The following is a 144,179-nucleotide window of genomic DNA, read 5'->3' as shown; positions in this document are numbered from 1 at the left end:
GTAGCCCTGAATAGATTTGAATTGTCGGAAGACCAGCTTCCTTAAGTTTTTGGCAATAAGGGTTCATACCAGAATTTCTTTAAAGTGTTTTGTTAGATAATGCAGAGAAGACAAAGTGAGAACAGTTCATCACTGAGAGACCTTTATAATAAAAGGGAAAAAACTGTCCAAAGTGAGCATAGTCATAGGCTGCTACCCATGTTGCTTCTTCAGATTTTGTGGTACAGAGAGAGGCAATGTCAAATCTAAGTTTGTGTGGCTGTGTGTTCAGAGGGCAACAGGCTTCTTTGTTGGGACAACTATAATCATCAGAAGTACAGAATGGTGAATGTACATTGGGCTTCTGGATTCCTGAGTAGGAACACTGGAATATTAGCTACATTGGGGATATGCAGAGACCTCAACAGAAAGTTCCCTCGGTCTTATTTGGTCCAGGGGATAGAGTCTGGAACAGCAATGGCCATCCTCAATTACACCTGAAGCGTGCACCCCACAGGCAGCCTTGACGCCCAGATTCCCTACTTTTCTGCCTCACGAAATTCCTTTCTTACAATTTTCAACACTCTTGGGTGAGTACTTGCCATAAAACTGCACCTATACAGATTTTAAAGATCTGGCAAGTTGAGGATGCTGACTGAGTCCATACTGTGCTATCAAGGGACTTCTCCACTATGGGCAACCTACTAGTAGATATCCTCCTGGAAAAAGCGACTCTCAATGCCCCCATAGCCATCAGTGCCAATATCTCTTTAGCTACACTGACCTTACCCTCCTTTAAATTTTGAGACAGTGTTTCTCTGTGTGATCATGGCTGTCCTATAATTAGCTCTGGAGTGGTTTCAAAATCAGATATTTTCCAGTTTCTGCCTCCAAGTGTTGTGATTAAAGGTGTGGACAATGCTGTACTGCTAGGGGTGAACTTCTTAACGACCAAACACTTTCTTTTCAAATTTTTGACTGACATGATTAAACTGTCAACTTTACAGATAAAGCTCAATACTATAGGAACACACTATACTCCAAGCATTAACAAATGATGAGCCATTGGACATAAACTTAAATATTATTGAAATTAATAATATCATAATTGGGCATTATAGCAATCTACATACAGTTTACAAGAACAATAAAGAGTACACATTCTTCTGAGAAGGGCAGTTCATCTTTCTTGAAAACTGACCATATATTAGGTCCCAATGTAGGTGTTAACAAATAAAGAAACACAGAAATAATTTTCATCCTATTTGATCACAATGGCGTACAGGTGAGTATCTTTAGCAGTAGACAAGAGAATATATACAGACTCAGGGAAACTAAGCACCACACTTCTGAATGACTCTTGAGAAAGAAAACATTCAAAGGACATCTAGAAATCCGACAATCTGCATCTCAGTAAACAACATAGCATCATGTTGCTGGGCCCTAACATCTTTCTCAGGGGACTAGGTAAAAAGGCACACTGTCAATGTCTCAGATGCTGGGAGTCTGGTAGAAGGCATGCAGCAGACTCATTTATTTAACAACCAGGAAAAAGTTACATACTCTTCCAGCACAAAGGTGTTCTCGTCCATTGGCAGTCGTCATCACTTGGTCATAGCTCATTGACTAGGCACAATCAGTACCTCTGAAAATGCCAGGAAGACTCCTTTAGACATGCTAGGCTTTAACTTCCTACATATACACCCATTTTATTTATTACTTGGGTGCTCCCAGGAACACAAGTTCTTTGCTCATGCCTTGTGGACCTGGCCACAAAAAGGCTCAGCAAGTGGACTGTGCCTGTATTAGGCTGACCTGCCAAACAAGCTCTTACTTGTCATTGACTACTATCCCTCGAAGAGCATTTATTACTGGAGAGAGTCCAGGTTTGGGGGACTAGAGAGTAGCTTTTTGAAGTACACATAACCAGGCATGAATAACGTCCTGTGGAGGGCAGGAAGAAGGATGGCTAAGAATTATCAAAACCTGAAAAGTCACCTTAGTTGCTGTCTGCTGATGTTGAATCTACTGCATGAGACATTTAAAGAGATTAAAGATTAACACCTTACCAATTAAGGCATATGTGAGTATCCATGAGGGATCCAATAGTCCTTTTATATTATGCCAAACTTTTTTTTAAAAAATGAGTAATCAAAGGCCATAACCTCGGCCCTTATTAAACCAGAGAGAGCAAGAAAGAGCAATACATACGTTATCCATCTTGGGTTATTCCCTCCTTTGTGAAAGTAGGCTGATTCATGCCTGAGTTTACATCTCTTACTGGAACCCATATTGGCTTTGTGGCAGGCTGAGGAAAAACACTAGCATTCCCTTCTCCCATGGCTTAGCAGGGAGGTGGCATCTGCCATTAGAAGCAGATAGGATCTCTCCATCTGAACAGGGGCATTGGTGTGATCCTTCACAGGGATACATAGTGCTTGTTTTCTGGCCTGAGCCCCTTGCCGTAAAAACTAAGAAAGTTCATATGGAAAAGGCCATATGAGGATCTCTCCTATCCTCTGGTGAGAGAGTCCTAGAGAATAGCTTATTAGGAGCTCTGTTGGTCTTCTCCACAATGGCTTATCCATGTGGATTGCAGGTGATGGCAGTGGTATGGGAAAACTTCCAAGAGCTTAGAAAGTCATTGAATTATTGAGAGGCACAGTCAGGGCCATCATGGACCTCAAGGTTATCAAAGAAAACTCTATCATCAGTAGTTAGGACAACATCCATATTCTTTACGATGTCTCTGCCCCAGAGGTTTCTAGGTACCACAGAAATGATAAGGTGAATGGCTTCCTTGTTGCCTTCAAGGTCTCTCCAATAGATGGGATTGGTGGAAACTTTTGAATCTTGTTGGCTTCCTACACCACTAAAGGGAGGCACAGGTCTAAATTTCCAATGGGGGAAGTGGAGTGCTTCCATTTGTTTATATGGTGACATTACACTCATGTTCACCAAGTCTGTGAGAGCTTTTTCAAAAAAAAAATAAACAGTTAACATTGGGTATCACGGAAAAATGAGCAATGTCCAATTGATTTTTAGATTACCAGAGCCTCCTCTTACTGGTGCAGCTGAGGAGTGCCTTGCCTAGAGTTTAAAGGGGCATGTATTCCAGCAGATTGTGATGTGCAATCCTTTGCCCAATGAAATCTGTTATTGCATATGGTGCATCATGTGCTAGGTTTTGCCCTGGGACAGTCATTCCATAGATGGCCTGGTTTGCTGCATCCCCAGCAAGATCTATCTACTTGAAAAGCATTGAATGTGTTGTGGACACGCAGCCTGTCTGCAAGAAGGGAATCCAGGGAAGTTGTATGGACAGCTATGGGATCACTACTGGGGTCAAGATCTCTTGTGACCAATACCCAATTGTGAAAGTCCTTATTGCAGACCACTGTGATTACATTATGGGCTGGACATTCCCAAACCATGACTGATGGATGGGATGAAAAAGGTTTCTCATCCAGTGAGCATGTCAAGGGTCATTAGAACATTAAGAACTTGAGCTTTCTCTCGATCCTTGTAAGCTGATTTTAAGCTAAGAAATATGATTAGTTTCTGCACAGTGTTGAAAGGAGCGGAGCGGTGGCTGCATCCCTGCCGCCCTGGCTCGCGGCCGCCTGGCTAGCTTATGCCCCAAAATAATTACATGGAAACTGTATTCTTTTGAACACTGCCTGGCCCGCCCATTAGTTCCAGCCTCTTATTGGCTAGCTCTTACATATTGATATAACCCATTTCTAATATTCTGTGTAGCACCACGAGCTGGCTTACCAGGAAAGATCTTAACCTGCATCTGTCTGGAGTGGGAGAATCATGGTAACTGACTGACGTGGCTTTCTTTCTCCTAGAATTCTTTTCTGTCTACTCTGCCTACCTAATTTTCTGTCCTATTAAAGGGCTATGGCAGTTTCTTTATTTAACCAATGAAATCAACACAAAACAGAAGACTCCCACATCAGCACAGCAATGAGAACAGTATAGCACCCACAGTAAATCTGCAGTTGATTGTCCATTGAGTGATGACCTGTCCATTAGTCATGGATTGGCCTTCAAGCCTGTTACCACCAGGTTTCTAACCTGGCCTTCAGAGCTCTTAACATATGTAGGCTGTGGGACTCTTCAGCATACTTCTGCAATCTTATTCAAAAGACAGGGAAACATTTATTGATTTTTTTTCACGTTCAATGAGAAAGTAGAGAGGAGAGTAGACCTGTGCCCCGCTAGGGAAATGTTAATCAAACACATGGTTTGAGGACAAAGCTGTAAAGAAGCTTCATCCATGTCTATCTTGTCGTTAAGAATAATTGTATTACAAACTGACCATGAGTTTAACATTTGAGTCACACAAGGTGAATTTATGCCATATAAGAGTATTTCTTCCTGCTGGCATAACTGGATATCAACATATAGAAAAATGAAAATAGACCCATATCTATCTCCATACACAAAACTCAAGTCCAAATGGATCAAAGACCTCAACATAATGCCAGCCACAATGAATCTTATAGAAGAGAAAATGAGAAGTACATTTGAAGGCATTGGCACAGGGAACCACTTCCTAAATATAACCCCAGCAGCACCGCCTCTGAAACAATTAATAAATGGGACTTCCTGAAACTTAAAAGCTTCTGTAAAGCAAAGGACATGGTCAACAAGACAAAATGACAGCCTACAGAATGGGAAATGATCTTCACCAACCCCACATCAGACAGAGGTCTGATCTCCAAAATATAGAAAGGACTCAAGAAATTGGATACCAAAAGATCACATGATCCAATAAAATTAGAGTACAGACCTAAAAAGAGAACTCTCAATAGAGGAATCTAAAATGGCTGAAAGACACTTAAGGAAATGTTCAACATCACTATTCATCAGAGAAAGGCAAATCAAAACAACTCTGCGATTCCATCTTACACATGCAAGAATGGCAAAGATCACATTCACTGATGACAACTTATGCTGGAGAAGTCACGGGGAAAAGGGAACACTTCTGCATTGCTGGTAAGAATGCAAGCTGGTACAACCGCTTTGGATGTCAGTGTCATGATTTCTCAGAAAAAGAGGAAACAACCTTAATCAAGATGCAATAATACAACTTTTGGGTATATACGCAAAGGATGCTCAATCGTGCCACAAGGACATGTGCTCAACTATGTTCATAGCAGCTTTGTTTGTCATACCCCAAACCTGGAAACAACATAAATGCCCCTCAATCAAAGAATGGATAAGAAAAATGTGGTACATTTACACAATGGAATACTACACAGCAGAAAAAAAAATGACAGCTTGAATTTTGCAGGCAAATGGATGGAGCTAGAAAACATTATTTTGAGTGAGGTAACCCAGACACAGAAATACAATTATCACATGTAATCACTCATAGGTGGTTTTTAAACATAAAGCAAAGAAAGCCCGCCTACATACCACAATCCCAGAAAACTTACACAATAACGCAGACACTAAGAGAGACTTACATAGATCTAATCTACATGAGAAGTAGAAAGTATAAAAAGACAAGATCTCCTGAGTAAATCGGGAGCATGGGGACTTAGGAGGAGGATTGAAGGGAGGAGGGGAGAGGCAGGGAGGGGAGCAGAAAAAAGTAGAGCTCAATAAATGTCCATAAAAAAGTGTATTGCTTCCTTGAATCTCCTTAAATTACGTGGGCACAGGAATCCAATTAGCTCTTTTAGAGCCCCTATCATTTGTCAATTCCTGTTAAGTTACTAGATATATTAAAATTGGGTTTTGAGAACCTTAGGCTATTCTTCCCTAAACGTGTAATTCAATGTTGAGATTGGTTCTCCATTAAATTCCTCATCTGTACATGAATATATCAATGATTTTTTATTAAGCTTTTCCAATAGTTGTATCCTGGTAGTCAAACCAAACAACTTTTAAGAGATCAACCAAGATTTATCAAAACAATATCAAGGTTATCATAATCATAACTAGTAGTATGTTTATCCAATTTAAGTTGATTATCCCTTCATTTAGTTATTTCATTTTAAAAACATACATTACATAATCATACAGAGAAATAACTTTGTCTAGTGTACTTTTACTTTGTATATTTTAACATGGGAAAACTCTCCCTTTTAACCAATTCCTACCTTTAAAATTCCCAATTTTCTCACCTAATCTATTACTTATGGTGATGAAGAAGTGAGGCTTATTCTTCTCCATAGAGCAGTAATATCTTGACAGAACTTCAAGGCAGCTACCTAGCTTTGCAGCAGCCCAACCAGGAGCTTCCTGGAAAGTCCACAAGGACAGAAGAAAGGATAATCTAACCGAGAGTGTGGTGACTCCAGCAACATGTAGCTCTGGCTTATACCAGTGGTGCAAAGCCACAGGCAAATATGCTTTTCACTAATTCAGACTCCTGGAAAGAAGTTGGGCACCAGATGTCACATGAATAATAAAAACCCAGAGACAATATTGAGGTTCAAGCTGAAGATCAGAAAAGCAAAGCAGTCAAGCCACTAAAGAGTTTTTAACTCTATCAAGGCTCAGACAAAGGGGGTGAACCCATTCTCAGCATGACTGTAGACTGCAATGCTCCCCTCCAAACCTCAGAATACAATGAGCTCTTGTCTTCCCTGCCTCACATGCCTCTCTCCATCACTCCTGTCTCCACCTCCCTAGTGCTGGGATAAATACAGCAAAAATCAATGCATAGTAATTCATAGACATATACTACATCACAGAAAAGTCAACAATATCGTCGGAGCATTTAAAATGTTCAAATATCAGTTTGAGAAAAACCAAAATGAGAGGTTTGGTATAAGAAGGAACCTTTGTAAAGCCCCTATTCCTTCTTTTTTCTGCTTACAGTTTGAGAAGAGTGAGATATAGATTCAGAGCCTTTCTAAATTTACAGTGATTTAATCGATGGATAAATGTTGTATCTGTTCTTCCTCAATCTTTTTTAATGTTTTTTCATTTTACATACCATTTCCAGTGCCCACTTCCTCCTCTTTTTCCACCACCGACCTCTGCCCATCCCATTCCCCTTCCACTCCTCAGAGTTTGTAAGCCTCCCTTTGGGAGAAAACAATGTCTGGTATACCATTTGAGACAGGACCAAGACCGTCTCCCTATATAAATCTGATCAAGTTGTTCCACCATAGGGAATGGGCTACAAAGGCCCACTCATATACCCAGGGTAAGTACTGGTCCCACTGCCATGGGATCCCCAAACAAAACAAGACACAACTGTCACAAATTCAGAAGACTTAGTTTGGTCCCATGTAGTAACCCCAACTGTCAATCTTGAGTCCATGAGCTACGACTAGTTGGGCCACCTGTCTTTGTGGTTTTCTCAGTGATGATCTTGTTGTCCCTTGCTCAGATGACCCCTCCTCCTCTTTGACTAATCTCCAAAAGCACAGCCCAGTGCTCCACTCTGGGTCTGTGCTTCTGCTTCCACCAGTTAGTGGATTCAGGTTCAATGATGATAATTATAGTAGTCACCAATTGGATTATAGGAGAAGGTCAGTTCAGGTACCCTCTCCACTATTTCTAGGAGTCTTAGCTGGGGTCATTTTTGTGAATTCCTGGCAATTTCCCTAACACCTGGTTTCTCTCTCACCTCATAATGGCTTGCTCTTTCAAGATAACTCTTTCATTGCTCCCTCTCTCCATTGCTCCCCCAATTCAGTCATCTCAAGTCCTCATATGGCCATCCCCCATTCCTGCCCTTTTCCCCTTCCGTGTCCAGTAGTAGATCTTAGGTATTTTCCTTTCCTGGGACCCTCCATGTATATCCCTCTTATGTTTTTCTTTTAATCTAATTTCATTGGGGTTGTAAATTGTAATCTGGTTATACTTTGCCTCATGTTTAACATCCACATAGCATTGTATCTTACTGGGTCTATGAACATAGTTGAGCAAACAACTTTGTGGTATGAACGTGCACCCTTTGGGTATATGCCCAAAGGTTATATTGTGGGAGTCTTGGTGTATATTGATTCCCAATTTTCTGAAAAATCACCATACAGATTTCCAAAGTGCTGTACAAGTTTGCACTCCCATCGGCAGTGGAGAAGTGATCCTCTTACTTTACATTTTCTCCAGCATGAACTGTTATCAGTGTTTATGATCTTAGCCATTCTGACAGGTGTAAGATGGTATATATAAAAGTTATTTTGATTTGCATTTCCCTGATGCCTTAGAATGTTGAATTAGTCCCTAAGTGTCTTTTGGTCATTTGGAATTCTTCAGTTAAGAATTTTCTGATTAGATCTGCATTCTATATTTAATTGGATTATTTGGTATTTTGATGTCTTGTGTCTTGAGTTTTTTTACATGTCTTGGAGATCAGCCCTTTATCATATACAGGGTTGGTGAAGATATTTTCTCATTCTGTTCACTGTCCTTTTGTCTTATTCACTATGTCCTTTGCCTTTCAGTAGCTTCTCAGTTTCAGGAGGTCTCATTTATTAATTGTTGTTCTCAGTGTCTGTGCTACTACTGTAATATTTAGGAAGGGAATCTCCTGTTTTCATGTATTCAAGGCTACTTGTGACTGTCTCTTCTATACTGTTCAGTATAACTGAATTCATGCTGAGGTGTTTGATCCATTTGGATGATGGTTTTGTTAATGGTGATTGAAATGGATCTACGTGCATCCCTCCATGTTGATATCTAGTTATGCCAGCACCATTTGTTGAGCATGCTTTCTTTTATTCATTGTACAATTTTTGCCTTCATGTCAAAAATCAGGTGTTCATAGTCATAGTTATATATTATTTCTGTTTTAATAAATAAAGCTTGCCTGAAGATCAGGGTGCAAATCTAAGCTGCTAGAGATCAGAAAGTCGGGGTACACACCTTCAATCCAATGACTCAAGGCCACTCTGGACTAAACAAGACTGAGTTAGTCTAAAAGATAAATAGAACTCACATAATGGTATTCCCAGCATTTTTTTTTGTTCCTGTAATAAGTATCATGAATAAAAGAAACTGAGTGTATGGAAGTATTCATTTAACTTACTGTTTCAGGTCACAAACCGTCATTGATGGAAGCCATGGCAGGAAGTATGGATTAACTGATTAGTTAATATTCTTATATAAGCCAGATCCACCTTTGTAGTGATGGTATTGACCATTCTGGACTAGGCCCTCCAAGATCAATTAAAAGTATCCCTCATGGAAATGACCACAGGCCCATCTGTGCAATATAATTCCCAAATTAAAGCTCCTTCTTCCAAGGTGATATGACTTTGAATCAAGTTGACAATAAAAATGTATCGGTACATTATCAGAGCTAACAGATTGTGTTTTCTGAAGTCTAGAGGAAACACTGAATGCCTTTGACCTGCAATCAAAAAGACTGATGTGCCACCATGAGCCCTTGGGGGCCATTCTTAATCAAACCACATAAGAGTTAAAAAGTGAGGAGGGATATTAACTGCTTCTCTCACTGAGCAACATTCTATGAAAGTAAGAATAAATGAAGGTGGGTTTAGTTTTATCTGGAGCTCAACTGTTTCAGCCTGGATTCAAAACGTGCAATGGTTTCAGTTAATATGACTGACATTCAGCCTCACAGAGATAGCCAAAAGAAAAAAAAATACCCTAAATTTCTTAGGGAATTAACTATCATGGACAACTCAAATGAAGATTTATTCTGCCTGATATTGGTGGTTTTTTTTTTTAATGAATGTGAGGTTCTTTGGTTTAGGAACTGTCAAGCCAAGTGGCCTCACTTCATTTTGTGTTGTATATACACACACAAACAAACACACCCACACATACATATACTCACATACGTATGTATGTATAAATTTTTAAATGTGTACACATTATATGTCATGATTATAATGTAGACAGAGTTTTTGTTTCCAAAAAGCCCACTCCTAAATAACCAAAGACACTTTTAAATTTTAAATTCTTGGCTTATAGCTCAGGCTTATTAGTAGCTAGCTCTTACAACCCATTTCTGTTGCACCAGTGCAGCTAGGGACAAATCTGAGCGAAGGATATCAGGATTAATGGAAAACGCACTTTGGATGTTGCAGAATTAGAAGCCTTTATTGTACATTTCCAAGGCGGATTTATACCTAACCCAGACAGGTAGGCCAACAGGATGGAGACCTTATTGCCAGATCCTCAGGTTAGGGCCAAGAAAATGTGTACTCAGGAAGCAGAGTTGTTAAGCAACTCTCAGAGCAGGAAACTTGCAAGTTTCTCAGAAACCCAGAAGAATAAGGGCAAGAAAGGTCATCTACAGGTGAGGTTAGTAGGAAGGCCAGAACTCCATTAGGTTCCAACACATTTCTATTAATTTATATATTGCCATATGGTGCGTGGCTTTACCTCTCCATCTTGTCTCCTCCTTTCTTCCCAGTGTCCTAGTTTGGTTGTTATGCCTACATTTCCTACCTGGCTACTGGCCAATGAAGTTCCTATTAAACCAATCTGAGTGTAAAATCATCACAGTTTACAGCATCTCCCATTTTTTGTCTCATCAAAAACAAAGGTTTTAACTTTAGCATAATAAGATTATATATAACAAAAAGTTATTACGTAAGAATTACATTCGCATGTCCAGTCCATTTGCATTTGACAAAATTAGAGAAAGTTTTTAATTATCTATCTTTGGGAGTCTAAAATTTTATATTTAATTTACCTTTACCATAAGAAAAATTAATTCTAATTATTAATCTTTAATTCTATTAAGATCCCAAAAGGGTGAAATTTGCCTAACAACAGGGACATTAGGCTACCTGGACAAGCATTCAAAGTTCTCCTGTAATGCTGGGGCATCCATCTTTGGCATATAGGCTAGTTTATATGACAGAAATTTTTGCGATGCAGGGCATTTTGAATGACTGCAATATCGTGGCAAAGTTTGGTAATTAAAGGGGTTAAATCAGCTCCCTTTAGAGGGCGGGGTTTGCCTCAGGCGAATCCCGGCCAATAAAAAGTGCGCGGAGAGGCGGCTCGGCCCTTTTGTTCCTCGCTACCTGTGCTACGCTGGAACTTTGGTTCAGTAAGTTTAACAATAAACTGGTAAATATTCTTTGATATCTGCATTGCCTTTATTTTGTGCCGGTACATCTGGCGCCTCCCCCGTGGGGCTTTGCCGAGAACCGGCCCCGAATTGGAGTCTCTTGCACCTCGAGCCGCTGCAGCGGTCTCTCTGGGCGCACGCTGAAACGGCTGAGATTCTGAGCGGCTCGATTTTCCCTGCTGCTTGTTAGAGGATCAAGCAGTGAGTTTGATTCGACAGAGCCTTTTTAACAGCGCCTAAGTCTCTGTTCCGAGCCGCCCCGGCCAGATTTCACGTGCGCAACCGCCCGCCGGCGCGCGCGCTGCCTGTGTCTGCTCCCCCTCCCACCCCCACCGCCGCCAGCGCTCAGGTCACGTGACAGCGGCCTGAGAGCCCCGGCAAAAAATACTTATCAGCTTGGTGTCTGTTTCAATTTTGTTTTTGAGTCCTTTTATTTCAGATTTAGGACACGTGGATTCAACTGGGCTCTTTCGCCACCACTGGCAGGAACCAGTTATTACAGGTAAGAGAACTTTTTCTTTTCTAAATAATGTCTGACAACGTGACCTCAGCCTATTTCAATAGTTCTTTTGAATGCACCATTTGGGAGATCTTACAAGAGGTGTCTACCACACCACATATATGGATATTCCTGGGATTCTTAATTTTCCTTAGCACTATTTGGTTTGATAATAGGAAAATGATCAAATCTCTTAAGGCAGAGGTTGAACGTTTAAAAACAATTGAGAATGACAACAATCTTCTCAAGAATCAGTTTGAAGTTCTCCAGGAAGAAAACAAATCTTTGTTTAACATGACTCGGTTAACTGAGCAAAATCTAAAAAAAGTACAGGTTGATGTTAAGGAGAAATTCATTACTATGGAAGAAGGAACAGCTGAATTGGATCGTAAGTTTCAGCAGTCCCTTTCTGATGTTAAGGAGAAATTCATTACTATGGAAGAAGGAACAGCTGAATTAGATCGTAAGTTTCAGCAGTCCCTTTCTGTAGGAACTGAAACGTTAACTGAGAGAATCAAAACTGCTGAATGTGACAATCGAATTTTGTCTAAAGCTTATGACAGATTGGCGGAAAGATTGTCAATACAAGAAGGCACGGTTTATGCCATAAAAATTATGTCCAAAGATGACAAGTTATCTCTACTGGACAAATTTCATACTCTAGAATCCTCAATGAAGGCTTTAGAACATAATTCTGGGCAGGAGATTCAGACATTACAAAAAGCAATGGTGAATAGAATTGAAAAGATTGAGGAATTTCTAAATTCTGAAGAAGAAGAGCAAAGGGTAGAAAGGCAAATTTTAACTACATCTGTGGATAAATCCCTCCGGGACAATTTTCACAAAGCTCTACCTACAGCTCTACATGCCTTTCCTGTAATAACAACAGAAAAGGTGGTTGGTTCCAGAAACCCTAGGGTCATCAAGGAAGATACATGGGAGCCTGTCCGTATGAATGATCTCAAAGAAATTAAACAGGCCATCATGTCTTTTGGGATGCACTCCCCTTTTGTTAAAGAGATGCTAAAATCTTGGGCCACAACAAGCAAAGCAACCCCCTTGGACTGGCTCCAGCTGAGCTCCGCGGTCCTTGAGAGTGGACCGCACTTAAAATGGAAATGCTTATTCAGGCAAGAGGCTAGACTTTTAGAACAGCAGGAAAAGGCGAAGGGAATTGACGTTTCCCTAGATAAAATTCTAGGTGAAGGGCTCTTTTCAGACCCTCAGGAACAAGCTAATTTGGATGAAAACATACTTTCTATGTGTACTACAGCAGCCTTAAGGGCTTGGGACAGAGTACAAGACCCAGGACAGAGAATGGAATCATTTGTCACAGTTAAACAGGGTCAGAGAGAACCCTTTAGTGACTTTTTACAAAGATTAACTAAAGCTGTACAAATGGGGATACCTGACCCAGAAGCAAGACGTATAATAATTGAGTCTTTGGCCTATGAAAATGCTAATGTGGAATGCAAAAGGATCTTGAGGCCTTTAATGTTCAGATCAGCGTCCTTGGAAGAATGGGTCTTGCATACACTAGATGTTGACACATTTGACTATGGCACTGAAGCATGGGTAGAAGAAGCAATTTCCAATGGTAAAAGGAGACACCAGAATACCAAATGTTTTAATTGTGGCAAAATGGGTCATATGAAAAGGAATTGTAAACAACGGGTTTTCAGAAATAATAATAATGCGTCTTCTAGAAATAACAGGAATAGAAGGAATCAGCCTTCAGGTTTATGTAGAAGATGTGGGAAGGGCAGACATTGGACGAATGAATGCAGGTCTACAAGAGATAGACAAGGCAACCTGATACAGACGGGAAACGTGAGAGGGGGGGCCTCTCAGGCCCCCATGGCAAACATGGTTCAGACATTCCCAGTTTCTGCAGAGAACATGCCTTGTCAGGACAATTAGAAAGCCACATGCCTACTGTTACAAGCAATAGTAATCAGAAAGATGAGTTACGTGTGTTTTGGCAAACTTCTATAAATGATCAAAGACCTAAGCTGAGAGTGTGTGTAAATGGCATTTTTATTACTGGCCTACTGGACACAGGTGCTGATGTAAGTATCATTACCCCAGAATCTTGGCATCCATATTGGCCTCTTCAGAATGTAAATGTTCAGCTCCTGGGAATTGGAACCCTATCTCGAGTAAGGCAGAGCACGAGATGGGTTGAATGTATAGGGCCTGAGGGACAAATAGGAAAATTAAGGCCTTATGTAGCCAATATTGCAATGAATTTATGGGGTCGTGACCTATTACAACAATGGAATACTCAAATTAACATTCCTGCTACTTCTAGAGCCCATATTTCTGAAAGGAATATTAAAAGTTATTACAAAAGGACAAAACCGGCCATTAGGGCTGTGCAGGAACAAGCAATTGATGTCCCTTCAGAAATACCAACAGCCTTGCCTCTAAAATGGTTGACTGAGAAACCAATATGGACAAAGCAATGGCCTTTAGCTGAGGAAAAGCTACAGGCTTTAGAACAGCTGGTACAAGAGCAACTAGATGCTGGACATATAGAAGAATCTACCAGCCCTTGGAATTCTCCTGTATTTGTGGTTAAGAAAAAATCAGGTAAATGGAGAATGGTGACAGATCTCAGGGCCATCAACAAGGTTATTCAACCTATGGGCCCTCTGCAATCTGGAATTCCGTTGCCCTCTTTATTACCAAAAGGATGGCCTCTCATAGTTATTGATTTGAAGGATTGTTTTTTCACTATACCTTTGCAAAAAGAAGATAGAGAAAAATTTGCCTTCACAGTGCCTACTTATAACAATTCTCAACCTTCGAGGAGGTACCACTGGACCGTCCTCCCCCAGGGTATGTTAAATAGCCCCTCCCTGTGCCAATATTTTGTGAACCAACCATTGCAAATAATACGCAAGAAATTTCCCAAATCTATTGTATACCATTACATGGACGACATATTGTTATCTGATTCAAACATAGATACCTTGAACAGGCTGTTTGAAGAAATACAGATACTGTTACCTAAATGGGGATTGCAAATTGCTCCTGAAAAGATTCAGAAGGGAGATTCTGTTAATTATTTAGGTTATAGAATAGGTTTGCAAAAAATTAAGACACAGAAGGCACAAATTCGGAGGGATCGCTTACGGACTCTTAATGACTTTCAAAGACTGTTAGGAGACATTTCCAGTTTACGACCAACTATTGGGATAACACCTGATCTAATAATTCATTTGAACAAGACCTTGGATGGTGATAAAGATTTAAACAGTCCCAGAGAATTAACAGCTGAAGCAGAAAAGGAACTGACAATGATTGAGGAGAAATTACAACAGGCACATGTGGACAGAGTGAATCCAGAGCTCGATTGTATTCTCGTCATATTACCATCGAAAATTTCTCCTACAGGAATTTTAATGCAGAGAGATGATATTATCTTGGAATGGATCTTTTTACCACATAAACCAAGTAAGAAACTGAAAACTTATGTGGAAAAAGTCTCTGAGTTAATTATAAAAGGCAAGCTGAGACTTCGTCAACTAGCAGGCATAGACCCAGCAGAAATTATAGTGCCTTTCACTGCTGATGAACTAAAGAAATTATGGGAAGATAATGAACCATGGCAAAGAGCTTGTGCTAATTTTTTGGGAGACATTAATAACAACTATCCAAAAAGCAAGCGGCTCAACTTCATAAAGAGAACTTCTTGGATCCTTCCTCGAATAGTCCGTGATGCTCCAATAACTGGAGCCCGTACATTCTATACTGATGCCAATAAATCAGGGAAGGCAGGTTACAAATCAGAAGACTTGGGTAAGGTGGAACAAAGTCCTTATGATTCTGTCCAGAAGGCAGAATTATATGCCATTCTTATGGTACTAAGAGATTTTAAAGAACCTATTAATATAGTTACTGATTCACAATATGCAGAAAGAGTTATTTTACATATTGAAACTGCTGAATTTATACCTGATGATACAGAACTAACCTCATTGTTTATCCAGGTTCAAGATTTGATCAGGAACAGGCTTTGCCCTATGTACATAACACACATCCGATCCCATACGGGTCTGCCAGGTCCTCTAGCACAAGGTAATGCAGAAATTGATCAATTATTGATTGGTAGTGTGCTTCAAGCCTCTGAATTTCATAAAAAACATCATGTTAATAGCAAAGGTTTGAAGAAAGAGTTTTCTATTACATGGCAACAGGCTAAGGAGATTGTGAAGAAATGCCCTACCTGCTCTTTCTATAACCAAACGCCACTGCCAGCAGGAGTTAATCCAAAGGGCACTCATAGAAATGAAATCTGGCAGATGGATGTGTTCCACTTTCCAGAATTTGGCAAATTGAAGTATGTTCATCACACCATCGACACTTATTCAGGCTTTCAGTGGGCAACTGCTTTAAGTTCAGAAAAAGCTGATTCAGTAATCACTCATTTATTAGAAGTCATGGCTATCATGGGTATACCTACACAAATAAAGACAGATAATGGTCCTGCTTATGTCTCTAGGAAGATGAAACGGTTTTTTGATCATTACAATATCAAGCATGTTACAGGTATACCATACAATCCTACAGGTCAAGCAGTCATAGAAAGATCAAATCGAACTATAAAGGATATGTTGAACAAACAGAAAGGGGTGGAAAACACCCCTAGAAATAGGTTACATAATGCTTTGTTAACCTTGAATTTTCTCAACGCTAACGAGAAGGGAACGACGGCTGCAGAAAGACATTGGATAATGGAAAAGTCTGCTGAACTAAATCAACCAGTTTATTTCAAGGATGTACTAACCTCACAATGGAAGCCAGGAGATGTGCTGCGTTGGGGAAGGGGTTTTGCTCTTATCTCCACAGGTGAGGAAAAATTATGGATACCGTCAAAATTAATAAAGGTTCGGTTTGAGGAAGAGAAGTCACTTGGAAAATATAAATAACAATTCATTCACAAGGATGACCGACATACAGATGGTAAGGATTACTAATAGGATGGGGGCAGGGTTCTTTTCTTATCTCCACAGGAAAATATTCATCTCCAAAGAATTTGAGGGACCCTGAATATTTAATTACTGATGGATGGAAAATAGATACGACCCATTAAACATCAACAATAAAATTCTATACGTATAGTAAGTATTGGTTTTATATATATTTATGTATATTTATATGTTTTATTGAACACTTCTTTATAAATGTGTAGAGCTGGTTTTGGAGTTGGACTATGGCTCAGTCCTTCTTCAATTCCAAGCCTGTTGATAAGAGATATTTCAAAGTTTCTGTCTCAGGTCAGGAGCCATGAAATGGGACAGAATAAGAATAATTTTATACTTGATAAACTTTCTTTGCCTTCCCTCACATCTGTGTCTTTCTTTATATGTCAGTATAAGTCCTTGTTGTTAATGTTTAAATTTCCCATAACAAGCAACATATTTTCCTACAGTAATTTTTGAAGTTTCCAGGATGAAGATGGGGCCCCACAACATCAACTCAATCTGGTTTTTATGACGTCATGAATTTTTTTTTTTTTAAGCACTAATTTTGGATCTGTTTTTTGGTACCAATTGCAAGAGACAATTTCATATGATGCACATTTTTGACAACGCTCTGGCCGGACCTTCTCGAAACACACAGAGACTAGTTATAGTTTTCTTAAGTCAAAGGTTAATTTGGGAATTTTACCATCGTTTGCTTTCACAGGGGCCCCTAAGAAGAACGTCGCCCCCATGTCAGCTAGAAGCAATCTAAGAGGACGACGTCCCCTCTCCCAACAGAGTTTGCCCACAGGGTTAGGGACATCTTTTAGTGGTTGGTTTAGGAGTGAGGGGATGGGGAGATATTGTATGTTAAAAAAAAAAAAAAAAAAAAAAGGGGGATTAACTGGGTTGATGGGATGATTGGTATTTGTGACTTACTGTTTTTAGAAAATTATGTTGGTACTGTTTCTTGTATATTGATATATTGAATATTGAATGTGAGTGTTCCTACCTCTATTTTGGTATAAGAGTATGCTTATATTGTATGGATACATCTATCATATCACAATGTACATTTCTACCTCTGGTCCTATTTATGTAATAACATTGTTTACATTTGATAAGTAATGACATTGTTTACAAGTGAAGATCATTGTCTTCATACATTGCACAATTGTTTATTCCCTTAGTTTTCAAATTAGATAGGTATTGAGAATTACATGTTTGTCATATTATTTTTAGGTTAATCAGGTTTTTTAGATACATAGAGATTATTTTCAGTATAGATAGTATAATCTTCAGCCTCTTTGAAGAGCTGTAGAAAATGGCCTTTAATCTAACCTAAAATTATGTGCCATTGAGACACAATTTACTCCTGGAAACACCACTCTACTCCCGAGAGAACGTTGAGCACCAAAGACACTCCACTGGGAGCTTGTCTTCCTGGCAGAACTGGCCTTTGGGTTAAGAAAAACCCATACCTCAACTACTGACTAAGATATAAACAGGATTGTCTTATCTTGCCAAGACAGGGTAGGATAATCCTAAGAAAGTTCCTTGCATTTGAGAATGGTATGTCAGTTATGTTAGGCCTTAGCCAAAGTTGGTTGACTCAACATTGCAAACGAGATTTTGGGTGATTGCCCAGGCAGTCAGTTGTCTCTGTCATTTGTTGCACATTTTGGATATCTCTTTTTTGTTAAGTAATATTTACTCCCTTCTCAGATCTTTGATGGAGTTGAAGATTATTTAATTGTAGTTACTCTTTAGCAAAACTTTTGCTCTCAATATTGTTTGTTATATTTATCATTTGTTATTATTGTTATAGTTATATTTGGTTTAGTTGTGTCTTATTTAGACAAAAGGGGGAGATAAAGGGGTTAAATCAGCTCCCTTTAGAGGGCGGGGTTTGCCTCAGGCGAATCCCGGCCAATAAAAAGTGCGCGGAGAGGCGGCTCGGCCCTTTTGTTCCTCGCTACCTGTGCTACGCTGGAACTTTGGTTCAGTAAGTTTAACAATAAACTGGTAAATATTCTTTGATATCTGCATTGCCTTTATTTTGTGCCGGTACAGGTAATTGCTTTTATTTGTATCCTACTGACCCAGTCTGGACAGTATATTGCCAGGAATTGAGGTAAGGGCAGTTTTTTCCCCTTTAAATTTCCAAAGTGAAAATTATCACTTCCACATGACTGAGAATAAACATTGCTGCCATTTTCGCACTTGGGAGGCTGAAGCAAGGGGCATCTTCAAGGCAAGCCTTAGCTAAATAGCAAGTCAATAACAAAAATCTTCAAAATTTAACTTACTATTGGTATTGAAGATATTTACCAACCTACCCATCAAACAAATGGAAATTGAGCAAGACAAAACCTGGCTAGAGATTAATTTTTAAGAGGTGGAATAAGGTAATAAATCAAAAGAGTAAAAAGAGATGGCATAGAGGGATGATGAAGTTCCCAGACTAGATACATATACATGTGCACTCCAACAAGCCACCATGGTGAGAATAATCATCAGTTAGGCAACACACAGCCTTTGTAGCTGATGTCTGGTGGTCAAATATGTATGGAAATCATTAGGAGATTGGGTGGTTTGAAAATCTATTGTGCTAAAAGCACACAGGTGATTTTCTATGTGTACTGGATGCAAAGTTGAAACTTTGTCAGTCTTGTGAGAGAAATGTCTTGTGATATCAGCACACATAATGACAACTATTGCTTGTGGAGGCACAGAACTCAGTGCTAATTAGTTTCCCCTCTCTTGTCTTGTGATATTTTTAATTTCTTCGTAGAGCATGCCGAAAAGTAACAGATTAAAGAATATTATGTGACAGTGTACTATCTGTAGGTGAATTACATTTGATTTTTAATTCTTTTTTTTTGTTTTTTCACTTTCCAAAGTATTATTAAGGTATAATTAACAAATTGAAATTCTATATCTTAATATATGTATTTTTATAGAAAAATTCTTTTTTTTTATTTTTCCATTCAAAAATTTACACTGCCTCCCCTCCTCCCATTCCCCTCCTGTTTCCCAACTCACCCTCCTCCCTCCCACTCCCTCCTTAATAGAGGGTAGGGTGGTCTCCCCTGTGGGAAGTCCAAGGCTCTCCCCCCTCCAATAATCCTATACAATAAAGGAACTTCTGGAGGCCTTATCATTCCTGTCTTCAAACTCCATTCCAGAGCTACAATAATGAAAACAGCTTGGTATTGGCATAAAAACAGAGATGCTGACCAATGGAATCAAATCGAAGACCCGGATTTTAACCCACAAACCTATGAACACCTGATTTTCGACAAAGGAGCCAAAATTATACAATGGAAGAAAAAAAACTTCAACAAATGGTGCTGGCATAACTAGATGTCAACCTGTAGAAGAATGAAAACAGATCCGTATCTATCACCATGCACAGATCTCAAGCCCAAATGTATTAAAGACCTCAATATAAATCTGACCACACTGAACCCGACAGAAGAGAATGTGGGAAGTACACTGCAACACATGGGCACAGGAGACCACTACCTACGTATAACCCCAGTAGCACAGACAATAAGAGCAACAATGAATAAATGGGATCTCCTGAAATTGAGAAACTTCTGTAAAGCAAAGAACACTGTCATTAAGACAAAAAGGCATCCTACTGAATGGGAGAAGATCTTTACCAACCCGCATCAGAAAAAGTCTGTTCTCCAAAATATATAAAGAACTCAAGAAACTAGACATTAAAATTCTAAATAACCCAATTAAAAATGGGGTATTGAAATGAACAGAGAATTCTCAACAGAAGACATTTAAACAGCCAAAAGACACTTAAGGTAATTATAGAACAAAATGACAGCATTGCGCATGGTTTCTTGGTAGCAGCAATTTCTCAGGTCTGCTCTGCTTGCTAGAGGCAAGCAAGTGCTCTCACCTAAGAGAGGCTTCCTGACTAAGCTTTAGCTGCAAAACTCTGCAGCTCTTTTAAGATGTTCGGCCACGAAGCACTTAAACAGTGTTGATGAATAGCTGAATGCATGCTTTTTGGTTTTTAGCTGTTGCAGGAAGGCTGCACTGCCGTTTAAAAATGCCAGCTTTCTGGGCCGTCCTGCCAGGACAAACTCCGATCCTTTCAGGCAGGCATTCTGACTGAGTGTGGTCTGTGAGCACAATGCTGTAGCTTGCTTGCTGGCAGGGACCTTGAAACACTGTAGAGTTGTGGCAATAAACATGGCTACAGCCAGTACCCCTGCCATGAGGCTGGAATCGCAGAAAACTAAGAAATGGGCTGGATCCAGCTGTCAAAGCCATGGCTTTAGTCCTACCAATATTGCTTGGTAAACTAAAAACTCATGTGGTCAGAAAAAGAGAGATATACAGTAAAGAGAGATTCAAAGATGAAGAAAACCTCTAAATGGTTTACAGTGTGTTAAAAATATATGCAGGCTAAAGGTTAAAATGCTTAAAAATAAAAAGGAAAGAGAGAAGTATGGTGTGGTGGTACACCTTTAATCCCAATGCCCGTGAGGCATGGGTAGATTGACCTGTGTGACTTCAAGGGGCAGAGGTAGATTGACCTCTGTCACTTGAAGGTGTGGTAGCACACAACTTTAATACCAGCACTGGGGAGGCAGAGACAGATGGATCTTTGTGAGTTATAGGACAGCCTGGGCTACAGAGTTATTCCAAGACAAAGCTATACAGAGAACCTGTCTCAAAAAGTAAAAGTAAATATAAAAGAAATAGAGGTTAAAATAAAGGTGCATAAAGATGGAAAATACACAGAAAATCTTGATACTATATGGTATTATGCTCTCTCTGAATTGTTTAAATGCTGAGAAAGAAGCAACAGCTGCTAAAAGATATTTGCTTCTAAATGCTGTTGAATTAATCAAAGATAGGTATTTTGAAAAAAACCTGACTTCAAAATTGAAGTCAAAAGTTATGTTACTTTGTGGAAGAGATTTTGCTTTTGTTTCCCCAGGAAATGAGAGGCTGTGATTTCTTTCTGAGATAAGGAAAATCCAGTTTGATCAAGGAAGACCAGCTGAGAAATCGCTGGTAGGAACAGATGGCCCAGATGTCTAAGTTCTACATCCAGAACAGATTCAAGACTGCTGCCTGAGGTGGTCAAGACTCACAGGATACTCCAGTCAGGACTTGATCATAATTCTAAAATTTCTTTAGGTCCCCATAAGATTATAAGTGCCCCCAACCAGCCAGAAGTAGGCTGAAATACTATGCCCACATTTCCAAAAAATGGACGAAGGATATTTTCCTTTGTAAAAAAAAAAGGGGGGGGGTGGAGTGGTGCGGGATAATTGCCTGTATTCTGTCAATCATGTTTTAAATAAATGCTGATTGGCCAGGCAGGAAGTATAGGCGGGTCAACTACACAGGAAGTAGAGGCAGGATGAGAAAACAGGAGAATGTTGGGAAGGAAGAAGCCCATTCCAGACTCCGAAGAAGCAAGACGTGAGCTGGCCCACTGAGAAAGGTACCGGGTCGTGTGGCTAAAATAGATAAGAATAATGGGTTAATATAAGCTACAAGAGCTACTAAGTAGCCTGAGCTAATGGGCCCATCAGTTTTATAACTTATGGAGATCTCTGTGTGATTTTCTTTGGGGCTTGCCAGCTGTGGAGAACTGGGCAGGACATAAACCCCAACAAGCAGGCCCCTTCATGTTACAGGGAAAGAGTATAACAGTGGGTTAAAAGGTATAAGCAAAGAGGGCAGTTTTAAGATTTGAAGAATAGGGTGAGTGTATGTGGTAAAAAAAAAATCACAAAATCCATGTCATAAAAAAATCTAGTTTAAAACCATAGTTAAAATATAGATGACTAAATGGATATTTCTCCTTTGACAATCAGTGCCATTGGTTACTTTGAGAAACTAGTGCTAAGATTAGGATACTTTCCTACTATTTCCTGGCCCAGGAGTAACTAAGGTCTCCCTCAAACTGCAGGTTATTGCCAATATTCACTGTTAAATATCACAAAGCTTTGGTAAAGGAATCATATGGTTTGTAAACAGTACATTGAGAAATCAAGTTGTAACTTAGCTAAAATTCTTTTTCTAATAACTAGCTCCAAAGTAAAAGCCCTTACTTTGATACCTAAGAAAAAAAAATCTCAATTATTACCAGCAATAAATCCAGTAAACCACAATAACAACTAGTCAGACAAAATATGTATTTTCAAGCACTAGAATGAATATTAGAATAAATCACCCCATCTCAAAAGGTTTGTGAAGACACCAAAGAGAAAACACATATGCAAAGTTTTTAAACTACTTATGTTTATGTAGTGTGACCTGTCAGAATGGCTAAGATCATAAACACTGATGACAGTTCATGCTGGAGAAAATGTAAAGTAAGAGGATCACTTCTCCACTGCCGATGGGAGTGCAAACTTGTACAGCACTTTGGAAATCTGTATGGTGATTTTTCAGAAAATTGGGAATCAATATACACCAAGACTCCCACAATATAACCTTTGGGCATATACCCAAAGGGTGCACGTTCATACCACAAAGTTGTTTGCTCAACTATGTTCATAGACCCAGTAAGATACAATGCTATGTGGATGTTAAACATGAGGCAAAGTATAACCAGATTACAATTTACAACCCCAATGAAATTAGATTAAAAGAAAAACATAAGAGGGATATACATGGAGGGTCCCAGGAAAGGAAAATACCTAAGATCTACTACTGGACACGGAAGGGGAAAAGGGCAGGAATGGGGGATGGCCATATGAGGACTTGAGATGACTGAATTGGGGGAGCAATGGAGAGAGGGAGCAATGAAAGAGTTATCTTGAAAGAGCAAGCCATTATGAGGTGAGAGAGAAACCAGGTGTTAGGGAAATTGCCAGGAATTCACAAAAATGACCCCAGCTAAGACTCCTAGAAATAGTGGAGAGGGTACCTGAACTGACCTTCTCCTATAATCCAATTGGTGACTACTATAATTATCATCATTGAACCTGAATCCACTAACTGGTGGAAGCAGAAGCACAGACCCAGAGTGGAGCACTGGGCTGTGCTTTTGGAGATTAGTCAAAGAGGAGGAGGGGTCATCTGAGCAAGGGACAACAAGATCATCACTGAGAAAACCACAAAGACAGGTGGCCCAACTAGTCGTAGCTCATGGACTCAAGATTGACAGTTAGGGTTACTACATGGGACCAAACTAAGTCTTCTGAATGTGTGACAGTTGTGTCTTGTTTTGTTTGGGGATCCCATGGCAGTGGGACCAGGACTTACCCTGGGTACATGAGTGGGCCTTTTGTAGCCCATACACTATGGTGGAACAACTTGATCAGATTTATATAGGGAGACGGTCTTGGTCCTGTCTCAAATGGTATACCAGACATTGTTTTCTCCCAAAGGGAGGCTTACAAACTCTGAGGAGTGGATGGGGAATGGGATGGGCAGAGGTCGGTGGTGGAAAAAGAGGAGGAAGTGGGCACTGGAAATGGTATGTAAAATGAAAAAACATTAAAAAAGATTGAGGAGGAACAGATACAACATTTATCCATCGATTAAACCACTCTAAATTTAGAAAGGCTCTGAATCTATATCTCACTCTCCTCAAACTGTAAGCAGAAAGAAGAATGAACAGAAGCTTTACAAATGTTCCTTCTTATACCAAACCTCTCATTTTGGTTTTTCTCAATTAAACTGGTATATGAACAGTTTAAATACTCCAACGATATTGTTGAATATTCGGTGATGTATTATTTGTCTATGAATTGCTATTTTTTTTGCTTCTTGTTCCTGTAATAAGTATCATGAATAAAAGAAACTGAGTGTATGGAAGTATTCATTTAACTTATTGTTTCAGGTCACAAACCGTCATTGATGGAAGCCATGGCAGGAAGTGTGGATTAACTGATTAGTTAATATTCTTATATAAGCCAGATCCACCTTTGTAGTGATGGGTTTGACCATTCTGGACTATGCCCTCCAAGATCAATTAAAAGTATCCCTCATGGAAATGACCACAGGCCCATCTGTGCAATATAATTCCCAAATTAAAGCTCCTTCTTCCAAGGTGATATGACTTTGAATCAAGTTGACAATAAAAATGTATCGGTACATTATCAGAGCTAACAGATTGTGTTTTCTGAAGTCTAGAGGAAACACTGAATGCCTTTGACCTGCAATCAAAGAGACTAATGTGCCACTATGAACCTTTGGGTCCATTCTTAATCAAACCACATAAGAGTTAAAAATTGACGAGGGATATTGACTGCTTCTCTCACTGAGCAACTTTCTATGAAAGTTAGAATAAATGAAGGTGGGTTTAGTTTTATCTGGAGCTCAACTGTTTCAGCCTGGATTCAAAACGTGCAATGGTTTCAGTTAATATGACTCACATTCAGCCTCACAGAGATAGCCAAAAGAAAAAAAAATACCCTAAATTTCTTAGGGAATTATTTAACTATCATGCACAACTCAAATGAAGATTTTTTTTCTGCCTGATATTGGTGGTTTTTTTTTGTTTTTTGTTTTTTTTTGGTTTTTTGAGGCAGGGTTTCTCTGTGGTTTTGGAGCCTGTCCTGGAACTAGCTCTTGTAGACCAGGCTGGTCTTGAACTCATAAAGATCCGCCTGCCTCTGCCTCCCAAGTGCTGGGATTAAAAGCGTGCGCTACCACCGCCTGGCTGGTGGTTTGTTTTTTATGAATGTGAAGTTCTTTGGTTTAGGAACTGTCAAGCCAAGTGGCCTCACTTCATTTTGTGTGTGTATATATATATATATACACACACACACACATACATATACTCACCTACGTATGTATAAATTTCTAAATGTGTACACATTATACGTCATGATTATAATGTAGGCAGAGTTTTCGTTTCCAAAAAGCCCACTCCTAAATAACCAAAGACACTTAAATTTTAAATTCTTGGCTTATAGCCTAGGCTTATTAGTAGCTAGCTCTTACAACCCATTTCTGTTGCACCAGTGCAGCTAGGGACAAATCTGAGCGAAGGATATCAGGATTAATGGAAAACGCACTTTGGATGTTGCAGAATTAGAAGCCTTTATTGTACATTTCCAAGGCGGATTTATACCTAACCCAGACAGGTAGGCCAACAGGATGGAGACCTTATTGCCAGATCCTCAGGTTAGGGCCAAGAAAATGTGTACTCAGGAAGCAGAGTTGTTAAGCAACTCTCAGAGCAGGAAACTTGCAAGTTTCTCAGAAACCCAGAAGAACAAGGGCAAGAAAGGTCATCTACAGGCGAGGTAAGTAGGAAGGCCAGGACTCCATTAGGTTCTAAAACATTTCTATTTATTTATATATTGCCATATGGCGCGTGGCTTTATCTCTCCTTCAGCTTGTCTCCTCCTTTCTACCCAGTGTCCTTAGTTTGGTTGTTATGCCTACATTTCCTACCTGGCTACTGGCCAATCAAGTTTCTACTAAACCAATCTGAGTGAAAAATCATCACAGTGTACAGCATCTCTCATTTTTTTTCTCATCAAAAAGAAAGGTTTTAACTTTAGCATATTAAGATTATATACAATAGTTATTAGGAAATAATTACATTTACAATGTCCAGTCCATTTGCATTTGACAAAATTAGAAAGTATTTAATTATCTATCTTTGGGAGTCTAAAGTTTTATATTTAATTTACCTTTACCATAAGAAAATTAATTCTAATTATTAATATTTAATTTGATTAACATCCCAAAAGGGTGAAATTTGCTTAACAACACATTAAGCTACCTGGACAAGCATTCAAAGTTCTGTAATGCTGGGGCATCCATCTTTGGCCTATAGGCTAGTATATAAGACAGAAATTTTTGTGATGCAGGGCATTTTGAATGACTGTCATATCTTGGGTAAGTTTATCAGTTGCTTTTATTTGAGTCCTACTGACCCAGTCTGGACAGTATAGTGCCAGCAATTGAGGTGAGCACAGTTTTTTCCCCAAAGCTTTTGGCATACAGAAAGTAAACTCCATACTCCTCTCTCTCATCCTTTTTCTCTTTCTATCTCTGTGTTCATTAGGAAGTGTACATATGATTCTTAGAAGAGAGCTTCTGGAATTGACACATTATTTCCACCACATAAGATCCAGGGAGACAATGCAGATAATACCATTTACTGTGAAGAATCATGACTAGCTGATACATCTCATGGTCCTAGCACATTCCTCTTCCATTACTCACAATAGAAGCGATTTTACCAATACAGCATTCCTGAGTTATTACTGGTATTTGTTCTACACACTACTTCTTTTCACAGTGAGATCACTATGCACTTCAGCAGGGATGTAAAACACAGAAATTACAGAAAACACTACCAAAAAAAAACCCACTTTTAAGTTATATTCGTTTTAAACACTTTGAAAATTTTCCCACATTTATTGTAAACATACAGGTTCTCAAAAGGGAAAAAGTAATTAAGTATAGTAGGAAGTGTGATTGCTAAAAAAATTTTCCACATGGTTATAGATGTAAAGTCTATCTTCAAAGTGACTTCTTTAGAATGTCATGGCAACAGGAACTGCTGAAGACTTTGAACAATACTTAAATGGATATATGCTTTAGAACTGTTTCCAGTGTAGATCTGTGTATGAGGGTTACAGACACGTGTTGTGCTGAAGACTTTCCCACATTACAGACACTGTGTGAGATATTTATGCTTGTTAAAATCACAAGAAGAAAGAAATAGTTTTTTTCCATGTGTACATACAAAAGGTTTCTATCCAGTGTGAATGTTTTTACTCTTGGACCAAGTGAATCTAGTAAAGAATTTCTGACAATGGTTACATGCATTAGGCTACTGACTAGTGTGAAGAGTTTCAGATCTGTTATGATCACAAGAGCAGCTGAAGGCTTTTCCACAATTCTTATGTGCATAAATGAACTATCAAGTGAACTCTTTTATGCCTCTTAACTTCTGCAGAATGAACAGTTTCCACATCTTTTACACACCAAGAGTTCCTCTCCAGTGTGATTGTTTTTCGTGCAAATCAGGACAAATTGAAGTGTTAAAAGGTTTCCTGTAATGTTTACATGCAAAAGCCATCTCTCCAAACAAACCCTTTCCTGAATGTTCAGCTGACTGGAGAAGGTAAATGCTTTTTCACAATGTGTACGTCCATAACACTTCCCTTCAGTATGATCTCTTTCATGAACCTTCATGAATAGAAATTAGTGAAGGGCTTTATACAATGCTTACATGAATAGAAATTGGTGAAGGGTTTTGCACAATACTTACATGAATAAGGATTCTCAAAAGTTTGACTTCATTCATGTATGTTATGACTACTGAGGTCACTGAAGGCTTTTCCAAGATGTTTACATGCTCAAGACTTTTCCCCTATGTGAATCTCTTCATGAATGTTCAGGTGATTGGAGCAGGTAAACACTGCTTAAATGTATATGAATTTCCTTTAATGTGAACACTTTTCATGAGTCTTATAAGAACTGAAACTGGTATAGGCTTTTTCACAATGCCTCCATGAAAAAGCTTTCTCTGCAGTGTGACTCCTTCCACGTCTATTACAACTACTGGGGTTGTTAAATGATTTTCCACAATGCTTACATTATAAGGCTTTTGTCAGAGTGAATTATTTCATGGATGTTCAGATGCCTACACCAGAAAGTTTTTCCACAATGTTTGCATGTATAAGTCTTCTGTTTTTCTGTAGTGTGTCTCCTTTAATGTCTGTTACACCTAATGGAATTGTTGAAGGTTTTTCCACAATGCTCATGCATAGGGTTTCTCTGAAGTGTGCCTACGTTCATGTTTTTTACGAGTACTGGGGTCTTTGAAGTTTTTTCCACAATGCTTACATGCATAAGGTTTCTCTCCAGCATGGCTCCTCTCATGTCTGTAATGATTAGTGTGGTGGTTGAAGGCTTTTCCACAATGCTTACATGCATTAAGGTTTCTCTCCCGTGTGAATTCTTTCATGAATGTTTCGATGAGATGAACTGGTGAAGTTTTTCCCACAATGCTTGCAAGTATAAGGCTTTTGTCCAATGTAACTGCTTTCATGACTGTTATGATGATTGAATCGGGTGAAGGCTTTTCCATAATGTATAGAAGCATATGGTTTCTCTCCTTTGTGAGTTACTTTTTGTTTCTCAAAACATGTTGCATATTTAAATGTTTTGCCACATCGCCTACATCTGTACCTTTCCTCTTCAATATGACTTTTTTCATGGTTCGTAAGCTCACTGAAATCAAGGAAGGATTCTTCACAGAGATTACATACAAATTGTTCCACTTCTTTATGGTTTTGTTCATCATTCTGTCCATGTGTGTATCTCATGAACACATCCTCATTGAGTTTATCTCCAGTATAAGTTCTCTCCTGAGGCTGATCTAAACACAGACTTCTACAGGCTTCTTTACATTGTTTTTTCCTGGGTTTCTCTTCAGGAGAAGTTTCAAGTACCTGAAGGGATTCAGAACAACTGATTACTTTCCAATGTTTCTAATGTTTAAAAGCTTTTGCCACAGCTCCCTTATACAGTGGTGGTTTCTCTCTATCTTTTTTCTGAGATACCCATTTAAGGATAAATCACCAATGATATTTGATACAAACAATGGAGTCTTATGAACTCTTACTCTGGAAGGCGTGTCTTTAATGATCATACTCTCTGGACCAGCTTGCTGATTTTTATCACACTCATTATGACATTCACTTCCATGGTCTTTCTCAATCCTCTGAATTCTGCAAAAAAATGAGAAAAGCAATACTTTAGACAAGAAAAATATTGAAGGCTAGGGTGTCTGGAACACAACTATAGAATCTCAGAGGGAATAAAACAATGGTATCAATGTCAAGACAAGATGTATTTCATGGTGAGACCCTGCTATGTGTAAAGAAGTAGAGGATTAATGTTACTTCTGTAAGAATTAAAAGGAGCTGTATCACAGGCTTGGAGGTTAAGAACAATTCTCAATCTTTCAGCAAAGCAGACTTAATGACATGGATTCATGTGAAGAGTTCACAAATTCTGATACACTTGATATGAAGAATTTCTTGCATTTTCTGCCTTCCAAAAATGTATTTGTATAAAAACATAACTCATATATATATATATATATATATATATATATATATATAAAAAATAATTAAGAGGTACAAAACGAGTGAACAGGAAGGAAAAATGGTCATAGGAGGATAGCGTCTGCAAATTGATAAACGACTCAATCAGACTGGCCTGGAAACAAGTCTGTGAAGCCATTTTCATATTCCCAATCAAGGGGGGCTGACAATGTTGCATAGTGTGCCAATGGGTAGGATTTAAGGTCTGTGTATGAAATGTATCTGCTAATTAGTTTTGATACAAACTAGCACCTCCATTTGGGAATGAAATAGACAGCAAAAAATGACTTTATCAGACTGACATTTAGACATGTCTCTGGCCGCTTTGTCTTGATCACTGTATGAGGTGGGGTGGCCCAGTTCACTATGGGTGGTATCCCTTAGAGGGCAGGTAGCTGATTAAGTGATGAAGATCACTCCAGTAAACAGGATTTCCCCATCAATTCTGATTCAGTGCCTGTTTCCAGATTCCTGTCATACTTGGTTCCTGCCCTGCTTCCCAATATGATGGTATTCTGACAAGGAAGTTTGAAACTGTCCTCCACCCCAGAATTCTTTTTTTTGTCAAAGAAAAATAAGCAAACAAAGCACAATATTAATTCTCAAAGCCTCATAAGTATGAACAGAAAGTAAAACCTTTTGCACATGACGGGGTGTTTTGTGTAATAATCCAGTGAAAACCTTTTTTTCAGCCTCATTATCACGTGACTTATTTGCAATAATAGATTACACACATGAAATACTCAAATATTAAATACTAAAATTCAATGCTCCTTTAGAGGAATTTGTGTAAGATCATTTTTCACTTAGTTATATTTGGAGCACTAGGCATGTTCTCAGTTGTCCCCTGAGTCCCAAATGTATAATATGATTTATTTTCTAGTGTATATAAATTACCCCATATTCCTGCTGAGATTTTTATAGTCCTCTTCAATATTTTCTTCTAGTGCTTTTTCTACAACAAGATCCAGAGAATACATTATGACACATTCATATTCAACATAAAAATTATTGCAAGCAAAAAAAAAATTATTGCAACCTAGTTCTTATAATATGCACACTAAATAACCACATTTTTAATTTAAGAATTCAATACCAACATAACATGCATAAGCAGGACATGTTGCATGCAGTGAGCTGCTTGTTCATCCAGAGCCACCAGAACCACAATTATCATACAGAAACTATATTAATTAAATCACTGCTTAGCTCATTAGCTCTAGATTCTGATTGGCTAATTCTTACATCTTAATTTAACCCATTTCTACTTATATGTATATCACCATGAGGTCATGGCATACCAGCAAAGTTTTAGCACCTGTATGTCCAGCAGCAGATCTATGGAGTCCCCCTGACTCCGCCCTCCTTTCTCACAGTATGCAGTCCAGTCCTCACTGCCTACCAAGTTCTGCCCTGTCAATAGGCCAAGGCAGTTTCTTTACTTAGTAATGGTATCACAGCACATAGAGGGGACGCCCACATCAAGGACACAGTTGTTCAATGACCGAATAAGCAATGGGAGTTTACAGTACTTTTTACCTATGGAGATCAGGTTCAAAAATGTTTCCTTCATCACATCTCTGTAGAGCTTCTTTTGACTAGAATCCAGCACCGCCCACTCTTCTGAGGTGAAGTTCACTGCCACATCCTCAAATTTTACTGGCTCCTATGAGAACATATATTAATTAGGATGGTTAATTTTCACTGACAGACTGACAGGATACATAATCATCTTGCATATACATTTCTGAAGAAACCTCTAAATTATTATATAAATAGGATTTATTGAAGAATGTCCATGGGTGCTATCTTGAATACTTGATGACTCATTGTCTCATTTAATATTTATTAGCATGTCACTCACTAGCAGCTTCACACTTCTGAATTTTATGAACTGGACTCTTCAATTGTGATATGAAATAAACTGCTTCTGCCTTAAGTCACTTTTCTCATAATAATCTGTGACAGCCAGAGGAAAAGCCTGATATAAGGAATAGCAAGGCAGGAAATCCAAGCAGAGACAGAGAAGGAAAGAAGGCAGAATCGGGGAGGTGCCATGAAGCTGCTGAAGGCGAAAGACTCAAAATTTCTCTGGTAAACCAAAGCCTTGTGGTGATACATAAATTAATAAAAATGGGTTAATTTAAGATGTAGAGTTAGCTGTTAAGAACCCTAAGCTAATAGGCCAAAGAGTACAAAATTAGTATTAACCCTCAGAGTGGTTATTTTTAAGCAGCTGTGGGAGCTAGTTTGTGGGACCTGGTAGCTAGAGAAAAACTGGTCCAGGGGGACCAGAGGAATGGAGAATATTTGTAGCTACATAATGGTACCCAGTATTTGGCAACATAGATCTTCATAAAGTCTAAGAAAGCTTTAAAAAAAGGGGGGGGGGCTTTTAGATCCACAAAAACAGGAGTCAAACTGGAGCTTCTTGTTAGCCACATTTTTTTCAGAGAGCCTGGGATTGCTGGTGGCTAAAGAGACACTGCTCTTTTAGGACAGTGTCCTGCTGATCTTGCTGGTGTCAGGAATGGCTCTGGCTCTTTCAGGAGGTCCTGGTATGGAGCACTTATGGGGTTGTGAGAAGCTTGCAGCAAGTGCTTGCTGGAGCTGGGGTGGTGAGCATGGTTTGCAGAGCTGATGGTAAATGTACCTCCACCATATTGAAAGGCTGAGAGAGGCGGAGTCAGAATCTAGGGCTTCAGCAACCATACTCTTTACCATGTAAAACAAAACAAAACAAAACAAAGTACTCCTTGTCAGAAAAGAATTTCAGATACACAATAGGACAGATTCAGATGCAAAAGACCTCTAAAGGAGACACAGTGTGTTTCAAAAATGTGCATAGGCTTCGGTGAAAGACGAAAAAAGAGTAAAAACAGGTATAAAAAGAAGCAGTTATAAAAATAACTAAATAACCATAGGTATAACTTGACTTCCTGATAAATCAGTATACTTTTCTCTCCAGAGCTGTAATATTTGCAGGTATAATCTGATTTTCAAACAGTTAGGGTACCTTTTTCTCCAGAGATGTAATACTCGCAGCTAACACATAACTCTCTCTGAACAATGACACTAGTAACTTATGGATATCCTTCTCGGAACAATAATCTTTAGAAAATTGTATCTATATCTTATTAACAAATTGCAATAAGGGTCATCCAGATAGAAACTAAAGAGTGAAATAAATGAACAGTTGTTATGATTCAAAAAGATGTGGCAGTTATCTATAAAATATTACACAAACACAGAATTTACCTATCCTCTCCAAAATTAACTATGCAACTGACTATGGAACCTTCTCCAAAACTGACTATGTACTTGGCCAAAAACAAGTCTCAAAAAATACAAAAAAATGAAATAACCCCTGTATCTTAAGGAACCACCAAGGATTAAATGGATTTCAACAACAGAAATTTCTACAAACATGTGGAAATTGAGCAGCTCTATACTGAGTTATCAATTGGGCAAGGAAGAAAAAACAAAAAAGAAACAACTCCTAGAATTCAATGACCATAAATGGTCAACATACCTTTTATGTTGTTGGGACACAGCAGTGGCACACAATGGCACACTAAGAGAAAAGGTCATAATACTAAGTTCCTTATTCAGAAGCTGGAGAGATCTAATACTCAAGACTTAACACATACCAGATTAAACAGCACAAAGCTCTAGAACAAAAGAACGCATAGACTCACAAAATGAGTAGATAGCTGGAAATGACCAAACTAAGGACTGAAATCAATAAAATATAAACAAAAAGAACAATACAAAGAACCAATGAAACCAAAAGTTGATTCATCAAAAAAAAAAATCAACAAAACTGATAAATCCTTATCCAAATTAAATAAGGCAGGGAGCAAATATTAAATCAAAATTAGAAACAAAAAGAGGTACATAACAACAGTCGCTGAAGAAATCCTTAGGTCACACTCCAATGTACTTCATAAAATTGGACAAAGAAATGGACAAGTTTCTTTTTTTATTTTTCCATTCAAAAATTTACACTTCCTCCCCCAGACAAGTTTCTTGATAGATACCACTTACCAAGTAAAAATAAGATCAGATAAAATAATCTAAATAGACCAATAACTCCTAAAGAAATAGAAGTAGCTATTAAAGTCTCCCAACATAAAAAATTTCAGGAACAGATGGTTTTAAGGTAAAATTCTATCAGCATTTCAAAGAAGAGTTAATACCAATACTCTGAGTGGATAGAAATTACATTCTCTGCAAAAAGTTAACTCTCTGAGTTTGAAAGAAAGATATGAAATATTAGTGTTTTTCTCAGGTACTACAACACTGTAAATTAGTTGTTTACAAAATTGACACTCCTAACCCCTTCTGTTTAAAACAACCTACAGCAAAAAAAGAAGCAGTAACTAAAATGCAATGTCACTGAGACTAAGGCATCTTATTAACTTTATTGAAGGCCTAGTCCTACTCTGGCAGGTGATAATGGCTGGAAGTAAAGAACTTCCTTTGGGTGATCTGCCTATACTTAGCTTATTATGGCTGGCTTCCAAACTACCCACCCAGAAAATGGGAATTGAGAACAACAACAACAACAACAAAAAAAAACAAAATCCTGGCAACTGACTAGTTTTCTAGACACCAAATGAATAATAACACACTACAGCAGATACACACACTCAGGGTCATTGCTGCTCTGGAGCCAATAGTTAAGAAAGAATCAGCCTGGATGTCCACAAGCTGACGTCTGGACCACGGATGTGTGGCACATGTCCTCTTTTGAATCCAACTCAGGAATGAAGAAAACTGAAAGGAAGTTTGCAGGTGAATGGATATTACCGGAAATGTAATTATACAGAGCCAGCTTATGTAAGGCTACAATGTGAGACATGGTAGAGCAAGAGTTTGATCCCAGAATGTTAGAGGCAGAGGAGAGTGATCTCTGAGCTCAGGGCTTGCCTGGTCAACACAACAAGTTCCAGGGCTACACAAAGAAATGCTGTCACCAAAAGGAAATAAGAAAATAGAAAAAAAATGAAGAAAAGAAACAGGGATAACTTAACTATAAATTAAAAGTAAAATGAAAATTAAACTAATTATGCACACAAGACTAATAAATATACTATAATTACTTCCTTACTCAAGTCAATGCTCAAATAACATTTATTTAATCGTTAGAAAGCACACTTGTTCTCTGAGATGAACAATCTAAAGTTTCCCGAGTAGACAGAAATAACAGTATCTACCAAAGCCACCTATCTAGAGGCTAAAGGAAAGAGAAGAAATATTAATATTTTTCCCAAGGGCTGCAACACTCTAAGTCACTTGTTACAGGATTGACACTCCCAATCCCTTCTATCTAAATCAGCCTACATCCAAACAAGCAGCAGCAGCAAAAATACCATGCCACTACCATGAAACTCTCAAGTCCCGCCGACCTTTCCATTCTGCAGCTTTACAAAATTCTAATCTGGGCCTCACAAACAAACAAACAAACAAACAAAATACTGCACATAAATAAAATGTAAAGCAAAGTTAAATTTCTGTCTTCGGACTGGTAATTTAAAAAACTACAGTCAGAAGAAAAAGAAAAAAAAATCTCCTACAATATCATCAGAAAAAAAGAAACATGCAAAATCTATGCCCGATATGGTGATAGGGAGTTAGACACAGCTTTATGGCAAACTTCATTCACACGGGGAGGCATGGGGATCAATTCTGAGGCAGACTAGGGAGGGGAGTGAAGGAGAAAGGAACGAACTCCAGTGTGATAACCCGAAAACCTAAGTCAGCCCAAACCCAGGCACAAGAGGAGAACGGAACTATGAAAAACGCACGACCCTACACAGTACAGCCTGGACTCAGCATCACCAATCCGCCAGTGCAGCAAAATCTGTTTGGATGCACGTCCGGCATGGATGCACCCAAGATGACTGACAATTGAGGGGAAGCTACTTCACCAGGACAGAAAAGCGGGAGACTAGGGCCTCAAGGCTGCCTGTGGGCTGCACAATTCAAGAGCACTGGCATAGGCATTGCTGGGCTAGAATACCGCCTTCCACTGGGTAGCATAGCACCAGGGGAAAATCTCACTGCGGGAGCCATAGAGAAGCTTCTGCCCCAAACTCGCCAGGCAGGATTCCAGGAGCCCAAAGCACACTCACCAGTTTGTACTTCTGCTGGGTCTCAAGTTTCCTTCCCAGAGGCCTGCAGTCAGCAGAACACAGGGCCGCCAAAAAATGAATCTTCACGAGGATTGCCTCTGCTAGGCCACACTTTGAAAGGTTTTCGGGAAGCATTCTATGACTATCCACGCTACTCATTGGACAGCTCATTCCATTTAGTGAAGCTGTCCCTGATTGGCGAGGTCTACTCACTCCGCCCATTCAGCCTAAAGTATCTAAAACGTTTAGGAAATAGCAGTTTCCAATTTTTGATGCCAGCACGCTTGAGGAAGGCAGAGTTCTCTGAATTTAAAGCCATTCGGGTATACATGATGAAACCATGACTCAAAGCCAAACGAACTTTCCAGACCTGGTGGCAGGCATTTTTACATCGAGAAATCCTGAAGCCTAAGCTAGAAATTCACTAAAGTAGAGACTCACCTAGTCCAGAGCGCTAGTACTAGGGCAGCGAATGCTAACCAAAGAGAGCTACTCTCAAAAACAAAAACAAAACCAACCAATGAACAAAAACAATCAAGCAAAATAAGAAAACAACAACAGAGAATATTTTAAAAAAAGCAATAAACACCTTAAAATACTTGGTTGTGGAATAAAGCTATTCCATTTTGGGATTGTTTGCATGGCGAGAACCTAGGATCTAGGGTTCACTCACTCACTTCTTCGCATACCTGCCCTTCCTCACATGCATTTTTCTTCAAGTTAGATCCCGAAATTTGTTCTATAGACTCGCGTCTCTTGCCATTAAGAAAAAACTGGACTTCAGCGTAGGAGTAGGGCCCACAGAGATTAGGCGCAGTAACCACATATAGGATTGATAGGAAATCTCAAAATTTAGGGATGAAGCAAAAGACCAGGACTGCATCACAACCTATGTTTCAATGCATCCATTTCCTACTAATACAATTAAAAGACATCAAGAAGGAAATGCAATTGCTCAGTGATAGATAAAGTAGACATGCATGCCATGAGTGCCCCAAAGGATTCGGAGTTATGAAAAGCAACCACTGAATTTCAGAAAATTTTTTTGTTGATTTTTTTGTTTTTGTTTTGTCCAAGGTCATGAAGGAAGCCTTCACTCAATATAGTAAATACTCCCAATTATCAGGGTCAATATGAGTGGTAAGAAAGAACCCACAATGGTCATTCTCAAAATAATGATGCAATGACACTGAATGCTTTATCCTTGGAACTTCATCATACCTGCTATTGCTTACAGGATCACAAAACGATTCCTTCCACACCATGAAATTCACTAGAGTAATAATGTCAGTCAAACTCACACTAACTTTTATTTATTTCATTTCATGATAACAGGGTTTGTTCTCATATATACATCAGGTGTCCCATGTGTGCCTGTCACCATGGGAGGCCAGAAGATGATTTTGTATCCCTTAGAGCTGGACCCAGAGATGCTAGAAACCACCCAAGTTCCACTGGAATAGATGTCTGTGGTATCATCTGCTGAGTCATATATCTACCTCCTATTCACATTAATATTTAAATAGAAATAAACAATAACATTCAACAATACTTTCTTTACTTGGCTACCCTGGGGTGTTGAGATAATTTAGCCATTAAAAGCTAGGCTTACAACTAAATTGCATCTCTGAACATGACCATCATAGATGTTCTTCATATAACAGCAACTGTTTTAACTAATCTTAGTCATGATGTGACTGTACTCACAGCTAAAGAATCCCCATATTGGTGAGTTAAAAAATGTTCCCTTTAAGAAGATGATCACCTCTGGGCTTGTTGACCACATGTAGCACATATGCAAAAATGGAGGAAGGCAGAAACTTCTCTATTTCTCATCATGTGTCAGTCCACAGATGAATATCTTGTCGTTTTCTACTTCCCATGTAGATTAGATCTATGTAAGTCCTCACTGTTGTCTAGGTCTTCTGGGATTGTGATTTGTAGGCTGGTTTTCATTGCCTTATGTTTAAAAGTCACTTATGAATGAGTACATGTGTGAATTGTCTTTCTGGATTACAATATGCAAAATGATGCTTTCTAGCTCTATCATTTGCCTGCAATATTCAAGGTGTCATTATTTTTTTTTCTGCTGTGTAGTACTCCTTTGTGTAAATGTACCACATTTTCCTTATCCATTCTTTGGTCAATGGGCATTTAACTTTCCAGGTTCTGGCTATGACAAACAATGCTACTATGAACGTAGTTGAGCACATGCCCTTGTGGCACAATTGAACATCTTTTGGATATATACTCAAAAGTGGTATTAAACTTGAAAGAACAGTACTCAACATCATATTGAAAAGAAAAAAAATCCAGGAAAGCCATAACAATCTTGTACAATAAAAGAACTTCTGGAGGCATCACAATTCCTGACTTCAAATTCTTCTATAGAGCTACAGTACTGAAAATAGTCTGGTATCTGCATAAAGACAGCCAGGAGGACCAAGTGAACCGAATTGAATACATGGATGTAAATCTACACACTTTCATACACATGATTTTGGACAAAGCAGCAAAAAATATCAAATGGAAAAAAAGAAAACAAGTTTAACAAATGGTTCTGACATAACTGTATATCAACATGTAGAAAAATGAAAATAGACCTACATCTATCACCATGCACAAAACTCAAGTCCAAATGGATCAAAGACATCAATATAAAGCCAGCCACACTGAACCTCATAGAAGAGAAAGTGGGAAGTATATTTGAACGCATTGGCACAGGAGACCACTTCCTAAATATAACCCCAGTAGCACAGACACTGAGAGAAACAATTAATAAATGGGACCTTCTGAAAATGAAAAGCTTCTGCAAAGCAAAGGACATGGTCAACAAGACAAAACAACAGCCTACAGAATGGGAAAAGACCTTCAGCAACCCCACATCAGACAGAGGGCTGATATACAAAACACACAAATAACTCAAGAAATTGATCATTAAAAGAACAAATAGCCCAATAAAAAATGAATTATAGACCTAAACAGAGAACTCTCAACAGAGGAATCTAAAATGGCTGAAAGACACTTAAGGAAATGGTCACCATCCTTAGTCATCAGAGAAATGCAAATCAAAACAACTCTGAGATTCTATCTAATACCTCTAAGAATGGCCAAGTTCAAAAACACTGATAACAACTTATGCTGGAGAGGTTGTAGGATAAAGGGATCACTCCTGCATTGCTGGTGGGAATTCATGCTGGTACAACCCCTTTGGATATCAGTGTGGCGATTTCTCAGAAAATTAGGAAACAACCTTTCTCACAGGATCATTTTAAAGGACAGAACACTCATAGAATGCTTAAATTAGCTTGGGTGATCCAGCCTAACACTCAAGCATTTGTTTGCCCAAAGGACAAGACTGGGTAAGCTTTTCAAATATGCCAGTTTTGCCTCAGAATAGGTCAGTGAAAAGATGTCTGATTTAAAACAATTGTCCTGGGCTGGAGAGATGGCTCAGAGGTTAAGAGCATTGCCTGCTCTTCCAAAGGTCCTGAGTTCAATTCCCAGCAACCACATAGTGGCTCACAACCATCTGTAATGAGGTCTGGTGCCCTCATCTGGCCTGCAGGCATACACACAGACAGAATATTGTATACATAATAAATAAATAAATATTTTAAAAAAATAAAATAAAACAATTGTCCTCTGTGACTGGTAATTGTGACATACTCAAACAGAGCAAACCATTCGATTCTCTCACATGATCATTTTTGAAGGGCAGGCCGAGTGGTGGTGGCATTTTTGAAGGGCAGAATATACAGTGTGATTAAATTTGCTTGGGCGACCCAGCCTAACATCCAAGCATTTGTTTGCCTTAAGCCAGACATGGCTTAGGGTTCAATAGTAAGAAAAATATAAAATCAAAAAGGTGATGACAGGAAAACTCTAAACCATCACTGACATAGCTCGTAAGGAGTCTACCAATAGAGCCCAGTAGCCACCGACATTCACACTAGTGGAAGCCCTCAGATGTGAATCCATTCCACCTTAACTGAAGGTCAGAGAGTTCAGAGCCCTTCCTGCTCCTTCAAGGTTATACAACAGAAAGTTTTGACCTAAGGTGAGGCTACAGGATGTTTTGCCTAGACAAGAGGATATTTTGTTCTAAGGTGTGGTTACTTAATGTTCAGAGACATTAGGACAATGAAGTATTCTCCAAATATATTAGAAGCCACAATTATTGGTTGAAAATTAGAATAAAAAATGTGTATGGTGAAACTATAAAAATACAGAGTTGATTTTTAAAAATGATCCATTAAATTGCTTCATTTAAAACAAAACAAAAAAAAAACCCAACTACTCCTAATTTTACCAGTTAAAAAGGGCCCAACTAATGCATGTGGGTTTGTTCTCTCTCTAAGCCGAGTTAGTCATTAACTCCAAAGATTCACAATTAAAAACAATTGATCTTATTTCAAATTTGGCTCAAATTTTGGCAATGATCTCATTCACACTGGTTGAAAGAACAAAGTCTGTCTAAGGCCTGAGTTATCATTTGTCTCTTTCAAACTCTAGGTTAGCTTGTTTTGTTCGATGCTAGTCATTTGGATCTTTAGTTTCTTCCTGGGATTATTTCATGTTTCATCAACCATTTATATCAAAATTATTTACAAACATCACTATTGTAACTATTGGTAGTGTTACCACAAATATTGTTATTTCTTGTTCTTATTACACCTGCTGCTGTCAAGGCCAATTTAGATTCTAGTCCTTGAGTTATTGGGTATTTAGAATTAGTCCCTATCTCCTTTAGAATTTTAACAGTGATTTGTCTAATGAGATGTGTCAGGGTCTATACTGACCATGATACTCCTTGTGGAAAGGTTGATGGCATTTCTCCCATCTTGACACTCCTCCACTGTGCAAATTGTACATTGCTTAGTTCCAACCACAGATTCTTTCTTCTCATGGTCTCTCTGATCTACAGAACAGGAGACTGCCAGAGTCAGAGATATTTCATTGTGTCCTGTAATCCCATGGAGCTCAGTTAACCTGGAGACAGGATCCAAAATACTATTCTTCTGTCCACACTGGTTCACGTTCCCAAACATGAGTCTTGAACATTACCATGGAATGGTGATACAGTATTTAGGAAATCCTGCTGAAATATATAGCTGTTGAGGCTACAGTGTGTGTGTGTGCAGTGGTGTGGGAGGTCCTTTGGGCTATTTGTTGCTTTATTGCTTAATGAATAAAGGAACTGCTTTGGGCCTGTAGCAGAGTTATACAGAAACAGAGCTAGGTTGGCAAAACTAAACAGAATGCAGGAAGGAAGGCAGAAATGCCATTGAGCTGCCAAAGTCATATATGCCAAAACTTTGCCAGTAAGCCATTGTCACCTGCAGATACACAGATTAATGGAGATTGGTTAAATTAATATGTTTGCCAATAAGAAATTAGAACTAATGCGCCAAGTAGTGAAGTAATTAATACAGTTTCTGTGTGATTATTTAAGTTCTGGGTGGCTGGGATGAACAGGCAACTCCTCCTCCAAAAGTGCAGTGCTTAAGAGAACTTATCGCTCTTAGCTAAGATGTGGATTTTATACACAGAAGCTACTCAGTGGCTCCTAATGACCTATAAATTAAACTCCAAGTGATCTGGTACCATCTTCCGACTTGGACAGCAAACAATCACGGCAGTTAAACAAACATACGGACAAAACATTCTGACATACAAAATAAGATTCATGCATCTAGGCCAAGCGGTGGTGGCGCACGCCTTTAATCCCAGCACTCGGGAGGCAGAGGCAGGCGGATCTCTGTGAGTTCAAGACCAGCCTGGTCTACAGAGCTAGTTCCAGGACAGGCTCCAAAACCACAGAGAAACCCTGTCTCGAAAAACAAAAACAAACAAACAAAAAAAACCAAACAAAAAAAATTTTAAAAAAAGATTCATGCATCTAAAGGATTTTAAATTTTTAACTGATTTTTTTTTAATTTATCCATTCATTTCTTTGTTTATTGTTATTTTTACTTAGTCTAAGACTTTAGAGAGACTCCACAGTGGTTATAAAGCTGCCTAATAGCTTGAAAGGTTCAGGTGGAGGTCCTCAGTCTGACTGGTACAAAGAAAAAGCCACAGCCTCTTGGATGGCAAGGACAACTCCAAGTCATGCTTGAGTGTGAAACACTTAGGGACATAGTCACCCAGAAATGGCCAGGGCATGCCAGTCTGCTTGGGTCTGGCCCTGTCAGTTTAGGGAAGTAGGTCAGGTTGTTGCCAATCTTCTTGATGAGCTTCATGTCCTCATCCAGGAGGTGGTTTTCCAAGCTGTCACAGAAATGAGTCTTTGCAGACAGAAGCCAGGGAATGAAGATACAATAAGGCTTATTGAAAGTTACTCTCCTGGGCCAAGACAGTTTCCATGGCTTCTGAGTTTTACCCCACTCACTTTAAGAGGCTTCTGCACATCCTAGAAGAGAGTGTGGCCACAGCTATTGTTTTGCAGTTTGAAGAGATCCTTGACACCCTCGAACTTCTCCTTGACCAATTTGTAGAAAAGGGCCACATCAAGCCAATCAAATTGTAGTCCAGATATTGTAGGTGTAGGAGGCCTGGCAGTGCAAGATCACAAAGGGGTTCCATGGCAGCTTCCACTTCAGTGGAATAATTCTGAGGAATCCACAAGGTCATTGCTGATCATCAGTGTGGATCTAACTGCAAAGAGATGGTGCTGGCTGGTCCTAGGAGCTGACGGCAGTGAGGCTATAGTCCCAGAGGATGCCGCTAGAGGGACTGTAAGGAGACTGCAAGCTAACAAAGAGGGAGATCCTGGATCTTTTCTGTCCTAACACTGTTGAAACAAGACCCAGATCCACAGGACCTCCAAACTATTCACATCTAGCAGTCTTTAAAGTAAAATAATTTTAGTCTATTGTATAACTCTTGGTTAAACATTACATTGACAGATTTTTTTTTTGGTTTTTTGGAGACAGGGTTTCTCTGTGGTTTTGGAGCCTGTCCTGGAACTAGCTCTGTAGACCAGGCTGGTCTCGAACTCACAGAGATCCGCCTGCCTCTGCCTCCCGAGTGCTGGGATTAAAGGCGTGCGCCACCACCGCCCGGCCATTGACAGATTTTTAAATAAACTTGACTTTAGACTCAATTTGTTAATTAGAAATCTGTCCCATTTAGGGAAAGTATAACCAAAAACCATACTGACTAATGGTTTACCTGACTTTTAAAAATTTAAATACACTATAAACTAAAAGAAATTTAGATCAACCTAAAAGTTATAATAAGTATGAACTCTTTTTGAGGTTGTCTTTCTGCTTTATTCTTATTTTTTTGTTTTTCTTTCTTTCTTTTTTAAAATACAGTGTTTCTCTGTGTAGCCCTGGTTTTCCATGACCTTGCTCTGTTGACCAGGCTGGCCTTACTCTCACAGAAATCCACATGGCTCTGCCTCCCAAATGCTGGATCACCGTTGTCCTACCTATTGTGGCATCTTAATTATGAGCCCAATAATACCATATTAGATTTAGAAAACACAAGTAGATATGGAGAGTACTTTAATACAAAGATTTAATAAGGATAAGTTTAAAATTAAGGAATTGCATTGTTTTTATATTTTAAGCTAATCTGTTGATTAAATCATATTTCAGAGTCCTATGGTGGTGGTGGCAGCACATACCTTCAATTCCAGGACTCAGAAGGAAGAGGTAGGTAGATCGCTGTGAGTTCAAATCTTCCCTGAACTACAAAGCATGTTCTAGGACAGCCAGGATGCTTCCACAGAAAATTGCTCTTGACAAACTAAAAATAAACAAACAACAATAACAAAAAACAAAATTTTCCAGTATTAGCAATCTTTAATCCAAAGTTTATTTTTATAAAGATATGATTGTAATCTAAGTAGGAAACCTGAATGTCCAAAACATGGAGCCTCATCTGAGTATTGCTAAGACTTTATGTAGACTGAACAGAAATCACAAGGTTAGCATTTAAACCACTTTTTTCATTTATTTTAATTTAGAAATGTCCGAAGTTTGGGAAAGTCAGTCTTTTAAGAGGAGAGCATGATCTTGGATAGGTAGGATCAACCTAATAAAAATGGCAACCATACCAAAAGCAATCTATGGATTCAATGAATCCAATCAAAATCCCAATAAAATTCTTCACAGACATTGAAATAACAATTGTCAAGTGCATATAGAAAAACAAAAAACCCAGATAGCCAAAACAGTTCTTTACAATAAACAAACTTCCTAAGGTATCACCATGTCTGATATTAAGCTTTATTATACAGCTACAGCAATAAAACCAGCTTGGTATTGGCATAAAAACAGAGAGGTTGACAAAAATTGGGAATCTACCTACATCAGGACCCAATAATACCAATCTTGGGCATATACTCAAAAAATGCTTAATCATATTAAAAGGACATTGTCCAGCTATATTCATAGCAGTATTATTTGAAATAACCACAACTTGGAAACAATCTAGATAACCCTCAACCGCAGAATGGATAAAGAAAATGTGGGACATTTTCACATTAGAGTACTACTCAGTGGGAAAAAACAATGACATCTTGAAGTTTCATGCAAATGGATGGAACTAGAAAAAAATCATCTTGAGGTAACTCAGACACAGAAAGATAAACATGGTATGTGCTTACTCATAAATGGATACTAACTCTATAGCAAAGGATATTGAGTCTATAGTTTATGATCCTAGAAAAGCTAAGTAACAAGGTGAACCCTAAGAAAAACATTTCATAGATCTATCTAGAATGTCAAAAATAGACAAGACGCCTGACAAAATTGGGAGCATGGGGGTAGAGGGAGTAGGGAGGTTAGAAGGGAGGGGACAAAGGCAGGGGGGAGAGCCTAAGGGAACAGGATAAGGATGAAGGAAAGAAAAAAATATTTTGATTGAGGGACCCATTATGGGGCTAGCAAGAAATCTGGCTCTAGAGAAATTCCCAGGATTCCACAATGATGACCCTGTCAAGAGCCATTCCCCCCCCCCAAATTATTACAGGAACCATTGCCCTGGGGAGTCTGCAGAGAGCCCCACTTCCCAATTGTATTGAGAATTGTTTTACTGGCAGAGCCTACCCCACACCCAATTATCTGTTAATAGAGAGCTATCTGTTAGCGGAACCCGCCCCACATTCCAATTATCTAGAGAACTAGGTGTGTCAACTCGTGACTTCCTGGGCCTCCCCTCCCAATTTCTTATCCTATATAAGCTGTAACCCTGTCTCTAATAAACGGAGGCTCTGACAAACCTAGCATGGCCTTCTTCCCCTCTCTCGCCCATATCTTACAGATAGCGCCTCTCCAGGACCCTGGAATTACTGAACTGCCAGGTGGGTTACAACCCCTAGACTGAGTTACCTGCCGAGGCGGACTGCATGACCCCAGCTAAGACCCTAAGCAATAGAGGAGATGGTGCCCTAACTGGCATTGCCCTAAAGACAAACTGATGAAAATCTTAAATATCAGCCGGGCGGTGGTGGCGCACGCCTTTAATCCCAGCACTCGGGAGGCAGAGGCAGGCGGATCTCTGTGAGTTCGAGACCAGTCTGGTCTACAGAGCTAGTTCCAGGGCAGGCTCCAAAGCCACAGAGAAACCCCATCTCGAAAAACCAAAAAAAAAAAAAAAAAAAAAAAAAAAAGAAAGAAAGAAAATCTTAAATATCACCATAGAATTTTCATCCAGCAACTAATAGAAAAAGAGGCAGAACCCCTCATTGGAGCACTGGACTGAGCTCCCAAAGTCCTGTTGAAGAGTAAGAGGAGTGAGAATATGAACAAAGAGGTCAAGACCATAATGGGGACATTCACTAAAACAATTTACCTGAACTAATGGGAGCTCACCAACTCCAGTCACGTGGGAAGGAATCAGCTTAGGTCCAAAGTAGTCCCTTTGAATGTGGGTGACAGTTGTGTGGCTGGGACAGACTGAGTGGCCACTGGCAGTGGTAACAGGATTTATCCCTACTGCTTGTACTGAATTTTTAGGAATGGAGGACCTTGGACCTTCCCCAAAGCAACGTGCATTACCCTCTCTGAGGCGTGTCTGGGGAGTGAGGTGGTGGGGTAGGTGGAGGGAATGAGAGGAGGGGAAGTAGTGGGAACTGGAATTGGTATGTAAAATGAAAAAAACGAGTTTATTTTCTGTTTAAAAGTGTAAAGAATTAAAGAGGAGAACATGATAGACAGTCCATCAGTCTTTCTTTTTAGTGTTATAATGAAATTTTAAGATAAATTTCATCTTAAAAAAATAAAATTAGATATTAATTGTTGTGATTTTAATACTTATCAGCAAATATTTGTATGGAGCAAAAATACTTACATTTTAACTGTGACTCTTTGTTGGTTTTATATATTTTGTTATCCCCAACACAGAAAAGAAATTTCACCAAAAAAACCAGAAAAAAAAAAAACCAAAAAAGCCCACCAAGTTGGCCTTCACATGAATTAGGCAAACCAATGGTGCACAAACAGAAATGCACACACACCTCCATACATATAAAGAATAAAATTAAAACTTTTATAAACATATTTTTGAAAAGGTATCCATAGCAATTTGTCCAACAATCATTTTTCATTTTTATTATGATTATTTTATTTTATTGCTTTAAAAAATACCAATCTAAATTCCAACTTCCTCCCCATTTCCCACTCTCCTCCATTCCATCCATGCACCCTCCCCCACGTCCCTCCAATCTTAAGAGAGGGCAAGGGACCCTGCCCTGTGGAAAGTTCAAGGCCCTCCCTACTACATCCAAGTTGAGCAAGGTATACATCTAAAAAGAACAGGATCCCAAAAAGCCAGTACATGCAGTAGAGACAAATCTCAGTGTCACTGTCATTGGCCCCTCAGTCTGCCCAACTGTCAACCACATTCAGAGGGACTAGTTTGATTCCATGCTCCTTTATTCCCAGTCCTGTTGAAGTTGGTGAGCTCCCATTAGCTCAGGCAAGTTGTCTCAGTGTGTGAACCCCTCACAGTCTTGACGTCCTTGCTCTTACTCTCCCTCCTTCCACTCTTCAACTGGACCTTGGGAGCTCAGTCCAGTGCTCTAATGTGGTTCTCTGCCTCTGTTTCCATCCGTCTGGCTTTCATGGTTTCCATAGAGAAGTCAGGTGTAATTCTGATAGATTTACCTTTATATGTCATTTGACTTTTTCCTTTGCAGCTCTTAATATTCTTTCTTTATTCTGTATGTTTTGTGTGTTGACTATTATACGGCGAGGGGATTTTGTTTCTTGATCCAGTCTATTTGATGTTTTGTAAGCTTCTTGTACCTTCATAGGGATATTTTTCTTTTGGGTTGGGAAAGTTTTCTTCTATAATTTTGTTGAATATATTTTCTGTGCCTTTGAGCTGGAGTTCTTCTCCTTCTTCTACCTCTATTATTCTTAGGTTTGGTCTTTTTATTGTGTCTCAGATTTCCTGGACGTTTTGTGATGAGAATTTGTTGGATTTGCTGTTTTCTTTGATCAGTGTGATTATTTTCTCTTTAGTGTCTTCAGCATCTGAGATTCTTTCTTCTATCTCTTGTATTCTGTTATACTTGTCTCCTTAGTTCCTGTTCATTTGCCCAGATTTTCCATATTCAGCCTTCCCTCAGTTTGTTTTCTTTATTACCTCCTTTTCATTCTTCATGTCTTGAAGTATTCCTTTCACATGTTTGATTGCTTTTTCTTGTTTTTTTTTAAGGGGGGTATCTTTGAGGGATTTATTAATTTTTTTCCATCTTATTGTTTGTCTTTTCTTCCTTCCATATCTTTTTTTTTCTTTTTATTAAAAATTTCCACCTCCTCCCCTTTTCCCTTTTCCCCCTCCACCTCCCCTTCCCCCTCCCTCTCTAGTCCAAAGAGCAGTCAGTGTTCCCTGCCCTGTGGGAAGTCCAAAGCCCTCCCCCCTCCATCCAAGTCTAGGAAGGTGAGCATCCAAACAGACTAGGCTCCCACAAAGCCAGTACATGTAGTAGAATCAAATCCCAGTGCCATTGTCCTTTGCTTCTCAGTCTGCCCTCATTGACCGCCACATTCAGAGAGTCTGGTTTGATCACATGCTCCATCAGTCCCAGGCAAGCTAGCCTTGGTGTGGTCCCATTAGATCAGCCCCACCTCAGTGGGTGGGCGCACCCATTGTGGTCCTGACTTCCTTGCTCATGTTCTTCCTCCATCGGCTCCTCTTTTGGACATTGGGAGCTCAGTCCAGTGCTCCATTGTGGGTCTCTGTCTCTATCTCCATCCATCTCCAGATGAAGGTTCTATGGTGATATGCAAGATATTCATCAATGTGGCTATAGGACGAGGCCAATTCAGACGCTCTCTCCTCAGCTGCCCAAGGAAAAAGCTGGGGACATCTCCTTGAACACCTGGGAATTCCTCTAGAGTCAAGTCTCTTGCCAACCCTCAAATGGTTCCCTTAATTAAGCTATCTACTTCCCTGCTCCCATATCCACCCATCCTCCATCCCAACCATCCCATTCCCCCAAGCTCTCTCCATCCTCCCCTTCTCCCTTCTCTCTCCCCATCTCCCCTTGCCTCCACCCCATCCCCACCCCCAAGCTCCCAATTTTTGCCTGGTAATCTTGTCTACTTCCTATATCCAGAAGGACACCTATATGTTTTTCTTTGGGTTCACCTTCTTATTTAGCTTTTCTAGGATCATGAATTATAGGCTCAATGTTCATTATTTATGGCCATAACCCACTTATGAGTGAGTACATACCATATTCATCTTTTTGGGTCTGGGTTATCTCACTCAGGATAGTGTTTTCTATTTCCATCCATTTGTATGCAAAATTCAAGATGTCATTGTTTTTTACCATTGAGTAGTACTCTAATGCATATATATTCCACACTTTCTTTATCCATTCTTCCATCAAGGAGCATCTAGGTTGTTTCCAGGTTCTGGCTATTACAAATAGGGCATCTCTTGGGTATATTCCCAAGAGTAGTATTGCTGAATACTGGGGTAGGATGATCCGGAATTTCGGAGGGGGGGAGTGTGTTCTTGACCAGTGGTAGAAGCCCCAGAAAGGGAGCACAGACATTCCTCAACCCCCTAAACGTTCGGGTCATTCTCCAGGGGCTTCTCTCTCCGGCTACTGCCTCTCTCTTCCTATCCCATCCCAGCTTGCTCACAGGCACCCCTTCTCTTCTTTGGGGCCAGGAGATCCCCCAGCTCAGCCTGTTTTAAGGCTGGGATGGGGTGGTGAGTGCAACCTAGAGGAAGTTCCTTTGTTTCACTAAGCCTGCAAGCAACAAGATAGCCTTTTGTCTGCGAGGTCCCTGGCCAGCAAGGGACCCTGATCTTGTATCAAAAGATCCATCAGAGAGCATTTGAAGGAAGACATGGGCAGTCACCAATGCAAGAATTCCTCCAATAATCTGAAAAACAACATGATAACACCAGAACCCAGCAAACATACAACAGGAAGACTTGAACACCCTAATCCAGAAGAAGTAGAAAAATAGACATCATGAAAGTGATAGAGTCCCTTAAACAGGATGTGAAAAACTCCCTTAAAGAAACGGATGAAAAGAATAACAAAAAATTTGAAGAAATGAATAAATCCCTAAAAGATACCCTAGGAAACTAAGAAAAAACAAACAAACAGATAATGGAAACAGTTCAAGACTTGAAAACTGAAATGGAGGCAATGAAGAAAACAAACCGAGGGCCAGCTGGATATGGAAAATCTAGGTAAATGAACAGAAACTACAGAGATAAGCATATCCAACAGAATACAAGAGATAGAAGAAAGAATCTCTGATGCTGAAGACACTATAGAGAAAATAAACACACTTATCAAAGAAAACAGCAAATCCAACAAATTCTCATCACAAAATGTCCAGGAAATCTGGGACACAATAAAAAGACCAAATCTAAGAATAATAGGAGTAGAAGAAAGAGAAGAATTACAGCTCAAAGTCACAGAAAATATATTCAACAAAATTATAGAAGAAAACTTTCCCAACCTAGTGAAGGATATTCCTATGAAGATTCAAGAAGCATACAGAACACTGAATAGACTGGATAAAAAAAAATTCCCCTCGCCATATAATAATCAAAACACAAAACATACAGAATAAAGAAAAACTATTAAGAGCTGCAAAGGAAAAAGGTCAAGTAACTTATAAAGGTAAACCAATCAGACTTACACCTGACTTCTCTGTGGAAACCATGAAAGCCAGAAGGTCTTGGATAGATGTGCTGCAGAAACTAAGAGACCATGGATGCAAGCCCAGACTACCATACCCAGCCAAGCTTTCGTTCACTATCAATGGAGAAAAAAAGTATTCCAGGAGAAAAATCAATTTAAACAATACATAGCCACAAATCCAGCCTTACAGAAAGTAATAGAAGGAAAATCACAAACCAAGGAATCCAACAATGCCTACAATAACTCAGACATCTAGCGACCCTTCATCAGCACAACTCCAAGAAGGGAAACACACAAACTCTACCACCAAAAAAGAAGAAAAAATAACCGGAGTTAACAACCACTGGTCATTAATATCACTTAATATCAGTGGACCCAATTCACCTATAAAAAGGCACAGGCTAAAAAAAAAATTAAAAAAAAGAAAAAAGGCACAGGCTAAGAGATTAGATACGAAAACAGGATCTGACATTCTGTTGTTTACAAGAAACACACCTCAACCACAAAGACAGACATCTACTCAGAGTAAAGGGCTGGGAAAAGGTTTATCAAGCAAATGGACCTAAGAAACAAGCAGGTGTGGCCATACTAATTTCTAACAAAGTTGACTTCAAACTAAAATCAATCAGAAGAGATGGAGATAGACACTTTATACTCATAACAGGAACAGTTCATCAGGAAGAAGTCTCAATCCTGAATATCTATGTCTCTAATATAAAAGCACCCACTTATGTAAAAGAAATATTTCTAGAACTCAAGGCAGACATCAAACCGCACTCACTAATAGTAGGAGACTTCAACACTACTCTCTTACCAATGGACAGGTCAATCAGACAGAAACCTAACAGAGAAATAAGAGAATTAATGGAGGTAATAAAGCAAATGGTCTTAACTGACATCTATAGAACATTCCACCCAAATATGAAAGAATATACCTTCTTCTCAGCACCTCATGGAACCTTCTAGAAAATTGACCACATATTCAGTAACAAAGCAAGCATCCACAGATGCAAAAAAAATATTAGTAACCCCCTGTGTCTTATTGGATTACTATGGAATAAAGTTAGAATTTAACAATAATTCTACCCCCAGAAAGCCTACAAACTCATGGAAGCTGAACAGTCAACTTCTTCCATTTCTTTAAGGGAGTTTTTCACTTCCTATTTAAAGGTCTCCGTCATTTTCTTCAGGTTACATTTAAAGTCGTTTTCTTCTACTTCGTCTAGGTTAGGATGCTCAAGTCTTCATGTTGCTTGTTCGCTGGATTCTGGTGTTACCATGTTGTTTTTCAAGACGTTGGAGGAATTCTTGCATTGGTGCCTACCCATCTCTTCCTTCAAATTAGGCTGACAGTGTCTTGGCGTCTTGGTCCAATCTGCTGTGGCTGTTGGGAGTTTTTTGGTTTTTTTTTCTGTCCTCTCTTAGGTCTCCTCAGTAGTGGAGAAAGCTCTGTTGCAGGGTTCCACGGAGCTTGTAGGCAAAAATGCATGCTTGGGGAGGGATGGGTTGGGGAATAGATCAGCAGCAGGAAAATTCCTTGCTGGTTGTCTAGAAAAGCCTAAGGAATTTGGGAGGGGCCCCTGGGTGTTGTTCCACTGGGGAGGTCCCAGAGAGTGGGGCGTCTAGCTTTCCAGCACTGTGGTCACTGTCTCACCTTTCAGGCCCCCTCAGCACTTGATCAGGCTGTGTTGAAGGGTTCCAAGGACATGGCACTGAAAAAGGGCTTGGGGGCGGGTTGGGCTGGGGGGGGAAGGCCAGCAGCAGGAACATTCCCACCTCACTACTGTCTGGCCAGAAAACCCAAGGTAGTTAAGGAGGGGATCCCTGAGTTTTGTCCCACTGGAGAGGTCTCAGAGAGGGGTGTCCGACTGTCCGGCCCTGTGGCCACTGACTCACCTCTCAGGTCCCCTCAGAAATGGACCAGGCTGTGTTGCAGGGTTCCCAAACCAAGCAGGCAAAAAGTCGGGCTTGGGGATGGGCTGGGCTGGGGGGAAATCCCCGCAGCAGGTAAACTTTTGCTGGCTGGCTAGAAAAGCCCAGGGAGAAGAGAAGGCCCCAGAAAGTGGGGCGTCAGGCTGTCTAGCACTGTTGCCTCTGACTAACCTCTCATGTCCCCTCAGCACCTGAGCAGGCTGTGTTGCAGGCTTTCATTGACCCCAGTCCAACCATGATTTACAACGAATATCATCCAGAGCCATCCAAAATACCATAAACCAAAATTAAGATTTATTATTTTTGTCATGCATGAGAATCACCACAAATGAAATCAAGTTAAAATTTTCTGTAAATAGGTTATTATTAACATCTCTGTACAAATGTTACCTCTTCTACTTGATTGAAAGTTGTTTTTCACTGTCAAAATGAATATTGTTTTAAAGAATTAAATAGCAATTTAACATGTTGTCAAACATTTAATAGAGCCCTAAATATTTCATTTAGATGTTTTAAGAGTTGCTGGGGCAGAGATTTAATTTTCTTTATTTGATAGCAGGTAAACTTATGTGTCATGATGCTGAGTATTTTAATGCACTCCATATACTATAGATATTCCACTGCTCCATTCCAGTTAATTTGCCTACAAGGAAGGCCTAAATATTTACTTATAATTGGATAACACGATTTCCACTGAAATACATATTCACATTAGTCACCCAGGACCAAGGTTTCCAATTCTGACACTTGGGACCTGTGTTATCTGGGATTAACCTTAGATATTTCCCCAAAAGGAATATGAAGCTTGCTCTAAAGGATGGGCCATTAAGTTTTTAAAATCTGGAATGTTATGAAAAATGTAAACTTTTGTTTTGTTAATTTGAGACAGGTGAACTAAATTCCCTTTATAATCCCATGGTTATGTTGTACAACATGTCTCTAAAACAAAAGAGCCAGCACTGGTGGCCTAGTGCTCCCCTTACATCTACTGTATGGGAACTTCTTCATTAAGTGATTTCAAAATAATATAAAATTTAGTGCAGTCAGAATAATTAATTTTAAGCTATGATGTATAATTACATTTAAACATTTGTATCACTAGGCAGTTGATATATTTGATAAAGATTCTACGTCGGTATTTAAGAGTGCAATTCCATGTCTGGTGAAAGCCCTAAAAGACATCTTTTAGACACTTCCAACAAGCCACCATGGTGAAACTCATCATAATTCGGCAACACACAGCCCTTGCAGTTGGTGTCTGTTGGTCAAATATGTATGAAAATCATTAGGAAAATGGATGATTTGCAAATCTATTATGCCTAAAACCACCTGCCCAAAGCACACACAGATGATTATCTATATGTATAAAATCCCAGTGTCTATATTGTATGCAATGGAAACTTTGTCATCTTTGTGAAGAAATGTTTTGTGATACCAGCACACATAATGACAAACATTTCCTGAGGAGGGACAGAAGTCACAGTGCTAATTAGTTTCCCCTCTCCTGTCCCATCATAGTTTCAATTTATTAGTAGAGCATGCCCCAAAAGTACCAGATTATAGAACATTATGTGACTGCATACTCCCTGTAGCTGAATTCCTTTTGATTTATAATTATAATTCTTATAGAAACATAATCAGCAATGTTAGTGCCACCCCAAAGGGAGTTTTACTTTGTCCCAGATTGTAGTAATATGAGTGGCGGGGCTGCGTCCCCAATACCCCAGCTGCCTGCTTGGCTAGTTTTTGCCCCGAAATAATTACACGGACACTGTATTCTTTTAATCACTGTTTGGCCCATTCTGCTCTAGCCCTTACTGGCTAATTCTGATATCCTGATCAACCCATTTCTAATAAACTGTAGCACCGGTCTTACCGGGAAGATTCTAGGTTGGAGCTTCATCGCGTGTGTCTGCCCGGGAGCGGGGCATGGCATCTCTCTGAGGCATCTGCTCCGGAGAGGAGAGCTGTCGAGTCTGACCTCACTTCCTCTTCCTCCCGGCATTCTGTTCTGTTTACTCCACCTACCTACGTCCTAACCAATAAAATGGGCTGAGGCAGTTCCTTTATTAGCCAATGACCTTCCTCCATCACCAGATGACCTCATACATGCTGTGCTCTTTCTAATGCATCCTAATAGAAAGTTAACAAAGGCACATCTTCCAGTTTTCAACAATTCTTAGTGAAATTTAAATGTGGAGTAAGGCTACCCTCAAGTTTTTTAGAACTCAGGTGTGAAAAATACTATGGATAGATACTGGATATGTGATAAATATATACAGTGGAAAATTGTCACATGGTTATAAGCATTGAAGTTATTGAATTTGAGGGCAATTAGATGGGATTTGGAAAGAATCATGGGTGAGTGAACCTGACACAGAAAGAAAAATGCTTAGGTTTTTTCTTTTATGCAGATCCTAGCTACCACATTTTCATGTATGTATTTAACCATGTGTGGAGGAAAGACCATAAAGATGGGAGCAATTAGAGGGAAGAAGAGTTTGTTAGAACACATCACATAAAATGTAGTCAGAGAGTGTAACAGTGGCTTAAAAGGTATAAGCAAAGAGGGCAGTTGTAATATTTGAAGAATAGGGTGTGTGTATGCAGTAAAACAGTACAATGTCTATATAATAGAGAACAGAATGAATATTAAAAGTTACCCCATTCTCACAATACTTGCATGCATAACTCTTCTGTTTCTCTTTATTGTGGCTTCTGTCATGTCTGTTACGACTACTGGAGTCATTGAAGGCTTTCCCACAATGCTTACATGCATAAGGTTTCTCTCCACTGTGAATTCTTTCAGGAATGTTGTGATACGTAAAACTGCTGTAGTTTTATCCACAATGCTTTCAGGCATTGAGTTTTCTCTGCAGTGTGGCTCCTTTCATGTCTGTTACAACTATGGGGGTGGTTGAAGGCTTTTCCACATGCTTACATGCATAAGGCTTTTCTCCAGTATGAATTATTTCATGGCTCTTCAGATGACTGGAACAGAAAAAGGCTTTTCCACAATGCTTACATGCATAAGGTTTCTCTCCAATGTGAATTCTTTCATGAATGTTTCGATAAGAAGAATGGGAGAAGTTTTTTCCACAATGCTTGCAGGCATAAGGCTTTTGTCTAGTGTAAATGCTTTCATGACTGTTATGATGACTGAATTGGGTTTTTCTTTTTTATTTTTTTTTGAAAAACCAAATGCTTTAATGAGGCTATGAAGAACAACAGTTCAATTATTTCATTGGATATATTAATCTCAATCAGAATATACAGTGCTGAATATACAGTACAGAAAGAATTGCTGCGCCCCACAGCGGGGGCTGCTATTGACATTACAGTAGCAAGTGTCCACAAGACACGGTCACTTGTTGTCTTTGTCCAGAAATCGACTTCTTCTTCATACTGTTATCGACATCAACTTCTCCCCAGTGCATTTTTCAAAAATATGAATAAGTGCATTTCTTTGTGCTTTGTATTTTTAATGTCCTGTGTATTTCGTTTGTTCTTACTGCTTTATCGTATACAAACAACCGGACTAAGCTGTGTCATGACCTGGGTCTGACCAGATTGGTTGTGAAGCTTTTTTTTTTTTCCTTTTTTCTTTTTCTTTCTTTTTTTCTTTTTGGCAAAGTCAGAAGGTTTCCATTATGTTACCCAGAGGATGGTGGATAATTTTGGTATTTTGAGCACTCCAAACAGAGTTACAACCCTGAGTTACAATTCTGCACCCAGGGGTGGGGAAGTGGCATGGATCTTTCCTTAAAAACAGTGAGCAAAAATACTGCCTCTTGGCTTAAGCAGTCCCTGAAAGAATCCACATTCTCGCTGGCACAAAAGAAATAAATAAAACCACCCCCATGTTGCAGCCTCTGAAGTGCTCGCCTGCCTCTCCCAGCCGCTGTGTCTTACGAGGAAGGCGCTAGGAAGCCGGCAATGGCAAGCCCAGGGGCTACAATTCTGGGTAGCAGTGGAATGTGCCATACTTTCTCCCAACAAACTTTCTAGAAAGTTGCTCTGCCTTGATCAAACTCACTCAGCCATGGGTTACTCAATCTTGTGAAACATTGCTCAATTATTTAAAAAGAAAAACAATATTATCAGAATCAACTAAGAAAAACTAGCATCATAGCATTGCGATCTTCAGTTTCCGAGTCCAGCCCTCTCCCGCCACCCACTAGAGCGAAGAGGGAAACAATGCTACGGTTGTATCGGTGAACACTACGGTACAGTTATCTGTTCATGCACATTTGCACTTCTATTCTAGGAAAAGAGTCACGCATTTAAGGAGGTCGAAAGAACGGGAACTTATTTTCCCTACCCCCTTAAGTCATAAAGCTACAAGGCTGAATAGCATCGTCAGTGTTTCTTACCCAACATGCATGGAAACCGCACACTTGACAATTCTCACCAAAGCCATCCACTCATACATCTGACAATCTTCTTGGATCTCCCCATCACCCACCACCAACTCACATTTGACGTTTAAACACTTTTTTTTTTTTTAAAAAAAAATCCCTCCTGAAAAAGGCTTTTCCTGATGAAAGAATTTGGCACTGTCAGTAAAATATATTTCATATTAAAAATAACAGAAGGGAAATTGGAAGCTCTAAGAATGTCTGCAGAGGCACCGCGCTACTTCTCTCCTCACTCCAGATACTGTTGTGAAACCTTCTCTTTAGAGTTCAGTCAGTGCTGGTCCAGAAGAGACTGCTGAGATATTTAAGGCACTTCATTCTGAAGGATATGCTTTATGCCACTCACTACTCAATCATAGGCTGCTACTGAGAAATTCCATTCAACAGCCTGGCGTGTAACGCTATATATCATCTGTATAAAACATAGACAGGATACACGGAACCCTACAGTTATTGCATAGGGCTACGCAAGTAGGAAATCACAAAAATTAACTTTACAATGTTGCCGCTTTGTTAAAACATTGTTATCAAGTAATTTGCCAATACAGTATTTCCCTCTTTAAGAAGAAGCCAGCCAGTTTACTGAAATAAATCCCAATTTAAGGGACCAACGTGGGCATAGTAAATGCTGTGGTTATCAGTCTTCAAGAATATAGTTATTTTCATATTCCTAGAAATGCATATGTAAGTAGTTTTTTCTAGAAAGCCTGGTTTTTAACCTATTAATACTATATCTTAAATGTGTTCAAAAACAGTTTCAAGTGATACTGGAATATACAAAATGTTTGCAAAGCTCTCTTTGAACACAAGACCTTGCGTAAAAGTAGTCTTTCGTGGGTGTACAAAGAACGTGGAGAACCACCAGTGAGTTGTAAAAATATTGAAGACTCACCATTTCAAGATGCATATTCTTACAAAGTAAAAATGATGGTAATAAAGAATCTATACAATCAAAATGACTAAGACATAATTTAAAAATAAAAATAGTAAAGCCAATTAGAAATGCGCCTAGTTCGGTTACCTTTATCAAAAGCAAAAATGTAAAAAAAAGAAAAGAAAAAAAACCAACAAAAAACAAAAAAAGGAAGCAAACTTCCAGTGCTCCTCGATATTTTACCCAGAGAAGACATTCATTTCTGCTTCAAAATAAAACACATCTTATGAAAAATTGAATCATACTTATTATGAGGAAAACTGTAACTGTGCCCAATAAAAGCCAGAAAGGTCAGATCCTATGTTTCATGCCTTGGTTGAATAACTCCCTTCAGTTTTGGTTTAGCGTAAGTTACATTTTCTAACCAGACAATCCTCATGAAAATGATGGATATATTTGTCTTTATGTAATGTATTCTTCTGTAAAGTAGTTTTCAGTACAAAGACGAACTGATGCTGGGGGGCCCTGTGTCTTTAAGGCAGGACCAGGGAATCAATGCATTCATAAACGTGGGAAGGCTTGGATGCCTTTTCCACTTTTCTCGTCATCATCTTCGTTCTCTTCTTCTGGTTGCTTTACATTCGTGTAATTACACTTTACAGGTTAATTTCTAAGGAGGCCACAGACAGACAAAGCTCACAGCAAGCTTAGTTTCCCCTGAATGAAAACGGACAGACACTTCTCTGAAGCTAATGTCCCCTTGCTCAGAAAGCTCACACTTAAGAGAAATCAGTTCACAGATACTGCACGCTGATGGTACAATACTTTGGAGGCCTTTGTAGTTGTAAAATAGAATATACAAGTCTGGCTCACAAAATTCTAAAAATAAAATATATCCTGGGCTACTGATAAAGCACAAAAAATTCATATTAAAGGAAAATTATCAAGAAAACCTCTTCAGGTAAATGATGAAGTCTACTGAAGAGAGGAAGCAGTTTGTGCAGGGGCAGAGCAAGGCGGGCTCGCTAACACGCATGCTCTGTTTCTTCTGCGCTCATACTGCTCCTCCGGCTACTTGTTTTAGAAGCTCCTGGGGACACTGATGACAGCAGCTGGTCAGTGACACCAACAGGCATCGTCCATCAGGATGTCTTCCAAGTTGGAGCCCATCTTCCTGGGGATGCTATAGGATGGTACCGTCCATGAGATCCAGGGTCGTTGTACCTGTCAGGTCTGTCTGGTGTTGCACAAGTTCCTGGCTGCAGTTCTCAAGAACCGGTTCTTGCTTGATGATCCGGTTCACCAGATCAGGTGAGCAGAGACCGGTAGATGGGATAAGGGAAAGTCCGTGCGCTCTAGCCTGTATCTCAAGCTCCTGGACTCGGAGCAGCAGATGCCGGTTAGCATGTTCCAGCTTCTTCTGCCGGTTCTCAAGGTCCTTGGCACATTGCTGCTCTCGCTGCAACTTTCGGATGTAGTCCACAGAGGCCTTTAGAATGGTTCCCTTGTTCCACCGCATGTCCGGATCATTTGACTTGGGAATCAAAGTACCTAGTTCTTTAATGCGGTCATTTATGTTAAATCTTCTTCTTCGTTCAATCAAGTTGTGATTGTCCTTTTTTTGTCTCCCTTTGGCCAATGCTCTTGCTTCAGACTCTGTGAGATCCCTTTTTATGTTAGGAAGGTTGGCTGGGCAAGAGTTGCTGATGGTGAGGCCCGGGGGTGGCAGGCCCTGGTTGCTGTATAGGTCGATCAAGTTTCCGGAAGCAGGTAACATATTTGCCATTTGCAAGGCTGGATCCATCAAGCCCAAGATTTCTTCATTATAACTTGATTCCAGACTGATGATGTCATCCATTACATCATCCATCCGCATGCACGACGCTCGAGAGTGCGTGTTCATACCTGGGCACTCACTCTCTGCCGTGCTCTGCTCATCAAACTTAGAAAATGCCTCTTTTTCAGAGTTAAAGTTAAGAGTGAGCATAGCCATGGTGCTGCTGGATGAGCTGCTCCCCGGCACTGGTGGCATGGCGTGGTCACCAGGCTGGTTTGGACATGGTGAGCTCAGGACTTGGCTGGCATGTTTATTTGCTAACGTGGTAGAAAGGTACTGCTTTACCTGGTGCCTCTGGGCTTGCTGTATGTGGTACTTGGTGGGGTTTTCCAGGTGGGTCTGCACCTTGAGGACTTCCATTGGCACCTGGGTGGCAGAGGGAAGGGTGGTGGGCAAGCTGACGTTTATGGCTGGTGTCTGGCTCACGGGCACTCTCTGTTGCATGAACTGGACTGCTTGCAGCTTCTGCTGCTGTTCTCTGCGCTCCTGCTCCTGCATCTGCTCACGCATGAGTTGCTGGCGTAGCAAGATGCATGATGTCATACTGGAGGAGCTTAACGGAGGCTTGGGGGCCCCAGGATACTCTGCAGAACTGCTCTTCAGAGGTTGACTTTTGAGTTCGTAATAGGTTTTGGGTTCTTCGTGAAACTCCTCCCCGACTTCGAAATCCGCCACGATCCCAGATTCTGACTGCATGGCTCCCGCTTGTCCGCCTTCCACTGCTTGGAAGCACCTGCCGAAGATGGGGGGCTCACCCCGCACAGAGCCGCTAAGCCCGCTAGCCAGCCGCCCGCCCCGCCGAGGTGAGTTTACACTCACACCAGGGCGGGAGCTGAATTGGGTTTTTCCAAAGTGTATAGAAGCATAAGGCTTCTCTTTTTTGTGAGTTACTTTATGTTTCTCAAAACATGTTGCATATTTAAATGTTTTGCTATGTTGCCTACAACTGTACCTTTCCTCGTCAATATTACTTTTTTCATGGTTGGTAAGGTCACTGGAATCAATGAAGGATTCTTCACTGAGATTACATACAAATTGTTTCACTTCTTTATGGGTTCCTTCATCATTCTGGCCAGATGTACATCTCATTAAGACATTCTCATTGGGTTTATTTTCAGTATTACTTCTCTCCCGAGGCTGATCAAAACAGAGACTCCTACAGGCTTCATTATATAGTTGAATTTTACAGTGTTTCTCTTTAGGAGAAGTTTCACATACCTGAAGTAGTTCAGAGTATCTGGTATCTTTCCAATGTTTCTGATGTGTAAAAGCTTTTGCCACAGCTCCCTTATACAGTGGTGGTTTTCCTCTAGTTCTTTGTCTGAGATACTCAGGTAAGGATAAATGACCAATAATGTTTCTTACATGTAATGGAGTCTGATGAGCTCTCACTCTGGAAGGCAGTTCTTTATCGATCATACTGTATGGAATAGATTGCTGGTTTTTATCATGCTCAGTATGACATTCATATCTATGGTGTTTCTCAATCCCCTGAATTCTGAAAAAAATGAAAAAAAAAACCAACACTGTAGCCAAGAGAAATATTGGAGGCTGGCCTGTGTGGAACACAACTATACTATCTCAGAGGGAATAGAATAATGGTATCAATGTCAAAGTCAATATATATGACATGGAAAGACCCTGCCATATGTAAAGAAGTAGAGTACTGACTTTACTTCTCTAAGAATTATGAAGAAGCTGTATCACAGGCTTGGACGTTAAGAACAATTCTCAGTTTTTAAGCAAACCAGATTTAATGACAAGTATTCATGTGAAGAGCTCACAAACTCTGATACACTTGATGAAGGATGTCTTGCATTTTCTGTCTTCCACAGATGTTTTTGGCAAAGGTGTTGTACAAAAATATAAGTCAGATAGAAAGATAAATAAAATAATTAAGAGAAATGAAAGGAGTGAACAGGGAAAAAAAAGTCCTGGTGTTTATAGACAAAAATAACAAGCATCCGAAGTGGTGAACCACTCTGGTATGTCAGCATTCTAAATACTCACCCAGTGTGGGTTAGTTAGTCATCAACTAGACCCACTATGGTCATAGAATAGGGTCCTTCAATTGAGAAAATCCCTCAATCAGACTGGCCTGGAAACAAAATCTGTGGGAGCATTTAGACATATGCCAACGGTTAGGAGATCAGGCTCTTCATATGAAATGTATGTGCTAGTTTGGGAGGAAGGAACCAAACAGCACAAAATGGCTTTGTCAGACAGACATTCAGACATGACTTTGGTAGCTTTGTCTTGATGTCTGTATGAGTTGGAGTGGCCTAGTTCACTATGGGTGGTGTCGCCCTAGAGATGTGCGCCAAGCTTGAATAAGGCAGGTAGCTGATTGACAGATGAAGATCACTCCAGTAAGCAGGATTTCTGCGTCACTTCTACTTTACGGCCTGTTTCCGGATTCTTGTCATGCTTGAGTTGCTACCCTGGCTCTTCCCCTTATCATGGTACTTACAAGAAAGCATAAAACTGTCTTCCACCCCACTCTAGAGTTCTTCTTTTTTAAGTCACAGCAAAAGGAAGCAAACAAAACACAGTACTAAAGCTCAAAGCCTCTAAGTATAAACATGAAGTAAAACCATTTGCCTATGAAGGGATCTTTTGTGTAATAATCCACTAGAAAACCTTTTTATAGGCTCAATCTCACATGACGTATTTGTGATATTAATAGATTACACACAAGAAATACACAAATATCGAATGTCACAATACAATGCTGCATTACAGGAATTTGTTGTTGACTCAGTTTTCACTCAGGTACATTTGGAGCACTTGGCATGTTCTCATTTATCCCTTGAGTTGCAAAAGTATAATAGAAATTATTTTTTACTAAATATAAATTACCCCATATTCCTGCTGATATCTTTAGAGTCTTCTTCAATATTTTCTTCTAGTGTTTTTTCTACAATAAAATCCAGAGAATACATTATGACACATTCATATTCAACATAAAAATTATTGCAACATAGTTCTTGTGATAGGGGTATGCACACTAAATTCACCACATTTTCACTTCAAGAATTCAATACCAACATGACACACATAAGCAGGACACAGTTGTTCACTGACTGAATAAGCAATGGGAGCATGTAGTACTTTTTACCTATGGAGATCAGGTTCAAATATGTTTCCTCCATCACATCTCTGTAGAGCTTCTTTTGCCTAGAATCCAACACAGCCCACTCTTCTGAGGTGAATTTCACTATCACATCTTCAAAGTTTACTGGCTCCTATGAATATATATATATTAATTAGGATGTTTATTTTCATTGAGAGACAGACAGGATACATAATCATCTTGCATGTATGTTTCTGAAGAAACCTCTAAATTATTATATAAATAGGATGTATTGAAGAATGTCCATGGGATGCTATCTTGAATACTTGATGACTCACTGTCTTATTTAATATTTATTAGTGTTTCACTCACTAGCGGCTTCACACTTCTGAATGGCTCAATGGTTAACAGCACTGACTGCTCTTCTAGAGATCAAGTTCAATTCCCAGCAAGCACATGGTACTCATAATCACCTTTAATGGACTCAAGAAAAACAACTAAAAACACTGAACCAAAGCTAAATAAGTTATTTAGTAGATGATCCAAAGTCAGAAATGAAAAAGTCTACACAACAGACATTGATAGGGAAGGTTCCTTGGGAAAAGACTCTGTCAGTAAGTAGAGAAAGGGTTATTACTGTGGTATTATCATCAAGGACATTACTTCACCCTGTTTTATCAGAGAATTTGAAATAAACATGAGTATAAAAACTGGAATATTTTGATAGAGGGACAGAATGTGAGCAAGCTAAATTTCTAAACAAAATGAGGAGTTGAAATTGACAAGATTAGTACTGTGTACCCAGACAAAAATGAAATAATATTGGGAAAACTTTGCACCCTTGAAATCTAAACCACAGTCTGAATTTAGAGACAAAATGTAAAAAGGACCAGTGAAAGAAACATAGTTTGTCACTGAAACAAGATCTGTATCTGTCCCTGATCTACTGAACATCAAACCAACAAGTCCCTGAACAAAAATCCAACCAATCCCTGACCACTAAATCTAGCCAATCTGAGCTCAAGATTTTTCAATTCCAACCAATTCCCATCCTTAAAATGTACTCTGTGGAAAAACTCTACCCCTAGGGAGCCCTATATAAGCCCAGTGCTAGATCAGTTGGCAGTTGTCCTTGTCTACCCTGGCATAACCAGCCAGTCTCCAGGATTCTGTCGTCCAAAATAAATCCCTTGAAAGAGTTTGGGGTAAAAATCTTTCTTGCCTGAGTGGAGCAGAGTCTCTCCTGAGAAACTCAATAGGGGAGTAGTGAAGAGAAGCAACAGACACCTCTGCTGAGAAACTCCCTAGGGGAGTGGTGCAGAAGTAACAACTTTTTGTAGGAGCCAGAGCAGATTGCTACTAGTGTGTGGGGTTACCCCTTTAGCAGAGTGAAGCAAAGGAAATAACAACTCAAGCCATAGATGAGAAGAACCGGACATCTCTCCTGGGAAAACTCCCCAGTAGGGTGAAGCACAGAAGCAATGGACATCTCTGCTGGGAAACTTCCTTCGGGGTGTGGAGCAGAGCTCAGCTGTAATGGCTCTCTCTTGGAGAGGTGTAGAATTGGCAAGGAGACTATCCCCAGCCCGAATCCAGCTTCAGGCATTGCCTTAATTCCCAACAAGTCAGGACAGCTTACTCATCAAAGTTGTAGATATCTCGGATATCTTCCCTTCAGAATTGTAACACTTGCAGGTATAACATAACTTTCCAACAGTCAGGGTACCTTTCCCTCCAGAGATATAATACTTATATCTAACACACAATTCTCTCTGAACAATGAGCCTAGTAACTTATGGGTATTGGGCTTGGAACAATCAGTGTTAGGGGACTGTATCTACATCTTATTAACAAATTGCAGCAAGGGTCATCCAGATAGAAACTAAACAGAGAAATGTTGTGGCACAATGATCTTTTATTCTGTCACTTATATTATTTTTAATAAAACGCTGATTGGCCAGTAGCCAGGCAGGAAGTATAGGCGGGCAACCAGGCAGAAAGTAGAGGCAGGGAAACAAGAATTCTGGGAAGAGGAAAGTCAGTCAGCAGTCATGACCCAGCCACCGAGAAATCAAGAAGTTACTGCCTCACCGAAAAGAATATCAAGCCACTTTGCTAAGACAGGCAAGAATTATGGGCTAATATATGTTATAAAAATTACTTAATAAGAAGAGCCTGAGATAATGAGCCAATCAGTTTATAATTGACGTAGACCTCTGTGTGTTTCTTTGGGACTGAATGACTGCAGGAATGGGTTGGACAGAAATCTCAGTCAACAGAGAAATAAAGAAACAGATGTTATGACTCAAATAGATGTAGCAGATCTCAATAAAATACAAATACAGAATTTATCTTCTTATCAATCTTCTCCAAAACTGACTAAGGAACTGACTATGGAACCTTCGCCAAAACTGACTATGTAGTTTGTCAAAAGAAAGTCCCAACAGATACAAAAATTGAAATAACCCCTGTATCTTAAGGAACCACCAAGGATTAAAGCTGGATTTCAACAACAGAAAGTCCACAAACATATGGAAATTGAGCAGCTCTTTACTGAGTTACCACTTGGGCAAGGAAGAAAAAAAAGAAAGTATTCCTAGAATTCAATGAAAATAAATAGTCAACATACGAAATTATGGGACACAATACAAGCAGTACTAAATAAAGTTCATAACACTAAATTCCTTATTCTAAAGTTGGAGAGATCTCATACTCGAGATTTAACACATACGAAATAAACAGCACAAAGCCCTAGAACAAAAGGATAGGTATAGTCCCAAGAAGAGTAAATAGCAGGAAATAACCAAACTGAGGACTGAAATCAAAAAAATACAAAGAGAACAATACTAAGAATCAATGAAAGAAAGTGTTGGTTCATCAAAAAAAATCAACAACACAGATAAATCCTTATCAAAAGTAAATAAAGGCAGAGAGCAAATATTCAAATTAACAAAATCAGAAACAAAAAAAGGTACATAACAACAGACTCTGAAGAAATACCACATGGTCATCTCATTAAATGCTGAAAAGTCTTGGACAAAATCGAACACCCCTTCCTGATGAAAATCTTGGAGAGATCAGAGATAAAAGGGCCACACCTAACTGTAATAAAGGAGTATACAACAAGTCAAATGACAACATCAAATTAAATGAAGAGAAACTCAAAGTAATTCCAATTCAAGAAAAAGAAAAAGATTGTCTACTCTCTCCATACCTATTCAATATAACACTTGGGAGTTCTAGCTTGAGCAATATGAAAAGAAAAGCAAGGGAATACGAATTTGAAAAGAAGAAGTCAAAGTACCATTATTTGCAGATGATATGATAGTATATACAAGAGACACCAAAAATTCTACCAGGAAACACCTTTAGTCAGGTGGCTGAATAAAAGATGAACTAAAAGAAGAAGAAGTTGCTCTCCTATATACAAATGACTAACAGGCTGAGACACAGATCTGGGAACTAGCACTCTTTACAGCAACATCAATTAATCATGGTGTAACTCTAACCAAGCAAGTGAAAAGACCTGTACAAAAAGAACTTCGTCTTTCTAGAAAGAAATCAGAGAAGATAACTGAGGAAGGAAAGATCTCCTATGCTAATGGATCAGTAGGATTAATTTAGCAAAAATGGCCACCTTACCAAAATCAATCTATATAATCAATGCAATCCCCACTAAAATCCCAGCATAACTCCTTACCTACTTTGAAAGAAACATACTCAAGAAGTTCTACAAGAAGCTTGCAGAAAACCAAACAACTGGATCAAAAAAGAAAAGTCACCTCCCCACATAACAATCAAAACACTAAACATACAGAATAAAGACTTTACTCCCAGAATGCCTGAGGCAGAGGAGAGTGAGCTCTAAGTTCAAGGCTAGACTGGTCAACACAGAGATTTCCAGGACTACAGTGTGAAACCCTGTCACCAAAAAACAAACAAATAAAACCAGGAAAGAAATAATGAACTAAAAATAAAATGAAAGTCAACATAATTACACAAACACAAAACAGTAATGAATGTATTCTAAATATAATCAAAACTTAAGTTAACTTTCAAAGAAAAAAATCTTTATTTAGAAAGCACACTAGTCTTTCTCTGAGATGAACATTCTAAAGTTTCCCAACTGGATAGAAATTACATTCTCTGCAAAAATCAACTCTCTGAGAATAAAACAAAGAAATGAAATATTAGTATTTTCCGCAGGTACTGCAAAACTGTAAATGACTTGTTTACAGAATGACACTCCCAACCCCTTCTGTTTAAAACAGCCTACAGCAAACAAAGAAGCAGCTACAGAAATGCAATGCCAATTTGATTCCACTCTCGGCCACTGTCCATGGCATTTGACATACAGCAAATTTTGAAAATTCTATTTTGGGTCTCACTGCAAACAAGTAAAATGTGAAGCAGATTTAAATTTCTCTATCTTCAGACCTGAAATTTTGAAAACTGTAGTCAAGAGAAAAAAAAAATCTCCTACAATATTGTTGTTAAAAAACAGGGGGAAGCAGGGGTGGAGAAAAATGAAAAAACCATAGAGGATTTCTGTAGGAGCCAGTCATGATAAGCTCAATATGAACAGATCACCCAAAGGAAGTTCTTTACTTCTAACCATTATCACCTGCCAGAGTAGGGCTCAGCCACTGATAAGTTTAATGGGGCCTGAGTCTCAGCAGTTTACCCTGAAGCAGTACCTGGTTGCAGGAGGGACCATATCTAAGATTACCTGAGCACCTTCCAAGAACAGACCATCCCAAGGAAATGCCTAACATTCCAACCACTGTTGTAACAATTTCTTGATAGAACTTGATACTCTTCTTTGTGGAACCTTCCCTAACACCGGGGGTGTGGGGGACACACTCTGGGATGATCAGGTGGGGGAGGGGAGAAAAGGAGAGAAAAAAGAACTTCAAGGTGATGGAGGGAAAATCCAAGTCAGCAGGAACAGAAGCACAAGAGAAGAAAAACGGCACAGCCCACTAAAGTCCCTACACAGAATCCTCTAGACTCAGAATTACCAACCCGCCAGCCATGCAAAAATCTGTGTAGCACAGGTTCGCTGGCAAGACCTCACCCAAGAGTTCTGGAGAAAACATGGGGTGAGCAGTAATTGAGACTGAGGATGAGGAGATACAACCTTTATTCATTGATTCTATCACTGTAAGGACACAAAGTATAAAACACCTACATCCCCCTCTCTTCAAAAAGCAAAAGGAAAGAATGACAGAAAGCTGTGCAAATTTGTCTTCTTATACCAGTTACCATAACTAATGGGTTGTATCAACTTCAAACAATTGAAATTTGGTTACTTATAAAATAGTCGCACAATATCTTTGAAGATTATGTCCTGTGGTAGAGTTTTCTGAATTTACTATGGGATTCAGCTTGCTTCTGGTTGCTGTGATAAATGCCACGGTCAAAAGTAACAGTCTAAGAAATGGTTAATTTGGCTTACACTTCCACGTCACAATCCAGCACTAGAAAAGCCAAGGCAGGAAGATAAGCAGAAACTATGAAAGAGGCTGAGTAGAGGTCTCCCATTGACTGGATCAGATAACTTTCTTATTTAGTCCAGGACAACCTGGAAAGGGATGGTGCTGCCCACTGTGTACTAGCCCCTCCCCCCGTCAATCAAAAGAGCCCTCATGGACTTAGCCATAGGTTCCTCTGATCAATACAGGCCTAAAATGAAGCTCCCTTCTCCAAGATGATGCAAGATTTTGTCAGGTTGCCAATAAAAATTTACCAGTACACTCTGACACCAAACCCATTTATTCTCTGGTCTAAGTTTTGAAATCAGAGTTTGCAACCATTTACTTTTGACACCCTAAAGACGAGTTATAAAAAACACTTTATACAGCTAACAAGTTTACTACTCATTTCCACCATGCTTTCACTGTCAGAGACTGAACTAAAGTACATGTCTCCTGAGTGACAATCGGTTGTCCTGTGATCTCCATATGCATGCTATGGGACACATGGGCATAAATTACATTGACATGCATTCTCGTCCTCTCGCCCTCCTCCTCCCCTTCCTTCACCTCTCACAACATGAAAGGAAAGAAGTGAATTATCCCTACAGTTGGCTGCAAGAGCCAGAGTCTCTTGGTCATTTCTTCTCACACGTGTTCACTTGCCTTTACTGTGAACCCTGCAGCACAAAGGATATCACTAGAACTAGAGCAATGAAGCAGGGTGGTGGCGGCACACGCCTTTCATCCCAGCACTCCGGAGGCAGGGGCAGGTGGATCTTGAGTTCAAGGCCAGCCTGGTCTACAAGAGGTAGTTCCAGACCAGGCTCTAAAATTACAGCTAAACCTTGTCTCGAAAAATGAAAAAAGGAAAAAAAAAATAGAACAATGGGACATTCTAACAGAAAGAAGCCATAGGAATTAGGCTGCCATTCTTTTTAAACAATAGTAATAATGATAATATTAACATATTATTATTATTATTATTCTGTGTGTGTGTGTGTGTGTGATTCTCTGAAGACAGAGAGATGTGACTGAGAGTTACCAACATGGGTGCTGGGAAAAGAACTTGGTTTCTCTGTAAGAACATAATAAGAGCTCTTAATTGCTGAACTAGTTTTCCAGCTCCACACTCATGTTCCTGGTAAGTTCATCCTTCTGCAGTGTCCTCATGAACTTACTTCCCAAGACACAAAGTTCTTAGACATCCTGAGAATTATCATCGCACCCTGACTGTGAATAGACATTGCTTATACAGTTGCACTCTGAAGGCTGAAGCACGGGGCATCTTCAAGGCCAGCCTTAGCTAAATAAAAAGAAACTCAATAACCAAAATATTTCAAAATGAAACTTATTATCAATACAGAAGATATTTAAGGACATACCCACTTAGAAAATGGGAATTGTGTCAGGCTGGGGTTGTGCACACCTTTAATTTCTGCACTCAGGAGGCAGAGGCAGGTATATCTCTGTGAGTTTGAGGCAAGCATGGTCTACAAGAGTTAGTTCCAGGACAGGCTCTAAAGCCACAGAGAAACCTTGTCTCGGAAAACCAAGAGAGAAACAGAATACGAATTGAGAGCAAAATGCTCTGGAGCCAATAGTTAAGATGGAATCAGCCTGGATGTCCATCAGCTGACATCTGGACCATGGATGTGTGGCTCACGTCCTCTTTTGAATCCCACTCAGGAATGAAGAAAACTGAAAGGACATTTGCAGGCGAATGGATATTACTGGAAATGTAATTAAACAGTATATATATGAGCTCCAGGATTACACAAAGAAACCCTGTCTCCAAAAACGAACAACAACAACAAAAAAAAAATCAAAAAAAGAAATAGTGATATCTTAACTATAAATTAGCAAAATGAAAAGGAAAGGAATTACAAACACGAGAGTAATAAATATATTATAAATAATTCCTTACTAAAGTCGATGTTCAAAAATATTTCCATTGGACAGAAAGCACTCTTTCTCTCTGAGATGAACATTCTAAAGTTTCCCCAGCAGACAGATAATACAGTATCTACCAAACCCAGCTAACTAGAGGCTAAAGGAAAGAGAATCCTAATATTTTCCCCCAGGGCTGCAACACTCTAAGTCACTTGTTACAGGATTGACACTCCCAATCCCTTCTATCTAAATCAGCCCATATCCAAACAAGCAGCAGCAGCAAAAATACCATGCCACTACCATGAAACTCTCAAGTGTCGCCGACCTTTCCATTCTGCAGCTTTACAAAATTCTAATTTGAGGCAAAAAAAAAAAGCTGCAAACAAATAAAACGTGAAGCAAAGTTAAATTTCTCTGATACTTTTGAAAAACTGCAGTCAGAAGAAAAAGAAAAAAAAATCTCCTACAATATCATCAGTAAAAAAGAAACATGCAAAATCTATGCCCGATATGGTGATAGGGAGTTAGACACAGGTTTATGACAAACTTCATTTACACGGGGAGGCATGGGGATCAATTCTGAGGCAGACTAGGGAGGGGAGTGAAGGAGAGGAACGAACTCCAGTGTGATAACCCGAAAACCTAAGTCAGCCCAAACCCAGGCACAAGAGGAGAACGGAACTATGAAAAACGCACGACCCTACACAGTACAGCCTGGACTCAGCATCGCCAGTGCTGAAAAATCTTTTTAGATGCATGTCCGACGTGGATGCACCCAAGATGGCTGACGATTGAGAGGAAGCAGCTTCACCAGGACAGAAAAGCGGGAGACTAGGGCCTCAAGCTGCCTGTGGGCTGCACAATTCAAGAGCACTGGCATAGGCATTGCTGGGCTAGAATACCGCCTTCCACTGGGTAGCATAGCACCAGGGGAAAATCTCACTGCGGGAGCCATAGAGAAGCTTCTGCCCCAAACTCGCCAGGCAGGATTCCAGGAGCCCAAAGCACACTCACCATTTTGTACTTCTTATGGATCTCAGTTTCCTCCCTAGAGGGCTGCAGTTAGCATAAAACACAGAAGCCCAAAATGAATCCTCACAAGGATTCCCTCTGCTAGGCCACACTTTGAAAAGGTGTTCTGGGAAGCACACTATGACTATCCATGCTACTCATTGGACAGCTCATTCCATTTAGTGAAGCTGTCCCTGATTGGCGAGGTCTACTCACTCCGCCCCTTCAGCCTAAAGTATCTAAAACGTTTAGGAAACAGCAGTTTCAAACATTTGGTGCCAGCACGCTTGGGAAAGGCAGAGTTCTATGAATTTAAAGCCATTCGGGTATACATGATGAGACCATGACTGAAAGGAAAAAGTTCTTTCCAGACCTGGTGGCAGGCATTTTTACATCCAGAAATCCTGAAGCCTAAGCAAGAAATTCACTAAAGAAGAGACTCACCTAATCTAGAGCGCTAGTGCTATGGCAGCAAATGCTAACCAAAGAGAGCCACTCTCAAAACCAAAACCAAAAACCAACCAATGAACAAAAACAATCAAGCAAAATAAGAAAACAACGACAGAGAATACATTTTTTATTATTCATTTATTTATTTCTAACAAAGCAATAAACACCTTAAAATACTTCGTTCTGGGATAAACCTATTTCATTTTGGGCTTAGAACCTTGGCATGTCAAGAACCTAGAATCTAGGGTTCACTCATTCACTTCTTTGTATATCTGTCATTCCTCACCTGCATTTTCCTTCAAGTTAGATCCCGAAAATTTGTTCTATAGACTCGAATCTCTTGCTCCTAAAGAAAAAAACTGGACATCAGTGTAGGAGTAAGGCTCATGGAGATAAAGTGCAGAAACCACATATAGGATTGATAGGAAATCTCAAAATTTAGGGATGAAGCAAAAGACAAGGACTGACTCACAACCTATGCTTTAATGCATCTATTTTCTATTAATACAATTAAAAGTCACCAACAAGGAAATACAATTGCTCAGTGATAGATAAAGTAGACACGCATGCCATGTGTACTCCACTAAGGATTCAGTTATGAAAAGCAATTTTTTGTTGATTTTTTTTGTTTTGTCCAAGGTCATGAAGAAAGCCTTCACTCATTACATTAAATATTCCAATTTCAGTGACTCTATGACAGCTAAGAAAGAACCCTTAATGGTCATTCTCAAAATAATGATGCAAAGACACCTAATGCTTTAACCTCGGGACTTCATCATACCTGCTATTGCTTCCAGGATCATAAAATGATTCTTTCAACACCATGGTATTCACTAGAGTAAAAATGTCAGTCAAGTACACACTAAATTTTATTTATTTCATTTTCATGACAATGAGTGTTTTTCTCGCATATACATCAGTGTGCCCATGTGTGCCTGTCACCATGGGAGGCCAGAAGATGATTGTGTATCCCCTGAAACTGGACTCACAGACAGTTTAGAGCTAGCTACAGATCTTAGAAACTAGCCAAGATCCTCTGAAATAGACGTCTGTGGTATCATCTGCTGAGTCATATATCCACCTACTATTCAGATTAAGATTTTAACAGAAATAAACAGTAACATTCACCAATTCTTTTTTCAGATGGCTACCCTGGGGTGTTGAGATGATTGAGCCATCAAAAAGCTAGACTCACAACTTAATTGCATCTCTGAGCATGACCATCACAGATGTTCTTCATATGACAGTGACTGTTTTAACTAATCTTGTCATGATGTGACTGACTGTCCTCACAGCTAAACAACCCCCATATTGGAGAGTTCAAAAATGTTCCCTTGAAGAAGATGATCACGTCTGGGCTTATTGACCATCTATAGCACATCTGGAGGGATGGAGGAAGGCAGAAACTTCTCAGCTTCTCACCATGTCAGTCCACAGATGAATATTCGCTGAGAAATCCTGTCTCGCAACAGAGCCTGCTGCCAGGAGCCATGTGACTTCTTCGGTGAACAAGGCCTGAGAATAACATGAACAAGTTCTCCTTTTGGTAAGGCCTGGGAGAATTTAACCCATTTTTGGCAAGGGTGATGGATAAATTGCTGTATATTAAGAGCATGACACAGGAGCATTTGTGCTACCTGCTCACCTTGCTTTCCTTACACAAATCATACTGCTGGCTGCCTCTAGATTCACTTTCTTAAAGCCCATTTGAAGAGATGGCTGTTGCACTAGCAAAAAGTTCCCCCATGACTCTCTTCTGGATTAGCCAGAGGGGATGTTGTTAAAAACGTACAGTGAACCTGATTCATCCTCTAAAGTCTCTGATGTTTCAGGTGTGACTATGAAATTAGGATTCTCAGGAACAGGATGTTGCCTGCACAGTGCATTTTGTGACTAATTTGAGTTAGTCACAATACTTCAGGATTTTACAAATTTGCGTAATTGTCCTGGAATGAACGATCCTAATTATGAGAGTCTAAGAGAAATGCAAATGAATAGATGAATCTAGCGTTAATGAGACAGTCTAGGAACAGGGAATAATGATGCAAAATCATAGAAACCCACAGTGTCCCCAATTTCTAATAACTGTGTCAATAATGTAGGACTCAATACTTTTGGAAGCTGAGAAAATTGGAACTTGAGAACAAGAGATAGCAATGCCAACTTAAAATTAAAGTTTCTAAGTTTTGTAATCTACAGGATGATAGGGAAAAATCTGTTGTATCCTCCATAGGAGATAGAGTAGTAAAGAATATAGAATGAAGTCATTCAGCCTTGGCTGATGGGTTGATTGTGAGAGTTTAGATTTCACTACAGCTAAATATTAACCGCCAAAGCTAAATTTCTTTTTCACTTTGCATAACACTGTAACTGTAAAGAATGCCGACTGGGCACACTCTTCTACCTGTAGATGTGCCTAGTGAGAAAACGTCCTTTGTTGCTTGCTTTATTGCTAATGCTTGTGATATTACAGCTACAAATCACGTATGTAAGGATTACCAGTGGAAAAGTTGGGGCACAAAAAGAGAAGGAAGTAAGGGAACAAATTGGAAATTATTTTAATTATTATTAGAAACTTAAGGAAACAAATGAGTGTTCATGCAAACTATTGAAACTATGAATAAAAATGGCTCATGCCATCCGGGGCCACAGCCACTTGTTTGCAACAGGTGGTCACAGTTTTCTTTGTTTCACAAAATCACACATCCACCCCAGGTCATGGGAACCATTAGGAGCAAGGCTCCTCGGAGCCTGAGTCTCTTTGCCAAATAATTTCCAAAAAAGAGACTGCATAGCACGGTTTCCTATAAGAAGTTGGTGCAATGTCGTCATTGCAAAGCCCGCCCCCATCAGCCCTATGAAGGATCTCTGCTAGCTTTCTCCCATCGCACACCTTCCCTGCATAGCAGCAAAGTAAGTGCCACTTAATAATGAGCTCTTTGTCTTCTGAAGTCAGATTCCACTCTCCTTCCTGCTTTTTGTCTTCTGTGCCCTGAAATGTGGTACTAGTGAAAATGCTATTTTGGTCTCCAAAGAAGTTCATCCTGTAAAGCGATTAATTCCTGATTAAATATTCCTTCATGCTTCTTAGCATGCTACTTAGAGAAGCCTAGAGAAAAACAAGCAAACAACAATTCCAAGCCCTTCACTCGCCTCACAGAGCCCCCAAAGGGCAAACCTAGGAACGCATTTCAAATATCCCAATTTTGCCTCAGAATTGGTAGTGAAAAGAAGTCTGATTTAAAACTCTCTTCCTCCGTGACTGGGAATGGTGACAACTGTGACACCCTCTTACAGAGTAAACCAATTGATTCTCTCACATGATCATTTTTAATGGGCAGAACATACACAGAGTGATCAAATTTGCTTGGGACACCCATCCTAACACCCAAGCATTTGTTTACCTTATGCAATGCATGGTTTAGGGTTCAAAAGTAAGGAAAATATAAAGTCATAAAGGTGCTGACAGGAAAACTCTAAAGCATCACAGACATAGCTCTTAAGGAGTCGACCAATAGAGTACACACTCACCAACATTCATACCTGTGGGAGCCCACAGAAGTGAATCCATTCCACCTTAGCTGAAAGTCAGAGAGTTCAGAGCTCTTCCAGCTCCTTCAAGGTTATACAACAGAAAGTTTTGACCTAAGGTGTGGCTACAGGACGTTTTGCCTAGGTAAAAGGATATTTCATTCTAGGGTGGGGTTACTTGATGTTCAGAGATGTTAGGAGGTAATTACACTTATTTGTTCTCTGTACCATGGTAAAGAAGTCTTTCATCTTCCCCCACTTTTGGATTGGGTTATATAAGGTCTATGAGAAATAAATTTGTGCAGATCACAGTCTTCACTGGATGCCTTCCTGATTATACCTGCTGTCTCTTGTTTATCTTTTTCTTAAACCTCACCCTCCCTAAAAGTTGTGACGTGAACAACTGAACAAGTGGAATGGAACACCGAGAGACACCATAGTCTAGAGAAAGTGTCACCAACCTGGAAGAACTACAAATTCTGAGGTGGCACAGGTTCCAGGTGCCTTTTCACCACAGTCAAAAAGTGGCCTGGGACCCAGTAGTTTTCCTGATACAGAACAGGTGTGGAGACCTTGTGCACAGCTCTGGGAAGTGTGAAAACAAAATTGGAATCTGGACATGGCCTGAGGGACATCCAGGCAGCAGCCCTGCAACATCTGCAATGTCACAAACAGAACTCACAGTTCAAGAAGTCCTGAACACACTCACCCTTTCCTGTTTTTGAAGGATCAAGGTGTCCTCCCTGTAAGCCTAAGATCAGCAGGAAACAATGTGGTACAGGTTCAATACCACACACCTCAGCATCTACACAGGACTCAAACTCAATGGCAATGGTGAGGCTTTCTGAATATCCAAGCAGCTCAGTGGGTATTTAATTAAGGGAAGTAATAGTATCTCTGCCTGATGAAAGAGATGCCAGGTCTGGATATTCCGAATTCAAGATTCGTAAGAGGAAATCAACAAGGATGGAATGAGGTAAACATGTTTGAATCGTTTTCAGTTTAGGCTTCAGCCTGTCCATTTCCTTTTTTAGTTTGTATGTTTCTTTTGTTTAACTATACAATGAATTCTTTTATTGACCTCTACATTTTTCTTTGCTTCCCTCCCTGCCTCTCCCCTCCCCTCGAACCTCTCTCAAGGTCCCCATGCTCCCAATTTACTCAGGAGATCTTCTCTTTTTCTACTTCCCATGTAGATTAGATCTATGTATGTCTCTCTTAGGGTCCTCATTGTTGTATAGATTCTCTGGGATTGTGATTTCTGAGCTGGTTTTCTTTGCTTTATGTTTAAAAATCACTTATGAGTGAGTCCATGTGTTAATTGTCTTTTTGTATCTGGGTTACCTCACTCAAAATAATGTTTTCTAGCTCCATCCATTTTCCTGCAAAATTCAAGACGTCATTATTTTTTTCTGCTGTGTAGTACTACTCCATTGTGTAAATGTACCACATTTTCCTTATTTATTCTTTGGTCGAAGGGCATTTAGGTTGTTTCCAGGTTCTGGCTATGACAAACAATGCTGCTTTGAACATAGTTGAGCACATGTCCTTGTGGCATGATTGCGCATCCTTTGGATATATACCCAAAAGTGTTATTACTGGGTTTTGAGAAATGTTGTTTCCTAATTTTCTGAGAAATCGCCACACTGATATCCAAAGGGGCTGTACCAGCTTGCATTCCCACCAGCAATGCAGGAGTGTTCTTTTTACCCCACAACCTCTCCAGCATAAGTTGTCATCAGTGTTTTTGATCTTAGCCAATCTTACAGGTATAAGATGGAGTCTCAGAGTTGTTTTGATTTGCATTTCTCTGATTACTAAGGATGTTGAACATTTCCTTAAGTGTCTTTCAACCATTTTAGATTTCTTTGTTGAGAATTCTCTGTTTAGCTCTGTACTCCAATTTTTTCATTGGATTATTTGTTCTCTTAATGACCAATTTCTTGAGTTCTTTGTATATTTTGGAGATCAATCCTCTGTCTGATGTGGGGTTAGTGAAGCTCTTTATCCACTCTGTAGGCTGTTGTTTTGTCTGGTTGACAGTGTCCTTTGCTTTACAAAAGTTTTTCAGTTTTAAGAGGTTCCATTTATTAATTTTTCTCTAAGTGTCTGTGCTGCTGGGTTTATATTAAGATGTGGTCTTCCATGCCAAGGCATTCAAGTGTACTTCCCACTTTCTCTTCTAAAAGGTTCAGTGTGGCTGGATTTCTGTTGTGGTCTATGATCCATTTGGACCTGAGTTTTGTGCATAGTGATAGATATAGGTCAATTTTCATTCTTCTACATGTTGATATCCAGTAATGCCAGCACCATTTGTTAAATATGCTTTCTTTTTTCTATTTGATATATTTTACTTCACTTGCTTGGTTAAAGTTACCTACAATATTTTATATTATTTGAGGCTGTTGTGAAACATATTGTTTTCCTGATTTATTTCTCAGTCCACTGGTTATTTGAATATAGGAGAGCTACTGATTATTTATTAATCTTGTTTCCAGCCACTTTGCTGATGGTGTTTATGAACTGTAGGAGTTCTCCAGTGCAATTTTTAGGGTCACTTATATTTATTATATTATCTGCAAGTAGAGATACTTTGACTTCTTCCTTTCCAATTTGTAGCCCCTTGATCTCCTTCGTGTGTCTTACTGCTCTGGCTAGGAATTAAAGTACTATATTGAGTGGATATGGGGAGAGTGCATAGCCTTTATTGGTTCCTGATTTTAGTGGAATTTCTTTGTATCTCTTACCATTTAACTTGATGTTGGCTATTGGTTTCCTATAAAATGTCTTTATTGTGATTTGATATGTCCTTGTATCATTAATCTTTCTTGGACTTTTACCATGAAGGTATGTTGGTTTTCATCAAATCAACATCTAATGAGATGACCATGTATTTTGTTGTGTTTTGTTTCCATTTTGTTTATAGGGGTTATATTTATTTTGTATATAGAATCATCTGTGTATATCTGGGATGAAGCCTGCTTGATCATGGTGGATGATCTTTTTGATGTTCTCAAGCTCAGTTTGCAAGTATTCTACTGAGTATTTTTGCATTCATATATAAGTGAAATTGGTCTGTAATTCTCTTTGTTGTATCTATTTGTGGTTTGAGTATCAGCACAACAGTGGCATAATAAAATTAAGAGGGCAATATTCCTTCTATTTCTCTTTTGTGGAATAATATGAGGAGCATTAGCATTAGCTCTTCTTTGGGAATGTCTTGTAGAATTCTGCACTAAAACACTTTGGTCTGGAACTTTTTGGGAGGTGGGAGATTTTTAATGACTCCTATTTCATGAGGGATTATATTTAAATTGTCTATCTGATCTTAGTTTAACATTGGTAAGTAGTACTTATTGAGAAAATTATCTGTAACTTAGATTTTTCAATGTGGTGGAGTACAGGTTTTTAAAGCTTGTCCTTATGAGTCTCTGGATTTTCTTGGTGTCTGTTGTTATGCCCCCTTTTCATTTCTTTTGTTTCTTTTCTTTCTTTTTTTAAAAGATTTATTTATTTATTATGTATACAGTGTTCTGTCTTTCTATATGTTTGCAGGCCTGAAGAGGTTACCAGATCTCATTAGAGATGGTTGTGAGCCACCATGTGCTTCCTGGGAATTGAACTCAGGACTTCTGGAAGAATAGTTAGTGCTCTTAACCTCTGAGCCATCTTTCCAGCCCCTCTTTTATTTACTTTTTGTTAATTCAGATATTCTATCTCTGCCTTTTAGTTACGTTGAATAAAGGTTTGTCTGTCTTGTTGATTGGTGGTGGTAGTGATGGTATGTGCATGTGTGTGTGTGTGTGTGTGTGTGTGTGTATGCATGTGTGTGTTTCCCTTCTCTTGATTTTGCTGGTCTGAGATTTACTTATTTCCTGTGTTTTCATGGGTATAGTTAACCTCTATAGGTTGGAGTTGTACTTTTAGACTTTCTGTACTCTTAGATTTGGAAGTATGTATTGGTTAAATTTGATGTTATCAAAAAAATCCTATTTTATCCATTCATGGTATTTGGAAGTTTTGCTGTGTATAACACTGTAGGTTATCATCTGTGATCTCTTAAGACTTTACAGCACCTCTGCCCAGGCTCTTCTTTTATTTCCATTGAGAAGTCAGTCTTCCTAATAGGTCTGTCTTTTATATGTTACATGGTTGTTTTCCCTTACATCTTTTAATGATCTTTCTTGTTCTGTATGTTTAGGGTTTTGATTATTATGTGCTGAAGGGACTTTTTTTGGTTTTCCAAAATAGGGTTTCTTTGTAGCTTTGGAGCCTGTCCTAGAACTAGTTCTTGTAGACTAGGCTGGCCTCGAACTCACAGAGATCCAACTGCCTCTGCTTCCTGAGTGCTGGGATTAAAGGCATGTGCCACCAGTTCTCAGTGGGACTTTCTTTTCTAGATCAGTGTACTTGGTGTTCTATATGCTTCTTGTACCTTTATAGGCATGCCCTTGTTTAGGATAGGATAATTTTTTTCTATAATTTTATTGAAAATACTTTCTGAATCTTTGACGTGGTATTCTCCTTCCTCTATTTTTATTTTTCATAGGTTTGATCATTTTGTAGTGTCCTGGATTTCCTGGATGTTTTGTATCAGGTGTTTTTTAAATTTAACATTTTCTTTGATGGATATATCCATTTCTTCTATTTTCTCTTCAACACCTGAAATTCTCTCTTCAACCTATTGCCTTCTGTTGGTGAAGCTTGCCTCTGTAGCTGCTGTTCAAATTCCTAAATTTTTGTTTCCAGAATTTTCTGAGTTTGTTTTTTAATTACTTTTATTTCCATTTTCATATCTTCAAAATTTTAATTAATTTCCTTCCTCTGTTTGTTTGTTTTCTTGGCTTTCTTGAAGGGATTTATTCACTTCCATTTTTAAGGACCTCTTAAATATTCATGTAGTCAGATTTAAAGTCTGTTTCTTGTGCTTCAACTATGTTGGGATATTCAGGACCTGTTGCAAGATAGCTGGGCTGCAGTGAAAACATACTGCCTTGAATGTTATTGTGTTTTTATACTGGTATCGAGGCATCTACGTTTGGGGTGAATTATAGGTCTAGGTACTGATTTCTGGATTTATCTTCGTTGGATGAGTGTTTTGTTCCTTGGTGTCTGATTTTCCTTTGGGTTTTCATAGAGTCTGATGGCTATGTGTTGCCTGGTAGGCAATTGTATTTGGATCTGATAGTTGTGACCACTGGGGGTTCCAGATAAAATATGTTTCTGGGTGTTGAAGCTGACACTTAGGAATGGGGATAAGCCAGGGGTCCTTTGGGGTTTACAGAAGAGAGGAGAGCAGAATGTTCACCCAGGATTGCTTATTTCATCTCCTTGGAATGGGGGTAGACAGTGAAGTGAAGTCACAAAAAGGGTTTATGGGCAATGTGCTACAAGCTGCTAGGAGGTGGCATGGACCTGCTGTTTCCCAGAGTTGGGGTGCTGACCATGGCTGCAAGAGCTAGGAATAAATGGACCTCTGGCAGTGTCGGAAAGCTGAATGAGTAGGAGCCAACAGCCAAAGCTGAAACTTTGGTCCTGGTCATGTCTGCTTAACATTTCAAAAACTCTTCTAGTCAGAAAATGATTACCGATACAGACAAAAAAAAAGAAACCTTTTAAAAGGGTCACTGTGTGTTTAAACTGTATGTAGGCTTAAGAAAAAAATGGATATAGGCAGTTATAGAAATAAATAATAGTCTTAAAAAATAATACAAAGTCTTTAAAGGGTCACTAAAAGAAATATTTAAAAAGCCACATAATGATGGAAAATACAGAGGGTCTGGATTATGCATATTATTGTTTTGTTTGACTTTTTTGACTATTAATGAACTAACTTTGGAGAGACATTTGATTGTGGGGGCTGCTAAGCTTAACCAATGTAATGATATCTTGACTTCAAAATTTGGGTCTAAAGCTATGTTGCTTTGAAAAAGAGGTCTGCTTTTGTTTTCACAGTTGCAAAGCTGTGGATTTCTCCCAGGTTAATATGGTTTGATCAAGTAAGATCTCCTGAGAGGTGTATCATAGGAGCGATGGCCCAGGTGACCCAACATCCAGAACAACTTCAAGGCAATTGGCTGAGATGATTCAGCCTCACAGACTACTATAGCCAAGATTTAACTATAATTCTAAATTTTCTCAGGATCTCCTTAAGATTACTAGTGCCTCCAGTGAACAGGAAAACTATACCCCAATTCTCAAAATATTGTTTATAAATAGTTTTGATATAAATGGGGTTGGATTAAATGGTTAATGGCCATAGTCAATCTCTTTCTAAAGAAAAAGGAGTGATAAAATATAAAAATGATGGAGAAAGGGGTAGATTATTGAATCTACTTTAATCTAAAATCAACTATTAATCTCAAAATACTTACATTGGTATAGATTTTTCCTTACTGATAAAAATTTGAGGTCAATTTTGTTATACTTCATATATATTTCTAATCTTTAAGGTATTATGTTTATACAGCTCATTTAAAAATATAATGTATAATTAAAGATACAGATTAATCGTCATCTATAATAGTCAAATGTATAGTAATATTAATTAGGTTTTCTAGGCATACAAAGATATTTTAATTAGGTAGGTAATCTACAAACACTTCAAAGATCTACAGAATATGACACTTAAAATGCTTTAGGAACTTTGACTTTTCTCAATCATGAGACTCATCTTCTGACAGCATCACCCTGACCTAAAGAAAACTGACTTCTGAACTTGCCAAAATAAGATGGGACAATCCGTCAGGGATCCTGTTTCAAGAAAGAGTCTGCAAGACATTCTACAGGGCACAAAGGAAGATAACTGACAAACTGCCAATATAAGTGGGACTGCTTCAAATTTCCTCCTTAACAGAGAAGTCTGCCAGACACTGTAGGCCTATAGGCTGAAGGTGGTTGTAGAAAAACTTTGGGTGACTGTCCAAGCAGTCAGATATCTCTGTCATTTCTAGAGTTTTGGAAATTGCTTACAATGCATTTTCTTGTTTACCTAGGTAATGTTTTATCCTTTTGGAGTCTTTGATGGAGTTAAAGACTAAATAGTTATAATTGTAGTTTTCTTTAGTTATGATAAAAGATAATATAGAAGTTTAGACACAAAGATAGGATAGACAGAGTATTTTTTTAGCTTTGCCAAATACAAATAAGACTAAATAATATAACTGTAATTCTTGCTTGATACATGTTTTGTTTTATAATTCTACAATGTTAAAGTTAAGACCTTCCTTTTAAACTAGACAGAAAAGTGGAGATGACGTGGCAGGCCCCTCTGTATGCTGTGAACATATTTTATTACTACTGGCTAATAAAAAAGCTGCTTTGGTCTATGTCAGGGTAGAATATAGCTAGGCAGAAAATCCAAGCAGAGAGAGAGAGGGAGTAAAAAGGCGAAGTCAGAGGTACCAGCAGTCACTGGGGAAGCAAGATGTGAGGTAACAAGCCATGAGCCTCATGGTAAATTAGAGAATAGAAATGGGTTAATTTACATTGTAAGAGATAGTTGATAATAAATCTGAGCTAATACGCCAAACAGCAATTATAATTAAGTCTCAGATGGCTACTAGGAAATGAGGAGGTGGTAGAAGAGAAACCCCCAGTTACATCTTCCTTATCACATCCTCTCTGATATCTGATCAGTAGATTTAGCAGAGTTGTAGGAAAATTAAAGTTGTCCTGTTTTCCAATGAGATTGATAATAACTAGAGGTATGGTCCAAAACATTACTCTTTTGATCCTTTTCCATATTTGTATCAGTTTCCTGGTAAGGATATTGATCACCAAGAAGGACAGTTAATCAAGTATTGAAGAAACTCTGTTTGAAACTTGGAACTGTTGGTGCTACAGTCAGTGATGATGCAGGGTTAAGAGAATTTACTCCGCGTCTGGCCGCTCCGCCGCGTCTGGCCCCCGCGTCTGGCCCCCGCGCAGCTCTGCCACTTCTGGCTGCTGCGCCACCGCTCACCTGTCAGAATGGCTAAAATAAAAAACACCAATGATAGCCTTTGCTGGAGAGGTTGTGGAGAAAGGGGTACACTCATCCATTGCTGGTGGAAATGCAAACTTGTGCGACCACTCTGGAAAGCAGTGTTTCGGTTTCTCAGGAAATTCGGGATCAACCTACCCCTGGATCCAGCAATACCACTCTTGGGAATATACCCAAGAGAGGCCCTATCATACAACAAAAGTATATGCTCAACTATGTTCATGGCAGCATTGTTTGTAATAGCCAGAACCTGGAAACAACCTAGATGCCCTTCAACGGAAGAATGGATGAAGAAAGTATGGAATATATACATATTAGAGTATTACTCAGCAGTAAAAAACAAGGACTTCTTGAATTTTGCATACAAATGGATGGAAATAGAAAACACTATCCTGAGTGATGTAAGCCAGACCCAAAAAGAGGAACATGGGATGTATTCACTCATATTTGGTTTCTAGCCATAAATAAAGGACATTGAGCTTATAATTCATGTTCCTAGAGAAGCTAAATAAGAAGGTGAATCCAAAGACAAACACATAGGCATCCTCCTGAATATTAACCTTCATCAGGCGATGAAAGGAGACAGAGACAGAGACCCACATTGGAGCACCGGACAGAAATCTCAAGGTCCAAATCAGGAGCAGAAGGAGAGGGAGCACGAGCAAGGAACTCAGGACCGCGAGGAGTGCACCCACACACTGAGACAATGGGGATGTTCTATCAGGAACTCACCAAGGCCAGCTGGTGTGAGTCTGAAAAAGCATGAGGTAAATCTGGACTAGCTGAACATAGCGGACAATGAGGACTACTGAGAACTCAAGAACAATCGCAGTGGGTTTTTGATCCTACTGCACTTACTGCCTTTGGGGGAGCCTAGGCAGTTTGGATGCTCACCTTATGAGACCTGGATAGAGGTGGGCGGTCCTTGGGCTTCCCACAGGTCAGGGAACCCTGATTGCTCTTCGAGCAGATGAGGGAGGGAGACTTGATCGGGGGAGGGGGAGGGAAATGGGAGGTGGTTGCGGGGAGGAGGCAGAAATCCTTAATAAATAAATAAATTTTAAAAAAAAGAGAATTTACTGCTCTTACAGAGGATAAAGACTGGATTTCTAGCAACATTTGCTGGCTTACAACCATCCATAACTTTAGTTCCAAGGATCTCACACCATCTTCGCACTTCCACAGGAGTCAAGCATACATAAACGCCGGCAAAACATTCTTACACATAAAGTAAGATATATACATCTAACAGTTTTTTTAAAGTAAAATATTATTTGTCTGATATATATAAAACACTTGGATCAAGCTTGACAGGGAAAAATGTTTAAATAAATGTGACATAAGGCTCTACTTCAGACTGGCATTCTGACATATTTATTTGAAAACATAATTATTTTGAAGAAACAGAATATTTGGGGACATATTTTTAACATAATAATTACTTATGGAACCCTGAAATAAAAGGGGTAAGTTATTTTTATCAGTCTTTACATTTTAGGAAAGGCAGAGACTAAAGAATCCTTTCCAAGATGAGAGCCTTGCTCATGATAATGAAGATGGGCCCTGGTATAGAAGGTATTCTGTCTAGGGAGAAGCAAGGACATTTTAAACTTATAAACTCAGGGCTGAGAGGATGACCAACCACATACCATATTGAGTGATGTTCCATCTAACTTTTACTAAATAGGCTTAAATTACACTATAAAAGAAATATAGGTCAATTTGGCATATTTAATTAAAATAGCAGTTAATTATAAGCCAAGTTGTACAATGAAAAATATAAAATTACAAGAACATGCATATAATACATATATGAATCAGTATTAGGAAGGTCATCTTAAAGACAAAGAAATATCAATTTTCACTTTTAGATTAGGCTGCTGATTAGATCTTAGATCACATTTTACTAGCATTAACAATCCTTAATCGGAAACTTGTCCTTTTAAAGATATGACTGTAATCTAAGTAGAAAACCTTGGATGTCAAAGACATAAAGCTTAAACTTTTGGGAAGACTTTAAGGAGGCTGAACAGACATCATCTTGGGACTTCCTTTAATTTTTTTCGTTACTTTAAATTGGACATAATCAAACTTGGGAAAATGTATTAAAGAGGAGAGCTCATGTAGACAGGTCATCAACCATATTTTCTATTGTTATAAGTTAAGTTAAATCTTATAAATTGATACGACAAGGTATCTTATAACTATGAGATACTAATTATTACTATTAGAGTACTTATCAGAATAGACAATTTTATTTGTATAGAATAAGCATATTTAGATTTTAAATGTGACTCTTGGTTGTTGTTGTATGTCCTATCAACCTCATAAAGAAAATGGTATTTTATAGAGAAAGAGCAAAGTTGGCCTCCACGAGCACAATATATGCACATGAGGCACAAATATGCAGGTCAAACATCCATATACATGAAAAATAAAATTAAAGCATTTTATAAAAATATTTTTTAAAAGTAATACATAGCATTTCATCCAACATGAAATTACTGTGTATATTATCCAGTTATACCAAAATGATATAGATTTGACTTATTACTTATAAGAATTGCCATAAATGAAAGAAAATTAAAAATTTCTCAACATAAATTACTGTTGAAATTTCTGTAACAGTGTTAACTCATATCTCAATAAAAACTAGTCTTCAGGATCAAAGTTATATTTGCTTTATAGAAATAAGTAACATTTTAAGATATTATAAAATAATTAATAGCACCCCAAATATCACATCACAGGTGTCAATAGTTGCAAAGGTTGGAGACTACGATCTCCTGCCTATCTGAGACCCAGTAAACTTAACAGTAACTGAGGCAGTTTGAATATTACAAAGAGACTACAATGCAAATGAGTTATTGCATTGGTTGATTCCAGTTAAGTTGGCTATAACCAAGGCCCAAAGGCTTATTGAGAATTAGAACAGCAGGATATCCACTGAAACACAGATTTACTGTACTCATCCAGGTTCCCAGTCAGAAAGTACAAATCCACAAGGAACCTTTACTGCCAGGGTTTAAACTTGACTTTTTCTAAGACAAAATGCAATTTGTTCTAGCAGATAGGTCATTAATACTTTATTGAATCTGGAATGACTGGGGAAAATGTAAATCTGGCCACAATATTTGAAAACAGGGTAAATTAAGTTGGCTATGTAAGCTGAAATGGCTGTGAGGCAAAAGAACCCACTCCGGAGGTCTAGTGTTCCCTTCTTTAGCTCCATTGTATGGGGATACTATTATTAAATGACTGAACACTAATCTACAAGTCTAATATAATCATAAGGATTACTATTTAGATGTCATGGATAATTCTTTTAAACACTAATATCAATAAGTGGTTACTATTTGATGATTTTAACATCAGTATGAAGAGAGATAGTTTGTAGTCAGTGCAACCCCTAAAGGACAACTTTTCTGACCTTATTTCTTTTTTGTTTTTTTTCGAGACAGGGTTTCTCCGTAGTTTTTGTTTCCTGTCCTGGAACTAGCTCTTGTAGACCAGGCTGGTCTCGAACTCACAGAGATCCGCCTGCCTCTGCCTCCCGAGTGCGGGGATTAAAGGCGTGCGCCACCACCGCCCGGCTTCTGACCTTATTTCTATCATGCTTACAATCTTCCTTAGTTGCATGACAACACTTTGTTCACAGTGTACACCAGGGAATGGAATTGTCTGTTAGTCATCAATAGCACAACAGAGGGATTAATGTGCATGCATTCTTTGTGTTGAGACTTGGTATTACATACAATTAACCCATCCTTTCAATAAACAAGACTAAAAATTTATATAGCTCAATAAAAACAAACTTTTAAGATCTTGTCAACAAACTAGGTGAAAATATGAGGTAAGAAGAAATTGGTAAGAGGTGCGGGAAGTCCTTTTGTCTATGCGTTGCTTTTATTAGTTAATGAATAAATTTGTTTTGGCCAGTGACTTAGCAGAATAGAGCTAGGCAGGAACTCTAAACTGAATGCTGGGAGAAAGAAGGCAGAGTCAGTGAGAAGCCATGCAGCCTCTGGGGACTCATGCTTACCCTGGAGTCCGGTAGGTCACGACCTTGTGGTGATGCACAGATTAATGGAGATGGGTTAGTTTGGGATCTAGGAGCTAGCTGGGAATACGCTTAAGCTATTGGCCAAACAATATTCCAATTAATACCGATTTCTCTGTGATCAATTTGGGAGTCTGAGCGTCTAGGAAATGAACAAGCAGTCTCTAGGCAACAGGAAGGAACTAAGAATGAGGAGGAACAGACACAACTTTTATTGATTATATCACTGTAAAAATAGAAAGTATCCAAATCTGCATCCCCCTTTCCTCAAAATGCAAGAGGAAAGAATGAAACAAGGCTGGAACTGTCTGCTTGCTCTAGAGAAATTATCTAAGAAATGGTATGGGCTATAATTCTATGAGTATAAAAATAAGTTTTAAGACTCAGGAATTATGCTGGCAGAAGTAGGTCCTCTAAAATCCGTAATATCACTACCCTCATTCATTGGTTACATTTCTAGTACTGGCACAATTTCCTTCCTGTTGGACAGGCCTAAATATAAGTTATACAGTAGCTCGTCACCAACAAGACAGGGATGACACTATTGTGCCTGTGTTGATATCTTGCCAGACTGATCACTGTTTGGGTTCATTGGGTTGTTATTTTCCTATTGCTATTTCCTATTTCATGACCAAAATAACTTAGGAAAGAAAACATTTTTAAACACTCATGGTTCTAGAGAATAGAGCCCATAATTATCATCACAGGTAATATGGCACAGATAGGCAAGCATAGCAATGGATACTAGCTAAAAAGATCTGAAAGCTGGAGCCAGAGAGTAAGAGCTATCTTGGAACAATGTCAGCACTGAAGCCTGAAAGCCATCCCGGTGACTAATGCTCTGCAATGAGGTGACATCTTCTAATCTTTCCCACCAGTTCCACTAACTGGTAAAAAACCACTCAAATATAGGGGCCTTTGGGGGCCATTCTCATGCAATCCACAACAAAAGTCACAGTTGGGGAGGGCTATTGACTACTTCTCTCACTTGGCAAACTGAATTGCATCTATGACTATGACAGACTAACGAAGGTGATTTTGGTGTTAGATCCAGCTCAACCTTTCCCAGTCCTGAATTCCAAGTATGGAATGTGTCGGCAAATACGAGTTACCCTCAACCTCTCAAAGATGACCAAAGAAAAGAGTATTACTTAAACTGCTTGGGGAATTACATGGACCATCATGAACAATGCAAATGAAGATTTCTTATGCCTGGTGCTGTTGTTTTTATTAATATAGGGTTCCTGGGGGAAGGGACTGTCATGCCAAGTGATATAATTTCATTTAATATGTATCTGTGTGTGTTTGTATATCCACGAGTATGTACATACTCTTGTATTGACACCTGCATTATACACAAGTATAACATAACATTATTATTTATAATAGATATTGTATAATTACACTATACAAGGTGTATATATATCACAGTACAAGACATAAAATTTTGCATATATACAAAATTACTTTTTATTATTGTTTTATTTTTGGTTTTTCGAGACAAGGTTTCTATGTAGCTTTGGAGCCTGTCCTGGAACTAGCTCTTGCAGACCAGACTGGCCTCGAACTCAAAGAGATCTGCCTGCCTCTGCCTCCCAAGTACTGGGATTAAAGGCGTGTGCCACAACTCCCTGGCTCCAAAATAACTACTTCTTAACCATTACCAAACAATATTGGCATTAGATCTTCATTCTTCTCCCATATTGGCTGTATTCATTTTATCTCTAATTAGAATCTCCTCCTCCACGGTTTTCAAATTTTCCCCTTCCTCTCAATCACATCCAGCTACTCTCCTCTCTAGTCTCTCTCCCAGTTACCAATGGCATACTATTCATGCACACACACCCAAAATCTTAAATCAGAAAATGGTTTGGCAAATGGAATCAACTACAAAACGTGTGCTAAGCCAGACTCAGAAAGATAAATCCTAGCTCCAAATCTTTAGATACGAGATAAACTGAAGTAAACACAAAAACCATACCTTGTCTTAAGGAAAACATAATGCAAAGTAAATCTCCTGTATAGAAATGGGCCAATAATAAAAATGCTCAATATGTGAATGTACTTCTTTCAAGCTGTTTGTTTCTAAAGCCTTTGGACTAACTGCCAGAAAGTATTTCATTTATTGTTGACTTAAGATTTAAGTATATGAAAAAGTTTCACAACTGTTATTTCATTTAAAATGACAATCATATTTTTCAGTTTTGCAATGAAAATTTCTTACTGGATATTTTTTCTTTTTTTTCCTTTAGTTTTTTGAGACAGGGTTTCTCTGTAGCTTTGGAACCTGTCCTAGAACTAGCTCTTGTAGACCAAACTGAGCTCAAACTCACAGAGATCCACCTGCCTCTGCCTCGTAAGTGCTGGGATTAAAGGCGTGTGCTTGGATTTGGTTCTTTTTAAACCCAAAGGTGGATATCTGAATTTCCTTTTCATAGCTCTGATAAATTCCAACTAGTAGAAAAACGTTTAGAAGGAAGTGTTACAATGGGATTGACGCTGCAGAGTGTCAGGATCTCTTCAGGAGGAGTAAAGGCCTGATGTCAGGACTCACATGATAATATACAATCAGGAGGCAGAGGGAGTAGACTAGGAGTGTCTTGTCTTGAAATCTCAAACTCGCTGAGAGTGACAGATATTCACCACAGGCCATACTGTCTAATTGTCCTCAAACTGTTCCACCAATGAGAACAAAGTTCCCAAGCACACCAGTACTATACCTGCTTTCAAAGCTACTGCCATAGCCACAGTTAAAAACAGAACCAAAAACCAAAAACAACAACGAAATACAGGTACTGTTCATAATGCAAGTGGTTTGCATGCTACATATAGCAAAATATTGGGCATTAACATTACACTTTTGCAGGTCTCACAATCTGTATCTTTCCAAATTAAAACACTGTATTTGTCAGTTATGCCTTTACTGCTATGAACATATCATTCTTTACTCATTTGTATTTTTCTTTCTGTGTTCATTAGGAAGCATGCATTTGATTCTCAGGAGACAACTTTCAGGAACTGGGTCTCTATTTCCACCATGCAAGATCCAATGAGGGAATTGAGATAATCGCATCTTCTGGCAAGAACCATTACTAGCTGAGGCATCTCATGTTCCAATCACATTCTTCTTCCATATCTCACAACGGAAGCAATTTGACCAATGCACTGTCACAAAGTCTGCACATTGCAGCTTTCACTGTGAGATCATTTTGGGTTTGACCATAGGTCTGAAACATGGAAATTCAGGAACAGATTGTTTAAGAGGATAGGGTTTTTAAAAATTGTGAACATTTTCCCCACATTTGTTAAAAACATAAAAAGCTTTCCCCAGTGGGGGAAAAAATGAATATAGTAAGAACTACGGCTGCTAAAGGATTATGTGATTATACATGTAAGATCTGTCTCTAGGGTAGATTCTTAGAACTTCATGGAAACAGAAACTTATGAAGGCTTTTGACAATATTTGAATACATACATGCATTAGACCTCTTTCCTGTGTAAATTCTTACATGAGGGTTACAGAAACTGAAAGTGGTGAAGGCTTTTCCCACACTGCTAATATTGGTAAGGTTCCTCACCAATGTGAGATAGTTTATATTTGATAAAGTAAGAACAAAGAAATAGTTTTCCAAATGTTTATGAACAGAGGGTTTCTCTCCAATGTGAACGTTTTTATTACTCTTGGGCAAAGTGGAAATAATGAAGGTTATCCACAGTGCTAACCAGCAGCATTAGGCTACCAACTAGTGTGAAGCATTTCATGTCTGGTAAGATGACCAGAGCAGCTGAAGGCTTTTTGACAATTCTTACATGCATAAGGCCTGTTTTTTGAGTTAACTCTTTCATGGCTTTTAAAATCACTAGACTAAATGAACCTACATGTTTTAAACCCAGGAGATTTCTCTCCAGTGTGATTTCTTTCATGCAAGTTAGACCAAGCAGAAGTGTTGAAAGTTTTTCCACAATGTTTCCATGAGTTAGGCTTGTCTCTAGTGTAAATCATTTCATGAATGTTCAGATGACTGTAGTGGGTGAAGGCTGTTCCACAATGCTCACATCATGAGGCTTCTCTCCAGTATGGAGTCTTTCAGAAGTCTTACACAAACTGAAATTGGTTTTTCAACAAGGCTTCCACACATAAGGCTTTTCTCAAGTGTGACGCCTTTCATGTCTGTAACGACTACTGGAGTCACTGAAGGATTTTCCACAATGTGTACATGCATAGGGCTTGTCTTTGGAGTGAACTCTTTCGTGCTTGTTAAGATCACTAGACTGAATGAACAGTTTCCCACATGTTTTACAGACAAAGTCTTTCTCTCCAGTGTGAATTTTTTCATGCAAGTTTCGACAAGTAGAAGTTTTGAAGGTTTTTCCACAATGTTTACATGCATAAGGCTTCTCTCCAGTGTGAACTCTTTCATGAGCCTGCAGCTGATTGGAGCGGGTAAATGCTTTTCCACAATGCTTACACACATAAGGCTTCTCTCCAGTGTGAACTCTTTCATGACCTTTACATGAACTAAAATTAGTGAAAGTTTTCCCACAATACTTACATGTATAAGGCTTCTCTCCTGTGTGAATCCTTTCATGCCTGTTACGACGACTGGAGTCACTGAAGGCTTTCCCACAAAACTTACATGCATAAGGATTCTCTCCAGTGTGACTCCGTTCATGTCTGCTACGGCGACTTAGGTCACTGAAGGCTTTTCCACAATGCTTACAGACATAAGGCTTTTCTCCACTGTGAATTCTTTCATGAATATTACAATAAGCAGAACTGGTGAAAGCTTTTCCACAGTAGTTACATGCATAAGGCCTTTCTCCAGTGTGAATTCTTTCATGAATGTTTCGGTAAGAGGAACTGGTGAAGGTTTTCCCACAATGTCTACATGCATAGGGATTCTTTCCAATATGACTGCTTTCATTATTGTTATGATAACTGTATTGTGTGAAGGCTTTTCCATAATGTTTACAAGCACAAGGCTTCTCTCTACTGTGAGTTACTTCATGGTTTTCAAAACATTTTGCATAACTAAATGTTTTGCCACACTGACTACAAATGTACCTTTTCTCTCCAATATGACTTTTTTCATGGCTGATAAAGTTACTGGAATGAATGACTGATTCTTCACAGAGTTTACATACAAATGGTCTCCCTTCTTTATTGATTCCTTCATCATTCTGGCCATATGTGCGTCTTGTTAAGTCATTCTCATTGAGTTTATCTCCAGTGTGAGCTCTCTCCTGAGGCTGATCAAAACAGAGACTCCTACAGGTCTCATTACATTGTTGATTTTTGCAGGGTTTCTCCTTAGGAGAAGTTTCCAGTTCCAGAAGTGATTCAGAATGACTAATGAGTTTCCAATGTTTCTGATGTATAAAATCTTTTGCCATAGCTTCCTTACATACAGATCGTATCCCTCTAGGTTGTTCTCTGAGATACCCATGTGAGGATGAATGACAAATGATGTTTTTTACATGCACTGGACTTTGATGAACTCTTACTCCTGGGTGCACGTCTTTATTGATGATAGTCTCTGTAATAGGTTTCTGGTTCTTATCACACTCACTATTGCATTCATATCCACAGTCTTTCTCAATCACCAGAGTTCTGCAAAAAATGAGAAAAACATTAGTGCAGCCAAGGGAAATATCTGAGACTGTGTGTGTGAACCACTGCAACTATACTATACTATCTCAGGGGCAACTAAAGAATGCCATCAATGTTAAGGACAATATAGGCCACATGTAAAGATCCTGTCATGTGCAAAGAAGTAGAGGGTTGACTTTATTTATATAGTCTTCCAGCAGATTGGATTTTGATGATCAGCATTCATGTGGAGGGCTCACAAGTTCCTGTTACTCTTGATCTAAAGGATCTCTTTCTCTCTTCTGCCTTCTACAAATGTTTTTGTCATGCAAGAAAGCACACACATGAACACATAAAGTAAATGAATGGCATAAAAAAAGTGAATATAGAGGCAAAAGTTCTATAGTTGGAAGACAATCATAACAATCACATAAAATGCTGAAACACTGTGGCATTCTAAATACTCAGCCGGTTTTGGTTGGTTATCAACTAGATTCATCTAGGGTCATCTGAGAATAGAAACCCTCAATGGAGAAAATGGCTCAATCAGCTTGGCCTGTAAACAAGTCTGTGGGAGGATTTTCACCTTCCTGATTGATAAAGGAGGCCTCTGACAATGCTGGGTAATGTGCCCACGGCAGAAGTGCATGAGATGTATAGGAAAGATACCTGTGGCTTAGTTTAGTTCAACATTACACAAACTAGGACACACATCCGAGAAGAGAGAAACTGAATGGAGAAAATGCCTTTATCAAGTTGACATTTAGGTCTATCTGTGTGGGCATTTTCTTGATCACTGATTGAGGTAGAGTGCCCCAGTCCACTGTGGGTATTGTCCCCCAAGAGGTGTGGGCCAGAAGCTAAGTAATGGATGAGGAGCACACCAATGAATAGAATTTCTCCATCACCTCTGCTTCAGTTCCTGCATCCAGATTCTTGCCATGTTTGGGCTCCTGCCTTGACATTCTTCTGTGATTAGGCTGTGACAAGGAAGTGTAAGTCAAAATGAGCTCTACCTCTGAGTTGTGTGGGTTTTTTTTTTTTGTCACAGCAAAAGAGAGAAAATAAATGACAGTTCTAATAAGAAAGGACAGAATAATATATGTAAAAAAAGTAAATACTTTTGGATATGAAGGTAAGTTTTGTGTAATAAGCCACCAGAAAAGCTCCTTCAGAGCTTAATGTCCCTGATGTATTTATGATATTAATAGATTACATAGATGGGATACTCAGATATTGAATGGTAAATCAATGCTCTGTTACAGGAATGTGTGTAGGATCATTTTTCACTTAGGTTTACTTGGAGCATTTGGCAGGATCTCAGTTGGTTTATGATTCCCAAATATTTGACATAAACTCTTGTCCATTGAATATAAATTACCTTGTATTTCTGCTGAGATCTTTGTAGTCCTCTTCAATATTTTCTTCTAGTGCTTTCTCTAGAAGAAAATTTAGAATACTTTATGACATTCATATTGAACATAAAAAATTATTACAATCTAGCTTTTATGACATGGGTATTCATACTAAATTTACCACATATTCCCTTCTAGAATCCAGATCACAACAACTCCACACACAAACAGTTGCACTCACTGAATAAGCAAGGGGAGCACTGTAAATTTTGGTCTCTGGCCTCCACCTTTGGAGGCCCCGCCCCTGTGCTCCTTGCCCCTTGCACCTTGACACCTTGCTGAGGAGGGTCGAGGAGGGTCAAGATAGCCCACCAAACCTTGGCCCCTCCCCAGAGGAGGTCAGGACCACTCCCCTAGCCTATTTAAACTGCTCCCTGGAAAGTTAACATGTGCTGATGTCTTGCCCCCCGCCCCTCCCCCCAGTTTGTTTTGATTCAGCATGATTGGGATTTTTGCCTTGACAGAACTTGTGTTAGAAAATATTCCTAACAAGCACCTTTTTTTTTGTTTTTTTTTTTACCTATGAAGATCAGGTTTAAAAATGTTTCTTCCATCACAGCACTGTAGAGCTTCTTTTGAGTAGAATCCAACAATGCCCACTCTTCTACAGTGAAGTTCACAGCAACATCCTCAGAGGTCACTGGCTCCTAAGAGTGCATATATTAGGATGGTTAGCTTTACCTGACAGGCTGACAAGATACAGAATCATCTAGCATTTATGTTTCTGAAGATACCTCTAAGTGATCCTTTAAATAGGATTAACTGAAGAATACGTGTGGGAGGCTATCTTGATTACTTATCTAATACAAGAAGATCCACTGTCTCAGTTACTACTTGCCTGCCAGTCAGGCATCACAATCCCTGACTTCAAACGATACTACAGAGCTACGGTACTGCAAACAGCCTGGTATTGGCATAAAAACAGACAGGAGGACCAATGAAACTGAATCAAAGGCCTGGATATTAATTCACACACTTTAGAACACCTGATTTTTGACAAAGAAGCAAAAAATATCAAATGGAAAAAAGAAAGCATTTTTAACAAATGGTGCTGGCATAACTGGATTTCAACATGTAGAAGAGTGAAAATAGACCCATATCTATCACCATGCACAAAACTCAAGTCCAGATGGATCAGACCTCAACATAAAACCAGCCACACTGAACCTCATAGAAGAGAAAGTGGGAAGTACGCTTGAACACATTGGCACAGGAGACCCCTTCCTAAATATAACCCCAGCAGCACAGACACTGAGAGAAAAAAATAAATGGGACCTCCTGAAACTGAAAAGCTTCTGTAAAGCAATGGACATGGTCAACAAGACAAAACGACAGCCTACAGAATGAGAAAAGATCCTCACCAACCCCACATCAGACAGAAATCTGATCTCCAAAATATATAAAGAACTCAAGAAATTGGTCATCAAAAGAACAAATAATCCAATAAAAAAATGGAGTACAGAGCTAAAGAGAGAACTCTCAAAAGAGGAATCTAAAATGGCTGAAAGACACTTAAGGAAATGTTCAACATCCTTATTCATCAGAGAAATGCAAACCAAAACAACTCTGAGAATCCATCTTATGCCTCTAAGAATGGCCAAGATCAAAAACACTGATGACAACTTATGCTGGAAAGGTTGTGGGAAAAAGAGAACACTTCTGCATTGTTGGTGGGAATGCAAGCTGGTACAGCCCCTTTGGACGTCAGTGTGGTGATTTCTTAGAAAATTAGAAAACAACCTTCCTCAAGACCCAGTAATACCACTTTTGGGTATATATCCAAAGGATGCTCAATCATGCCACAAGGACATGTGCTCAACTCTGTTCATAGCAGCATTGTTTGTCATAGCCAGAACCTGGAAACAACCCAAATGTCCCTTGACTGAAGAATGGATAAGGAAAATGTGGTACATTTACACAATGGAGTACTTACTACACAGTGGAAAAAAATAACATCTTGAAATCTGCAGGAAAATAGATGGAGATAGAAAACATTATTTTGAGTGAGGTAACCCAGACACAGAAAGACAATTATCACATGTACTCACTCATAGGTGGTTTTTAAACATAAAGCAAAGAAAACCAGCCTACAAATCAGAATCACAGAGAACCTAGACAACAATGAAGACACTAAGAGAGACATACATAGATCTAATCTACATGGGAAGTAGAAAAAGAGAAGATCTCCTGAGTAAATTGGGAGCATGAGGACCTTGGGAGAGGGTTGAAGGGGGAGGGGAGATGCAGGGAGGGGAGCAGAGAAAAATGTAAAGCTCAATAAAAATCAACAACAGCAAAAAAGGAAATACACAGACTAACAAAATGGTTGCAAAAACAGGATCCATCCTTCTGTTGCATCCAAGAAACATACCTCAATACCAAGCACAGGTATCACCTCAGGGAAAAGGATTGGAAAAAAAGATATTCTAAGTGAATGACCTAAAAAGCAAGTTGTTGTAGCTATTTTAGCATATAACAAAATGGTCTTCAAACCTAAACTAATTAAAAGACACAGGGAAGGATCAGTGGGAAAACATACCAAGATGGCATTTCCAGTCTTAACATCTCTGTGCCCTCTGAATGAACTAAACAAGGCCTATGTGAATTCACAGACTGAAGCAGCAAGCCTAGGGGCCTACATGGATCTGAACCAGGTCCTCTGGGTATATATTATAGCTTTCAGTTTAGTACTCTTATGGGACACCCGAACATGTGAACTTGTGGGTCTCTTTTTCTCCATGAGGTTGCCTTGTCCAACCTTGTTCTGATGTTTTCTGTTTTACCTCATTATATTTTATTTTGTCATGTTTGGCCACTATCTCTTAGAAACCTGTTATTGTCTAATGAGAGACAGAAAGGGAGTAGACCCAGAGGGGAGGACAAATAGAAAGAAACTGGGAGAATAAGAGGGAAGGGAAACAACAATCAGGATATGCTGTCTAAGAATAGAAACTGTTTTCAATAAAATGAAAATATATAATAAAGAATCACTACAAACAACACATGAAGCAAATTGAAATTTATCTTTCTTCAGACTGGTAACTTTGGACAACCTCAGTCAGGAAAACAAGAAAAAAAGCCTTGCACGTTATAATTTTGTGAAACTAAAGCAAAACATGGGGGCTAGAGAAGTGACTCAGTGGTAAAGAGCGCTTGTTGCTCTTGCAGAGGATCTGGGTTCAGTTCCTAGCACCCACAAAGTGGTTCACAACCAGCTGTCACTCCAGTTCCGTGAGAACCAAAGGCACCACCAAGCATGCGAGTGGTACACAAACATATATGCAGGCAAGCGCACACACAAAACAAAACGCATAAATATAGAATAAAATTAAAAATACTAAAGAAAAACAAAACAAGAAAACCGAAAGCAAAAATCCAAAAACCATATTGAATAGGGTGTTAAGGAGAGACAGTTCTGTGGGAAACTTCTCAACCACCAGGAGGCATGGGAAACAATTCTGAGGCAGACCAGATGACGGAGGGGAGGGGATGGGAGGAGACAGAAATGATATCCGAGGTGATAATGCATAAAACCTAAATCAAAGCAAACAGAAGCACAAGCGAAGGGAAACTGCACAGACCACCCAGGTCCCTCCAGTTCGGGCTCAGCATTTCCAACCCGCCAGCGCCGCAAGGTCTGAGTAGGAGAAGGTCCATGGCAAGGACTAACCCAAGAGTGCTGGAGATTGCGGGGAAGCAGCTTCACCAGAACAGAAAACTGGGGCACTCGGGGCTCAAGGTTTCCGTGGGGTGCACACTGCACGCACAGGTGGGCACAGGCATTGTTGAGCCAGACTGCGCAGCGCCAAGGAAGACTCCAGGTGCTGGCGACGCAAAACCCAACTGTCCCCAAGATTCCAGCGCCCCAGGCACACTCACCATTTCTGACATGCCTAGGTGTTTTCTCAAAGAGGATTGGAGTCAGCGGAACACAAAGTGGTCCAGACCAGACCATCACAAGTACCTCTCCCCCCCGCCCCCCAAGTAGTAAACGAAGCGTAAAAAATGACTTCCGGGACGCGCGCTGCAACCATCCGCGCCCCTGATTGGACAGTTCGGCGTCTTTTAGTAATGTGGTCCCTGATTGGCGAACTGTACTCAGTCCGCGAAAATTATCAAAACAATTTAGGAAAGCTCAGCTGCAAGACCTGACTGCTCGCTCTCTCAGAAGAACGCGAACTTCTGTGAATTCAAAGCCATTCAGGGCTACATGGTAAGATCCTGACCCAAAACGAAACAAAAAAGCCAGGCATGGTGCAGGCATTTCTATTCGGGATCTTTAAGTGGAGGCTAGCCTGGTCCAGAGAACTAGTTCCCGGACAGACCATACAGAGTACCAGAGAGCTGGGCGGTGGTGGTGCACAGCTTTAATCCCAGCCCTTGGGAGGCAGAGGCAGGCGGATCTCTGTGAGTTCGAGACCAGCCTGGTCTACAAGAGCTAGTTCCAGGACAGGCTCCAAAAACCACAGAGAAACCCTGTCTAGAAAAACCAAAAAAAAAAAAAAAAAAAACCAAAAAAACAAAAAACCCCAAAAACATAGTACCAGAGAAAAGCTGTCTCGGAAAACCAAATCAAGTAAGGAAGCAAAAATAAACAACCAAACAAATTTTAAAACCAAAGCTCTAACATATTATCCGCCCCGTGTGGAATGAACCTGTTCCATTTCGGGATTTCACTGCATTGTAAGACGACACACTCTGGGATTTGGAATGCACTCACTCACTGCCTCGAACACTCAGTATTCGCCACCTGCCCTTCCCATAAAGATGGAGTCTTAAGTTTGCTCATTCCATTCCAATCTTTTTCCCCCAAAGGAAAACAGCAGGTTTTCTGGGTAGAAACAGCCCCCTAGTAGGTTCAAGCACAGGAAACACGTATGGCGCTTGATAGGAAACCCAGTAAAGATTACAGTTGAGGTAAAGGAAAGTTCATGACTTTCTCACACTTCATGTCTAAGTGTATCCCTCTTTTGTCAATATAATTAAAACATACCAACAAGGGACAACTAGTATTCAATGGATGTATAAAATAGACACACATACTAGGGGTCCTTAACTAAGAATTCAGAGATATGAAAAGAAACCCCTGAATTTCAAAAAAGGTAGGTTTTATTGTCGTTGTTGTCTTTTTGTTTTGCTTTTTGACCATGACCATGAAGAAAGCCTCCATTCGCTAGAGTATATACCCCCAAACCTCTGGATTTCACAGACTACCAAGAAAGAGCCCCACACGGCAGTCTCTAATGATGATGCAGACACACCAAACGATTTATCTTTGGGAACTTACCTTGCCAGCTATTGCTTCCAGAGCCATGAAATAATTCTTTCAAAACTAAGATAATCTCCAGAATTATAATGTCACTCACACCCACATTAGATTTACCTATTTTATTTTGTTTTTATGGGGAAAGGGGGAGACTCTTTCTGCAACTAAAGGGAAGCTCTCATCCCTGCTGGGTAAGGCTTTCCAGTACTACTATGCTAGTTCTGAAACGAGATATATATAATTTTTTGGAATGACTTATATGCTGCACTCTACTTGTGGATGGAAAGTACAAAAATCTAGTAGTTACTCACACCTATGAGGCTGGGTGTCTCAGCTGGCCTTCTGTATATGCTGGAATCCCAAAGAAGTAGACTTCAATGCTGGTGAAGAGATGGATGTACTAACAAGCGGAGGGCAAGCTGGCAAAGAACAGACACATCCCATTCCTTCTTCCCTTGTCTTTATATAGGCTTCTGCTGGCAGCCAGCACCAACAGTGAACAGGTCCCAGAGAGGATGGAAGAAGGATCAGGCAAGGGGAGCATTGAGTCCGACACCCAGACTTTGTAACCCAGACTTATTAGCAATCAGAAACTTTCTTATTTATACCGATTTTAAAGTCATTCATGATTTCTCAAGAGACACAGATCACAGCATTCTGTTTCAGGCATACATTACTAGCATGCCCAGGGTTACAGGTTAGGCACAGACAGAGTAGATTATCAACAATACATATCCCTATTCCTAGAATTTTACATAACATTTCAGCTTAGGCAAGCATAATAAAGCAGCCAGTTCTCAGGCTGGCAACAATTTGAGGTTTCAAGATGTTTGAGATACTATCTGAATCAGTGAAGGTAACTCCTAAGGCTTTGATCAGAGTGTTGTTAGCTATTGGTGGTCAATCCTATTACTTGCAAATTAGCCTAAGCCTGACTTAGGAACCATTGTAGCTGATATTCAACCTTTGTAATATTTGCATTCATAACCTTATAAGAATTTGTTAAATAAAATAATGGTTTCATTTCTAAATTAGGTAGCATCACAGCAACCTGATGTAATCCAAGCTTTTTAGGAGTGACAAATCTTAATAACTTAATCTTCTTATATTCTTCTATGCCATTCTTATACCACCTATAAATGCTTTTGTTATCCTTGTCATTCTAGCTCTTCTTGCTGAATTCTTTTTAGAACACACACACACACACACACACACACACACACACACACACGCCTCTACCTTATAGGTTATGTTTCTAAGAATTTCTAGGTATACTGTAAAAAGAGTTCTATGTGCTCTGGTCTGCAGCCAATCCTACTATCCTGCTGAACCTTGGCCAGCCTCTTCTGAATTCATATAGTTCTATTTTGTTCTTTAGTTTGCATAGGAAAAGATAACAATCTCCAAGGCACAGGGAAGAGCCCCTCCCCTCAAGTAGGGCTGACTAAGGTCACTACCCTGAAAGCAGGGGGTAGTATGTTCAGGACTTTTTCAGGGGGATACAGAAACAATTTTCTCAGAAAAGACATAGGTGAACTCTTATGCTAATAGCTCCCCAAGAGTATAACACACAGAGATTCAAATTGAAAGTTAAGGGCATCAGTTAGCATTTGGCTCAACTTTCCTGGAACTTCGTCAAGCAGCTATGCTGCCTTCATGACTTTCACAATTCCCATAGGAGATGGCCGTGCCAGGTTTCCAGCAGAAGGTGTGGCCCAGAATAAAGGTTTTCTTCCAGCCTCAAGATCTGAATTAAAGGTGTGTATCAACCATCAACCTCAAGAGACAAACCAAAGGTATGTTGTCTTCTTGCCTCAAGATCCGATCAGAAGTGTACCCTCCATTTCTGGATTATAGCTCATTCCTGATATGGTCCAGTGGATAACCAAGACTAGCCATCACATTTTTCTAGATTAATACAATGTGCACAAGGACCCTGTCTTTTTTGTAGCATAAACTGTCATAATGGAGTAGTAACCATTCTGTCAATTATTCTTCTCCATCGACTCCCCAAACCCTTAGGGAAACAGGCTTTCTCAGATCACAGCGTTTCCGTCATTTCCTTGACTGGATACGTGGCCTGACAGGACTCTATATTTGTGAAGATTGTGAGTCATGACTCCTACCAATAGATAGAACTCTTAGCAAATTCCCATTAAACAATAAGTAAAGCCCAGTCCTTCACTGGGTTTACATTTCTATATTACTTTATTGATAATTCTCTATTCAGATCTGTACCCCATTTTAAAAAAATTGTTTTTTTAATAATAAGGCCACCTGAGATGTGGTCTTATTATGTAGCACAGACTGAAATTTGAAATTTATTCTCCAGCAATGCTGAAGCTTGCATGGGCAGCCCATACACTGCGGTTCTGTTGAACTTGTCCATAATGGGTTTCATGGTCTAAGTTGATGAGGATGACTGACCAGATCTCTTCCTCAAGAGGGCACCAGATCTCATTACAGATGGTTGTGAGCCACCATGTGGTTGCTAGGAATTGAACTCAGGACCTTTGGAAGAGCAGGCAGTGCTCTTAACCTCTGAGTCATCTCTCCAGCCCTAAAAACTTATTTTTATTGAGCTATATATATTGTATATTTTGGATATTAGCCCTCGACCAGATGTAGAGTTGGTGAAAATCTTTTCCATTCTTTAGGCTACTGTATTGTGCTATTGACAGTGTCCTTTGCTTACAGACCCTTTTCTATACATGAAGTCCCATTTAGTAACTGTTGACCTTAGTGCCTATTACAAGTGTTCTACTTAGGAAATTGCCTTCTATGTCAATGTGTTCAAAGCAATTCCTTACTTTCTCTTCTATCCTGTTCAGTGTATCTGGTTTTGTGTTGAGGTCTTTGATCCACTTGCACTTGAGTTTTGTGCAGGGTGATAGATATGAACCTATTTGCCTTCTTCTACATGCTGACATTGGGTTAGGTCAGCACCATTTGTTGAGGGTGTTGTTCTTTTCTCCAGTGTGTATTTCTGGCTTCTGTATCAAAAAGTCCATATATGTGTCTATATATGTGTGGATTTATATCTGGATCCACTGGTTAAAGTGCCAGTTTTTATGCACATAACATGCAGGTTTTGTTATCATTACAGATGGAAATCAGGAATAGTGATAACTCTGGTAGTTCTTTTTTTTACTCAGGGTTGCTTCAGTTATCTTGAATTCCCCCCTTCCCCATGAAATCGACTGTAGTTCTTTCAAGGTCTATAAAAAATTGTGTTTTAGTTCTCACGAGAGCTGGGCCTCTTTCCAAGCCAGCACTCTGTAAGGACAAGCCATGTTCAGCTCGAGCACCAAGATCGTCAAGCCCAATGGCGAGAAGCTGGACGAGTTCTAGTCCGGCATCTTTCAGGCGCTGCTGGAGCTGAAGATGAACTCGGATCTTAAGGCACAGCTGCGGGAACTCAACATCACCGCAGCCAAGGAAATTGAAGTTGGTGGTGGCTGGAAAGCCATCAAAATTTTTGTACCAATTCCTCAGCTGAAATCCTTCCAAAAAATCCAAGTCCACAGTCACTTAAAAAAAAAAAAAAGACAAAAAGGAGAAATGTTGTGAGATAATTGTACACTGTTTGACAATGTCTGATTGATGTAATAAAAGGCTAAAAGTTCAATAACTAGGTGGAAGGCATAGGTGGTATATCTGAGGAGAGAACAGAAAAGAAGGAATCTAGGCCTCCTAGATGCTAAGGAAACCCAGAAAGGAAGCAGGAGGTTTAAGATGGAAAAGAGATAATGCCATGTGGTAGAACATAAATTAATGAAAATTGGTTAATTTAAGTCATAAGAGCTGGTTAGAAACAAGCCCAAGGTATAGGCCAAGCTTACTTAATTAATAAAGAATCTCTGTGTCATTATTTGTGACCTGGAAGCCCAAAGTGTGTGTGATTACACCGTATAACTATCCACGTGTGAGGACAATTCATTCCTTTTAGTATTAAGGTCTCTGAATGGGGAACTGTTTTCACTCTGATCCTTTGTATTAACTATCAAAACATATTAGGGAAGTTCTGATGCAAACCCTTAATGCCAGCATGCTTGAGGAAGGAGGTCTTTTGAGAATTCAAAGCTATTCAGGGCTACACGTCTACTTTGTATCAAAGTCAAACACTAAGCCTAGCATAGTGGTAGGTATATTTTAATCCATGCAGTCCTGAGGCAGAAGCAACAAGATCACTTAGTTGGAGACTAGCCTATTCTGGAACTAGCTCTTGTAGACCAGGCTGGCCTCGAAATCACAGAGATCAACCTGCCTCTGCCTCCCAAGTGGTGGGATTAAAGGCGTGAGCTACCACCGACTGGCTAAAATCAGGATTTTTGGGTAGCAGCAGGTTTCATATGGGTTCAAGCACAGGAGCTTGGGATAGGACCTGAAAGGAATCCTCAGGAACTAGAGATGAGCCAATATCCCATTATCTGTATCTATTTTGTGTTGCAGGATATTTGATCACACTATGAACCCCATGATTGTGTTGTTTGCTGGAAAAAACTGATTCTTCCTGTGGTGTGGCTCAGTCCTAGTACACACCTCCAAACCAAGAGTTTTCTGCTTATCGTAAACAGGATTAACTAAAATCAAACACAGGTCAGGAGATGGAGTAAGCAACCAGGAAAAACAAAACCCATAGACAGTGTGAGTAAGTTAGGAAGATGGATAGGAAGAAGCACAGGAAGTAGAACGGAAGGATGTCTACTTGGGGAAGTTTTGTTCCGAGATGGCATCAGTGGAAGAGGAAGAAACACCTGGACCCTTTCCCTGGCTCTCCGAGTTAGCACATTTTCACCCCCGCCTCTGACTCTTGAGTCATTGGTAAAGTAGAACCATCTGATGGGTGATAAACTCATGAACAAGGTTTATGAGACCAATGCCAATGGACTTCTTTCTGTAATTCTCTTGTGGGTACCACCCACCCAAAAAATGGCAACGGGATTCTTCCCACAGTTGTTGGCAATGTGTTCCTCCTTTACTGGGCACTGTTGTTCCTGTGAATCAACAGAAGGATGACTTCCTCCTATACTGTGTAATTATGGTGAATAAAATATACCTTTAGAGTTAAACCTTTGTTCCACAAAATGGAGAGAAACTTAGAAGCCTGTTTTCCATCATTAGCTCACTGATAAGGCAAGATAAGCTGGAAGGAGATAGGAGCTCAGGCAGACTAGGCAGTCAGTCTGAAGAAGCAGCAGTCTGAGGCAGTGTGAGGCAGTCTGAGGGTAGGATTGTCCTTTTGATAGAGGTAAGAACTCCAATGGTTGGCTGCTCTGCTTCACTGACCCTTCAGCTTTAACCCCCTGATAGCTGATTCTGGATTTCTATTATTAATACCAATTAAAATTCATGCTATAGAAAGTGTGTAACTTTTTATTCAAGGCTCTGAGGCCAGACCATTCTCTGCAGTCCTGGCTATTTGTGAAGCCTTTCCCAAGGTTATCTGGGAAAAAAGCCATTTCTTTCCAGACTTGGTTAGTTGTTTTTTTCCTGTTAGCACATAAATTTCAGGTCTAAAACATAAACAGTTAGTTATCTGAGCCTAAAATCTTGTACCAGAAACTGAAGTAAGACGTTTGTTCTTTTCTTTTTTTTTGTTTATAGTTGTATAGCTAATTTTTATTTTTATTTATTTATTTATTAAAGATTTCTGCCTCCTCCCCACCACCACCTCCCATTTTCCTCCCCCTCCCCCAATCAAGTCTCCCTCCCTCATCAGCCTGAAGAGCAATCAGGGTTCCCTGACCTGTGGTAAGTTCAAGGACCACCCACCTCACTCTAGTAAGGTGAGCATCCAAACTGCCTAGGCTCCCACAAAGCCAGTACGTGCAGTAGGATCAAAACCCAGTGCCATTGTTCTTGAGTTCTCAGCAGTCCTCATTGTCCGCTATGTTCAGGGAGTCCGGTTTTATTCCATGCTTTTTCAGACCCAGGCCAGCTGGCCTTGGTGAGTTCCTGGTAGAACATCCCCATTGTCTCAGTGTGTGGGTGCACCCCTCGCGGTCCTGAGTTCCTTGCTGGTGCTCTCTCTCCTTCTGCTCCTGATTTGGACCTTGAGATTTCAGTCCAGTGCTCCAATGTGGGTCTCTGTCTCTGTCTCCTTTCATCTGTCAGAATGGCTAAAATCAGAAACACCAATGATAGCCTTTGCTGGAGAGGTTGTGGAGAAAGGGGTACACTCATCCATTGCTGGTGGGAATGCAAACTTGTGCAACCACTTTGGAAAGCAGTGTGGCAGTTTCTCGGAAAATTCAGGATCAACCTACCCCTGGACCCAGCAATACCACTCTGAGGAATATACCCAAGAGATGCCCTATCATACAACAAAAGTATATGCTCAACTATGTTCATAGCAGCATTGTTTGTAATAGCCAGAACCTGGAAACAACCTAGATGCCCTTCAATGGAAGAATGGATGAAGAAAGTAGGAATATATACATATTAGAGTACTACTCAGCAGTAAATAAACAATGACTTCTTGAATTTTGCATGCAAATGGATGGAAATAGAAAACACTATCCTGAGTGAGTTAAGCCAGACCCAAAAAGAGGAACATGGAATGTACTCACTCATATTTGGTTTCTAGCCATAAATAAAGACATTGAGCCTATAATTCGCGATCCTAGAGAAGCTAAATAAGAAGGTGAGCCCAAAGACAAACATATAGGCATCCTCCTGAATATTAACCTTCATCAGGCGATGAAAGGAAACAGAGACCCACATTGGAGCACCGGACTGAAATCTCAGGGTCCAAATCAGGAGCAGAAGGAGACAGAGCACCAGCAAGGAACTCAGGACCGCGAGGGGTGCACCCACACACTGAGTCAATGGGGATGTTCTACCGGGAACTCACCAAGGCCAGCTGGCCTGGGTCTGAAAAAGCCTGGGATAAAACCGGACTCCCTGAACATAGCGGACAATGAGGACTCCTGAGATCTCAAGAACAATGGCAATGGGTTTTTGATCCTACTGCATGTACTGGCTTTGTGGGAGCCTAGGCAGTTTGGATGCTCACCTTACTAGACCTGGATGGAGGTGGGTGGTCCTTGGACTTCCCACAGGGCAGGGAACCCTGATTGCTCTTTGGGCTGATGAGGGAGGGGGACTTGATCGGGGGAGGGGGAGAGAAATGGGAGGCAGTAGCGGAGAGGAGGTAGAAATCTTTAATAAATAAATAAATTTTAAAAAGTGTTGGAGAAAGCAGGACTATAAGGAATACACCTCAACACAATAAAGGCTACTTAGAGCAACCCTACAGCCAACATCAACTTAAATGGTGAAAAATTCCAAGCAATTACACTAAAAGCAGGAACAAGACTAAGTTTTTCATCTCTCTTCACAGCAATTAACACCCTAAGACATCACATACTATTCAAAATACTAAACATACAAAACAAATTTCTCTCCATATCTACTCATTATAGTAAATGAAGTAATTTCTTCCTTTGAAAAGGAAGAAATCCGGGCTGGAGAGATGGCTCGGTGGTTAAGAGCATTGCCTGCTCTTCCAATGGTCCTGAGTTCAATTCCCAGCAACCACATGGTGGCTCACTACCATCTAAAAAGAGGTCTGGCGCCCTCTTCTGGCCTTCAGGCATACAGACAGAATATTGTATACATAATAAATAAATAAATATTAAAATAAAATAATAATGTAAAAAAAAGAAAAGGAAGAAATCCAAGTTTGCTATTCTGAGATGATATGATAGTATATGCAAGTGACACTAAAATTTCCACCAGGGACTCCTACAGCTGATAAACACCTTCAGCAAAGTGGCAGGACACAGATTAACTCAAAATAATCAGTACAAATAACAAAGAAACTGAGAGTGAAATTGGGGAAACAACAACTTTCAAAATAGTCCCAAATAATATAAAATGTCTTTGGGTAGCTCTAGATGAGCAAGTGAAAGATGTGCATGACAGCAAGGCTTTGAAGGAAGACTGGAGAGTAGAAGAAGATAGATCGCTCATGCTCATGGATAGGTAGGATCAACATTGTAGAAGTGGCCATCCTACCAAAAGCAATGTACAGATTCAACACAATCCCTCTCAAAATTCCAACACAATTATTTATACTGCTTGAAAGAACTATATTCAGCTTCATATGGAAAAACAAACAAACAACAGAAAACTAGGATAGCTAAAACAATCCTATACAATAAAGGAAGGAACTTCCTGAGGTATCGCCATCCCTGATTTCAAGCACTACTACAGAGCAAAAGAAATTTAAAAAAAAAAACACATGGTATTGGCATAAAAAACAGACACATAGATCAATGGAATCAAATCAAAGACCTAAATATAAATCCACAACCTATGAACACCTAATTTTTGATAAATAAGCTAGAAAGACATAGAAAAAAAGAAAGCACCTTCAATTAGTGGTACTGGTATAACTGGATGTCTGCATATAGAAGAATGCAAATAGATCCTATCTATTACTGTGCATGCAACTCAAGTCCAGTTCACTAAAGACCATAATATAAAACCAGATGCACTGAAGCTGACAGAAGAGAAAATGGGAAATAGCCTTGAACACACTGATACAGGAAGTAACTTCCTGAACAAAATCCCGGGAGCACAAGCACTAAGATCGATAATAAATGAGACTGTGGGAAGCTAAAAAGCTTCTGTAAGGAAAGGACACCATCAATAGGACAAAACAGCAGCTTACAGAAGAGGAAAATATTTTCTTCAACTCCACATCTGATAGAAGTCTAATATCTAAAACAAATTAGAACTTAAGAAACAAGACATCATCCAACAAAATAATCTAAATGAGGTACAGATATAAACAGAACATTCTCAATAAAGCAATCACAATTGTTGAGAAATACTTAAAGTTATGTTCAAGAACATTAGCCTTCAGGTAAATGCAAATCAAAACAATTCTGAGATTCCATCTTACACCTGTTAGAATGGCTAAGATCAATAAAAGAATTGACAGCTCATGCTGGCTACGATGTAAGCGGAACATTTCTTTGTTGCTGACAGGTGTGTAAACCTGTACAACCACTATGGACATCAATATAGAAGTTCCTCAGAAAACTGGAAATCGATCTACCTTAACACCCAGCTATACCTCTCCTGGGCATATACCTAAAGGATGGTCCATCCTATCAGAAAGGCACTTGTTCTCCTATGTACACAGTGGGTTTATTCATAATACCTAGAAACTACAAACAACCTATAAGTCCCTCAACGAAAGAATGAAAAAATAAAATGTGGTACATTTACAAATGGAGTACTACTCAGCTGTTAAGAACAATGACATCATGAAATTTGCAAGCAAATGTATCAAATAGAAAAAAAATCATCCTGAGACAACCATGACCCAGAAAGACAAACATGGCACGTATCCACCTGTAAGTGGATATCAGCTGTTAAGTGAAGAATAATCATGCTATAACCCAGAACCAGAAAGGCTCAGTAACAAGGGTGTCTCTAAGGGGATGAATGTTTCTTCCTGGGAAAAACAAACAGAACATATTTGCATGTGGACTGAAGGCAATCAGGCATGGGAATGGGAGTGATCACATGGTGAGGAGAGGTTTGGAGGGAGAGAGACTTAGGGGTTAATCTGATAACTGGTAAACCTGTAAGGAGGCTGGATGGACACCACCAGCTTGAGATTAAAACCACTTTTTTTACTTTCGTTTAATTGGACAAGATCAGAACTTGGGAAAACCAGTCATTTAAGAGGAGGACATGGATAAATTGGTTATCAGTATTACTTTTTAATGTTATAGGTTAGTACTTTTCTTAGAAATATTATTTTAATACTTTACAGCATAACTAATTTTATTTCATTGCAAACAACTGATTTCTTATTGACTAAATAGTATATCAGTTAAAAAATTAATAATTGTCTATGCTGGGCTGGAGAGATGGCTCAGCGGTTAAGAGCATTGCCTGCTCTTCCAAAGGTCCTGAGTTCAATTCCCAGCAACCACATGGTGGCTCACAACCATCTGTAATGAGGTCTGGTGCCCTTTTCTGGCCTGTAGGCATACACACAGACAGAACACTGTATACATAATAAATAAATATTTTTAAAAAATAATTGTCTATGCTAAATATTAACAACATTTTATGGAAGGTCAAGGGACAAGGACACAAGGGGAAAGAATACTATCATCAAGAAGGAGCTCAATTTCACAAAAATTTTCTAAAATATTTGTATTACATTCTAAAATCCCCCAAACACATTAGATTATGTCAGTAAAATTACTAGGCAGAACGGGGTTGGTCCTCAAGAAGGACACAGCTAGCTAGAAAGGCTTTGGCAGTTGATGGTCTTGGGGAAAGGCAAGTCATTTACTTCAGGGATATGGCCACTAGTATGTCGCCAGTGTTCTAGTATCTGTTCAGACACATGTGGACAGCACTTACTGAACTCAGTGGAAAATAAATTTAAAAAATTAAGAACTAGGTGTACTGGGGATGTAAGCACTAGATATGATGAAAATAATCACTTAAAGGTAAGTGTCCCAATAATAAAAATAAATTTTAAAGGTTTGTTTGATTACTTAATAGCAACAATAAAATAGATGTCCACAAGGTTAGGGTATAGGTAAGAAGGTAAAAAATTACAGTGGCAACCTGAAGACTTGAAAGCCTATCAAGGATGTGTATAAAAGTGAATGCTTACTCACTGTTTGTGGGAGTTTAAGCTGCTGAAATTAACAAGCGAATCAATGTGAGATTGCCTCATAGAGAGAAAAGTAAAAATACTATTTCATCAAGCTATCCATTTCTCTGCATGTAATGAAGAGTCCATACAGTACAACAGATACATGCGCAGTCATCATTGCTGCTCCAGTTCCAACAGCCAGAAAAAGAATCAGCCTGGGTCTCTAGCAGCTGATGTCCACATGATGGAGATGTAGCATACAAGCACAATGTTTCTCCTCAGCAATGAAGAAAACTGAAATGAAATTTACAAGCAAATGAATGTACCTGGAAATATAATTATGCTGAGATATGCAACCCAAGCACACAAATTTCTCTTGTATGATTCTATCTTTGACCTCTTTCCTGCTGTGATACATGCGTTATACAGTGAGAGTACAGTTGACAGTCTCTAGACTAACACCTAATTTGCAAGGCTTTCAGAACCTGTCTTTTGAATAGTTGTCATTTTTGTAGAACTCTTGTGAAGTCACAGCACTCTCCTTTCCATAGTGGGATTCATCCCAGATAACCCCTGCAGTATATTGATTATTGGGTATTACTTCTTTCTGTACTGGTAACTGGATTATCTTTTCCCAAACTGTGGGGCCCTGGTGTGAGAGTATTCACTCAAAGAAACCTTTGTTCTCATAGTGAAATCTACATAAAGTTAGCACCCCACAATTATCCAACAAGGAGAGGAGCCTTGCAAATAGACCATGTAAGAATGGCAAAAGACAGGAACTGAGTAGAAGTTGTGCTGGTTACCATGGCTACCACAAATGCTGTGTTCAGTTGTTGCAAGAATAGAATACACAACACTGCAGTTTTTCTTCCCTTTATCTCTATGGTTATCAATGATAACCTTCTAGCTTAACCAGTCACACTTAAGAAATGTAGTTCGTACAAACCCTCCCCATTTTGTTCTTCTTCTTAAAATTCTGTACTGATTTAAAGCCCCATCCTTTAGTAATTAAGTCAATAATACATTTAACTATTATAATTTATGACAAAATTTGGAGATGCTATGTTTTCTTTAAAATATGAACAACAACAATATTCGAAAGAACTCAAAATTTTTGGTGCGGTGCATGATCTTAAATATTGAACTGAAGATGCCCATAAGCTAATATGTCTGCCGTGTTCTCCTGGTAGCATGCATCATGACTGAATCTGTGGTACATAATGGCAGGGGAGAGCTTCCATTTTGGCCAGACATTAACGAAAGCTTGGTCTTCTTGTCAACATCTGTATGACTGCTCACTGGAAACACTTTCCATAGAACAGTTTCTGGTTCTGTAGATGTCAAACCATGATTCTGCCCTACTGTCCACATACTTCCCCTGCTGTGAGATGTGGACCCTAGTGATAAAATTTATGCCCCTGTGTTAATTACGTAAAGCCCCATCCTTAATTAACCGTCCTGCTATCTCCCAGGGAGCTCCACTGTCAGGCCCCCTCTGAGACAGTAGTAAGCTAACTGGCACCTGCTTTGTCAGAATTATTGGTTTTCGTGGTTCTGTGAAAGGCACCTCAGTATCATTATTACTGCCTGTGGAATTGCCAATTGTGCCTGTCTGCCTGTATAAACTGTCCCTTATGGGACTGAGAGATCATCGAGAGAACATTGAGAACATCGAGAGAGAGCATTGGGGAGAATGTTGGAAAAATAGAGGGACATGATGGAAAGATGTATATGAGCTGATTTGTTTACCCTCAGACCTCTTAAAGCTAGCTTTCACTTGAAACAGTGTCACTTTTGGGTCCTGAGAGGTTTAGTGGGTTGGCACCCTACATAAACCTTGATATTTTGGCGTCTGAACAGGATTATTAGGAAGATAATTTTTGGAAACCGTCCTGGCAGAGACAGCTTTTCCTGGGGGAACATATTTGAGGTCTCCCTAATCAATCAGCTATAGTAAGATCTCACCAAGAAGGTTGCTGCAAAACTAGAGGTGCTGAAATCTTGTAGGCAGTGAGCAAAGATAAAATTCCCTAACCACCTGCCCCGGGGGGACACCCCAAAGGACCCTTCTGGAAGTGTCCCAGAGACACTTCCGAATTGACAGCTCTTTAAAGAGTCCTCACCAGTGGAATGTTACTGGTTCAAAGGAACTAATGCTTTGTTAAAGACGAACAATCTTTTCCCATCAACCCTCTTTCAGTGCTCTCTTTCCTATCCTAATTGGCGTTCTTTGTTAGTTTAACTAACCGTTCAACAAGACTGCCTGAGAATGTAGACAAGGGTTAATAACATCTGCCAAGGTCTCCCTCGGTCTTACCGGCTGGCAGTTCAGATCCCTGCCCGTCCAGAACGGCTTTCTTTACTACAACTCACTGGAAGCTAAACGGTTAAACTTGCGCTTTTAAACTCGGGAAGCTGCCTAGCAGCCTGGAGCCCCTGAGCCCGGGTGCTCCTCCTTTAAATAACAGAGCAAGTTTCCCTGACAGGATGACAACATTGGGTTGTGAGAACAGACTATTTCAGCTGCTTTAAAAACTCAAATGATGACTTCCCAGCATTTCATAAACGATCCCTACAGCTTTTCTTCCTATCTTCCTACACTAAAAATCTGCCTTTCGCTCTTTACGGATGAGGCTATCCCGGTTCCTGGTTTGTTTACAAAAAAATAATAATAATAAAATAAAATACGCGGCCGCGTACAGGAACTTCCGGTTAGCCCATCCAAGATCAAATCCTGGAGAAAGGATACTCTCTCCGTGATTTGTAAAACTTCTACAGGGCTTCTTGGTTTACTTGGAAACGTCCCAGTGGACTGCAGAACCATTGATTCACAAAGCCTACTCTCTGTGTCTAATCGCCTACACTCTCCCGCGCGGCTGTGTCCATGCCCCACACTCCAGCTCCTGGCTCTTTTCACTGGCAGTCCCTGCTGGCTTAGATCTCAGTAGCCTGATACTTTCCTGCACTTCCTTGGCCTCCCAGCCCTCCAGCCTTAAAAGGCAGCTGCTACTGCTTGCTTCTTATCTTATTCCAAAAAATTTCTTAGCTCTTTCTTCAGCTTCAGCTGTGTTTTTCTCCTTAATAAATACCTGAATTTACATATCCGGTCTGCTATCCCCATAACAGTTTAAAATACACTTTGCCCCCTTCTTCACCCCAAAGCAGCTGTTTTGATCTTTCTACTATGCCTGATTTAACTCATGGTACATTATAAAGGATTCTTCATTACCAATATCCTTGTATATTGTATTTCTGATTAACAATCTTATATATTGTATTTCTGGTTGAAAGCTTTTGCCTCCATATTAAAATAACTTCATTACTATTTATTAGGCTAAATTTAGCAGCGATAAAGCACAAAGTTTCAAGCCTGTAAGACTTATGCCGGGCGGTGGTGGCGTAGGCCTTTAATCCCAGCACTCGGGAGGCAGAGGCAGGCGGATCTCTGTGAGTTCGAGACCAGCCTGGTCTACAAGAGCTAGTTCCAGTACAGGCTCCAAAACCACAGAGAAACCCTGTCTCGAAAAACCACACAAAAAAAAGACTATTAAAGATAATTAAATACAGCCTAATGATTAATTACCTAAATAATTGTTTGGATGACTTATTTAATTATTGTACTATGTGGATATATGTATAATATATATTTATACAATATACAATACATACATATATAATAAATTCAAATAATAAATAAACTGTTAAAGATAAGTTGTATAATATAAACTATACAACTTACTAAAAATTTACTTAAGTTATAAGCTATTAAGAATTCAAAATACAAATTATTGACAAATATTTAAATTTTATTTAAATACATTCAAAGATTATTTGAATATATTATCATATATATTTAAAACTCTATTTATAAACATATTATTGATATAAATAATTCCTTACTTAGATCCCCACCATTTAAAATGTTTAAACTTCTCATAAGCAAAACTATGCCCTGTTCTAGTTTCTGCTAAGGCTCAATTTTAATTATGTATACTTTGGAGTCAAATGCCTTCCTTAATCTACTAAAAAGACAGGGTCAATTCTCCAAATTACTCCTTTCCAAAAATAATCCCAAAACCTAAATTCAACATCTATAATCATTGTCCCTATAAAACCAAGGCTAGATATACTGTCTAGTCACAAGCTTAGTATTTCATATTCCCTTTAATTATTTTTTAAATATAAAATGTAAAAATTCTCCTGATTTTAGCTGGGCGGTGGTGGAACACACCTTTAATACCAGCACTTGGGAGGCAGTGGCAGGTGGATCTCTGTGAGTTCAGGGACAGACTGGTCTACAGAGCTAGTTCCCGGACAGGTTTCAAAGCTACAGAGAAACCCTGTCTGGAAAAACTAAAAAATAAATAAATAAATTCTGATAATGATGGCGATAGCTCTTTAATTTGTATACATACAGCCTTCTAAACAAGGAAGGGGATATTACTGCTTTTAATCAAAATTATTTTTAGGTTTCCAAACTTCTACTATGACATATTTGCCTCTTAAGAGTTTTTATGAGCTCATAAGAACCTTATGTTTATAAGGTTCTTACGAGCTTCCAGAGATCAGTCTCTATCCACCACATCATCACAGGGAAAATGAACTCAAATGTGTATTACTTGTCTACAGTTTGTCTTCTCCCCTGCCTATTTCTTTGGGGAGAAGGGGGAGGACTGTCCCTCTCTCCCTGGCCTGGAATGCCCTTCTCTCATCTGCCAAAACCTTGCACTTCAAAATTCCAAGTGTGCACCCAAGAGAAAAAGTTTCCTCTTTAGGATTCCTTAACTTCATGTTCTGCCATTAACATCTACTTATTCCACCAGATTTATAATCATTTTAGAAGTGTTCCTGACTTCTCTTCTTCTGGCCACTGCAGATGTCTTGGCAGCTCCTCTGCGCCCCGTCCTCTCACTCCAGGAGGATCTATTGCATGTTCTCCAGACACAGATGGCCCAAAACTGACTGCTTGTCTCAGAGAGCCTGAAACAGCCTGATCTTCCCGGGTTTCCACTGTGTTCCAGTGGAAAGACAAGACCCCCAACTTCGCAAGCAACCACGAGAGGTCTCTACATCCTGTTCCCACACTGAACTCTACAGCCCAGGGACCACACTGCCTTTAAAAAACATTCTATTACTAATTGCACAGATTCTTCCCATGATCCTATAGGTTAGTACACAAAAAATCTTTTTTTTCTCTTCTTAAAATTCTGTACTGACTTAAAGCCCCATCCTTAATTAATCCTCCTTGTATCTGCTGGGGAGCCTCAGTCATGGTCCCTCACCATGCAGCACACGCTCAGCTGGCCCAGTTGTCAGGGGCACAGGTGAGCCGGCCTCGAGAGCATGAGAGCTACAGAGCTGATCCTGCCCATCCCTGGCCCATGCTGCTGCAGGGGCCATGCTATCATCTGGACCAGGGCTGTGGCTGAGGATCAAGTCTGAGTCCATGGCCCTGCCACACCCAGAGACTGTGTTGATGTCTGTACCTTTTGAGAACATGGAAAACAGAGTCAACGTCGGGGTTCTGGGTTGTCACCTGAGGCCATGTTGATTTTTGAGGGCCATACTGCCACACGGGGGTGGGGTGGGGATGCATACTGATGATCTGAGTGACCTGCACGACAATCTGGGACCATGGAGACATCTGGGCCAGGGCTGCTACCAAGGGCCATGTCTGGGTCTGTGGCCCTGGAACAGCCATGGACTGAGTTGATGTCTGTTACTGCTGGTACCAAAAGGGCTCAGCAGATGCCCAGGGTCTGAGACTCATACTACCATTAGGGCTATACTGACCTGGGTGCTCTGTGTTGCCACTGGGCCATGATGACCTCTGGGCCTGAGCTGCTGCCCAGGGCTGTATCTGAGTCCATGGTCTTCCCGCAGTTGGGGTCTGTGATGAAGTCCACGGCCCATGTTAGCACAGGTGCTCACTGGAGCCATGCTGTGTTGAGCCAGCCCCACCCACTGTCCCTGATTGGACCTACCCTCACTGGATACTGCATCTGGAGAGCTGACCTTATCCCCTCAGGGGAGAGTTTGCCCCTGCACTTGGGAAAGACGGTCCCACCCCTCACCACAGGCATGCACCTCACCTAGGCAGCACAGTAGATCTTACTGGGGATGCAGGTAAGAAGGCCCTGAGGGTGAGAGAGCAGTAGAGCCGACCCCGACCCCCTCTTCTGCCAGGTGGTGGCATGAGTGACCAAAACATGTCCTTCTGCCCCCACCCATTACCTTCTGTGACAGCCGAGAGCTAACTCTGGGGTTATGAGATAACTAGCCCCGCCCCTCACCAGCTGCAGCACACAGGAGCACACACAGCTGGGCAGCAGTCTCAGCTGACTCCGTTGCCAGGGGCACAAGCGAGCCAACCTTGAGGGCATGAGTTCTGAAGAGCTGATTCTCCCCCTCCTCCCACCGTATGCCCTTTACAGCAACTGGGAGGGAGGGCCCTGGACCTTGCCTGGGCAACACTGTAGAGCTGGTCCTGGTGATGTCTGGGTGACCCAGATCTGAGGATCTGAGAGCAGCACTTACCCAGCTCCGAGCTGCAGGCAGCACTGGGTAAGCTGGTGGAGGCACTGCTGGAGACATCACCTGGGCAGTGACCATAAGGGAGCGAACACTTGCAAGACAAGAAGAATGGACGAAAGGGAAAACTATGACTCAATGGACCACACTACAGACAGCTTCCATGACAAGGTTCTTCTCCTTTGTTTTCTTTCTTTTTTTTATTTGTCTGATTTGAGGGGGAGGCGGCAAGGGCCGAGGACAGATGGGAGGAGATGGGGAAATAAGTGGGATCAGAATGATGTCAAAGCTACAAAGAAACAATGAAAGAAAATATTCAATCTCTTTTAAAAGTACAAGTCTTTCATCTGTGGCCTCCTTTAAAAGTCAAAATTAAATTAAATACGTTCTTCAAGAGAGAAAAACCAGGACACCCACACAATCTGAAGAAAGCAAAACCAAAGTCCAACAGTATAAATATCTCAATTAATTATCTGAGATTCACTCACTATCTTCTGGACTCCTCCAAAGGGTTTGGGTTTCTTATCCGGTTCTGCCCTCCGCAGTACACACAGTTCATCTTCCACACTCTGGCTGACTCCACCCCTCTGCAGCTACTGTTCTTGGTGCTCTTCTCATGGTATTGGCACATCCAAAATGCTGGGGTCCCTTGCTGCAACTGGGCTGCACTTTCACCGATATCCTCTCACTGGCTCTCGTCATGATGCCCAGCCTCAATTTCTTCGCATGACCCCTTCAGTCTTGGGCCTTAAAATGCTACAGAAGCATGGCCTCTTCTTGTCACAGTGCCAAGTCACAACGAGTCTCTATTATCCCTTCACGGCTGCAAAACTAGTATCACCTTGGTGATGCTTACACATGACCAGGTCCTGCTGCCAACACAAGGTACAGCCATGGCCGTCTCTGGAACACAGCTTTTGTCTGTTGTCAGAAAAAACTTCCCATTAGAGTTTTACCAGGGATGCTGGTCTCTTCTTAATTGCTTCAGCTAACAGCATCAATTGTCCTAGTAACAAAAAGATTTCACTTTAGTGCTTCTGCTATCTTGTTAATCACAGCTGATATTTTCAGCCCCGGCTAACCAGAACCACAGAATCTTAATTCAAAATAACAAATGGCCCTGACAGCCTTTAAACTTCCTTCTGGAACTCCCCAAGGAGCTTCCATTCTCCGTAGTGCTCTCAACATTCTTACCTTCCAGGTTTTCACAGAACATCCCACCGAGCTCTTAACACTCAATGAGATGGCTCTTCTAGCCCAAAGCTGTAGAGTCTTTCCAGAACCCTCCCCAAATCAGAGTGATGCCCCACTGTGCTGGCACCAACATGTCTTAGCGAGGGTTTCTATGGCTACGTCAAAACACCGTGACAAAAAAGCAGATGGGCGAAGAAAATGTTTATTTGGCTCTCCCTCATTACTGATCATCACTGAAGGAAGTCAGGACAGGATCCACAGGCAGGAGTTGATGCAGAGTCCATGAAGATGTGTTGCTTATTGGCTTGCTTCTCCTGGCTTGCTCAGCCTGCTTTCTTATAGAATCCAGGACCACTAGCCTAGGGATGGTATCACCCACCATGGGGTGTGTCCTCCCCCATTGGTCACTAATTGAGAAAATGCCTTAGAGCTGGATCTCATGGAGGCATTTCCTCAACTGTGGTTCCTTCCTGATGATTCTAGTTTATATCAAGTTGACCCACAAAGCCACGCAGTACAAGCCCTATATGTGGTTCTTTGTGCTTGAATTTAACTAGGCCTGCACCTACAGTGAAGTCTTGTTTTTTTTCCTTTGGGCCATGAGTTTGGAATGTACAGAACAGGCTTAAGACTTAAAGACATTACTTAATAGAATAGGGACAGGTGAATACTGGGTTTGAGAAAAGGGAGCTAATGCACCGAAAATGATAGAGAATGTTGTCCTACAGTGCAATGGCATCCCTAGATCGAAGAGGTCAATTTAGAGCTCAATACTAATGTTAATGATTTTGTTCAACTTGTTTTTTGTTGTTTTTGTTTATATTTTACTTGCTTCTTTCTCTTCCTTCCCTTTTTCTTTCCTTCTCTCCTTCCCTTCCTCCTTTCTTCCTTCTTGTTTGATGGGAACATCCAGTTCACTCACTGAGCTACTGCTTGAGCCAGAAAGCCCCATTTCTGTCTGTCAAAACCCCACTGACTCAAAGAAACTTGGAACAAAGGGAAGGCAGCAAAAAGCCCAGTTCTACATTTTTCAGGGATAAGGCAGCTCCTTCCCTGAAGTTGCCAGCTGCCCAAGGCCCCCACTAAAGAATTCAGTTTTTGACCATACTTGGGCATAAACCCAGCTTGTGGCAGACACACATCACCCATGCCTACAACCTATAGAACCTCCCTGCTTTAGTTCTGGAATGTGACTTCTGCCTCATCTCCTGCCTCAGGCTGGAGAACTCACCCAAGAGTTACTCTGCTCAAATAACCACGTTCTTTTACTTTTTAATTCGGCTTGATCTGGATTATTATGTCAGTGGGGAAACCTATTTATGGGGTACAGAAAATCTATTATTTTCTTTTTATTTATTTCGGTTTTTCTAGACAGGATTTCTTTTGTGTATTATTGGCTGCCCTTACAACTAGTTCTCTGGAACAGGCTAGCTTCCAATTTATTGATTATCTTGCTTTTGTCTCAGGAATCAATGATTAAAAGCAGCTGCCACCATGCCTGGCTTCTGAAATTGATTTTGAGTCAGGGTCTCACCGTGTAGCCATGAGTGGCTTTCAATTCACAATTCACCTTTCTTGGGAGTGCAGAAATTATGGGCTTGCACCTGTACTTTCCTGCAATGTTTTGACATTATAGGCTGGCGCGTGTATGGTTACAGTTGGCCAATCAGGGACCATACTACTAAAAGGAACTTACTTTCCGACCAACAGCATGAATGGTCATAGAGCGCTTCCCCTGCAGACCTCTCTCTCTCTCTCTCTCTCTCTCTCTCTCTCTCTCTCTCTCTCTCTCTCTCTCCTTCAGCTTTGTTTAGCAAATATTACCCCCAGGACCTCTTGGGGGACACCTAGACACATCACAAGGACAAAATGGTGAATGTGCCTTGAGCTGCTAGGAACCAGGGGGCCAGTTTGGGACACTAGCTGAAGTTTGTAATGGCCTGTGAAGTCCACTGGAAGTTGGCCTGTGGCCCAGCAATGCCTTTGCCCATGTACACTTATCCTGCAGGCAACCTGTAGTTCCGACATCCCCCAAACAACATGGGTCCTGTGGCAGCTTGGCCCTCAGATACCAACAGGGGCCCAGATCACAGGGCCATGCGCAGTATCCAACAGTGACAGGAGCCATGGTTGTCAGCACATGCCCCCTTGGCTGTTCCAGGGCCCGGGAACAAGACCTGGGCCTTATTCACAGCCAATGTCCAGCCATCAGCAGGTCATTTATGACAGCCCCTTCCTCAACACTCACCTCTCCAGATGCACCTCTCTCCCCAGCCCACCATCCACTCTGCCTCTCCTTCTCTTCCACTTCCCCTCTCTCACAATGATACCCAAATACCCTACCCTGGGGTTCTAGGCAGGGTCTCAAGTGGTGCTTGATTGAGTCCTGACTGCCCAAGCCACTAAGCATGGTGCAGAGCTATTACTTTTCCTCTTTCCCATGCCCAGGCCTAGAAACCTCAGTCAGCACTTGGTAAAATGCCCGACCAGAGGCAATGGGCAGCTTCCTAGGTGATGTGTTCTGCCTAGACCAAGAAGTTTAGGGGGAGCCATCTTTGTTCTCCACCAACTCAAGTCTTGTCAGGGACCATAAGGAGCAGGTGGCAACTAGTGTTCAGATGTCAACCCACCAGAGACATAGTTACTGATGGAGGATTAATCCTGTCCAGAAAAAATACTGAACCATTTTTCTATCCCTTATTCACACTGTCCATATAACAGAAGTAAAGAGTAAAATTGACAAATATCTTATTCAGGAGTCTAATAAATTTGGTCTCTAAACATGACCATCAAAGATGTTCTTCATATGAAAATGTTTTGATTAATCTTAGTCATATATTGAGAGACTATCCTTCTAGCTAAGTAATTTCCCTCCTGGGGATTTCCACAGTGCCCCCATGAAAATGATAATCACAGCTTGACTTGTTGATCACTTAATCTCCACATGGGGGGAATGGAGGAAGGCATGAAATTCTCAACCATTATGGGTCATCCCAGAGAGGAATGTTTGCTGAGAAAGTCTGTTTCCCAAGATAACCTGTCTCCCTTGGACAAATAATTTCAGTAAGGAAGATGATCCAACTTCCTCATTCCCATGCCCCTCCTATAAAGGTTCAGGTGACTTTCTCCCATTGCATAGCTTCCCTACACAGCAAGAATTTAGGTGCCATTTGCTATGTATCCTCTGTTTGAAGTCAAACTCTGACCTCCTTCCAGCCTTCTGTCCCCATGCACCCTAAAATCTAGCAAATTGAAAACAGTATTTTTTGGGCTCCAAAGAATTCCATCCTGTAAAATGATTAATTCCTGATTAAGTACTCCTTCATACAATTTCCACTACTTGGAGAAGCCTAGAGCAAAACAATCAACAATGCAATCACAAGACAAAGCACAAGCCCGAGAAAGCTTTTCAAAAAGTCCCATTTTTTGCCTCAGAAATGGTTAGTGCAAAAGAAAATTCTAATTTAAAGTTTGCCAAGTGCTGTTGGTTGCAAGAGGTCATGGGAATACACAGCAATGACAACTAGTGTTTAACAAGCTGACCGACCTGAAGAGCCCCACTTGGCAAAGCCGTAGGGTTGATTGTAAATGATTGGTTGTTTTCTGTCAATAACTTTCTCGGGTACCACTACTATACCTCCTTAATAAGAACAGCTGTGGGGTTCTTTCCACAGCCCTTTGATGGTATGTTTTACACTTATAGGGCACACATATAGCTGTGGATGGTCAGGAGGATGATTTCTGCTTAATCTATATAATTTTGATGAACAGAAATAATAGTAGGATATTTTACATTACTCAGACTGACAGAGGATTCTCAGTCACAAAGACAGTCTTTTACACTAACAGCTGTTTGGACTTTAAAGTAGATTCAAAGGAGGCTGGTTGCCCTTAGAGATGAATATTTGGTTGCTCCTAGAGACAAATACATGAGGTCATTTTCCCAGCTGTTTTGCTGATTAAAGGTCAGGATAGAAGCAACTTTATTAGACATAACTGTCTCAGTAATTGATTTTCTGCATATAGTCCCAGTCTCAGGCTCCCAGTCCAGCCAATTGTTTACCATCTGGGAACCCTCACCAACTTAGAGCTACATGCGCGGGTCAATGCACCATCACTAGCCTAAGAGAAATTACATGACTTATTTTGTATTGGGAGAATGGGCCGGGCCCTGAAAATGTAAGTTATCACTGTCCTGAGTGTGGCTGTGAGAGGAACGGCAGTGGTAAGGAGAGAGGTGGCTGTGCGGAGCTCTGTGAGAGCTGCTGCAGAAGTGAGCCAAGTGTGTATGTGCTGACCTCATGAGAGATGAAGAAGCAGAAGTGTGAGGGAGAGCGGAAGTGGGAAAAGTGGAGAAGTTTGTGTGTGAGAGAGCTATGGAAAGAGCCGCTGCTACATAAGAACCATGTGAAGAGCTGTGTGAGAGAGTATGAAGGAACTGTGCGAAGCGCTGTATGGTGAGAGAGCTGTGTAAATGAGCTATGTAAATGAGGTGTGCAGCTGTGTAAATGAGCTATGTAAATGAGGTGTGCAGCTGTGTAAATGAGCTATGTAAATGAGGTGTACAGCTGTGTAAATGAGCTATGTAAATGAGGTGTGCCGCTGTGTAAATGAGCTGTGAAAATGAGGTGTGCAGCTGTGTAAATGAGCTATGTAAATGAGGTGTGCAGCTGTGTAAATGAGCTGTGTAAATGAGGTGTACAGCTGTGTAAATGAGCTATGTAAATGAGGTGTACAGCTATGGCTGGGTGGAGATTTGTCTATGTGTGAAGACAAGGAAGAGGAAGCTGTACAGAAAAGAGATGTAGCAGAGAAATGTATGCAAAAGACAGATGTGTAGCCACGTGAAAATAGGTATGTATGGCCGTGTAGGAGAGATGTATATATGTAAAGAGAGACTATATCAGTATATGGAGATATGCAGCTTTGTGCAGGAAGAATGAGTCAGAGAGCATTTTTAAGACTCGTTAAAAGAGAAAGTTACCATCTGAAAGTGTGGTCCCTTATTTTCCCCCTTAGATAGAAAAAGTCTAGCTCTCCAATAGATAGGAACTTATTTCTAAAGACCCTAAGATAAGAATATTCCTAATCCCTCACTACTCTGAGGCATTTTTTTTTTTTTGATACCCTGGAGCTGGCCTCCCCTGATGTGTTGAAAATTCTCTCCTTCTGTGATGAGGAATTTTGGCCCACTCTCACAAAGGGAACAATCCAACCCTCTCATATCATCATTTTATAAACATCATCATGTTTTAACCAAACACACACAAACATACAATGAGGAGTTTTTTTCTTGGGGAATATAACCTAATGCCAAAGCTTCGGACACGCTCCACAATCTTCCACACCAGTCTGGAGCAGTCCCACCAATGTGGTAGCTCTCCAAGTTCCACGTGCCTTTTCACTACAGCAAGAATGTGGCCCGGACAGAGTTGTTTGCCAGGACAGCTCTGGCTTTGTGCACAATGACGGTGCTCTGGAAAGGAGAAAAGCAACACACTACCCTCTAGGGTAGTCCTGTTGGCACAGTGCCAGGGGAATGTCAAAGCTGCAGAGGCACAGTCTCTGCAATGTCCCAGAAAACAACTTAAAATTCCAGGAGCTCTGGATACACTCACTCTCTCCTGCCTCTAGTAAATCAAGGTGTCCTGTGGGACTAAAATCAGCAGAAATGAATGTCGGATGGGACCAACAAAATACATCTCTCAGCTTCTACATTGGGTTCAAACCCAGCTGCAGTGGTGAGGCTTTCTGAATACCCATGCACCTCGGTGGACATTTAATGCAAGGAAGTAAAAGAATCCCTGATTGATGAAAAAGACATATGGCTTGGATATTCCTGATTGGAGATCCCGAGGCCAAAATCAGTGCAGTTGGGGTAGAAGGAATTCTGAATTCTCTCCAGATCCAGGAATGAGGAGGAGGGGTCTGCTATGCAAACACAATAATCTGGAATGGGACCTTTTCACACCTTATACTTAAACCTATCCATCTCCTTGTTCAGCTGTGTGTTTTGGTTTTTTGAATCAGAGTCTCTCTATTATGGAGCTAGAGTAGCCTAAAACACACAATGTAGTCTAGGCTAGCTTGGCGTTCAAATCACCTACCTCTTCCTCCAAAGCACCGGGATAAAAGGCTTCATTTACCATGTCCTACTCAACCATTTTATAAAAAGAAAATTAGAATACCAACAAGAGAATACAATTACTAAATGCACAGAAAAATGAAATTATATGGCAGCAATACTCAATAGATTATTCAAGAGTTATAAAGTGGATACTAGGGGGCTGGAGAGATGGCTCAGTGGTTAAGAGCATTGCCTGCTCTTCCAAAGGTCCTGAGTTCAATTCCCGGAAACCACATGGTGGCTCACAACCATCTGTAAAGAGGTCTGGTGCCCTCTTCTGGCCTGCAGGCATACACACAGACAGAATATTGTATACATAATAAATAAATAAAGTGGATACTAGATGTTAAGCAAAGTATAGCCAGACTACAATCCGCAGCTGCAGAGAGGCTAGGTAACAAGGAGGACCAAAGAGGAATGCACAGACCACCCTGGGAAGGGAAATTAGATGAGATCTCCTGGGTAAACTGGGGGCGAGGTGGGGCAGTAAAGAGGAGAGGATGGGGGATGAGAACATGATGGAAGGATGGTCGAGATCTGGGGAAAGAGTGGGAGAGCAATGAAAGAGATATTTTTATAGAGAGAGCCATAATGGGGTTAGGGAGAAACCTGGTACTAGGGAAACTCCCAGGAATCCATAAGGATGACTCCAGCAATAGTTGAGAGGGTGCCTGAACTGGTCTCTCCCTGTGATCAGATTGATTAATATCTAAAGAGTCATCACAGAACCTTCATCTAGTAATTGAGGGAACCAGGTGCAGAGATCCACAACCAACTACCAGACCAAGGAGGGAATATATGAGCAAGGGAGGTCAAGATCATGAAGATCTGCAGAGACAACAGAACCAACCTTGTGGAAACTCACAAACCCTAGATTGACAGCTGTGGAGCCTACATGGGACCAAACTAAGCCCTCTGCATGTGGGAGACAGTTGTGTAGCTTGCTGTGAGGGTCCCCCAGGAGTGGGGCCAGGATCTATCCCTGGTACATGATCTATCTAGCTTGTTGGAGCCCGTTCCCTATTGTGGAAGGCCATGCTCAGCCTTAATGCAGGGGGAAAGGTTTGGTTCTGCCCAACTTAATGTGCCAGACTCTATTGACACTGAATGTGCCAGGGGAGGCCTTACCCTTTGGGGGAAGTGAATGGAGGTTGGGCTGGGGGAGGGGACGACAAGGGGCTGGTAGGAAGAGGGGTGGGAGGGAGAACTGTGGTTAGAATGTAAAATGAAATTAATAAAAATAAAAAGATAAATGTCCAGACACTTTTAGATGTACTTGGAACCAAAATAAAAGAAAGAAATTCTTCTCTCACACCATAGAGATGAAGAAATTTTTGGCCCCCAAATAGGAGTGATGTCTACATACACAAGAAAAACTCACAAGCCTCAAGATGGAACTGACAAAGAGATCCTTACCTAATGATGAGGTAGAGACACCTAAGAATTTAACTCTGGTAGCTCACCATGCTGCTATTGCTTCTGCTGTAAATAAAGTGATTTCAACACCTTTATATTCACCAGAGGGACAAATTATCTACACATGCATTAAGGTACAATAAGTGAGGTGACCTGAGTCATTGCAGGCGAATCTTCCAGGCTCTGGTGTATCTTTATCTTTCCTGTGTATCTACACAATCTTGTGTAGACTTGTACGTACACAAGAGGGAGCTATGGAGCAGCCTGAAATGCAAGCCATATCTCAACAGTGAAAGGGGGCAGGAAAGAGGGAAAGGTGCTCAAGGGAAGATGTCATGGGCCATTAACTTAGCATCAATCTCCAAAATCTAACTGGGTGGTTGTAAGAGTGCTCACTTAGGTGAATAAAACTCCTATGCATCAAAACTCCCATTCTCTCAGCTGCCACTGCCTTTTATATGTTGATCCCGAGGACCTCCTGCAGTTTCTAACTTTTGTCAGTCTCAATTCCCCTGTGGTTCTACAAAAACTATTGGGGCTGCAGAAGGATTATGAAAAACTATTTCCTTACTTATGACTAAAATAGTATAGAACTACAAGAAACTGTCAAAATAAATAAAAGCATCAGTAAAAACTGAAAAAGAGAACTCCAAATCTTTGCTTGAAGAATACTGAGAAGTAAGAAGTACAAGATTTCCATGAATGTAGTTGATGATGAGACGGTGACTGTGGAAAGCTTAAAGCACTTACTGCTCTTCCAAAGTACTGAAGTTTGAACCCTAGTACTGAGCTCACTCACCTCACAACTGCTTCTAATTCAAGTTCCTGGAAATCCTACACCCTTTTCTGACTCCAGGTTCTTACATGCATGGGCACACAAACACAACACACTGACAGAAACTATAAACTTTAGGAAAAAAAAAGTTTACATAAATGATAACCAGAAGATGCTTAGTCACATAAGTCTAATTACCAAGAAGGCTTTTCTACCATATGTGTGTGTGTGTATATATATACATATATATGTATATATATACACACATATATATACATACATATATATATACATATATATATATCAACTGTTCAATATGACAAATCTTACAAGTTAAATTACTAGGGCAGAAAAAAGATTTTTCACAATGCTTACATGCATAAGTCTTCATTCTTGGGTGAATTCTTTCATGGCTGGAATGATCATAAAGTTGACGGAACAGTTTCCTCATGCATTACATGAAAACACTTTCCAGTGTGAATTCTTTCATGAGTAATATGGTAAGAGGGACTGGTGAAGGATTTTCCACAGGTCTTACATGCATAAAGCTTCTCTCCAGTGTGAATTCTTTCATGAGAGTTACATCAACGGAATTTGGCAAATGTTCTCTACAATGTTTACATGTTTAAGGTTTCTCTCCAGCGTGAGCCCTTTCATGCTTGTTACGATAGCCAGAGCTGGTGAAGGCTTTCCCACAATGCTTACATGTGTAAGGCTTCTCTCCAGTGTGAATTTTCTCATGACAGTTACGAGAACTCAAAATGGCAAATGTTTTGCCACAGTGCTTACATGCATAAGGTTTCTCTCCAGTGTGACCCCTTTCATGAGCACTACACCAAATAGAACTGATAAAGGCTTTTCCACAATGCTTACACACATAAGGCTTCTCTCCAGTATGAAGTTTTTCATGAGTGTTACGAGAACTCAAAATGGCAAAGGTCTTGCCACAGTGCTTACATGCGTAAGGCTGCTCTCCAGTGTGAATTCTTTCATGAATGTTACGATAACTGGCTTGGGAGAAGGCTTTTCCACAGTGCTTACATGCATAAGGCTTCTCTCCAGTGTGACTTCTTTCATGAGTGATAAGAGAACCCAAAATGACAAAAGTTTTGCCACAGTACTTACATGCATAAGGTTTCTCTCCAGTGTGAATTCTTTCATGAACGTTCCGATAACTGCAATTGTTGAAAGCTTTCCCACAGTGTTTACATGTGTAAGGCTTCTCCCCAGTGTGACTTCTTTCGTGAGTGATACACCCAGTCAAACTGGCAAAGGTTTTGCCACAGTGCTTACATGTGTAAGGTTTCTCTCCAGTGTGAATTCTTTCATGAATGCTGCAAGAAGTGGGACTAAGGAAGCTTTTCCCACAAAGTTTACATACATAAATCTTCTCTCCAGTGTGAATTTTCTCATGACAGTTACGAGACCTCATAATGGCAAAGGTTTTGCCACAATGCTTACATGCGTAAGGTTTCTCTCCAGTGTGAATTCTTTCATGAATGCTGCAATAACTGGAACTTCTGAAGGCTTTTCCACAGTGCTTACACATGTAAGGCTTCTCTCCGTTGTGACCCCTCTCATGAGTGTTGCACCAGCTAGAACTGGTGAAGGCTTTTCCACACTGCTTACATGCATAAGGCTTCTCTCCAGTGTGAGTTACTTTATGTTTCTCAAAACATGAAGCATACTTAAATGTTTTCCCACATTGTTTACAAGTGTATTTTTTCTCTCCAATATGACTTTTTTCAGGGGTGATAAGGTCACTGGAATCAATGAAGACTTCTTCACTGTGGTTATGAGCAAATGATTTCACTTCTGTATGGATTCCATTATCTTCTGCACTACATGTATAGCTTCTTAATATTTTCCCATTGAGTTTATCTCCACATTGTGTTCTCTTGTGAGGCTGATCAGAAAGGAGATTCCTAAAGGCTTCCTTACATTGTTGATTCTTATAAGGTTTCTCTCTGGGAAAAGTTTCAAGTACCTGAAGTGATTCAGAATGACTGGTATTTTCCCAATGTTTCTGATGTATAAAGGACTCCTTACAGTGATATTGTTCCCCTTTAGCTTGGTTTCTGAGATATACAGGTGAGAATGAATGGCCAATGATGCTTCTTACATGCAACTGGCTTTCATATCCTGTTATTGCAGGAGGCATGTCTTCATTAACCATATTCTTTAGAATTGGCTCAAGGTTGTCATCACACTGAATATTATATTCATATCCACAATCTTTCTCAATCAACTGAGTTCTGCAAGAAACGAGAAGACAATTACTATAACAAAAGGGAAACACTGAAGGCTAGTTCATGTGGTCTGCTACAACTTTACTATTAGAGAGGTTGTAGCATAATGCCTCCTATGTTGAGGACAGTGTAACCATTTGTGAAATCCATTATCTGTAAAGAAACAGAGTATTGACTATGGAGGTAGCAGAATGGTGGTGGTGGTGGTGGTGCACACCTTTAATCAAGCACTAGGGAGGCAGAGGTGGACAGAATTCTGTGAGTTCAGTACCAGCCTGATCTACAGAGCTAATTCCAGGACTGCTAGGGCTAAAAAAGAGGAACCCTGTGTCAAAAAAACAAAACCAAAAACCAAAACCAAACAAACACATAGTTTTGGAGGTTAAGAGCAATTCTTGTTCTTCCAATAGACCAGGGTTTTATGACCAGCATTTATGTGGAGAACTCACAAATTCCTGTTAGTCTTGAGTTGAAGAATTTATTGGTGTTTTCTGGCCGCCACAAATCTTTTTACCATAAGTGTACAACGTACACATATGCATACACATAACATAATTAATGGACATAAATGGAGTAAACATCCAGTCACAGGTCTTAGCATTAAGAGAAAGTTATGACATTGACATAAAGTTGTGGAACACTGTGGCATTTGTCATTCTATGTCCTCAACCTGTGTTGGTTAGTTTGTAATCAACCAGAAGCATCTAGGGTCATCAGAGAATAGGGACCCTTCATTGAGAAAATGACTCAAAAACACTGGGCTGTAAACAAGTCTTCGGGAGCATTTTCTCAGTCCTGACTCATGAGGGAGGGCTTAGACGATAGTGGGATGTGTGCCCCTGCACAGGTGGGTATGAGATTTATAAGAAAGATACCTCAGGAATCCATGAGGAGCAAGCTAGTAAGTAACATTCCCCCATAGTCTCTAGTACCATTCTAGTCTCCAGGTTCCTGCCTACTCTGAGCCCCTGTCCTGCCTTTCCTTGTTGTACTGTAACATGGAAGTATAAGTCAAAATAAACCCCATTGCTTCCAAAGATGACTTTGGTCATGGTGATTATCACAGGAACAAAGAGGACTCTCAAACAGAAGTTGGTTACCAGGTTCATGGGGTATTCATTTACCAGAGCTGACCACGTGGCTTTTAGGTCTGTGAAAATGTCTAGAAACTTAGGTTAGATGACCTTAGTCACTGAGTCTGAGAATAAAGAGCTGTCCCAGGAGCTCGGAGGTCAGGAATGCTGACAGTAATGATGGAAGTCTGACTTCTGTGGTTTTAGGGACGATGGAAGGTACCTCAGAGGCTCTACTGGGGCAGTTCCTGTGATATCTCATAAGAACCTATGTTTTCCAATGTTATAGTGTGATTTATATTGTAAGATTAAGAGTATTTAGGAAGAAACAAGCCATGAACGGTTCTAGATTAATAATGTGGTGTGTGTGTGTGTGTGTGTGTGTGTGTGTGTGTGTGTGTGTGTAATGTTGGCAAGAGGTGAAGGGGTTCTAGTTAGTTTCCATCAACTTGACAGAAGCTAGTACACACATCTGAGAGAGAAGAGGAAACACCAAAGGAGAAAGTGGCTTTGCCAGACTGACAGATATGTCTGTGGAGACATCTCCTGATTACTATGGATGTTGTAACCTAGAGAGGTGGGCCGGGGTTAAAGGAAGGTGGCTGAATAAGGGATGAGCACACAGTACACAGCATCTCTCCATTACCTCTGCTTTAGTTCCTCTCTGCTTCCCTTTATTATGGAACTGTGACAAGGAAGGGTAAGTAAACTAAACATGAGTTCCACCTCAGAGTTGTTTTCTTTCACAGTAAAAGAAAGGGAACAAACATAGCACTTTCTATTCAAAGCCTCAAAAAGGTATACAGAATGATTCTAAATAAGTTTAAATATGACAGGAAGATTTTGTGTAGCAAACTCTTGGAAAAGCTCTTTCAGATTAATGTTCTATCACGTTAGTGATATTCACAGATTGTAGATGATACAGATTACACAAACAGGGAATGAGATAATTCAGTGCTCTGATATAGGAATTTGGGGTTAGATTCAATGTGCAATTAGACAGATATAGATCATTTAGTAGGTTCTCGGTCATCATCTCACTTGTAAATGTTAGATATAAATTGCTTCCTATTGAATATAATTTACCTCAGACTTCTGCAGAGATCTTTGTAGTTCTCTTCAATGTTTTGTTCTAGTCCTTTTTCTAAAATTAAACCCAAAGAATTCATTATAACATCTTCAATATTAAAAAAAAAATACAATCCCACTCTTAAGACATGGGCATGCTCGCTAAATTAACCACATGTTCAATTCAAGGATCCAAATCACAACACTACACACACAAACTGGGAACAGTTGCTCTCTGACTGAATAAGCAATGGGAACAGGTTGTGTTTTTACCTATGGACATAAAGTTCAAAAGTGTCTCCCCCATCACATCTCTGTAGAGTGTCTTTTGACTGGAATCCAACAAAGCCCACTCTCTTGAGGTGAATTTCACAGCCACATCCTCCAAGGTCACAGACTCCTGAAACAGAGCACATGTTATATGGTTACCTGTAACTGTGGGCTGACGCTATACAGAATCACTGAGCACTGCGGATTCTGAGGACACTTCTAAATGATGATGTCAATAAAGGTTAATTCTGAAACACCTGTAGAATGCTCTCTTGAGTTCTTATTGTAAGAAAGGCAGATACACAGTCTCCGTTACGATTCTGTTGCTGAGATGAGAGCCCATGATCAAGGCGGCTATTATAAAAGACATCATCTAATCTGGACTTCTTTACCCTTTAGAGGGTTGGTCCATGATTACAATGACAGGAAGCAGACAGGCATGGAGCTAGAAGAGTGCCTGCATGTTTTACTCCTGGAAAAGGCAGCAGACAAAAAGACAGACAGAATGCCAGAAATGAGCTTTTAAACCTCAAAGAACACCCCAGTGACATACCTCCTACACTGAGACAAAATTTCCTAATAGTTTTCAATGAGTTTCACTAAGAACTAAGGTTTCAAATACATGAGCCTACGGGGCAAGGCACACACACACACAGACACACACTTGAGATGAAGCCCTTTGTGAACTATATAGGGATTACATTAGTGGAAGGAGTGAGCTGAGAAACTACACAACTACACTATTTGTGATTGTGTGTGATGTGACCAGCCCCTCCACTGTTGTGCCTTTAATGGACTGTACCTTCAGTTCTGCTTTTTTTTAAAAAAAAATATTTATTTATTATGTATACAACATTCTGCCTCAATGTATGCTCGCACACCAGAGGAGGGCACCAGATCTCAGTACAGATGGTTGTGAGCCACCATGTGGTTGCTGGGAATTGAACTCAGGACCTCTGGAAGAGCAGCCGGTGCTCTTAACCTCTGAGCCATCTCTCCAGCCCCTTCAGTTCTGCTTTAAGTCACATTACCCAGAGTCATTTATGACAACTGGATGAGAAGCCCAATACAAGAAGCAGATTTTTTAAAAAACTTGAACCCTTGTTGTAAGTAAAACTAACAGGTCCTCTGTTGGCATTAGAACTTGTAGAAGGAACATGGAAGAACTGGCAAGAAAATTCTCTTTAGACAAAAACAAGACAACCCGAGAACACACAGAATGCAAAACTGAATAAATCAGTCAGGGAGACACTTATAGGACAAAACTGCTAAAAATAAATGCCTACAGCAGAGACAAGTGTCAGGAAGGTTCAGTGGGAAGTGAGGATTTAGTCAGGAACTAGAGGAAGAGCAGTTCCTGTGTTATTGAATTCAAGAATATAACTTCATTCTTCTGTACATCAGAGAGCTTGAAATGAACTTGAAAGCAAAGATTGTCAAGTCCTTGGTAGAAGAAAAGAATACAAGCAAGTTAAAATTTTCAACAAGGAGAACTGCTATCAGAGATAACAAGATTAATAGTCATTAGGACAAGTGTAGAGCAGACAGCTGAGCACATGGAACTCCATTGGCATGGTCTCTTCACACAGTCCTCTCTGAACAATGAACTTAGGGATCTGTGGGTATCCTTCACAGAAGAATTATCTTTGGTGTGCTGTGTCTATGTCTGCTTTTAAAATAGCAACAAGTTACTTCTTTTAGTTATGCCTCAGTAACTCCTCATTGCCTTCAAATACCTTTGGAAAACATAGGATAATGGGAAATAAGCTGATTTGAAATGAAGTATTTTGAGGTGTATGTGCAATAGAGCAAACTGTTCTCTGGGGAATGCTCAAGAAGAATTTTTCTTTTAATGTTTTCACAACTTCCTCTTCTAAATAAGTGGGCCTGCACAGTTCTATGGTGTAGGAGGTCTTTCTGTCTATGTGTTGCATTCATTGGTGAATAAAGGAACTGCTTTGGGCCTATATCAGAGCTATAGGGGAACAGCTAGGTGGGGAAAACTAAACAGAATGCTGGGAGGAAGAAGGCAGAGTCAGAGAGGGATGCCATGGAGACACCAGAGTCAGACATGCCAAATCTTTGCAGGTAAGCCACTGTCACGTGGCCATGTACAGATTAATAGAAATGGGTTGAATTAATATAAGAGTTAGCCAGTAAGAAGCTAGAGTGAATGGGCCAAGCAGTTATTTAATTAATATAGTTTCTATGTGATTATTTCAGGTGTAAGCTAGCCGGGCAGCCGGGAACCACAAGCAACCTCCCTCCAACAGTACTAAACTCAGATGACTATGGGAAATGCACGCTCAGTTAACAAGGCTTACCAAATGTAATCCTGTTGGTTCAAACATAGAATCTTTTTGCATGCTGTGTCTAGCTAGGACTTAACTATTATCCATTTTTCTCAGGTTCACCTAAAGATACCATTGCTGCCAAATTACAGGAAATAATTTTAAGAACATGACACATCCCCAAGAGGTGGAATTAGTGGGTATTGGTCTTTTGGTGGGTTACGGACGCTTGTCATTACAAGCTGTTATCAGTTATAGTCAGGGAGGAAACTAAACAAAGGAGGTAAGATTAAGAAATTTCTTTCTTTCTTTCTTTCTTTCTTTCTTTCTTTCTTTCTTTCTTTCCTTCTTTCTTTCATCCATCCTTCTTTCTCTCCTATCTAGTGAAAAAATAAGGAGGCAGGGAATATAGGAATGACAGAATAAAAGGGTAGATTATTGAGTCTACTTTTATGCTTAAAAGAAACTACTAGTCTCAAATATTTTACACTGGTATGGATTTCAGTATATCTATACAAATTTAAGGTTTTTTTTGTTATAATATACTGTACATATGTTTCTACTCTTCTTTAAGGTATTGTAGTATGCAGCTCTCTCTCTCTCTCTCTCTCTCACACACACACACACACACACACACACACACACACACACACACACACACCATCTCCTCTACCATATATGGGAACAGTCATATTCTCTTCTATTTTTCATTCACCCGCCCCCATCCCCGGATTCCAGAAGCTCAGGGCACACTCACCATTCTGTGCATGTGATATATCTAGGTGTCCACCTGAGGATGCCAGAAGTCAGCAGAACACAAAGTCACCCAAAACAGGTGCTCAGGAGAATACCCTTTTCTAATAAAAAGAAAACAAAATATAAAGCTCCAAGTACATTCCAACACAGCAACAATATATAGGGCTTGATAGGGAACCTCAGATATTAGAGATGAGGTCTCTCATTTCATTTTCAATATATTCATTCTCTGCCAATATACTTAAAACACACCAACGAGGGAATACAATTACTCACCAGATGGACAAAATAGATATACATGGCAGGAGTATTCCAACTGGATTCTGAGTTATGAAAAGCATCTCTTAAATTTCAGAAAAGGTTTTCTTTGCCCAAGGTCATAAAGAAAACCTCCAGTCACTAAATTACACCCAAACTTCAGAATCTCACAGACTGCTAAAAGTAAAATAAAATAAAAATTCACAATGGCCATTCTTTAGTGATGATACAAAGATACTAAGTCACTTAACCTTGGAACCTCATTCTGGCTAGTATTGCTTCCAGGGCCATGAATAACTTCTTCAACATCACAATATTCATTAGACAAATAATGTCACTCACATGAACATTAAGACTTATTTCATTTCATGTGTATGAATTTTTTATCTTATTGCAGGTACCTCAGTGTACTTCATATGTGTTTGGTGTCAAGGGAAGCCAGAAGACATTACATTCCCTGAAAGTGGAGTTATAGACTGTGTGAGTGGATTCTGAGAATCAAACATGGCTCTTTGGAAAAGAAATCTGTGCTCTTAACTGCTGACCCATCTCTCCATCCCTTATTCTCGTTAAGATTTAAACAGAAATAAACAGTAAAATTCACCAATACTTTCTTTAGGTGTCTATCAAATTGGGTCTCAAAACATGACCATCATAGATGCTCTTCATATGAGAGGGAGTGTTTTTGGCCAATTTTAGCAATAATGTGCACACACACACACACACACACACACACACACACACACACACCAAAACTACCAGTACCATTGAAAGAACAACAAAAACAAATTTAAAAGAATTAACAGGGCTGGGGAGATGGCTCAGAGGTTAAGAGCACTGCTTGCTCTTCCAGAGGTCCTGAGTTCAATTCTCAGCAACCACATAGTGGCTCACATCTGTAATGAGGTTTGGTGCCCTCTTCTGGCATGCAAGTATACATGCAGGAGAAACACTGCATACATGATAAATAAATAAATCAACAAACACTGCTGGTTGATATCAATGGTCTGAATTCCCCGAATAAAAACACACAAACTAACAGGATGGATGTGGAAACAGGGTCTGTATGCTGCTTCCAGGAAATGCACCTCAACATCAAGGATAGACATCACTTCCAGGAAAAGTGATAGAACAGATTATTCCAAGAAAATGGATTCAAAAGTAAGCCAATGTGGCCATTTTATTTTATTTTTTAATTAATTAATTAATTAATTTATTATGTATACAATATTCTGTCTGTGTGTATGCCTGCAGGCCAGAAGAGGGCACCAGACCCCACTAAAGATGGTTGTGAGCCACCATGTGGTTGCTGGGAATTGAACTCAGGACCTTTGGAAGAGCAGGCAATGCTCTTAACCTCTGAGCCATCTCTCCAGCCCTTCAGTGTAGCCATTTTAATATCTGACAAAATAGACTTCAAACTAAAACTAATCAGAAGATACAGGAAAGGACACCATATACTCAAAGGACATTCCTATTCTTAACATCTATTTCCCAAAAACAAGGGCATCTAAGTTTGTTTAAACAAGCAAACAGAAACACAAGCACTGCTACAGCTTAATTGACCTATTGACGCTCACACAATAATAGTGAGAGACTTCACTATTCCACTCCCAGCAATACACAGATCATCCACATAAAACTAAGCAGAGAAATGCTGGATCTAACCCACAGTATAAACTAAATGAACTAAAGAAATACAAAACATCTCACCCAAATTCAAAAGAATATACCTTATGCTCGAGACCCCATGGAACTCTGCAAAATGATCACATATTTAGGCACAGAGCAAGTCTACCGAGAAACAGCAAAACTGAAATACAATCCTGCATTTTATCTAAGCATCATGAAGTGAAACTGAGTATCAACAAGAGAAACCACAGAAAACTTTACTCCATGGGATGTGAACAACTAACTACAGAATAAACAATTATATGGATAAAATTATACAATTTACACTAATAAAAATATGCCAAGATAGAATTCATAAATGAAAGACTCCCTAGAATTGCATGAATACACAAAATGCACAAACTTAGGAAAGGCAATGATGACATTTCTAAGATGCACATTCATCACACAAATTGCCTACATACAAAAAAAAATCAAACAGATCTCAAGAATAACTTAACAACACACTTGGAATATCAAGAAGAAATCACACTCAAAATGAGTAGAAGATAATATGTAATCAAACTCAGGGCTGAAATCAATAAAATACAACCAACAAACAATACAAACATCAGTAAAATAAAGAGTTTTCTCACTGAAAAAAATGAGATTAGCAGACCCTTGTCCAAATTAACTAAAAAGCACAGAGAAGAACCATATTAACACAATTAAAAATGAAAAGGTATTCAAGAAATATCTGATAAAATCCAACAACTCTTCATTGGGGTGGGAGGTCCTTCTGTCTATGTGTTGCTTTTATTGGTTAATGAATAAAGAAACGGCTTTGAGCCTATAGCAGAGCAGGACAGAACAGAGCTAGGTGGGGAAAACTAAACTGAATGCTGGGAAAAGGCAGAGTAGGGAGAAGCCATGTAATCCTGCTGAATAAAGATGCCAGAACTTTACCCAGTAAACCACAGCCTCATAGCAATACACAGATTAATAGAAATGGGTTAAATTAAGATGTAAGAGTTAGCCAGTAAGAAGCTAGAGCTAATGGGCCAAGCAGTGATTTAATTAATACAGTTGCTGTGTGATTATTTCAAGAGTCTGGGCGGCCTGCTACTACACTTCATGATAAAAATCCAGGAGAAATTAGAGATTCAAGGGGCATGCTCAACATAATAAAGGCAGTTTACAGTGATCCCAGGAGCAACAACCTAGATGAAAGAAAGACAATTCTACAACCCAAAACAAGACAAGGTTGTTCACACTCTCTCTACACCTATATTATGTGGTCCACTTTTTTTAATAACTTATTTTATGTGCATTGGTGTGAGTGTGTCAGATCCCCTGGAATAGAGTTACAGACAATTGTGAGCTGCCATTGGGTGCTGGGAACTGAACCTGGGTTCTCTGGAAGAACAACCAGTGCTGTTAAGCACTGAGCCATCTCTCCAGTTCGTGGTCCATTTTTTCTTTTAACTATGTTGTTTGAGTTCCTGATATTTAGTTGCCTTATTTTTAATTTGATATATATTCCAGCCACAAATCCTCTGACATATGTATACCTTACAAAGATTTTCTGTGGAATGCCTCTCCTCTGAGTTCCTTTTCTTTGTTGTCCAGAAACTTTTCAGTAGGAGGTGACTTCAGTAGAATCTTGCAAAACAGGATAAATATATAGGCATATAGCCAGTGGGGATAGTTCTGATTATGTGATGTGAATGAACAAGGAGGAAATACTGGAGGCCGAAGGTTTAAATATGGATGAAAGCAGAATAGAGGAAAGTAGGGTTAGGAAGTGTGTTAAAGAAAGCTACATATGTATTTTAAAAGCCTTCTGAAACACCACTAGCTTCTAAGCTACTTAAAAATACCTTTATGGGGGAAGAGCAGAGCATCACTATGAAGTCCTGGCTCTCCTGGAACTCTGTCTTTCTGTGTAGACCAGATTTTGAATTCTGCATGTAGGAGAGCAGTCTAACCACAAACCCACAAAGCTCTGAGCAAGCCACTATCACCACACATTAGAGAAAAAGCTGGTCCCAAAATCCACGAGTGACTAAATAAAATGTCAGTGTCAGGCACACGTCACTGGTCAGAGAGGTTTCCAAGGCACAAAACGATATAGCCTATTGTTATTGCTGTTGGTAGCCCAGAAAAGGAAGATGATAAAATCCTATTGCTAAAGACACAACACTTGTGGATTGCACGACACAGAGAAATCAACCACGAGCTGACCAGGAAAGTCCCAGTTGCCCATCGGTCATAGTGTTGAAATATACTATGAAACCAGGGTATCCTGAGGTAAACCAGAATGCTACAAAATAGATGCCAGACAAGATATGCCAATAGGAAAGAATATTGATGAAGCTAAGCAACTATTGCCAGTTAATTTCAGGCCTGTTCCACAGAAGGGAAAACATACCTGGTACTTTAACAGAGTCAAAACCCATGGCTACGGAAGTCATAAGTTCTCAGAGAGAACCTACTGTTTTTCTAAGTGGTTGTGTTGACACACTGCCTTCTAAATATTTGTGATTCATCCATAGATTTCTGCTGCTAACAGCCTGGCTCAGAGAAGCTCCTTATTGTAGTAATGGTAGTTTATACAGAGATGCATTGCAATTTAAATTGTAAAAACAAGGGGCTGGAGAGATGGGTCAGTGGTTAAGAGCATTGCCTGTTCTTTCAAAGGTTCTGAGTTCAATTCCCGGCAACCACATGGTGGCTCACAACCATCTGTAATGAGGTCTGGTGCCCTCTTCTGGCCTACAGACATACACACAGACAGAATATTGTATACATAATAAATAAATATTAAAAAAACAATAAATTGTAAAAACAAGCAACCATGACTACTCAGCATAGACGTGACAATTCTATCTGACCCCTAACCCTGAAATCTCAGAAAACATTGCAAAAAGGGGAGCAGAAGTGTGAAATGCCGGGTTCTGCGTGTGACACAGCTGTTGCACACCTGAATTCACAACTGCTGTGACCACACTCATAAGATCTCCATGTGATCCTGGCTGGGAAAAACTCCAGCAATGCACGGAGGTGGACTTTGAAGCCCCAGCCCTTACTAAGATGCTAGTTTTGGTTGATGGATTCTAGGGAAGGGAGAGTCACTGTTCTTTAGGAATGTGGCCCCGAGCACACTGTAAATAAGGGCTGCAATAATTAGACTTAGTGGGGTATAAGTACATTATTTAAAAAAAAAAAAGGAGCTGTCTCAATACTCCGGTTTATCTAACACTAGCGTAACCTCTGTTATTCTAAGAATAGTTCCTCATTTCTTTCCTCTTTACACCACTTTTGCAGGTGCTAGGATTTCAATCGTGAGCCACTATGATCAGCAACACCTAACACTTTTCTTCCCTTCAATCATTGTCTCACAGCTGTTCTACACAATCCCTACTATGGAGCTATTTTTCCTGGAGAAGAAATAAAGTTGGGTCATATATTCTACTGTCCTGTCACTGCCTGCTAACCGGTGTGTATACACACACACACACACACACACACACACAGAGCACTCACGAGTAACTGACCTTTAAATTGAAATTTGTAATGATAGTTTGTAAGCTTTTATGTGTAACACCTTTATTGCAAGAAACTAGGTTTTGCTTAATTTTCTTTAAGCATTATTTTAATTAAAGCAATATTAATTTCAGAAGAGGAAAATGTCTGCTGAGTCGTCCGTCTCTCTTGGGCAAATGATTTCAGGAGGGAAGGACTACATACAAACACAACCCAGGAAGCTGCATCAACTTCCTCATTCCCATGTCCCTTCCCATGTCCTATGATGGGTCCCAGACAGCTTGCTCCCAGTGCACAGCAGGAAAATCAGTGTTATTTGCTGTCTGTGCTCATGACCAGTGTTGTCTGCTGAGATCAGACTCTGGTCTCTTTCCACCACAACACAGCTCAGCTTCTACACAGGATTCATCCCCAGTGGCAGTGATGACGCTTCATGAATATCCATGCACCTCAGTGGACATTTGAAACAGGGAAGTAACAGCACCTCTGACTGTCTACAGACACAGAAAACCTGGATATTCCTGATTGAAGATCCTAATGCCAAACTCAATACAGTTGATTGATATCCTTAAAAGGGATAAGGGTAGAGGAATAATGGGATTGAGGGAATCCCTAGGTCTGTGCAGACACAGAACAGAAATGGGCCTGCTATGCAAACACAAGGGTGTGGAATGAGGTGAACACATTTGTGGTTTTTTACACCTCAAGCTTCAACTTATCCATTATTCTAATGATTTTTAATGAAAATAAAATTTAACTGCTGTATACTTTACTAAACCTTGACAGTGAATGATTTTAAATAAACTTAAGACTTGATTTTTAATTAGAGATATGACGTATCTACTGGAAACTATAAGCAATTATTTTGAAGAAATGTACTGCCTGGGGTTTATGTTTTAAGGATATTAATTACTTAAGGAAGTCTGAGATCACAGGAATGAGTCATTTGCTCAATCTTTACATTTTAGGAATCACGAAGACTAAAGGATCAGCTCTGAGGTGAGGGCCTTGTTGACAATAATGAAATTTTGTCATACAAGTTACTATGTCTTAAAAGAAACAAGAACATCTTAGACTTCTTATAGCCTCAGATCTGAGATTATGACTAACTTAATAACATATTGACTAATGTTTTATCTAACTACAATAAAAAGGAAGCTTTAATTATACTGTGAACTAAAAGAAATTTAGGCCAACCTGGAAGTTTTAATTTAAAGATCACTTAATTATAAGCCAAATTGTAGAATGGAAACTATATAAAAACACAAGTACAAGAAAACACTACATATACACACGTATCTCCAAGATCATTTTAAAGACAAAGATATTGTAATATTTTTCAGTTGTAGCTTAGGCTATTGTTTAGATCTTAGTTCATATTTTATTAGCATTACCCATCCTGAATCGAAAGCCTGTCTTTTAGAAAACATGATTATAATCTGAGTAGAACACCTTGATGTCAAAGACATGGATAGAGCCTAATCTCATAATTATTAAGGTTTAAGTACACAGAACAGACATCAGCTTTCTTAGGGTGTACAGGCTAACTATGATTAACATATATCACTTATATGTAGGACATTCCAAGTAATAAAAATATATTTAAAAGTTTTGCTCGGCTTTTTAATAACAAAACAACAAAACAGATGTCCACAGAGCTAGAAAACAGTTAAGCAGGTGAAAAGCTTGCCCTGCAACCCCAAAGACCTCAAACCCTATTGAGGATGTGCGCAAAAGTGAATACATACTCACCATTAGTGAGAGTTTAACATGCTGGAATTAACAAGCAAATCAACGTGTGCCTGCCTCAAAAGTAAGAAATAGAAATAGCATCTCACCAAGACAAACCTCTCTGGGCTTCTCCTGAAAAGAGTCCGCACACTACAACATATACATGCACACGCATGGTGATTGATGCTCTAGTCCCAGTTGGTGAAAAGGAATCAGTGTGGATCTTCATCAGGTGATGTCTGGATAATGGAGATGCGGCACATAAATATAATGATTTCCACTCAGCAATGAAGAAAACTGAAATGAAATTCCCAGCAGATGGGTGATAATGGAAATGTAATTACATTGAGTCAGGTAACCAGAGCCCACAAAGTAAGGCACGGTGATGCAAGACTTTCATCTCAGAATGCATGAAGCAGAGAAGGGCGATCTCTGAGTTCAAGGTTAGGCTAGTCAACACAAGGAGATCCAGGGCTACAGAAAGAAAAACCCTACTGCCAAAACCAAACCAAAACAAAACAGATCCTAATAGCCAGGCAGTGATGGGGAAACCCTGTCTCCGAAAGAAAAAAAGAAAAATATTAATTACAAATTAACTGAGTATCAAAATAACTACACGTAATAAATATATTACAAGTGTATCCCACACTCAAGCCAATGTTCAAATAAAAAACATTTTCTCTACTAGGTAGAAAGCTCACTTGTCTTTCTCTCAGATGAATATTCTGAAGCTTCCCAAATGGTCAGAAATTACACTACCTACATAAACCAACTATCCAGAGGCAAAGGGAAAGAGATGAAATATTAATTTTTTCCCCAAGGACTGAAAATGTGGAAATAACTTGTTAGAAAATTAACACTCGTTAGGTGGGGTAGTGGTGGCGCATGCCTTTAATCCTAGGGACTCGGGAGGCAGGGTCTGGACAGGCTCCAAAGCTACAGAGAAACCCTGTCTTGAAAAACCAAAAAAAGAAAAAAGATAAAAAAGAAAATTAATTGACACTCGCAATCCCTTTTGTTTAAAGCAGCGTACAGCAAACATACAATGCCAATTCCATAAAGCTCTTTCCGAGCTTCACTGGCCTTTTCTGCAAAGTTGGAGAAAACATTTCAAAATTCCAAAATTCTTAAAAGATCACTGCAAAACAAAAATGAAGCAAGTTGAAATTTCTCTCTTCAAACTAGTAATTCTGGCCATCTGCAGTTAGGAGGACAATTAAAAATTCTCACAGTTATCATTTTAAAAAATGGAAGAAAAGGGCAAACACCATACAGGATGAGATAGGTGTTAAGGCAATTTGGTGGGAAACTTCTCTAATAGCAAAAAGCATGGGAAACAATTTAAGGGGGACCAGATGAGAGAGGAAAGGGAAGACGAGACGAAAGAACCCCAAGGAGATATCGTGCAAAAAACAAAAACAAAAACAAAAAAAAAAACAACCGAAAGAACAGACAAACAAACAAAACGTAAATCAGCCCAAACAGAAGCACAAGAGAATGGAAACTGCAAGGACCAAGCAGGTCCCTACACAGGGCAGTCTGGACACAGCATCACCAACCGCCCGCACTGCAAAATCTGTGTAGGCGCAGGTTCTCTGTAAGGACTCACCCAAGAGAGCTGTGATTGCGATGAAGCAACTTCACCCAGACAGAAGCGCGTGGGACGCGAGGCTCTAGGCCGCCTGCGGGGTGCACACTTTAAGCACAGGTGGGCACAGGCATTGCTGAGCCAGACTCCGCCTTCCACTGGATTGCACGGCACCAGGGAAACGCCAGGTCACTTAACTCCAAAGCAGCTAGAGTTCCACACCCGCCCCCAGGATTCCAGCAGCCCAAAGCGCACTCACCATTCCGTGCATCTGACGTGGCCAGGTGTCCTCCCAAAGAGGACTGCACTCAGCAGGAAATAAGGTCACCCAAAACAGGTCTTCCCAAGGATCCCGTATATTAAGCAAAGCGTTAAAAAAAAAAAAAAAAAAAAAAGCTTCCTGGACTCAAGCTCTGACTATCCGTGCTCCTCATTGGACAGTTTTTTCTTTTAGTAATATGGTCCCTGATTGGCGAACTGTATGTCAGCCACTCTGTCACCATTAAGTGCTAAACATTTTAGAAAAAGTCAGGCGAAAGATCTACTGCCAGTATTTTTAAGGGAGGCAGAGTTTTGTAGTGACCCTGATTCAAACCAAACAAATATTACAGACATGGTGGTAAGCATTTTTTTTTCCTTGACGGGAGTTCGCTTTGTCGATCCCCTTGCCTCTGCCTCCCAAATGCTGGGATTAAAGGCGTTCCCCACGCAACCCAATGAGTGGCAGGCATTTTTAGTCCCTGAAATGTTGAGGAAGTAGCAAGATCACTAAATTGGAGGCTCACTTTATACAGAGAACTTCAGCACATACTACCTAAAAATATCCTGTCTAGAAAAAAATTATTTAAAAAACAAACAATACAAAACCAAATAAACTAAACAAAGAACACATTAACATATAGGTCTTGTGCTCTGAAATAAACCTATTCCATTTGAGGATTTCATTGCTTGGTAAGAACATGCTCTGAGATTTTGGGTGCAGTATTCTGAGAATACCCAGTATTCCCCACTTGCTTTTTCTGTGAAGCTGATCTTTTCTTTTCTTTTCTTTTCTTTTCTTTTCTTTTCTTTTCTTTTCTTTTCTTTTTTTCCTGTACATTCCAATTTCTTGACTCAAAGGGAAGAAACAGAACTCAGTATAGGAGCAGGGCCAGGTACAGATTCAAGCACAGAAACCCCAAATAGGGTTGATAGGAAACCAAAAAGTTTAAGGATGAGGCAAAAGCCCATGACAGCCTCACAACCTATGTTTCAAAGTATTATTTTCTACCAATGTGATTGAAACACACTAGTAAGGGAATTTAATTGCTTATTGCATGGATAAAATAGACATACATATCTTGAGTACTCCATCAGCACCCAAATAGTGGCTCCCAACAGTCTTTGAATCATTTTCTAGGATGTACAATGCCATCTTCCACCCTCTCAGATTCTGAGTTATGAAAAACAACCTTTGAAAATAAAAAAAAAATCTTACCCAAGGCCATGAAGAAAGCCCTCATTGACTACAGTAAATACTCCAAAACTTTAGGATCTCACAGACTGCTAACAACGAGGCCCACAGTGGTCATTCTATTCTCTACTGATGATGCAGAGACAGTAAATGAATTGGACCTCAGTATGCCTGCTATTGCTTCCATGGTCGCAAGGTAAGTCCTTTTTATCACTGTAATATTCCTGAGAATAATAATGTCACTCACATACGCATTAAAGTTTATTTAATTTATCTCAGTGTACCAGTGTTTTTCTTGTTTTTAAAAAAATTCATTTATTATGTATATAGTGTTCTGGGCACCAGATCTCATTATAGATGGGTGTGAGCCACCATGTGGTTGCTGGGAATTGAACTCAGGACCTGCGGAACAACAGTCAGTTTTCTTAACCTCTGAGCCATCTCTCCAGCCCCCGCCAGTGTTTTCATTGCATATACTTCAGTACGCTAATATGTACTTGGGTCACTGAGAGGACGGAAGATGACATTGTGTACCCTAGAACTGATTCACAGACTGGGGGAGCCACTATTTGGATGCTGGAAATCAAACATGACCCTCTAGAGAAGAAGTCTGTGCTCTTAACTGCTGAGTCATCCATCCCATAATCACATTAAAATTTTAATAAACAGTAAATTTCACAAATATTTTTTTCAGGAGTCTACCACATTGGGTCTCTCTTAAGGGACTGTTTTGACAAATCTTAGCCTTGATGATGTCACTGACTGTTCTCCTAGATAAGCAATTTCCATATTGAGAAGTTCTCAAATACCTCCTTGAAAAGATTATCACACCTGGGCTTGTTGATCACTTAAACCCAACAGTGAGTGATGGAGGAAGGCAAAAAGCTCTCAGTCATTATGGGTCAGTTCAGAGAGAAATAACCACTGAGAAGATAGCCTGTCGCCCTTGGACAAATGATTTCAGAAAGGAG

General features: G+C 39.8%; 2 protein-coding genes and 1 pseudogene across 4 annotated transcripts; all 3 read right to left on the bottom strand.

Moving 5' to 3' along the window:
- Nucleotides 1-58,070: 58,070 nt before the first annotated feature.
- LOC142856569 (microphthalmia-associated transcription factor pseudogene) lies at nucleotides 58,071-59,578 on the bottom strand (annotated as a pseudogene).
- A 24,076-nt stretch (nucleotides 59,579-83,654) lies between these two features.
- LOC142856568 (uncharacterized) lies at nucleotides 83,655-97,361 on the bottom strand. The gene is made up of 4 exons (XM_075984185.1): nucleotides 97,243-97,361; nucleotides 93,884-94,010; nucleotides 93,330-93,387; nucleotides 83,655-91,969 (listed from the first exon to the last, which is right to left on the bottom strand). Exons 1-4 carry the CDS (start codon nucleotides 97,252-97,254, stop codon nucleotides 90,508-90,510), a joined length of 1,659 nt encoding a protein of 552 aa, XP_075840300.1. The 5' UTR covers nucleotides 97,255-97,361; the 3' UTR covers nucleotides 83,655-90,507.
- Nucleotides 97,362-115,963: 18,602 nt separating this feature from the next.
- On the bottom strand, nucleotides 115,964-142,128 carry LOC142856573 (uncharacterized). Of its 3 annotated transcripts, none has more exons than XM_075984189.1 (7): nucleotides 142,015-142,120; nucleotides 140,275-140,406; nucleotides 133,023-133,122; nucleotides 129,978-130,104; nucleotides 129,723-129,780; nucleotides 125,690-127,569; nucleotides 115,964-116,808 (listed from the first exon to the last, which is right to left on the bottom strand). In XM_075984189.1, exons 3-6 carry the CDS (start codon nucleotides 133,032-133,034, stop codon nucleotides 125,940-125,942), a joined length of 1,827 nt encoding a protein of 608 aa, XP_075840304.1. In that variant the 5' UTR covers nucleotides 133,035-133,122; nucleotides 140,275-140,406; nucleotides 142,015-142,120; the 3' UTR covers nucleotides 115,964-116,808; nucleotides 125,690-125,939. The 3 variants fall into 3 exon arrangements, with proteins under 3 accessions (XP_075840304.1, XP_075840305.1, XP_075840306.1); XM_075984190.1 differs by having other exon boundaries at nucleotides 115,992-116,808; nucleotides 141,777-142,028; XM_075984191.1 differs by lacking the exon at nucleotides 140,275-140,406 and having other exon boundaries at nucleotides 115,992-116,808; nucleotides 142,015-142,128.
- Nucleotides 142,129-144,179: the final 2,051 nt, after the last annotated feature.

The sequence above is a fragment of the Microtus pennsylvanicus genome, chromosome 8, assembly GCF_037038515.1.
Source record: "Microtus pennsylvanicus isolate mMicPen1 chromosome 8, mMicPen1.hap1, whole genome shotgun sequence".
In the NCBI taxonomy this organism is placed as follows: Eukaryota; Metazoa; Chordata; class Mammalia; order Rodentia; family Cricetidae; genus Microtus; species Microtus pennsylvanicus.
Note: the sequence above shows the minus strand (reverse complement) of the source record. Positions and strands in the feature narration are given on the sequence as shown.

Coding starts and splice junctions, on each gene's coding strand:
- LOC142856568 (XM_075984185.1), bottom strand. Junction 93,388..93,883: donor TTTAAACCTGATCTTCATAG/GTAAAAAAAAAA, acceptor ATTTTCTTCTAG/AGAAAGCACTAGAAGAAAAT. Junction 91,970..93,329: donor GATCTCAGCAGAAATACAAG/GTAATTTATATT, acceptor CATTTTTTGCAG/AACTCTGGTGATTGAGAAAG.
- LOC142856573 (XM_075984191.1), bottom strand. Junction 129,781..129,977: donor TTTGAACTTTATGTCCATAG/GTAAAAACACAA, acceptor GTTTAATTTTAG/AAAAAGGACTAGAACAAAAC. Junction 127,570..129,722: donor GATCTCTGCAGAAGTCTGAG/GTAAATTATATT, acceptor CGTTTCTTGCAG/AACTCAGTTGATTGAGAAAG.